Below are 144179 nucleotides of genomic sequence, written 5' to 3'. Positions count from 1 at the left end.
CTTTCAAAGCCTTTGATTAGTTGTTTATTTTTAATTTTTTTATCCCTTTTTTTTTTTTTTATAGGTATTATTACTTGGGCCAGGGAGATAGTCCATGTGAGCCTCAAAATTATTAGAGCATGACTAGGTTAATCACCCCAGCCCAATTTATCAAAGAGTCGTGATGAATGCACATGGTAAATCATACACAGTTTGTATGTGATTGGCGTGGTTGTGCCCTTGCCACATCAGCCACGTACAGATCGCGTATGATTTACCGTGTGCATTCATTATTATTTTTTATCAGATTTGGTCAAAAATCAAAACCTCAAAGGATGCAACCGAATTCCCTTTTAATATATATAAATAGGCTTATCTAATAATCAAATATTAAAGAGGGAGGTAAGTTAGGAACCCTTTTTTTTATATATTGTTTTTATACAATTAATGAACCTCACCCATTTTAATATTTTAGCCTCTCTAGGTTTGTCGATTGTGATAAGGGCCTTTGAAGGGTGTAGATGAAGGAGACACCCAGACATGGCGGTCTCATATATACAGTATATTGTCCTCTAGATAATAAGTAGTGTGTGCTGTGGATTTGTTGGATAAATGTGTATCCAGGTTTCTTGTGGGTTGTTATTAATGAGATGTGCGGTTGAGGTGGGCCACTGTTTGTTAGTTTGTTAATTTGTTATACACCTCAAGCCCAAGCAAGGCACTCTTGTGAATCATTAATGCCACCACACCATTAAAGGTTGAGTTTCTAGACATAATTTTGTAAATAAGTTTAATAATTATGATGAAGAAGAGATGTCAAATCTTGTAGGAACGACACCAAATAATTTTGATTTGAGAAATAAAAGTGATTTCATCATAAAACTTGGCCCCGGCCAATAAAACCATAGATTAACTATCACTATATATAAACGAGGAATCTTAAAAGTGTGCAAGTTTGTAGCGTGAACACTCATACTTTACCATAATTACAACTGATTTTAAAGTTAGACTGTGATCCCAAGGCCCACAAAACGATTCATTTGAGAAGAAGTGTTGTGGATTAGACAAGAGAAGGGAATTTGTCTTAGGGAATCGATGAATTCGTGTCATTCGCCTTGAGCATTTCTCATTATGTGCTCAATATTTACTCATGGGCCTCCATTATTCAATAAGCCCAGATCTCAAATTCGATTCGGGTATCTGTCCTGGCTACATCTGTCCAACTAAACTGATCAACTGGTACACTGGCGTTGATGTCAGTTTTGTGCACGTGATTGGGCCACTGGTCCCACCTCTCAACATAGGGTGGTGTATATAATGCATCGTAAACCTTAACACAACCCTCGACTAGAAATTTCTTTCCTAAGTAAAGGTGTAGTATGTAGGCAAAGTCTGTGCAAACAACTCCAAGTTCTGATCCAAGTGCCCTCACCCTTTGGGAGCAATTTGATTCCATAAACATAAAATCAATATTGAAAACTTGTGTCTCTTATTCCTTGAGATTTGTGTTACAATTAATGTTGTACTTCAATTATCTTATCAATTTTTGATCGTCTTCTTCTATGAATTTTTCTTTTTTTGATTGTCTCTTCCATCAATCTTTTCCTGAAAAGATATTGATGTAATGCTGGCTAAAGAGCCACCTACAATCAAATTAGTACTTGATAAAATTACAGAATAAAAAGAAGAAGCTTAGAAGTAGAGAATTATTATGTGGATTTTTCCTTTGGTCTCGAGTGGGAGGAGTCTCCCTATAGAGTTAATATATTAATATAGGATAATAAATTCAATTGTAATCACTCACCATGGCATGATGTCTAGCATTTATGCCATTAAGGCTCATGGTTCTTATAACTTACAGAATAATGATTTTCTAGCGCCTCCTCCTGAAACACGCCCCCCTGACATGGCATGTGCTAGAGCCATAAATTCTTTTTCTCAAGATACACAGTCGCACATATTTACAGGGATGAACAATTGTGTATCTCAAAAGAAAAAAAATCTATGGTTCTAACCCATGCCACATCAGGGGGCATCAGAAAATCACGACTCTACCTTACATGAGGAGTGGTCTTTATTGTGTATGTCCTTCAACTCAATGACTACTCAATTTTCCGAGTTGACTTAGTCAAGTTTGCCTTCATAATTCTTTTGATTGTGATTTCTTCCATGCTTTTTGCGGTAAGTGCAATAGTAACACCTTGTTATTGTGTTGTTATTTGAATAGGGTAATCATATTGCTGTGTGGGTAGTTCAGTAACAGTACTTTTGTTATCGTGTTGCTACTCTGATAGTTTTACTTGAGACAATGATTAAATTGATAGTAGCAATGACTTTCTCCTTGTATTGCTACTCGAGTAGCTTTACTTGAGATGGTGATTGAATTGGTAGTAGCACCTTTTGTGGTGTATCGCTACTTGGATGGATTAGTGTATTTTAATGCCATACTATTGTGTGGCTAACTAGTAGAAATTCCATGAGGATAATAGTGAGTTGTCACTTTCACCTTACCTTAGCGATAGTAAAAGAAGGATGTTGAAATAGGTTGAATAAAGAGAGAGAAGAAGAAGATTGCAAAACCCAATGGATCGAGTTATACGCATTGGAGAGGGGAAGAGGACAATTACCTCAAGAGGGTTGAACCTCCTATCTTGGATATATGGGGTTCGGCTGCTTCATGTGGGTTCGACCATAAGTGTGTAGAGATCATTCATCCTTAGTGGAACGAGAATGAAAAAGTTGGAATTCCAGTGCTTGAGAGAGAGGTAGAGGAAGAAAACCAAGAAGTATAGGGGACGAGCCACCTATCTGGGAAAGGGAGAGGGTCAGTTACGCCAAAGGGGCTGAGTCTCCTATCTTGGAGATGGAAAGGGTTGTCTACTTCAAAAAGGACTATAAAGTAAAGGAGAAGAAGACGTGAGCATATGATTGAACCTAATACGTCGAAGAGGGTGTGGGTGAGGGCGAGGGGTCGATTGCCCCAAGGGAGTTGAACCACCAATCAAGATGATAGGGGTTCGGCTGCTTCAAGAGGACCAAACCAATCGAACCATCTTAGGGTGGCTTATTTGGTTTGGCCAGATCGACTTGAATCGATCCTACTCAATCGGGTTGCCAATTGACTTGGTTTGGCTAGCTTGGATAGGGTTGGTTTTGAGTCATTTCGAAGTAATTTTCTCCATCATTAAAATTATTTTGTTAATTTTGAGGAATATTAAATTTGGTTCGTACACCATGGCTAGCATGAGGCGCTACTTTTTGGTGTGTAGGTCCCACTTGTCATATTTGTGTGACTAATTCATCATATAGCTTCGGAAATCCAATTATTGAAGTAAAAATTGAACTCTGTGAATTAATAAGTATGTTAGCTTCACCCGTATGAAATTCGTCTTATTCTATAAATCTTATTTCTTGCGTGACGATAAAATATCTTCATTGATCTGTGTACATAACCACCCAGAAACCAGAAAACGAATCCCAACAGAATTTTCCATTTTGAGACGAAAACGATTGCACAATTTGATTCGTATATCTCCATATGACACATATTATTACATAGGACCCATTTAGGCATGAATGGTTGTCCTACTCTTGGCTCTTTTTGATCCTACACTTCATAATCTATCAGATTTCTAATTTCTGGCCTTTCGAGTCAAGCATTTTCATCAATAATTCCATAATGGCTTCAAAACTCTAGATGAAAAGTGTTTGATCGAGATGGTTAAGAATCACTAATCAAATTGGTTTCGTTTTGAGTAACTCAATGGACAGGTGAGTAATTAATGAGCAAGTGAAGCTAAAAGGATTCCATGTCGCACTTTTGGAGTGCAGCATTGCAAGACTAACACATGAGCTAACTTTTGTCCCTTCAATGCTCCTAAGCTCTACTTTTCATTGAGGGAAGATCATGTAGTCCAGGGAGTTGGATGGTTACCAAACACCAGGTCGCCCTATGCACTATAATTTTGCTTGATTGGGGATTTTTCAATCCCTTGATTGGTGGGCTCCAAGCTCATGATGGAAATTAATGGGTAGAAATAAATACTAATTAAGCTGAATGGTGATTTTTTATTCCTCGTAATTCGACTTTCTCTCCCGTGCGTCAATTGATTCACTTAGATCAAGGACCCAACATGATTTATATAGAAAACAATTTAGTAAATCTTAATTAGACATAAATATTATGTTTAACAAATCTAATTCTTATCTTAAATCAGTCAAATCTTATCTTAATCTTTGTAATACATGTCTCCATGTAGCACAATACACCTTATTATATTATTTCATATCTAAATACTCACGAAACACACCATGCAGTAATTTTTTTTTTTTTTTTTCAATTTGAGATTTCATAAAATCTGGGATTTATCCATTGCAGGATGTTGCGTGTAAAACTTCCCTAATGCGAGTATTTTTTAAAAGAGTCGTGATTTTCTGACACCTCCTCTAACGTCTCCTGATGTGGCATGGTCAACAATCATAGGTTTTTTACCCTTGAGATACACAATTGTACATCTCTATAAATATGCATAGTAGTATATCCTGAGAAAAATAATCTATGATCCTGGCACATGCCACGTCAAGGGGTGTGTATAAGAGAGATTGGGGTTGGGTTCAGAAAATCATTATTCTTTTGAAAATAGGAGATGCTCTTGATTAGTTAATTTGAAATCTGTGAAATATTTTATTGACTTTTGCGTGACAAAATTTTCAATTTTGACATATATGTTAAGAAAGAACACAATATTTACAAACATTGCTCACTGCTACAACTCAAAAGGAGGAGATCAGATCAAAAGATAAAACTGAAGCAAATCTCCCATGGAAGAAATTTCACTGAGAGAGGGAGTGAGGGAGATCAAATAACAACTGAAACATGAAGATAACTCCCCATAAAACCACCATTTGTTCTTCACTAGATTTGATTACGGAAGAGGCCTGGATCTCTTGTTGGATGGCTGTCTGATTTGAGGAACCATAAAACCATGATTACTCCACCTTCTGCTCACCTTTGGATTTGGATTAATAACCTCCTTTAACTCCTTAAATAACCCATCCTTCTGTTCTTCAAATTGGGGTGGAAAAAGAGGTGATGGGGCTTGAGGAACCCAGATCGTTAGATCTTCAGAAACGACATTACCCAGATTGTTTTCAAGATCAACGTCCAGAAACGGAGACAGATCATTATTAGACTGCAATGAACCCAGAAAGAAATCGTCTAAATTATACAAATTAAACCGAAATTAAAACAAAAATAAACAGCATAATTGAAGAATGAGAAGGAAATTTTCAGTCTTGTAATTGCAAACCTTACAGAAACCATTGGTGGGAGCAGAGGAGGAATCGAGAAAGTCTTCTACGTGCCAGCCTGGCAACATCTCTATCAGGTACTCTGATATACTACTGGTCGAACCCACTTCGCTTGCTGTCGTTCGATCAACAACATGATTACCACCTTTTGATGGAGTATTCTCAATCGACGGTGGAGGATCAAGTAGTTCAGGAGAGAAAGATTGGGTTTTCTTAATGATCTTAGAGTGAGCAGAAGCATCGCAGCCGTTAGTTGAAGACGAAGCAGTTGTGGTGGTGGTGGTGTAAGAGGAGAGTTTGATGCCTGTGAGGAGAAATCTATTGTGACTCTTGGTGTGTTCGTTGGCTGTGTGAATAGGGATATCGCATTCTTTGCAGAAAATCGCTCTGTCCTCTCGACAGAACAAGAAGGCTCGCCTCTCCTATAACAAATTAACATCAACATCAATAAATAAAACCCATAATCGAAGAAACAAAAAGAGATTGAGAATTGAGAGAGAGAGAGGAGTCTTTCTCTCTTTTGGTCTCTATGTCAAAATTAAGCGAATACCTGGCAGACATCGCAACGAGGGGCGTCTTTGGAAGAATGGCTGAGGAGAGAGAAGCGATGGTGTTTACTAGCGAGTTTGTTTGCGTAATGGACACGATGGTCGCAGCCATCACAGAGTGCAGCCTCATCAGCAGAGCAGAACACTGATGCCTCCTCTCTGTTACACACGTCGCACTGGATCTTCATTTCCTTCTTCAAGAAATTAGAAATGAGAGATGGGCTAAGAAGACTTGGAAGCTTAAGAGTATTGGATGTAATGGTGTGTGCAAGGGAAATGGATGAACATGTCTTTCCAATTCATGTGTGTGTGTGTGTGTGTGTGTGTGTGTGTGTGTGTTAGGGTAGATCCGATCCGACCCCCGCAATTACATATTTAAATTCGATTAGCTTTTTGTTTGAGGTATAAAAAATGGTTTCTATTCTCTGTCATTGTCTGGGTCTCTCTGATATTTCCATATTGGGGCAGCATGGGCAAGGGCAAGGGCAGGTGACTCACCAAGCACACGCACATAAAACACACTCTCTCCCTCTCGTTCGTTCTCAAGGACACAGTCAGTGCCAGCATCGTTAGTTGGGTTGGGCCTCTCTGCCGGTCCTTGTCTTACGCTCTCTCTCTTTTCTCTGTGCAATTTGAGAGTTGGACAAGAAGCGCATTAATTGATCCGAGCGTTTTCTTTAAATACATAAATATAACAGCTTGGTCTATCATAATGGGCAACTGGTTCCTTCCATCTAGGTGTGTACCCATACTTCATTGTTGATTACAATTTTGCCCTTAATATCCTTGGGATGCCGTGTTTCTCTAATAAATATGTGTATTGAGCTGATGAATTAATGGCGTGAATCGCCCCCTTGGAAAGTCATACATGCAACTAGTTGAATCGAGAGTCAACTGAACCTTGGAGGGTGGTCCCAAGAAATTTATTGTTTCATGAGGTTTCGAACACTTGACCTACTCTTACTGAGGAGCTTATCAAGGCTCTGCTTGTCACTAGGCTAACCCCTTGGGATTGCATGAATCTTTAACCTATATTCTCTTGCAATTTTCTCTTCTCTTAACCCATCAGTTCTTTTTAATTTTATTTTTACGTACACATCATATACATGCGAGGTCCAGCATTGAAATCCTCCTCTCACACCTCAATACATGCCATGTGAGCCACAATTCAAGGAAATTATTAAGGAAGATTCTTTGTATTGTGGATCATGGGACATGTGTTGAGGTGTGGGAGGAAGGTTTCAATCCACCACCCTCATTGGATAGGATCCTTTATTTTTTAAATGCATTTGGGGTCATATCATTGAGTAATTAGCTTAGCACAAAACTTTGTTAATAAAAAATATTTGTCCCAGAAAAATGGGCAATTCCCTAAACCACAACAAATTTTCAACCCTTGACCAACCGCCAACATCATCCATTGATGGTGAATTAATGCTGAAATTTTATTTAAAATGCCCTACGAAGACAGTTTATTTAAATGTCACAAAATATTTGGAAAAAAAAAAAAAGAATAAAATGATTCCAATAAGAGTGTAGAGTTTGTCTTTTTTATCGAACAAGTTCATCCTTTAGGATTTTGTTCATCAACTTATTCATTGAATCAAATTATCCTTTAGGATTTTCTTTGCATTTCCTCTATTAATAACCTCCATTGCAATATTAAAGAAATCATGTAAAATCGAACTTAAAAACCTTCATTTCATGCAATGTGTGAGGATGAAAAATCTCAACCAAGTTCCAATAAATTTCCAAGTCAAAATATTCATTCTATAACAGAAAACAAGAAAAAAAATTAGGATTTTCAGTACTACACATGGGGTGGGTGGTGGTAAAACTAATTTTAATATTCACAAGCATGGGCAATGCTAATTTCATTTTATTTTATTGTTATATTTTTATAGTTTCACTATCAAGAAAACATATAAATATTATCCTTTGCCTATAAATATTAAATTTAGTGTTATATCTTGCACAAAACTAAGCCCCTAAAAAAAAATCTTGGTTTTTGTTAGAAACGAAGAATTTGAGTCTGAAATACGTTTAAAAACTCAACTGGAAAATTTAATAATCACCCATTGAAAAATTTAAGAATCACTCATTGCACCAAGTGAGAGTTTTAAAGCTTGATTTCACTCGATTATTTTAAGATGGCAATACAAGTCGTTGAGGATGAAATTAAAAAAAAAAAAAAAAAAAAGGTATAATGAATTATGGACAATGGAGTACTAATACACATCCCCAGAATATATGTAGTTGTTTATCCCAAAGAAAATCTATGGTTCTATACATAGCCACGTATAGGGGTGTATTTATTGTGTGTGTTCGTGTGTGAATCTGTGTGTTCAGAAAATCACGACACGACTCTTTAAATAATCATTTAGGTGTTTCCCTACCTCCATCAAGATTTGCTTTGAAGTTTAAAAATAATTTTCCTTGAGAGAAGGAAGTTGATTAGTAGTAAATACTCTAAAATCTTATAATTAGTTTATTAAGCCATCGACTTCCCAATCAGGAAATATTTGAAGTTACCCTCTCCAATTGGTTCATTTTATTTTATATTGGCCAGGATAGATATTATATATCACACACTTCCCTATTTGTTAGGTAGACTTTCACACCGAAAGTTAGTTTCAATAATAATTTTTAATTATTGGATTCAATGTTTTTAAAATCAAGTCAAATCAATGATTGAATCAAAAAAAAAAAAAAAATATTCAATTTACTTGGACTGAATTGTATGTATCAAAAAATTAAAAATATCTATAGTATAGTACATTTTTCTTAAATTACCTTAATTTCTTTTTATCAAAAAAATAAGATTCATAAGAACAAGTGATCGAGTGAGTGAATTGATTTTAATACAAAATTTTTGTCGATCTTAATCCAATCACCAGTTTGGTCCAGTTTTTAAAACACTTATTGGGTGTTTATATTTATCATCAAGTAAAATATTCACATCGTGTTTGAGTTCTCGAGTAAATGTTCATTTTCTATTAGTCTGTTAAAGAAGATCGATCTCAACGAGAGCATATCAATTTTACAAATATGGACAATATGTCAAATATTCACTAAAACATGAACGGGTATATATGTGTATATTATATTAAAGGTCAGATATGGAAATATCATAAAAATTTATAAACAATGCCGTGGTGGAGGTCGGCCAAAGAAGAAGACAAATAACGCCTTTTCATGTAAGATATGAAAGATCTCAAGAATCTTGAAAGAAGGAATAAAATACGTTGTCGGTCATCCCCATAAATTATAGATAAGAAAAGAATTCAAAAACAGTAAATATTTTTGTTCATCATCTGACTTGTGGATCAAAAGAGGGATGGTGAGGCCTCACAAAGTAACAAAAGAGCATGTGAAACACACCATATGACCATGCCTACTTATCTTTAGAGACAGTTCTTGTCGGATAAAGAGAAAGAGAGAGAATATTAGTCTAGAGACATTTACTATGTGTAGCGGAAGAGTCTTAATTTTTCATGCCTTAAATCCATAGAGTATGTGATAGAAATCTTAGAAAATAACTAAAACACTCTCAAGAGAGAAAAGATATGAGACGTCTGGTTTAATAATGAGAAAAAAGAATTTGGTTTTAAAATTGACTTATCTATCTATTTCATTGGTGGACGATACCGAGATGTATCAGACAAGTCATCTTGATCTCAAATGGGATTTAAAATCATAGACATGAGAGACAAATATATTACATTATACTTCTATTATAACATGAACTCCTAATCCCTTTACGACTTAAAATTCTTAATGTGAGAAGTTCTTTAGATGGTGGCATTTATACTTCCATCTTTTTTAGTCTTCTCTTCCCATATTTTGAGTGACGGGGACAAATATGCTTTAAAACACTTAAAAAATGTTTTGGTTGTGTTTCATATTGCAGTAAGTTAACTACTATGTCAGTTGTCAATTTTGTTACAGTGTCATATATAAAACCGATAACAAATCAATTCGATACTGAATCAGTATCACTCCATTATCGATCAGTGTGGATCGTCTTATTTTACGAATCTTGAGAACAATTGGATATTGTGTACATCACGCTTCCATATGTTTGACTAAGTATATGGATTTTTGTTACTCCAAATAATGATAATGATGGGACTATAAAACGATATTTTCCAACTTATTGGTGGTCGCTACCACCAACCCATTTTCCCATAAAAAGGAATTTATGGGGGTACGAAACACATGTGGATTTGGTTTCTATTTTTTTCAAACAAAACCGGTATTATTCAACCACATTTTAAAGTTTGAACCTAGTTAAGATTACCATGATTTATATGAAATTAGACCTTTGACGTGCAATGTGTCGAAACATGTTACCCAACTCCTGTTCCCTAACAATAAAAGGAGGTCCCTCAGGTTTCGAGGGCAGTGTACGATGATTAAGGACGACTTTTGATGTTTTCCAAATGGAAAATGCTGAAATAACATTTAAATTTACATCGTTTTAGACATTGATGATGTGGATGTGTCTATAGAATCATAGATGCTTTTCATCGAGATACGAGTGAGAAGCATCTATGGTTTTGTGCACGTCAATGTTCCATCACGACTCTTTCAGAATTTGTGAGGTCATACTTCTAAGCGTCGTGCTAGGGTGACATTAAATTTCACATCGTTTCACACATTGCTGACGTGAAGGCGTGCAAATAACCCTAGATGCTTTTCACTCGTATCACAATGCAAAGCATCTATTGTTCTGTCGACACATTCACGTCAGTAATGTGTGAAACGATGTGAATTTCAATATCACTTCAGCATTTTCCTACTTGCAAATCCCACGAATTTTAATTTGCCTACAAAAGTCTTATCTGTGTTTTTTAACAGATATTAATGAAAAATCAGATGATTCGAAAGAAGAGATGTGTGAAGTTTGAAAAGGCTAAACGGAATTCACATCAACATCCAACTTGATGCAATCGTCTCCTTTGTCATCGTTGAATGTGTGGTATTCTCCATGGTCATGTGATATCCAACCATTTTCTAATTTTGATGAAAATCAAAGAAATTATAATAATTTTTTTTTTAATTATTTAGATAAGCCTAAGACCTAAGGCAATTTGTGTAGATGGGGTTTCGACTTTTGATGCCCAGTAATTTTGTGTTGTTATCATAGATTTTACTACCTCATGGAGGTTGCCTTACTTTCATCCTAAGTGATTTGGGCTGTAAGCTAATATCATCCTCAATCATTGAGATGATAGAATACTTCATGATTTCTATCGTGAATGGTTGATTTCTGACTTTGAATCATAAAGTACTTTTTTCGGTTATGGAACTGTTGATGTGAGCTCTTTGCTCATGACTAGGAGGGTTTGCTCCTTCCAGTTGTGTGCTCAAAATTGAGTGACCTAACTTAATTTATTGCAAATCGAGAAATTTTAGTCGGATCATAGTGTGCAAGCACAATAGCGAAATGGTATTTTTTTAATTTTTTAATTTTCAAAAAAATACGTTTAAAACACGTCTTGCATCTCTAACAATTAATAACATGACTTTTTTCATTTGCGACAAAAATGCCGATTTTCTTCATTTTTTCCATTGGACAGAAAAAAAAAAACAATTTCTTATTTTTTCAATGTGAAATTTAATAAATAATAGAATTTAGTGACTCATAAATGTATGTATTATATTATTCATAACTTTTAATATATATTTTTTATCTTTTATTTTTATTTCTTATTTTCAACATTTTTATTGAAATTTTCCCTTGCTGTTTTAAACCCTTATTCCGACTTTGTGACTATGTGTGCAAGTACAGGCACTAGTCCTGTCCCAAAGAGTGTGGGATGCCTTGTGAAAAAAAATAAAAAATGTTCAATAATTGCAAGTCCAGCTGATTTTCACTAAGTAGGTCCACAAGTGTGTGTATATATATATTTTCGCATGTCAAGTTGTGTTTGATGACTTAAGTGGAAGAACAAGTACTTGGACCTACCACCATCTTGAAAGCTAAAAGTTGAAGCAAAAACTATTTAAAAACGAAGGAACACTTTTTAGTGGGTTCCTACCTAAAGCATAATCCATTATTTTGGAAAGAGAGGGGGTGAGACATAGTTGGCCCCATGTTGACAAAATGCATTTAAAGGTTCTCGTTATGCATATAGAGCTATGTTTTAAAAATCAAAAGAATTGAAAGAGTCTGCTTCGACTCATTGACTTGATAAATATGATCTGATTTATTTAAGAGTAATTAACTTCGATAGACGATAAACTATAATATAATGATGATGGTGTGACCTCATCAAATGAAGATTAGTGAGACGAAATAGGACTTAAAAAAGTCGGATTCGTATTGAATATGTGTCTACCCATATTCATATCTAGGTTTTAATTCAGTTTCAAATCCAGATCCGATTGAATTAATTGATTTGGGTCGAATAATTTAAAATTATGACAAAGTAATTTATTAAAAAAATATGACTGACTTATCGACTTGATAAATATGATCTGATTTATTTAAGAGTAATTAACTTCAATAAACAATAAACTATAATATAATGATGATGGCATGACCATATCAAATGAAGATTAGTGAGACGAAATAGGACATAAAAGGGTTGGATTCGTACCGAATATGTATCTACTTATATTCATATCCAAGTTTTAATTCGATTCCAAATCCAGATCGAATTAATTAATTTGGGTTGGATAATTTAAAATTATGACAAAGTAATTTATTAAAAAAATGTGGCTTATATTGGATTTGAAATTAAGACCTCCTCCTTTTGAAAAGAAGCTTTGACCGTTATACCTAATACTCATTTGTTGATTAATGATAGACTAAAAGATATAAAAATATAACATACAACATACAAAATAATATATCATTTGGATATAAGTGTATATAGGAATGGGTCCATATTCGACTCGAGTCAAGAGACATCAACTCATATCTAACCCATATTTTAATTTGGATATGCTTGAAAAAATCAAATCCACAAAAAATCAGAATTGGATTCAGATCACTCGGATTTCAAATAATATTTGACCAATTTTAAGCCCTAAGATGAAGACTTCAAAAAATGTTGACTAATGTAGTGAAGGTGGATGTAAACACACCAAAAAAAAAAAAAAAAAACCTTCAACTATGACAATATTTATTTTCTTATTAGTTTTGCAAAGCAACGTATGCTTTTCAAACCAATGTTAAGGATTTTTTTTTTGGCTCGAACAAGATATGCATAAATACAATTTTCATAGGGATCAGTAATTGTTCACTAGGGATTAGGGATATGATTCATAATGTTAGTTAGGGACCCTGGAAGCATTATTTTGTTACTTATCATAAAAGCATTAATTTTTTAATTTATTTATTCTGTTATTTGGGGTTCAATAGCAAAAGTATATTATTTATTTAATTTTTATTGAGGGAAATGGGACAAACGCACATGTCCTCAACTTTAGAGGTGGATCTAATAAGATCACTGTGAATTATGTGTCAGATTAGCACACGATGTCACACATGTAAACAGTGGCTCAACAACTACGATTATAAGATTATTCCAAAAAATACCCTTAAAGATTAATCACAAAACATGGTTAGTATAAAGGCAAAAATTTAATCATTTTCTCGAGATTAACAATCCCATTGTGATTCTAATTCTATCTTCAACCTTCACTATTTTAAACACTGTTGATGTGTCTACAAAAGATTCTTCGATGTTCAAGTTAGAATTATCTCAAGGTTGGAGGTTAATACTCTAAATAATTATATAGCTTTAAATTTTTCCTTATGATTACAGAAACAATTATTCCCTCAAATTTTACACTGATTATGTTTGTTGCATAATCCTTAGAGTCGTGATGAATGCACACGGTTGGGTACATGGCTGATGTGTCAAGGGCACAGAATCATAGATCATTTTTATCAGGATATATATAGAAAAAAGATGTGCGATTATGTGCTCTTACCACCTTAGCCGTGTTCCCAACCGCGTGCATCATTATTCTAATCCTTATTAAATAGGGCCCACCAGTGAGTCAATGAGGAATTACTCTTAGACATTAGGAGAGAACTAAAATGTTAACCGAAGTCCCATATGGCATGTGCATGTGGATTTCGTGACTTCGTATGGTATGTGATCAATACTTTGGTCTCTTGTGACTCGCAGCTGGATGTGACATACCATGAAAGTTGTTGGTGGGAAAATATATTTAAGGTGTGGATGTGAAATATTTACCAAAACATGTTACAAAATTTTAAACAAGGTTAGGGAGGAGCTCAACCTAAGAAGAAGACAAATAACACCTTTTCATTTCAAGATATAGAAGATCTCAAGAATCTTTAAAAAAATTTAAAAAAACATGTCGTCGGTCATCCCATAAATTTTAGATGAGAAAAGAATCCAAAGACAATAACTTTTAGTTCAAAAGAGGGATGGTGAGGTCTCACAAAGCTGGAAAAAAAATGTGAAACACCATATATATATATATATATATGACCATACTACTTTTCTTTAGTTACAACTTCTAGTCAAATAAAGAGAAAAGGAACTATATGTTGGGTCTTATATGGATGGTGAGGCCTCACAAAGCTGAAAAAAAATGTGGAACACCATATGACCATACTACTTTTCTTTAGGGACAACTTCTAGTCAAATAAAAAGAAAGGGAGATAATAGAATTTACTATATGTTGGGTCTTAAGATATATCTATTATGCACCGTTGAAGAGTCTAATAGAACTCATTTTTTGGAGAGTCTAATAAAACACATTTTTTGTTTGTCGAAAAATCCATTTATGTTGTAACACAACGATTACTTAAATTTTTTGTGTCTTAGATCTTCAGTGTATGTGAGAAATCATAGTAAACACCTTAAGGACTCTTAAAGAAAGAAAAGATAGGTGCGACAAGAGAGATACAAATGTGTTGCACACTCCTAATGTAACAACAATTCTTAATGTCTTTAAAACTTAAACTCCCAATAAAAGAAAAACAACATCATCATATAAGTTGGTTTCAGGTCTTATTGGATTCAATTTTGGCGACAACTGCAAAGTACTGATTTTTCAAACTTTTGATATTGAAATTGTTAAGAACTTGTGTTTGGATCTTAACCTTCAATGTAGTTAGATCCATGAAGATGAATTCAACAATTTGTGACCATTAAAGATTTGCACACATCATCTCTTATCTCTAAAATGAAAATATAGTTTTAGTGAGTCTTCACTGTCAATTGATTAATTGATGAGTTAAAATGATTTTCTTTTTGCAATGTGTTGTCCAAAAGGAAAAGATATCTTGGGTCTATCATCCCTTTTGCCATACATTGGGGACTTTCGAAGGAGAGAAATAGAAGGGTGTTTCATGGGAAGGAGAAGACAACTTATGATGTGACCTTGGACATTTTGGGTTTACTTTTCTGTTGGTGCAAGTTGAGTAAACTTTTTTGATGGGATATTGATAAATTTGGGGATCCAACTCAAAATCAATTGTCAATGAGTGGAGAGGCTCAAGAGTTTATAAAGAGAGAGGCAAGACAATAAGTGTCCGATGTGGGATTAAACTCAACATGCCCCCATGTGTGGGATAGATTGGGCTAAAGCACGTGGAGATATGAATTGGATGACATAGAGGAGAGAAACGCCCGCTCTGATACCATGATAAATCTAGGGGTCCAACTCAAAATCAATTAACAATGAGTGGAGAAGCTCAAGAGCTTATAAGGAAAGAAACATGGCAGTGTCTGATGTAGGATTAAACTCAACACGCCCCGCATGTGTAGGTTGGACTGGGCCAAAACACATGGAGATATGAACTGGGTGGTGTGGAGAAGAGAAAGACCCACTCTGATACCATAATAAATCTGAAGGTCCAACTCAAAACCAATTAACAATGAGTGGAAAGGCCTAAGAGCTTATAAGGAGAGATATAAGGCAATGAGTATCTAATGTAAGACTAAACTCAACAAGTATTCTTCGAGGATTTTGTCGAGATGTATTGTATTCCTTTTAGTTATGAGTCCATTTTTTTTTTTTTAACTGTGTAGGATTTTGTACAAAAGGGGGTAATGTCGTTCTCTTGTGTTTTTTGAAATAAGGTTATACTTCTTCAGAAAACAAAAATGACTTATATGGGTTGAGTTTTTGTGGTGAAATTTGTGGTGCCCAGACCATTAGTTGAGATTCATGCAGTGATTATTTCTTTTTTATTGCAAACCTACAAATGGAACTAAGGAGAGGACTTTTAGGTGATGGAGTGCAATTGATAACGGGTGGTGTGCACCTAATAGGACCCTTGGCAATTGTATATGCCAATGCTTTAAAACAATGGACCAGTTGGTCAAATTGGGTCGAACCTGACCTATAACTTAGTGTCAATAGAATCAAACTGTATTATCCTCAGAGACTTTACCATGTACACTAGCCTGCACCTGTCCTAAAAGTTTTCTTGCTTTTATTTTGTGCATAAATCAAGCAATTTTATTGTTGTTGTGCACATTTTAAAAATAAACCTCTCCCCCCACCCCCCCCCCCCAATAAAAAAAAATAATAATAATAATAATAATAATAATAATAAAAATAAATAAATAATTACAATGAAACTCTAACCTTTGTTGTTCTAAAAGATGAATTATTTATGAAGCTTCGTTGAGCTTGGCTAATGCTAGGCTTTTCGTAAATTTTTAATAACCCTTAGATCTCCAAAAGCAATTCCAATCAACCTTTAAATCTCTAAATTTAGAGATAGAGGCATCCGAACCTAAGTCCAACCGATTTCTAAATTTCTATCAGTCCCTCTAAATCCCTAGTCACGACTCTAAATCTAGAGACATAGAAAATTTTTAGAGTCCGTCTTTAAATCACTATTTATTATTTTTAAATGCCTATTTTATCCCACCTTTTTTACATAAATGTCATTTTGTCCTCCATCTTTCATTATACATATTTTTAAATCATAAATCGTTTTTATCGGGATACACAAGAAAAACATGTGCGGTTTTGTGCCCTTGCCATGTCAGTCATGTACCCAACGTGCATCAATATTCTAATCCTTATTAAATAGTGCCCACCAGTGAGTCAATGAGGAATTACTCTAGACATTAGGAGAGAACTAAAATGTTGACCGAAGTCCCATATGGCATGTGCATGTGGATTTCATGACTTCGTGTTGTATGCGGATCAACACTTTGCTCTCTTGACTCACATCTCGATGTGACATGGCATGAAAGCAATTGGTGAGAAAATATATATAAGGTGTGCATGTGAAATATTTACCAAAACTTGTTACTAAATTTTAAATAAGGTTAGGGAGGAGCTCAACCTAGGAAGAAGACAAATAACACCTTTTCATTTCAAGATATGGAAGATCTCAAGAATCTTTAAAAAAACATGTCCTCGGTCATCCCATAAATTTTAGATAAGAAAAGAATTCACAGACAATAACTTTTAGTTCAAAAGAGGAATGGTGAGGTCTCACAAAGCTGGAAAAAAAAATGTGAAACACCATATATATATATATATATGGGGTCCCGTTCATCAACAAACATTTTGGCAAAACATTTTTCAAAACATGGGTTAGAGGTTTTGGAATGGGCTGATTTTTGGTGTGGATGATCTCTATGGTGAGGATATCATCCTCACCAAAAATCAGCTCATTCCAAAACTTCTAGCCCCAGTTTACAAGTTGAAAAATCGTGGATCGTCCATTTTTTGTAAACCATTTTTGATGGGGTTAGAAGTTTTGGAATGGGCTGATTTTTGGTGATGATGATCTCCTCACCGTAGAGATCATCCTCACTAAAAATCAGTCCATTCCAAAACCTCTAACCCATGTTTTGAAAAATATTTTGCCAAAATGTTTGTCAAAATGTTTGTTGCTGAACATTTCCCATATATATATATATATATATATATATATATATATATATAAAGAGAATATTAAAAAAATAAAGAGAAAAGCGACCATATGCTGGGTCTTATATGGATGGTAAGGCCTCACAAAGCTGAAAAAAAATGTGGAACACCATATGACTATACTACTTTTCTTAAGGGACAACTTCTAGTCAAATAAAGAGAAAGGGAGATGATAAAATTTACTAAATGTTGGGCCTCAAGATATATCTATTATGCACAGTTGAAGAGTCTAATAGAACTCAAAACCAATTGGTAATGAATGAAGACGGTCAGAAACTTATAAGGAGAGAGACAAGTCAATGAGTATCCGATGTGGGACTAAACTCAACACTCCCCCGTACGTGTAGGTTGGACTGGGCCAAAACACGTAGAGATATGAACTGAATGACGTAGAGAAGAGAAAGTCCCGCTTTGATACCATGATAAATCTAAGGGTCCAACTCAAAACCAATTGATAATAAGTGGAAAGGCCTAAAAACTTATAAAGAGAGAGAAGGCAACGAGTGTCAGACGTGGGACTAAACTCAAAAGGTATTCTTCGAGGATTTTGTCGGGATGTGTTGTGTTCTTTTAGTTATGAGTCCATTTGTTTTTCTTTAGTTCCTCTTCTTTTTTTCCTTTTTTTTTTCTTTTTTTTTTTTTTTTTTTTCTTTTTACTTTGTGTAGCATTTTATACAAAAGGGAGTCATCTCGTCCTCTTGTGTTTTTCAAAATAAGGTTATACTTCTCTTGAAAAAAAACAATTGACTTACATGGGTTGAGTTTTTGTGGTGAAATTTGTTGTGCCCAGACCAATAGTTGAGGTTCATGTAGTGATTATTTCTTTTTTATTGCAATCCTACAAATGAAACTAAGGAGAGGACTTTTAGGTAATGGAGTGCAATTGATAACCCGTGGTGCGCACCTAATAGGTCCCTTGGCAATTGTATTTGCCAATGCTTTAAAACATTGGACCAGTAGGTCAGATTGAGTCGAACCGGACCTGTAACTTAGTGTCAATAGAATCTAACGGTATTATCACCCAAAGACTTTACCATGTATGCTAGCCTGCACCTGCCCTAAAAGTTTTCTTGCTTCTAATTTGTGCATAAATCAAGCAATCTTACTATTGTTGTGCTCATTTTTAAAATAAAAAACTCCTCATAAATGTTATTAAAAAAAATTACAATGAAACTCTAACCTTTGTTGTTCTAAAAGATGAATTATTTATGAAGCTTCGTTGAGCTCGGCTCATGCTAGGCTTTTGGAAAATTTTAGAATCCATCTGAAATCACTATTCATTATTTTTAAATACCTATTTTGTCCTACCTTTTTTCACATAAATGTCATTTTGTCTTCCATCTTTTCATTATACATGTTTTAATCTATTTATTTCAATTCTTTTCAGTTTATCTCAGATTTATAAAATGAATAGTAATTTAGAGGGGTGACTGGTTGGAGTTCAAATTAGTTCGGAAGAGAGCATCTTCTCCAATTCAAAGAAGACATCAATTTTGAACCAAATCTTAGAGACGTGAATTGGAGTTGCTCTAACCATGGATATCAAAATATTGCTTTATTTTGGAATAGCTTACTTGAGGAAAGTTGACTTAAAATTGAAATTTCCAAAATGCTCAGTTAGACCCATTACTTAGATCATTTTTTCACACCAAGGAGTGGATCATCTGTAGTGGAATTTGACGGCTGAGAGAGAGCCACGTCGTACATCCACAATATCCCCTTCGTTAAAAGATTGGATATCATGGATCATCCATTTTCAAAAACTTTATGGGACTTTAAAAAATGTCTTTTTGTCAAAAATAAAAAATAAAAAAATTTCAAGTAATCAATCTCTAGTACTTAAATGTCACTACTGGGAACACGCACTACAAAGGATCTGTGCTCCCTTTACATGCTGGGTAACATCAACTTTTCATTGATGATTGCCATGGTGATGACAATTCAATGTAAATAATTGGATCGTCTCACATAATAGTCATGTTGGCCCCAGAAACCAAAGTAAATAGGGAGTGATGTAGAAACCAAAAATGTTTTATTTTGTATTTTAATCCAAACAATTATGATTTTATTGTCATTATTTAATGGCATCTCTGTAAATAATATTTTTGAAACTTCGTGACATTTACAAAATGGTTATTGAACATTGAAAATGAAATTCTTCCTCTCTTTTATTTATTTATTTCTTTAATTAAAAGATAAAATAAGAATAGTTTTTTAAGAGACTCTTTGGAAGAAAAATAGCTGTAGTCTTGTAGAGGATGCTAATGTCTAACCACCAAATGGGTGGCTGAGTGGTAGTGTTGGAAAAATCTACAATTTTTCCATATTTTTGTGATCAAGTAGGGTTGTTTGAGCTACAATTTAAGTGGGTTCCATTAGTTTTTTGTGGCGGGACCACTTGGAAACTTATTCATCTTATTGAAGAGAATAGTTTCATGTTTTTAGTTGTCAAAAATCAATTTAGGATGAATGACAAATCGACTCTTAAGAACCCCTATTAGCCATGGTTTGTTGTATGTGATTTATAAGATTATTGAGTTTATAAGAGAAACTCTTTAATCCCACATCGAATAGGAATAAGAAAATTGTCTAGTTCTTCTATAGAACTTCTTATCACTTAAATGTATATAAGAGAGAGACTTGGATAAGCTCACGCACGCGCATAAGGGGTTTGGTTCGCTAGACGTGTAGATTGGGAGACAATTATTCATTGATCCGTGGGCACCAAGTTGCGGGAACAAAATTGTCTTAAGGACATTATGTTCAACACAAGCCTCTGTCAAACTTCATTTTGTTCATTCTTGGGTATCTACCGGATTACAGGTAGCACTTCGGGATCAAGGGGTGTGCTCTTCCTATGGTGTCAAGTTCGATTCCCACCGGCTACTAATATCAGTAGTCATGGACCGCAGGATTAAAATCCTATTTCACAAGCCTTGTTCGGGGAGGAGGGAATGGTTGGTGCGCGCAAGCTGGCCTAGATACCCTTCTAATAATAATAATTAAAAAAAAAGGATGTTAATGTCTCAATGTTTGCCGAATCTAAGGGTTTTATTGTCACTACTTAATGGTATGTTTGTAAATAAATACCTACTTCTCATGTTAAGCCAAATATTGCCAGCTTATCACACATTATTTCAGCCAATCTTTTGGCCTATTATCTGTAGATCATAAATATAGTCCATGATACTAGGTTTTTTTCTTTCTAGGTTCATATGGGCCTACAAATTACAATCTTGTTGGATCCCCCATTTGATGCTGAGATCATGACTGAAGAAATATTTGGCCCATTGCTTCCAAACATCACAGTAAGACATCTCATTTTAAGGTTGCCAAAATGTATTTATTTGTAGTGCAATGTCACTGACTTGCAGTTGAAAAAGTATCGAAAAGAGCGTAGAATTTATAAAATCGAGGCCGAAACCCTTTGCCATCTATGCCTTCACCAGAGATGAAAAACTCAAGAATCGGGTGGGTTCTACACAAAGCATTCCTTCCGTTTTTTTTTTCTTCTTTTAGCCCCTATTTGGTGCAGCTCTCCTTGCTATTGAATGGAATCACTTCTATATGAAGTGCAATTGCGACATCAATTGTTTGATAACATTGTTCAGGATTGTGCTTTTTGAGATCTAGAAGTTTCTCGATCGATGAAAAATTAAGTACCCTCCATGGAGTGATTTGAGCCTGCAATTTGTAAAGTCAATTTTTAATTTCGATTACTTTGGCACACTTATTCATGTTGGTAGGCTTGAAGATAGAAGTTAACCAGATCTCATGATTTAAATTATGTAGTAATTTGTGGAGGCCCTTCATATGACATATAGTACATAGTGTTTGCTCCTCACACAAACATACAAAGCTTGCAGGCAAATGTTCATATATCCATTTATGATGGTTACCATTGCCACACCAAATTTTACTAATGCCACACCATGATTTACATATGAATTGGTGTGGCATTAATAAAAGTTGGTGTGTTAATAGCAGCTCTCCTATTTATTTATCTCACTTTCTTTTGAACCACAGCCCAAAGAAGAAATCCGATATGCCCAACTCCACCAGTCTTACTTACAACAGGCCTAGAAGTACAAGTATCAATGGGTCAGGCACGGGATTGGTTTAATAATTTCTAACAGGCCCAGCCCAACCAATTCCCTTTCATAGCCCTGTCTAGTAAAATAACAATAGAATCAGTTAAATCTGCCAGTCTCTTTGGGCCCCAATTAATGCGTTCTAGTGGGTTGGCCCTATGTTGACTGGTTCATCGGTTTGTTCGATTCAAATTTGAGTTCAGGTTTGTGGTTCGCCACTCTAGAATAAACCCTGTTCATAGGGGTAGGTAGAGATAATTCATTTCTTGGTTCACTTTGGTTTCCTAGATCGATTCGCTAGTTTGGTTCACTTGTGCATAAGACCAAAATTAATAAAAATAATAATAAAGAGTTTTAAGATAAATAAGACCAAAATAATTGATGTGGTACAAATTTAGTTAGGATAACTCTTAAATGAAAAGAAAGATGAAGAAATTTGTGTGAATATGGCCTATAGAATCATAGAACTATATGGTTGTCTTAAAAGAAATATCATGAAATGAGTGTTGCAGAGCAAGGATACCGATATGGGTGAGTGACAATATGAAAAAAAAAAAAAAATTATGAACAACTCCGATGCGATGTGAAATAAAGGAAATTTGTTTGAGATGATATGTGCATATGCAAAGAAGACCCGTAGTAGCACCAACAAGAATAATTTTTGCGATTCGAAAGCTCTACAATAACAAGAAGAAGATTGAAAAGAACACAAAATAGAGAGAAAGAAAAAACTACAAAGAAAAATATACTGACTAAAAATATGATTTATGACGAGGTTTATAATGGTGAAATATGATCCATATTAACTGTTGTAGACTACTCTCGTAATTGGAATAAGTTTTATACATCTTAACTATGTTAATGTAGCTCTATCGTTATGAAGTACTAACTAAGAGTGAAAGACAAATACAATAAAAAATATATAGGCCAGCCCTATGTTATCCAATTTGTTGTTATTAGTTCAAACCATGAACCAGTATGAAGCGAACCAATTTGTGGTATGGTTCGTATTGGGTTTGTAAAATCAAGTGAACCACAAACCCACCAAATTTTGGTTGGGTTAAGCAAATCAAAACAAATCGAGGCATTAAGTTCAGCGAACCAAATAATTTATTATATTTTTTTCTTATTGTTCATATTTAAGATTTGGATCATTTTATTAATTTATTTCTATTTTACTTGGAAAAAAAAAATTAGACAGAGCCAAGACAATATAAAAAACCGAGGTTTAAAAACGTGGCATCAAAAAACCTCTCATTGAATGAGTAATTTATTTATAAGTCGTGATCTTCTAACTTCCCCTCTGACCCCCCCCCCCCCCTCGCCCAAGCCCAACGTGGCATGGCCTACGATCATAGATTTTTTACATTGGGATAGACAACTATACATCCCCATAAATATGTGCAATTGTGTATCCTAAGGAAAGACTATGGTTCTAGCACATGCCACATCAGGGGCCATATGTCAGAGGAGGCGTAAAAAAATCATTATTCTTTATTTATTTATAATTAAGAGGGAAAAAAAAGGTATGGGCGTATGCTAGATATTCGTGGTGCAAATCCATTGTTTATATAACTCTCTCTCTCTCTCTCTCTCTCTCTCTCTCTCTATATATATATATATAGGGAGGCGTTCGGAGGCATCAGTTTCGTCAGCCATTTTAACAAAAGTTACCCGACCGTTGGATATAATTAAATCGGACGGTCGAGATTGCTTATTACGTTTAAATGATAACTTATAAGTTTTTACTGCGCTATCCCTCATCTTTTGACTTATTAGTGTCACCTCCCTGACTAAAAAACAGCAGAGAGTGATGGAAGTGCCTGATCAAGATGGGTCTGAGAATGGTGATTCGAAGAGGGAAGGGTGGGGACATTGGATGAAGGGTCAGCTCTCTTGGACTCCTTCCGTTTCTTCTAACGCTTATAAACGGTCCGATCTGAGGCTCCTGCTTGGTGTCATGGGTGCTCCTCTCGCACCAGTGCACGTTAGCACCTCTGATCCTCTCCCTCACCTTAGTATCAAAGACACACCCATTGTGAGTCCCCCTTTCTTCCTTTCTCAGTTTCCAAATTTCATCAGTTTTTGACATTTATTTTACCACATTTTCTCGCTCAAAGAAGCTCTTGAGGCTGTTTTTCCACTTTTCCGCGTAAATGGCAATCCAAACAAGTCTTCATTTTCAGAAGCTTTTGTTTTCTTGAGAGTTTTTTCTTTGGTAAAACAATATTTTTTTTTTGTGCGTTTGGGTAGGTTTGAGTTTCAGAGAAAATGGATTTGTCTATCTTTTTCTTTCTTTTATTTTGTGTGTGTTTTTAGTTTTGGTTTTCTGTAGAGGAATGCTTATTTTGGGTTTTGTTTTAATTTTGTGAATGTTCACATGGAAGCACTGTTCTTTAATTCTTCCCCCAAATTTCTTTAATTCTAAGATGGGTCGTGAGATTGTTGCTATTTCTAGGGAAGCATGTAAATGAGTATCTCTGTGTTGCCTTTATTTGGAGAGCAGAACAAGAAAGTTCTTAAATTTGCATCTTAATGAGATGTTGATGGTTAGAGGAATTGGTGTTGATGGCTAAAAATTGTTTTGTTAGAGTAATGTTAGAGGGCAGAGAGAGAATCATTCTCTGTTTTGAGATTCTTCATTCTCCTTTGATTTACTAAAACCCTGTAAATTAACTCCGTTTTCACTGTGTGGTTATTGTTGCAGGAAACTTCGTCCGCTCAGTATATATTGCAGCAATACACAGCTACTTCAGGAGGTGTAAAGCTGCAGAACTCCATTCGCAATGCCTATGTCATGGGAAAGGTGAAGATGCTAGCTGCTGAGATCGAGACAGCCACAAAAGTCATGAGAACCCGGAACGCCTCTAGAGCTGTTGAAACGGGTGGGTTCGTTCTATGGAAGATGTCTCCAGACATGTGGTACGTGGAGCTTGCAGGAGCCATTCGTGTTCGTGTTCGTGCTTCGTCGATGGAGTTGCAGCGAGAGAGAGGAGGTTCGAGGGTTTCGGCGTAGCGAGAGAGAGAGAGAGAGAGAGAGAGAGAGGTTTTCGTCGAGGAGTTGCAGCGAGAGAGAGGAGGGTTGTTCGAGACTTTTAGAGAGAACAAACGAGATAGAACAGAGGAGGGTTGTTCGAGACTTTTAGAGAGAACAGACGAGTTCTCTCTGCTGTTTTTCACTCAGGGAGGGGACACTAATAAGTCAAAAGATGAGGGATGGCGCAGTAAAAATCTATAAGTTATCATTTAAACGTAATAAGCACTTTCTGCTGTTTTTTAGTCAGGGAGGTGACACTAATAAGTCAAAAGATGAGGGATGGCGCAGTAAAAACTTATAAGTTATCATTTAAACGTAATAAGCAATCTCGACCGTCCGATTTAATTATATCCAACGGTCGGGTAACTTTTGTTAAAATGGCTGACGAAACTGATGCCTCCGAACGCCTCCCATATATATATATATATATATATATATATTGGGAACAGATCACGGGACATGAAAAAACATATGTAAAAACAATGTAACATTGATAAATTTTCAAAATATGGGTTAGAAGTTTCTGATTGAGCTGAATTTTTTTGTGAGGATGATCTCTATGATAGGAAGATCATTCGAAGTCCAATCTGAAACTTCTAACCCTATTAAAAGTGATTTAGAATGTGGACCGTCGACTTTTTACCAATTTTTACCAATAATTTGTAAATCACTTTTGATGGATTTAGAAGTTTAAGATTAAGCTGATTTTTTTGTAAGGATGATCTTCTCTTCATAGTGATATCCTCGCAAAAAATCAACTCAATTTAAAACCTCTAACCCATATTTTGAAAAATCATTGTTTTTACATATGTCCCATTAACCGCCTCCTATATATATATATATATAGATATATACATATAGACATATCTTTTCATAGCCATCTTCCTTTTCATTGCAACAAAAAGTGCCCTAATCGGCATCACCCTAGTTTCACTTTCTGGATGGTCCTGCTCGTATTTCCTCTTCGAATTTCTTTTCCTTTCAAACTTGATAATAGTATTCTCAACTTCCTTTAACATCTGCAAATTGGCATTATGGGACTGCAACCTACGCCTGTTAACTTATAAATATGTTGTTCCTTCATCTTTTTTTTTTTTTTTTTTGAAATTACATTTTTAGTCACTTCACATCAATTTAAAAAACAATCAACTTCTTTTTCTCATTTATTGCTTTGATTTTTTTTTTTCCTGTCAAGAACTCAACTAACAATTGTAAAAACTTCAGCATCTCCTTAAATGATGATACTTAGATCCCACTTGGATACACATAGAAAAATAATTTTATTTACTTTAAAAGTAAAAACGTTATAACATACAAATTTGGGTGCTGAGGTAGAAAAATATCTTCTACAGTAACACGAGTCCAAGGACTAAGCAATTGACTAAATCCCTAAAAGATCATTTCAATAACCCAACAATTAGGAGAGATGGCTCTCATGTCTTTTTATACAATCTTCGGCATAGTCTCGGGGATAAACATTGGCAATGCACACCCCAAGGAGTGAACGTGTAATGTATCACCGGACAACACGTGCTCTATAAATTAAGAGCCACAAAGGCACCATTCCCAAATAGATGCCTATCATACATATAAGAGACTTTCACAAAGTCCCAAAAGAGCCATGAGATTCTCAGTTAAGAGTAATGTACATAAATTCAAATATGATATGATCAAAGATTTTCAATTTACAGTACAAAGATGAGTAATGAATGCAATTTGACTTTGACATACTCTTATTATTCTATCAAATTCTTATTAACTTTTCATTTTATAATCGCTATCTTGTACATAGTGGATTGGACCTGTATCTAGGTTTTGTCCAGTTCATAGACCATAATTTTTTTCAAGAACTAGTCCCAAGGCACGTGCAACGCCCCGCACATCATAAGTCAGGGTGTGCCCTCACGGGTGGCCCCTAAGGAACAACCTACATGCATTAACCATTTTTTTTTTTACGAAATTGCCCTTGAACCACTGGTGTTGTCTTTTTATTAACTTGATCATAGGATTACCGAAATTAAAGATAGGGAACTAGAATTCACCATTTTACTGAAAATAAGCAGAAGATTGAATCTGGAGTAACACCTGCACCCACTTAGGGGGGTGGGGGTATTAACTTATGATGCTAAATGGCTCCTGTTAAGATGTTCCAATAGAATTAAGTTGTATGGATTGTTGTCTCCAATGCAGGGACTGTTTAATTTGGGTGGCTATGATCATCCGAGTGGTGGTCCCATCAGGGTCCGTGCTCAGAATGATACGTATTGGGAGAATATATTTGTTAGTAATAACCCAATTCACCTTGTATTGACGGCTGAGATGTAAAGGTATTCTTCAGTGATACTAATTATTGGGAATCTATGTTTTTCGTCGGACACTATGTCCAGCTTCGTTTTCACACGAGAAAAATCCAAAACGAAAAGGGAATAAAATTAACTCCTCCGTCCCGGTTTCGTCAAATTTGTTTGTTTTGCCCTCTCTGCATTCTCTTCTAGCACAACTCACAGATACTCTTTGAGGCTGGATCTGCGAGTGAACTAAAAACCCTCTCTTTAAATAGCTTCCGATCTTAGCTCCCCTTAACCTACGCCTCTCCTCTGCTTATCCTACACCCCCTTCGTCACCTAATTCTCACATCTTCATTTAGGGATGCGATTGCAAGAGGCGATGGTAGAATCGGATTGATCCACTAATCTAATTTGCAGATCTGAGGTAATTTTTACTCTCTATTTCTACAGATCTTCTCTAATCTTGAAAATTATAGATTTTATGTATCCATCTCTGTTTAGTATTCGGATCGAAGATCGAGGATTGTTGTTTATCCAATTTTCGATCTGTAATTCGAACTCAGTTTGTTCTATTGATTATTAGAGGGTTTTTTCCCCCTATTTTGGTTAGGTTGGTGAGATTGTTAGGTGTTTGATGCAGTGTGCAGTAATTAGGGTTTGAGATTTGATTCGAAACGATGCTGACGAAATTTGAAACGAAGAGTAATCGGGTGAAGGGATTGAGTTTTCACAGTAAGAGGCCATGGATTCTTGCGAGTCTTCACAGTGGTGTGATTCAGCTATGGGATTACAGGATGGGGACTCTTATCGACAAATTTGATGAGCACGAAGGACCTGTCCGCGGCGTCCACTTCCACAAATCTCAGCCTCTATTCGTTTCCGGAGGTATGAAATGTTCACAATGCTGACGAATTGGTTTTTATTTTCCATGCATTTGTAAATCCTCCATTTCTTAGGGTTTTGTAGCTTATAATAAGTGCATCGACTTCGATTGTGTTCATTTCAATTTCAAAATTCGAGTGGGTTTGTTTGTGTAATTTGTTTCCATAGTTGCTGATGATGTATCTCATGTCTAGATCTGAGCAACAATATAATTTCTCATATTTCGAAGCAATAATAAAACTAATTGAGATAACATATTTGATAGTTTTAATTCCTTACTTGTTATTCAGGATGCTCTTCCGGCAGTAGCTCTTAATTTGTTGAAAATACTGGTTTTTTCAGGAGATGATTACAAGATCAAAGTCTGGAACTATAAGATGCATCGGTGTCTATTTACCCTTCTTGGACACCTTGATTACATCCGTACTGTTCAATTTCATCACGAGCACCCTTGGATTGTCAGTGCAAGCGACGATCAAACCATCAGGATATGGAATTGGCAATCACGGACTTGTATTTCTGTATTGACTGGCCACAACCATTATGTCATGTGTGCTACGTTCCATCCTAAAGAGGACCTTGTTGTTTCCGCTTCCTTGGATCAGACCATTCGTGTTTGGGACATTGGTTCTTTAAGGAAGAAGACAGCGTCCCCAGCAGATGATATCTTGCGATTGAGCCAGATAAACACTGATTTGTTTGGTGGGGTTGATGCCATTGTCAAGTATGTCTTGGAAGGTCATGATCGGGGAGTCAATTGGGCTGCGTTCCATCCGACCCTTCCTCTGATCGTTTCTGGAGCTGATGATCGCCAAGTGAAATTGTGGCGCATGAATGGTATTGCTGTGAAACCCTGTTTCTTTTTTCTTTTTTTTGCCCCTATTAGTTTTCTCCATGCCTTTGGTCTTCATTACTCTTACACTGGCTTTAGAACATTGTCTAACATGATTTCGAAACTTGGTTTGGTGTCTCATTTCATCCATGCATTTAGTCTTCATCACTCTTACACTGGCTTTGGATCTTTTTGTAACATGGTTTCAAAACTTTGCTTGGCATCCCGTCTCGTTCGTGGACGAGATAAACCATTTAACTTAGTTTGTAATGATTTGTTCATATATGTTTAAATGAAAATAATTATAATTTTTTTAATAAGGTAAATTAGAAGATGTTTTATTATAAAATCATATTTTATTCAAATAATAAATATGTAAATTCTAAAACAATTAATTATTTTCATTAAAATATACAAAATCCCAGTTGACTCGGATGAGATTTTGAAAATATCGCCCGAAACAATTCGTTTATCTCGTAAAGTTCCGCAGATGTGAGGCACCATGTCTATCATAGTCCCCAAATTCTCCGACTTATTGAAAAAATAACAATTAAATCATGACTTTTACATTCAATGTTTTGATCACGACTTTTTCAATAAGACAGTGATTAAATAGGGAAAAGCAAAAGGTGACTTTGATGCAATAGTAAGATGACCTTAATGAAGATGATGGTAACCAACGGTGATGCACAAGATGATAACATTGATTTTGACTGGTATAATATAAGCCTTGAATATGTTGTAGGCCTATGGTTATTTGTTGTGGATGATATCAATATAGTGTTCGGTGATTTATTATTGTAATTTAATATGAGAGCTGATAATATAGTATGAGATTTGATGATATAATGTGATAACATGACTTGTTTGGAATAATTACATACCCCAAACCGTAGCTTGATGTTTTTCCTGATTTATTTCGAATTTTTCCCAATTTTACATGATTTGCCAAAATTTTCCATTGCCAACTTATTCCCGAATCTGACTTGGCGACTATGATGTCTATCCGATTTGTTCATGGAAGAGACCGAGATGACTCGGGCGAGTTGTCTCGGATGAGATTTAAAACCATGTTGTATGATGACAGCAGCAAAAGCCAACTAACTAGTTTATTCTCAGATACGAAGGCTTGGGAGGTAGACACATTGAGAGGACACATGAATAATATTTCGTGTGTGCTGTTCCATGCTAAGCAGGACATTATCGTGTCCAATTCAGAGGACAAAAGTATCCGAGTGTGGGATGTAACAAAGCGAACTGGTGTTCAGACATTTCGCAGGGAGCATGATCGGTTCTGGATTCTTGCATCGCATCCAGAGATGAATCTTTTGGCTGCTGGTCATGACAATGGTATGATTGTCTTCAAGTTGGAGAGAGAACGGCCAGCTTTCTCAGTAAGCGGTGATTCTCTGTACTACATCAAAGACCGTTTTCTGCGTGTCTACGAGTTCTCAACGCAGAAGGACACTCAAGTGATCCCAATTCGACGCCCCGGTTCCACCAGTTTGAATCAGGGACCAAGAACTCTGTCTTATAGCCCTACCGAGTATGCTGTCTTGGTCTGTTCCGATGTAGATGGGGGTTCATACGAACTTTATCTCACACCCAAAGACAACATAGGCAAGGGTGATACTGTTCAAGAGGCAAAAAGGGGGCCCGGAGGATCAGCCATCTTTGTGGCTCGAAATAGGTTTGCTGTGCTCGACAAGAGCAACAACCAAGTGTTGGTCAAGAACCTTAAAAATGAAATTGTGAAGAAGAGTAGTCTTCCTGTTGCTGCCGATGCAATATTCTATGCTGGAACAGGCAATTTGCTTTGCAGGGCCGAGGATAAAGTGGTGATCTTTGACCTTCAGCAGAGAATTGTTCTTGGTGATCTTCAGACTCCTTTTGTCAAATATGTGGTTTGGTCAAATGACATGGAGAATGTTGCATTGCTTAGCAAACATGCTATCACTATTGCCAGTAAGAAACTTGTGCACCAGTGTACCCTTCATGAGACGATCCGCGTAAAGAGTGGGGCCTGGGATGCCAATGGTGTCTTCATATATGCAACACTGAATCACATCAAGTATTGCCTTCCAAATGGGGACAGTGGAATCATCAGGACCCTTGATGTCCCAATATACATCACTAAGGTTTCGGGAAATACCATATATTGCTTGGATAGGGATGGAAAGAACCGCACTATAGTTATAGATGCGACAGAGTATGTTTTCAAACTTTCCCTCCTAAAGAAGAAATATGACCATGTTATGAGCATGATCAGGAGCTCACAGCTCTGTGGACAGGCTATGATTGCCTACCTGCAGCAGAAAGGTTTTCCAGAAGTTGCTCTTCATTTTGTGAAGGATGAGAGGACTCGGTTCAACTTAGCACTAGAGAGTGGTAATATTCAGATTGCTGTTGCTTCAGCAAAGGAGATCGATGAGAAAGATCACTGGTATAGGTTGGGCGTGGAGGCCCTTCGGCAGGGAAATGCTGGTATAGTAGAATATGCATACCAGAGGACAAAGAACTTCAATAGGCTATCTTTTCTGTATCTCATTACGGGGAATATGGATAAGCTCTCTAAAATGCTGAGAATCGCTGAAGTCAAGAATGACGTGATGGGTCAGTTTCACAATGCACTGTACTTGGGTGATATCCGTGAGCGCGTCAAGATCTTGGAAAATGCTGGCCATTTGCCCCTTGCTTACGTCACAGCTGTTGTTCATGGGCTCCAGGATGTCGCCGAACGGCTTGCAGCTGAGTTGGGAGATAATGTTCCCTCTTTGCCCGAGGGGAAAGTGCCTTCGCTTCTTATGCCCCCGACTCCCATCTTGTGTGGTGGAGATTGGCCCTTGTTGAGGGTCATGAAGGGTATCTTCGAGGGTGGTCTCAATAATGTGGACAAGGGAGGAGTACAGGATGAAGATGAAGAAGCTGCTGACGGTGATTGGGGCGAGGAATTGGATATTGTTGATGCAGACAACATGCAGAATGGAGACGTTGAAGTGGACGAGGATAGGGAAGTGAATGAAGGAAATGATGAGGAGGGAGGATGGGACCTCGAAGATCTTGAACTTCCTCCTGAACTCGATACTCCAAAAGCTGCTGTCAACTCCCGCTCTTCGGTATTTGTGACTCCAACTCCGGGCATGCCTGTAAGCCAGATCTGGATCCAGAAATCATCTCTTGCTGGTGAACATGCAGCAGCCGGCAATTTTGACACTGCGATGCGCTTGCTGACTAGGCAACTGGGTATAAAGAACTTTGCCCCTTTGAAGCCCATGTTTCTTGATCTACATACTGGAAGCCATTCCTATCTCCGTGCTTTTTGTTCGGGTCCAGTGATCACGTTGGCAGTTGAGAGAGGTTGGAGTGAGTCTGCTAGCCCTAATGCAAGGGGCCCGCCTGCTCTTGTGTACAAGTTCTCTGAATTGGAAGACAAGCTTAAGGCAGGTTACAAGGCCACCACAAGTGGGAAGTTCAGTGAGGCATTACGACTCTTTCACAGTATCCTTCACACCATTCCTCTGATTGTGGTTGAGTCGAGGAGGGAGGTCGACGAAGTCAAGGAATTGATTGTCTTAGTGAAGGAATATGTATTGGGGTTGCAGTTGGAGCTTAAGAGGAGGGAAAATAAAGACAATCCCGTACGCCAGCAGGAGCTGGCAGCGTACTTTACACACTGCAACCTTCAAATACCTCACATGAGGCTTGCACTGTTGAATGCGATGAATGTTTGCTATAAGGCAAAGAACTATAACACAGCCGCTAGCTTTGCCAGGCGGCTCTTGGAAACAAACCCCCCTGAGAATCAAGCGAAGACAGCCCGACAAATCCTGCAGGCTTCAGAGAGGAACATGAGAGATGAGAACCAGCTGAACTATGACTTTAGAAACCCATTTGTGGTTTGTGGGGCAACATACGTACCTATATATCGCGGACAGAAGGACGTGGTATGCCCGTATTGTGGTTCACGGTTTGTGCCAGCTCAGGATGGGCAACTCTGTACTGTTTGTGATCTAGCTGTGATTGGATCAGATGCGTCTGGTCTACTTTGTTCTCCTTCTCAGATAAGATGACTGGTGATACTGAACCAAGAACCTTTCCAAACTTTTTCTGTTGGTAGTAAGCATCTGGTTGTTTGTTTCGACCAAGCAAAGGTAAGGAATATTAAACATGAGCTTGCAAGTTTAGATGAATTGTTTGACCACTCTTTTTCTGGGTTTGCTTTTGTTTTTTTTGTTTTTTTTTTTGTTTTTTGTCTTCTTAATTTCAATGGTTATAGCTTCACTGTAATAAACAAATATGAGAATTTTGAATTGGCTGTTTTGTTAGTTGTTGATGGGACAAGAATGGCCAAGGGCCTGGTTGAAATCCATCATGATGAAAGGTTGGAGAACTACCTTTTCCTTGAATGCATGTAGATGGTGATTAACTGCTCGGGACAGGGAACGAAGTATAAGTCTGATTGATCGGGATTGGAGCTTAAATTTAAATTGACAGATTGGAATGGATCTGGATTAGATTTCTTACAGATTAATCCTTGGTACCCATCGGTAGGAGCTGATCCGGGTCCACCTATGAACGTGACCAAGTAGCACTGTCACATTGTATAGTTATAGTTCATTGGTTGGGACTCGTTTGCAACTGTTAGGCTATAACTTTGGGGTTCACAAACGAATGGACAAAGATTAGTTGAAAATTGAAACTAAAAAATTCAAGACTAATTGAGTCCTGTCTTCTGGATCTAGAAGATTTTTTAACCAATTATTGTAAATATACAACAAAATTAGAAAATAAAATTCTGACCTGACACTTAACTGAGGCTTCCTACTCATTAAATTACATCAAAATCAAATTATCAAAATACAAAAAAAATTCTAAAGGGGTCAGGTTTCGATGACTGAAAAAATTCATGATCCCAATGTTGCATACACGAAATTCAATATTTAGGATTCACCTATAGGATAATTATCCTTGAGATAAATGTACATATGATCTGACAATTAGATTTTGTATTTAGACAGTGGGGATCATGTTTTTTTTCTTTCTTTCTAATCAGTCCCTAAGTTTTAGGGTTTCTCTTGATAGTCTATTTAGTAAAAAAATTATTTCTAATCAATCTTTAAAACGTGAATCCCACTCCACACATGTCTTACGATTAAAATGTTGAAATTACCCTTACCATTTGAATTCACCATTTTTGTAAAAAACAAAATAGATTTTTAGCATCCTAGTTGAATTTTGGAGACTCAATTCTGATAGAAAAGATTTGAGAAAGAAGAAGTCATTTTCAATGGATTTTTTTCTCATTTTTTTAACTTTGATTTTAGATGAAAATTGATCAAGGATTTTTCTTTTGATTTCGAATCATCTACACAAGTCGTAATGTTAAGTTTTTAGTCAATATTTCTAAAAATCAGTCTATTTTGAAATTTTTAATCCCATCAAAAGTGGTTTACTAAAAAATGAGCAGTCTATTATTCTTCAACTTAGTTTAATGGAGGTTAGAATGAGCTGATTTTTTTTGTGAGGATGATCTCCTCATCATAAAAATCGTCCTTACGAAAAATCAGTTCATTGTGAATCTTTTAACTCATACAAGACAAAAACATTGGTATAAGATGTGGGTGCCTTTACTAAGAATTGAGGTGCAATGAGCTGATTTTTTTTTTTTTTTTTTTTTTGTGAGGATGATCCTCTCTCATCATAGAAATCATCCTTACGAAAAATCAGCTCATTCTCAATCTTTTAACCTATACAAGACAAAAACATTGGTATAAGATGCGGGTGCCCTTACTAAAGTCTGAGGTGCTTTTGTTTTTGTTTTTTTTTTTTTTTCCTTTTTTCTCGTTACTTTAAAAAAAAAAAAAAAAAACTGTGATTTGTCCACAACCAATTTGATTTCTATTTTCGTTGATTGGTGAACGAATCAAAGAATTTAAGAACTTGACCCGTTACACACGGAATCGCGCTCAGAAAGAAAACACTCTCGTATATGTATCTCACACTACAGACACCAAATTCTTCTTGAATTTAGCTTAGAACTTAGAAGGCGATGATGATGATAAGGCGCTCCTCCTCCTCCTCAAGTGGTGCCCCTTCGTATCTCCTTATTCTCCAAGTTGTTGCGATTTTAGTATTGGTGTCTGTTCCAGACTTTGCCCTAGCTTTCAATTCTGCTTCAGCCTTCGTACAGAACGTGATTTACTCCAACAAGATCGCCATCTTCTCCAAGTCCTACTGTCCGTAAGTCTCTTCTTTTTTCTATGTTACCAATTTCCATAAATTCTTTCATTACTAATTATTCATCGCAAGCATCAAATCAATCTACTTCGATTGTGTATGGTTACATTACATGTGATCAATTACGGATCTGTGGTTTCATTTCATCGAGAAATAAATTCGAAATTCAAACAAAAAAATTCTGAGTTTCTTGGTTGTTTGTTTGATGCATATAATCCCAAGCTAAGGGTGTGTTTGATTCCATGGAAAAATAAAATTTCATTGTTTGATCTCATTCAAAAAATTTCAAGGAAAAAGCCAGAGAGAGAGAGAGGTGGATTTCATTTTCCCATGTGTTTGAAAACCCAATCAAAACACATGGAAGATGTTATTTTCCATGGAAATTGGTTTTCCCACTTATTTTTCACGTGCAATTGAAGGCTCTAAAAAGACAAGATGAAGACTGAAAAATAATAAGGATTGTGGTGGTAAGCAAATATCTGAAGACATTCCTTGACTGAACATATGTGATGTGACAAAAGGCATGATATTCAAGGTGAAGTTTTTGTTCTTCTCCAGGTATTGAAAAAGCTAGAGAGCTCCTAAAGGCCCGGAAAGCTCTACAATGTGTTGGAGAAATGTTGACTAGTCTCAAGTACCCCTCTTCTATACTATAATTTTTTTTGAAAAGTATAATATAATTCAAGGAGTAAGAAAAAACAGCATACAAGGAGGCCGAGAAAGCCTCATAGAAAGCAACAAAGAAGAAGAGCAAACAAAATCAATGATTACATAAAGAGTTCCATCTAAAAACAAAATCATCAAACGAAGTTCCCACGAACTCTATATTTTGTTTGGACCAAAGGTATAAGAAGCCCAAAATCTCTAAAAAACTTGTATGAGAGCTTCTAATCTTGCCATTAAACACCCTGTTATTCCTTTCATTCCAAATCCCCCAAGCAATAGCCGAAGGTAGCATAGCCCACAGGTAACGTTTTTTGGTGTGAAAGACATTACTGGTCCACTCTTTCAACAACGATGAAAACTTATGAGGGAAAACCCAAGTCATACGGAATAAACCAAGGAAACTTGACCATAAATTATAGGAAAAAGGGCAATGAATTAAAATGTGATCAACAGATTCCCCTTCCATCAAGCAAAGGGGACAACAATTAGGAGTGATCCAACCCCGAGCAATCAAGTTATCCATCGTAAGAATCCTACCAAGGGAAGCCAACCAGACAAAGAAAGAGATTTTAGAAGGCACTGACCTAAACCAAATGATGGAAGCCGAGATGGTACGCTCAGCACTAGGAGTGAGCCATTTATGGAAGGATCTAACAGAGAATCTCGAATCCTTCGCTCTAATCCATTCCCACCTATCATGTTCACTTACGTTGCAATGAAGCGTATGCAAAAGATCGAGGAAAGATGTAACCTCGGTTAGCTCCCAATCATTAAAATTTCTCCTGAACCCCAAATCCCAAGTAGGATCGGACTCGTTGTGAATCAAACATTGCTGGATTGAATGATTCTTCTTAACAGAACAGACGTATAATGATGGAAATTGAGACGCTAGCGACGAAGGTCCGCACCAACAATCTTCCCAAAATCTAATTCTGTCCCCCACACCTGCTTTGAATCTAATCCCTTGCTCAAAATCCTTGCTAACTTTCAAAATTCCTTTCTATAGGCTACACCCATACGAGGTTTTAGACTCATTGCTATACCAACCTAGACTCCTCTCCCCATATTTAACCATAATAACCTTCCTCCACAAACTACCCCTCTCCTCGCCAAACCTCCAAAGCCACTTTCCTAGAAGCGCTCTATTAGCTAATCTAAGACCCCTAATGCCTAGTCCTCCATTCGTCTTGGGCATGCAAATCACCTTCCATCTAACCAAATGATACTTCTTCCTACCACTCTTGTCATTCCACAAAAAGTTCTTCATAAGCCTTTCCAATCTAATTTCAACGGACCTCGGAAGCGTGAAAAGAGAGAAAAAGTAGACCAGAATGCTCGTTAAGGTACTTTTGATCAAAGTCACTTTCCCTCCTTTCGAAAGATAATTAGCCTTCCACGTACTCAACCTTTTTTCCAATCTTTCAATCACACCATCCCAAATTTTGATACTATTGTAGGGTGCTCCCAGCGGTAAGCCCAAATAGGAAGTGGGCAAAGTATCATACCCACAACCCAAAGTTGAAGCCATCAAATGAATATCATTAACTTCTCCTACCCCAAAAAGTTTGCTTTTCTGCAGGTTAGAATGTAAACCTGACATAGCCTCGAAGCAGCACAATAACACTCGGAGCACCCTCACTTGATCCCTTGAATCCTCCAAAAAAGTTAAGGTGTCATCCGCAAATTGAAGGTGAGAAATTAAAGGGCCGTCATTAATCCTAAAACCCGAAAGCTTACCTAAGTTAACCGCTCTTCTAAACAATCTCCCCAAGGCTTCAACTACAATTAAAAACAAAAATGGAGATAAAGGGTCCCCTTGCCTCAAACCTCTCGACCCTCTAAAAAAACCGGCTGGACTCCCATTGACAAGAATCGAGTAAGATACCGTCATAACACATTTCATTATCCAACTTATCCATCGCGAACCAAAACCCATCCTCCTCATCATATACTCCAAAAACTCCCAGCTCACATGGTCATAAGCCTTTTGTAAATCAATTTTTCCTATTAACCTCTTATCCTTGTTTTTGATCCTAGAATCAAGACACTCATTAGCCATCAAAACGCCATCCAAGATCTGTCTACCCTTGATAAAAGCCCCTTGCTCGTCCCCAATAAGATTAGGGAGAACAATTTTCAATCGCGACACTAGCACTTTGGATATGATCTTATACACCGAACCCACCAGACTAATTGGTCTAAAATCTCCTAGCTTATCCGCCCCAGGTCTTTTAGGGATCAGAGCCACGAAAGTACTATTAAAGCTGTAATCCAAGCACTTCTTATCTTGAAGTTCCCTGATAACCTCCATAAAATCTCTCGAAACGATATCCCAACAATGTTTGAAGAACTCCATATTAAATCCATCCGGACCGGGGCCTTATCCCCACTCATCGAAAAAATGACCGATCTAACCTCTTCCTCCCCTATTTGTCTTTCCAACCACTCCCTATCCGCCTGATTCAAAGAGTTAAAGTCTAGATTATCTGGCCTCGGTCTCAAAGGTTCTTTTTCCTTGTACAGATCTTTATAGAATCTCACCACCCCTTCCCTAATTTCCTCTTCTCCTGTCACCATGGTATCATTGATGAGGAGTTTATCAATCTGATTACTTCTTCTATGGAAGTTGGCAACTTTGTGAAAAAATTTAGTGTTATTATCCCCTTCTTTCAACCATTTGACCCTCGACTTTTGTTTCCAACTTATTTATTGTATTACAATATTGTATATCATAGTATTTTCTAGAGGAGGGTCTATTATATAGAACAATATTTTATAGAATAAGATTTTCTAGAGTAGTTCTATATAAGTGTAGTTTGATCCAAGCTGACTATACTATATATCACCAACATAGGTCTATATAACAGGGAGAGGTCCTCATTTGTAGCCATCAATTATTTCAGCTAAAGTTGATTGTAATACAAGTCTTCTATCCGAATTTGTGTGTTATCTTGTGTAGTTGAATGTATTAAGAGCTGAATAAGAATGTTCAGGACAAGAATCGGGGGAAGACTGATTTAGGGTTCAATTGGGGGTGGGGTGGGGGGTTAGCTTGAGTGTTGCACGGACATTAAGCTTGAAGAGGCTAGGTCCTTGGCACTTGGTATTAGAACCAGTGTTAGGGAGGAAGTTACTGCCATAGCCATTTTCGAGGGAGGTCGATGCCTACACTTTAGATGAAGTTGGTAGCCAGACTTCAAATTAAGTTTCCATCAAGCCTACATTTCCAAGGAAGTGACATTTAGTTTGTGGACTTGAAATGAGGCATGTTGCCAAATGTTGGCAACTTACAAAGTGTGATAGATCCAATGAAGGGTAATAATCGTCCTAAAGGAAGGCATGACAAGTCCAACGAGAAGAAAATGAACAAGTCAGTGAATCCAGAGTGGGATGTCATCTTGGAGGCATGGGCCGAGCAATGTAGAAGCACACATGGATAAGATGAATCTTTCCCTTTAATAATAGTGTGTTGACCTGAAGGGCTACATTGGATGTGCTTTGTTTTGAAGTGCGAGAGCTTTTCCATGCTCTTAAGGTTGAGACTATAGGTATGGTTAGGAATATGATGGCCCAACTTGAGAAGACCAAGGTGGCTATCTTGGAAAGGGATTTGGAAAATGATGCTATGGCCATACTTCTCAATAAAAAATGATGTTGTGGCGACTAAAGAGGTTGTCAAGGTGAGGATTCCTGGACCTACTGCATATGGTGGTACCTAAGATGCAAAGGAGTTAAAGAGCTTCCTGTGGAAGATGGAAAAATATTTCAAGGCGATTAAGTTGGTGGATGAGAAGGGAAAGTTGCATGCCACATTGATTTACCCCATGGATGATGCAATATTGTGGTCACATTGCTGATGCATTGTTATCAGACAAGGTTTTTGTGCCATAGAGACATGGGGGACCACAATTGAGCTGGCAATTCCTATTAGGAAGTATGGAGTATATATGGAAACAAAGAATCTTAAGATGTTGAAGCAAAGGGTTTCTTTCTGAGACTGTCAAACTATTCACGGCCTTGTTGATCAACATCATGGGAATTGTTCTTCTTCATGGGCAGAACATGAGCTGCATCGACGAGGTTTCCAGGATTTGCTTCAGCCATTGTGTTGGCCAAACATTTGCAAGACCAATCATAGGGAAGAGTATAGGGCCTTGGAAAAGATGAGCAACCTGGGTTGGGATGAATTCCTTGGTGCTTCATGTGTCGTTATGGCCACAAGACAATGGAGTGTTCGCACAGTAAGAATATGAACTTCGTTAAGGGTGGACCGGTGGAGCAGCCTATAGAGGATGAAGTTCAGGTCTTAAAAGCTGGTGCACTTAGATTACACAACACTATTCATGGACTAGCAGGGGTGCGATATATGCACATGTGGATTTGGTTTTCATTTGGAAGTCAATGCGAGCAGTCTTTGCTCAACAATCTCAAGTGAGGTCCTTCAATTTTGCAACTTTGGTACATAGAAAAAGTCCAGTCCCCATCCTGAACCATTTCCAATGGATGGAGCTGTTTTGGGAGGACTGAAGATCCTCCTTCTCCAGTCTTCTAATTGCTGGAGGCAACTCAAGGAACACCATAACTTGGGAAACTGAGAAATTGGGGTGACAGAGGTTGGCTAATATTATAAACCAGGTGGATCTCAGTGTTGTTCATGATATTTTGTATAGACACACTCGTAGAAGTCCCAACTCTTAGCTGAATATAGCATTTTGCATCATTCCATGTTTTTTGGAAATTATTCTTAGGTTGTCTTTTGCAACAAAGTTTGTTTACCTGTCTAACAGATATATCCTCTCTATGTTACTGATGTATTATTTCTTCCACATTTCTCTTCCTTCTTTCCTTTACTCAATTCTTGATATCGTAAGAAAAAAATATTAGTATTGCTTGATACTTGCCATTTGTGTATTATATCTTTTGGCATGTATCAGTTTTTGAGGGTTCCCATACATGCCCAAATAATCTGTCTAATATAGCAAACTGATTTAGACTAGTAAGGTTACCGAGGGCATAACTTGTTTCATCTTGTTCGATAAGGATCTCCTCAACTATCTTTTCACGAAGGTGCATAGTCAATGGCATTGTTGATCCCATGAGAAAGGGATCAGAAAGAACTAATCTCTTTTAGGATCTACTTCCACAGAGGTTTTGGGCAGCCTGAACAGCATCTTCACTAATTATAGGCCAAGTAACAGACCACTTCATCACAAACATTCTGATGTTTTTTCACTATTGACAATTAGGAAATTTTGATCTCTCTAATTGTGTTTTTTTTTTACTTATCAAAAAGCAATTGGGCAACAAAAAACTTTGTTTTAGGCCCTGTTTGGAAGCTTTGGGAATTTTTTTCCTTAAAAATAACTTTGTACTGTTTTGGAATTTTAAAATGGTAGGAATTCCTTTTTGAGGAAATATCTAAGCTTCCATACAGGCCAAGGGGTTTTAACATCCTAATTTGAGTCTGTCAAGTGTCAACTCTCAACAATTGTTCCATGAAACTTTCTTCGGCTTCAAGCACTTTTCAAACTTTATTGCGTTGCTTCGCATATTTGGAGGGGAGTAGTTTTGATTATTTTGAGCTTCTGGTAGAATGTGGTGTATTCCAACAAGATCACTATCTTCTCCAAATCATTCTTTCCTTAAGTCTCTTGGATGATGATGATGATCCCTAATTGGTTTTTTTTTGTTGACTTAGTCCTTTTAGCGTCTTCTTGTGTTTAGTATTTTTTTAAACAAATATGTGGTTCTTTTTTTGAATTTTGAATTGGAATATATCAACGCCAATTTATTGCTGGCCGACTAATATAGTTGGAAATGGAGAAATTTATTTCTGCTAGGAACTTTTGGGAGGCTAGGGTTTCGTCGAATTAACCCAACTATTCTCTTGTCTATTCTATTTTATGTTCTTTTATCCAAGTTTAGAATCAGGGTTCCAATAGAGCACCCCCTGGGTGCATTGTAAGTGGTAACAGCGCATTGTCAGTGGAAACATGCCCTCAAACCATCAGAAGTGAGACTTTTGACAATGAAAACTACTTCACAAACTTCATCATACAACGTATCTCATCTTCTTTTTTAAACTGATGGATTATCCATCCAATCAGGGAACTTCAGGTGAAATTGAAGGTGTAGGAGTTGGCAACCAAACACACGTAGAGCCTTGAGGAGTTCTGACAATTCCTTTTAACAGCCCCAATATTCTTTTAAACAAGGAGGTCCTTGAGGAGTTTATACACCTAAACAACCGGCCAGCAGAGGGTTTCACAACCAATGGAGAAACTTAAGGGTTGATCCAAGAGTTAATCACGATAGTGAGTTTCCACAGATAAAATTTGAATTATCCCGATTCAAAGTAGGAGATCCCTTCATACAGATATTGCGAGCTGAAGATATTTCTGATATCAAGTAAGAAAAAGCATTGGGTCAATAAGAATTTATACACGTGGATAATTACTGAAAAGGAAATTCATTTAGACAAATTCTCTTCTAGTAGACTGGTAGTTGCGGTTATATCCATGCGTCTATGTTGCCTGTGAGACAAGTACATGGAATTGGACTATATTTCACTTCAATGTTCTAAGCGGCTTTGAAGAGTTTATCAAATTCAGGGTCTGAGATCCACATGCAAGATCTGTAAGGGTTCCACTCTACCTGTTAAATATACAAGGAGCTTTTTCTGTGCTGGCAATGATAATTGAAAGTTATTTGCTTAAACTGTTGCTGCAATTATGATTTTTGTGTGCAAATATTGATTTTGCCATGGAATAAGGTGATTGTGTTGTATAACCTTTACCCTCTTAATGCTAGGTATTCAATGCGTGCTAAACGCATGTTCAATGAACTCCGCGAGAAACCTTTTGTTGTGGAGCTCGATCTTCGAGGTACTTATTTGCCATGGTTATTATTATTGCAAGTTAAAATCTTGATAAAAGACACGCATTTCAATTTAATGAGTTCTGATTACTTCGGGAAAAAAAATTGATGTTGGAAAACAGATGATGGATCACAAATCCAGAATGTTCTTCTAGATCTAGTGGGCCGGCGCACTGTACCACAAGTTTTTGTTAATGGCAAGCATATTGGTGGTTCCGATTGTTAGTGCCGTGCTGAAATATTTCTTAGAATCTTATGCCACCTTGTTTATTTCTTATCATTTTTTTCCCTACTTGATCCTTGCAATATTTCTGACATTGGATTTATTGGTACTCCTTAGATACCAAGATTGCGCTCCTGAACGGCCAATTGCAGAACCTTCTTGACAAAAGTTGATGAAATTCTAGTAATGAAAAACGAAGACATGGCGGAGAAGCTGATAACAACAATTGCATGATACATTATATGTTAAATTTAATTTTAGGATATGAGAAGATGCAGATGTACATGATTTTAATATTTCAGATCCCCGATTAAAAGCTTCTTATTTTGATGAACTTCCTGCTCTACTCATCCACGACGAGAATTAGTCTCAAATAAAAAAGTTCGAAAAAATTTGAAGAAGTGACTTTTTAAGTTGTATCCTATTTGTTTGCATACGTCTCTTAATCTTGAGTTTGGTACCAATCTAGTGGTGGGGATTGTTCTGAGCATGTCTACAGCTTTAGAAATATCCCAAATGATGGGCTATATCCATTATGTGATTGGTGAGACATTTAGGGCCTGTTTGGATACCAGGAGTAGAACTACTCTTCCAAAGAACAGAAGCTGAAGTACTCCATGGAGGAGCTGGAAAAGTAATTCTGTGCAGAAATGGGGTTTGGCAATCAACTCTATGAAGTACTGGCAGAAGTACTTTTGTGCTGGAAGTCTGTTTGGGAACCATACTGACTTCTCATGACTTCTAGAAAAATGACCAGAATACCCTTATATTATACCAGTTACTGTTTTTTATCTTTTAATGTCATAATATGCCTTCAAACTATACTGTTTTTGACATTTTAACTATAAATATTAATATAATATAATAATAAATATTAATATAATTAATATAATATTTTAAATATTAAATATTAATATAATATGTTTAAATCCATTATACTTAAAATTTTTAAAAAAATTTGACTGACTGTTTTTGACATAATATTTAAAAAAAAAAAATTGACAGACTGTCTTTTAGTGTCATAATATGCCTTCAAACTATATTGTTTTTTACATTTTAACTATGAATATTAATATAATATAATATAATAAATATTATTATATATAATATAATATTTTAAATATTAAATAAAATAATGTGTTTAAATCCATTATACTCAAAATTTAAAAAAAAAATTGACAGACTGTCTTTTAGTGTCATAATATGCCTTCAAACTATATTATTTTTAACATTTTAACTATAAATATTAATAATATAATATAATATTTTAAATATTAAATATTAATATAATGTGTTTAACTATAAATATTAATATAATATAATATAATAAATATTAATATATATATATAATATTTTAAATATTAAATATTAATATAATGTGTTTAAATCCATTATACTTAAAATTAAAAAAAAATATTTAATATTATAAATGTTTCTTTTGTTTGATTTAAGGGCAAATGAATTAGAATATTTTCATAGAAAATTAATAAAGTTAGGGGTATTTTGGTAAAACGAACCGTTAGATTTTGACTCCCCGCAAGAAGAGTTTTGAGAAATAGGTTTTCTTGACTTCTTCATAAAGAGTAATTTCTTGCTCTTGCGCGGAGTAACTCTTCGAGGGAGTAGTTCATACAAACGCATCCAAACGACTTCTAACTCCCCGCAAGAGTCAGAAGTAGCCAAGGAGTCCTATCCAAACGCCTACTTAATGTTTGCGAAATTGCCCTGCATTCTTGCACTGTTGAAAATTGTTTTAGCTCCCTCTCAGTAACCATCTCTCCAACTTCAGTTCCCACAGACAGGTTCATTGTTACTGTTGAACTTTCATTTTCATTTAGGATTCTACATGGTGTAGAATCAAATCAGTTCCACCTGAAGCACTTTCTTAGTAATATCATCATTCTGAATGTTTTTCTTGACCAGTACTCTTTTTCAACTTAATTCTTTGATGCACGAATGCTTGAATAAGATATGCTTCTGTATTTAGTTCTCGTTTTAGAAGTGATGTTACGTAAGTGTGATAATCGGGTGTGTGGTCACCAAAATCCAAGACCATCTCCCCAATTGCTTATGAATAAATAAATAAAAAGTGAGCCTTTCAAGTCTTTGGCGATGGGAGTGATCATGATTTGTGATGTTAGATTAGTGTTTTCCGCCTGGATCTTCGACAGGATGGAGCCTCAAAATTGAACCAATTGGACTACTTTGATTTTTTAAGGTGTTTCTGCTCAAACCTTTGGCCATCTTTCATGTCCAAATGGTCTCTTTGTTCCTCTAAGACCTGAACAAAATTTTACCACGGGTTAAAAGAAATTCTACCTACGACGTTGAATGAAGCTGAGTACATTTTAGTCCAATGTTCGAGAAAACAATCAAGGGCTTTGGTAAGCCTGTCAATGGATAGCCGAAATTCGAATTTGAAAAATCGGATATTATCCAAAATTTTCAGATATCGAATTCGGATTCGGATAGTTTTCAATATCCGATAGCGTTTATAGGTGATTTCGAATTCGATAATATCCGATTCGAAAATAATAATTTATTTTATTATTTTTTTTAAGTATAAAACGTTAAAACTTCGGTTCTGTCGAAGTCGAATAGAACTCAGCCCTCAGACCTCTGCCCTCTGCCCTCATGCTCATCGGCTTCAACCCTCTGCCCTCTGCCCTCATGCTCATCGGCTTCAACCCTCATCGACAGCCTTATGGCTGGTCTGATCTGGTTGCGACAGCCCTCGTGTCGTCTTCAACCCTCATCAACGGCCTTCATCGTGCTCAACCCTCAACGAGACATTATCGTCTTCAACCCTCAACGAGACATCGACAGCCCTTATCGTCTTCAACGGTTCAACCCTCATCGTCTTCAGTCGAAAACACTTGTCACCGTCAGAATCTCTCTCAACGGCTCACCTTCGGCATCGGCATCCATTGACAGGCTGAATCGACGTCGGATTCTCTCTGTCTCTCTCTCTCTCAAAAGCTTTTTACAGATCTCATCGTCTTCCACGATCTCAACTCCTCGCAGTCACCGTCGAAATCTCTCTCAGTGGCTCACCTGGGGCATCGGTGTCCATGGATAAGCCGAATCAGAATCTCTCTCTCGTTAGGTTAGGTTTTTTTTTTTCGATAAATTTCAGATAATTTCGGATAACGTTCGAAGAGTAAATAATTTCAGATAATTTTCGGACAGTAAATTTCATATTCAAATCGGATAATATCGGATATCCGATAATTTATTCGGATACGAATTCAAATATTCGTTAGTGGTATCCGATCGGATTCAAATTCGAATTCGGATATCACTAAAAAATTTCAGATTCGAATTCGAATACAGCACTATCCGATCGGATATCTATCCGTTGACTGGCCTAGGTTTTGGGCAAGAGATTGAAAATAATTGCATTTTAGACATTTTATTGATCTCTAATGGCTTTTGATTTCAGTTTCAAAATTGGGGTATCTTTAATTTTCATAAAAATCCGGAGACTGGAGGGATATTAATCTCCCAGTTTTAGATTCGATCTGTAAAAGAAACATATACGACTTTGGCAAATTAACTTACATTAAGGCCTTACCTCTTGGGTTGTTGTCAAAAAACTCTACATAGAAAGGAAATTACAAAGGGTTTTCCTTAAATCAGGAAGAAGATGAATATGATTCTGGCCGCCAATCAGATTTCTGTGCACTCAGTATCCCTTCTTGGTCTTTGGAAAATGTTAGATGGACCTCCCAGTGCAGAGACTTCAAAATGTTTTCGATTTCCCCTATTATACTTGACTCATCTCGTACGATAAGTTTCCCTCCTGGTCTGACTATACGATCCACTTCTGCCATCACGGGCACCAACTTGCACCTGCAAAGCCAAAATCAGGCTCCAATTATTCATCGTTAAGTTCTACAAGAAGAAACTGAAAGACGCCTAAACTCAACCCAATATATCCGACCTTTTCTTCAACCTCAAGAACAGGTGATCAGCATGCAAGAGATCATAGGTTCTAGGGTATGTGCTGAAGGATTCACACCAGTCATGATAGATCCCGAAAAGACCACGTTCGTAGATGATGGGAAGTGTATCTGGGGAATCGACATTCACCACATTCATGACCCACACTTTGAGGTCCTTAAGAGCCGCCCCAAACCTGAAAAAAGAATATCCTTCAGTCAGTTCAGCTTGCAGAATTACTTCCAGATCTCATTCTTGCAAAACAAACAAAAAAAGATCATCTTACCCTCCATAAACTGCTCTCATGTCCATCACATTTCTCACATTCGACCAACTGATACCCAGTCCACCCATATACGACTTGGTTACGACTCGTTTCCAGTGCTCATAATCTGCAGCAAAATCATCCGGAGCTGCTTTCCCGTAGATTCCCTTCTGAGAGCTGTTTAACCAATATGGAGGCTTATGCACTCTATGGGGCCAATCCTCTGGCCATTGAGAACCCCTCTCAGCCCCATCAACTGGCACTCTGTGCATGCATGCCTGCAGGGGTACATACCTACAAGTGCAGGAACAAATGTGTTAGTTACATCAAGCTTGAAGGAATCAAGTGTGTGTCCTGCAATTATATATATATTATTAACCATTACCAAGCAGCATTTGGATCATCGTCGCTTTTACACATGGGAGGACTGTTATGTTTTCTTTGGTCATAGCATTCATTTGAGATGGGCTTACGGTAAATGGCAGCACCAATGGAATTCAATTTGTCCTTCTTGATCGTGAAAAGATCCCAACACATGGATACTGTAAGCGAGGACATTGCTGAAACAATAACAGCGTTGAAAAAACAATTAGGAAGCAATGTGAAATAGAGAGGACTGATCTTCTAGACACGTTGAATTTAAAGCTATCTTTGAACGTTTATTTGCAAATACCCGCCACATACATCCTAGTTTCTCCCTTTGAGCAATCTTAGCATTAAGAAAGAGATCATCTATAAGCTCGGGAAGAGAATGAGCTGACACATTTTGCTCCTTTATTTGAAATTTCATTTCCATCCAAAATTCTTGAGACACAAAATATAGGTCCATGGGAAAAAAAAAATGCAGAGATACTACCTTTCCATATCCCGACATCTTCCTTCAGCTTCTGGTACACTGGAGTAGCCGACCAGACAAAATAACCTCCTGGTCGAAGAACACGGTTCAGCTCCAAAAGCAGACGACCACCTGCATCGAAGTTGCAACGTTCTTAAAACAACCCTGACCAAAGTAAAAAAAAATGGTCATTGAAACAGTAATTTTATAAAGATGAAGGCAGATATAACCTTCTGCATGCCACGGGACCCTACAACGTGCACAATGCACTAGATCAAAGACCCTACTAGGAAAAGGTAGACGCTGTGAACCCATCACAGCAGATATTGCAGGAATTCCCCGTTCAAGGGCGAACTGAACCTGGGCCTCATGTTCATCTTTAGGTGCAAATGACATTGCAAGAACATCTCTTTCGAAAAGATAACCACCAAAGCTGGCAACGCCACAGCCAACATCCAGTATCACTCGAGTCCGCTTCCCCCAAGCAATGTTGGGTACTGACTGCAGCCAATGTCAAATATGTTTTTCAGTCAGAACAAAATTGCAGCCTATATGAATGAAACTGGTACAATAAGAAAATGAAACCACTCAAAAGCCTTATCCAGATAAACAGCAATCTTGCGTCTCGGTAAATACTTCGTTTCTTGTAAGGAGAGGATTGTAACATGTGAATGTGTGTCTTGAATCCTAGTATTTAGATTTTTGAGAGCATTTTCCTGTTAAGAAAACATCTTTAGTTTCTAATATGGGGAGAACTTTTGTATTGAGTTTTTTCTGTTGATCTGGATTTAGGTTTTGGAAGTTGGAACTTATATAAACAATTGTTACAATCTTATTTTGTATTCTGCTCAACTTGTATACAGTGAAAGCTCTTGGGCGCTTCATCTTAAGTAGGAATAGGGAAAGGACAAAGATAAAGACTCCTCAAAACTTTGGGCTCTGGCCATTACACATCTTCATGAGAGCTGTAAAATATAAAAATACTGTTTTATTTTATATTATTACAGATAGATTATTTTGAATGCATTAACATAACTATTCAAGGGTATTTTTATAATTTAAAATTTGCATCAAGAACAATACTCACCCTTCTCTCATCATAGTAACTAGGAGGTGGCAAGTGCAAAACTCACATGGATTATAAGGGTGTTTTCTTATTAAAATTTTTTATGATACAATTAAAAAGGGATATTGTAATTTTAAAAACTAACTAAATTAGGATTGTAATTTTATTGATTTTGACAAAAATTTCCCTAGTAGCATTAAGTTCAAATGTAAAGGTGGGGGCATTTTTATCCATTCAAAATGTGGTGCCTAGCCACGTCTACTCTGCTTCTCTCATTATAATAGTAAGAGACGGGTTATTTGCACCCACCTTTTTTTGCTTGTCTTTTTCCACTTAAATACTATTTTCTAATAAATAGTGAAATTACTTGTCACACCCACTTAAAAAATACTAACTTTTGTGTCATTGAGACTCGGTAGGATCCTATTAAATCTACTTGAAAAGACTCGGTAGGAACCTACCGATTGGGACACTGTAGGAACCTACTTAGTCATTGGTAGATTCGGTAGTATGTTGGATAATTCAATACTGACCTACCAAAGAAGAATGAGAAAGAGGGAGAGGCGAATAAGAGAGAGAGAAGAAGAAGAATAAGAAGAAAAAGATGAGGAGACCAAATGAGATTCGATTGGGATGGTGCGTGTACGAGTAAAACTAAAATTACTCCTTTCACCCAACTAAAAGGTGGGTGAGAGTGAGACGAGCAAAAAATAGTGCGCCCCTAATAATATAGATAAAGACATTATTATGGGGCACTTTAGTGTGCTACAAGAGATACCATGAACCTAAGCTTGTTGCTACTCATAGTGCTTTTTGGTGGGTAAGTTGGATTTGAACTCGCAACCTCAAAGTTGCAATGAAATACTCATTTTCCTCATTTGCCATGGTACTGTCAACTAAGCAAAACAATTCGGACGGGCTCACTAATATCCATGAATTTCTGGCATCAATACACAAAGGTCAGCCTATCTATGGATGAAAGAGGTAAAAGAATGGAATTGAAAACAGAGTTTCAAAGAGTAGCGCTCATGGAGGAGATTAGTTGGAGACAAAAATCGAGGGTCAAGTGGTTGAAGGAAGGGGATAATAACACAAAATTCTTTCACAAGATGGCTAACTTCCATCGAAGAAGTAATCAATTGGACAAGCTCTACATCAAAGATACCATGGTGACAGGAGAGGAGGAAGTCAGGAAAGGTGTGGTGGAGTTCTACAATGATATGTATAAGGAAAAGGAACCCTTAAGACCGCGACCAGAAAATCTAGAGTTCAAGTCATTGACCCAAGAGGAAAAGGGGTGGTTGGAAAGACAGATAGGGGAAGAGGAGGTTAAGTCAACCATTCTTTCGATGAGTGGAGATAAGGCGCCGAGGCCGGATGGTTTTACTATGGAATTCTATAAACATTGTTGGGAGATAGTGTCGATAGATTTCATGAAAATTATCAATGAGTTGCAAGAGAAGAAGTGCTTGGACTATGGTCTTAATAGCACTTTCGTGGCTTTGATCCCTAAGATTAACGGGGCGGATAAGCTAGGAGACTTTAGACCAATTAGCCTGGTGAGCTCGGTGTATAAAATAATATCCAAAGTGCTGGCTTCGAGGTTGAAAACAGTTCTCCCTAGTCTTATTGAGGATGAGCAAAGTGCGTTCATTAGGGGAAGACAAATTCTTGATGGTGTGTTGATAGCAAATGAATGCCTCGATTCTAGGATTAAGAACAAGAAGAAAGGGATGATAGGAAAAGTAGACCTTCAAAAGGCGTATGATCATGTTAGTTGGGATTTTCTGGAATATATGATGGGGAGGATGGGCTTTGGTACTAGGTGGATAAGTTGGATTATGAAATGTATTACAACGGTTTCTTACTCGATTCTGGTCAATGGGAGTCCGGCCGATTTTTTTAGGGGTTCGAGAGGGTTGAGACAAGGGGATCCTCTATCCCCTTTCTTGTTTCTTATTGTAGCAGAAGCTCTGGGCAAATTGTTTAAAAGAGCGGTCGAGTTGGATCAGTTGACGGGGTTTAGGGTGAAGGATGGACCATTGATCTCTCATCTGCAGTTTGCGGATGATACATTGGTTTTCCTGGAGCATTCGAGGGATCAGGTGAGGGTTCTTCGAGTTTTATTAGGTTGCTTTGAGGCTATATCAGGTTTACACATCAACTTGCATAAAAGCAAACTTTTCGGAGTTGGAGAGGTGAATGATATTCAGGTGATGGCTGCAATTTTGGGGTGCGGGCACGATATTTTACCAACGTCATATTTGGGTTTACCATTGGGAGCTCCCTATAACAGTACAAAAATTTGGGAGGGTGTGATTGAGAGAGCGGAGAAAAGGTTGAGCACGTGGAAGTCCAAGTATTTGTCGAAGGGAGGGAAAGTAACCTTGATTAAAAGTACTTTGTCGAGCATCCCGGTTTATTTTCTCTCGCTATTCACGATTCCGAGGTCAGTAGAAATTAGATTGGAAAGGCTCATGAGGAATTTCTTATGGAACGATAAGAGAGGTGGGAGGAAGTATCACTTGGTCAAGTGGAAAGTTCTTTGCATGCCCAAGAAGAACGGGGGGCTGGGAATAAAGGGGCTTAGATTAGCAAACAGAGCGCTTTTAGGTAAATGGTTGTGGAGATTTGGGGAGGAGAGGGGGAGACTTTGGAGAAAGATCATTAAGGCCAAATACGGGGAGAGAAAGCTAGGTTGGTATAGTGGCGAGGCGAAAGGTTCTTAAGGGTGTAGCATTTGGAAAGGGGTTCTTAAACTGAGCGAGGACTTTGAAAGTGGTATTAGGTTTAAAGCGGGGACGGGGGACAGAGTTAGATTTTGGGAGGATTGGTGGTGTGGAACATCCCTCTGACTACTCAATTCTCGTCATTATATGCCTGTTCTATTAAAAAGAACTGCTCTATCCAGCAGTGTCTGATACGCAATGAGTCTAGTCCTACGTGGGATTTGGGGTTTAGGAGAAATTTTAATGATTGGGAGCTAAACGACTTGATATCTTTCATAGATCTCCTGCACACGGTTCATCTCAATGAGGAAGAACAGGATAAGTGGGAATGGAAGAGGGCAAAGGATGCGAGATTTTTCGTCAGATCCTTCTATGAGAGTCTTAATCCTCATGCGGAGCGTTCCCTTTTGGGGTCCATCGTTTGGTGTAAGTTTATTCCCTCTAAAGTCTCTTTCTTTGTTTGGCTGGCTTCCCTTGGTAGGATACTCACCTTGGATAATTTGATTGTTCGAGGTTGGATCACCCCTAATTGTTGTCCTCTTTGTTTGAGGGATGAGGAGTCTGTGGATCATATTCTAATTCATTGCTCTTTCTCTTCTATTATTTGGTCTTATTTTCTTAGTCGGTTTTGCATCTATTGGGTCCTTCCTTGTAAGTTTTCCTCCCTGTTAGTTGAATGGGCTAGTAATGACTTTAATTCCAGAAAAAGACTTCTATGGGCTATGCTTCCCTCGGCTATTGCTTGGGGGGTTTGGAACGAGAGAAACAACAGGGTGTTCAATAACAAGAATAGAAAATCGCATGCAAGCTTTTTGGAGATTTTGGGTTATTTGTACCTTTGGTCAAAACAGTATAAAGAGTTTGCAGGATTCTCTTTCGATGATTTTGTTTTTAGATGGAATGACCTTTGTAATTAGAGATGTTTTTTTATTTTTTCTTCTTTTTCTTCTTCTTGTCCTTTGTGAGGCCTCCTCGGCCTCCTTGTATTTGGGTTTTCTTGTATTTGTTTTCCTTTATCAATATATTACACTTTTCAAAAAAGGTCAGCCTAACTGGTGATTTCAAATCGTTGGAATTGATGTGATTTGTTTTTCATCAAACTTTATGAAGAGTCACGTGGATGGATTGTGATTGCCAATCCCTGATTAAAAAGAACATCAAATTCAGTGACCAGAACTCTCTCTTACAGTTAATCATCCAGCTTGTGATTCAATAAATCACATAGAGAGAGAGAGAGAGAGAGTTGATAAGATGAACAATTGGTTATGTAATACATCTGAAAACCTAGGTGATTTTGGTGTGTTGGTTGGGTTCATAACATTGTTCATAATTAAAGATCATTGTGGGCCTATACGGCCTTTTCTGAGTAGACCTTTGATTGTTATGAAAAGAAAAGAAAAAACGATACGAATGATATGATATGGTTTACCTTCTGAATGAAATCAATGTAGTGGAGTGCACCGTGTATGAACTGTGTCCCACCACCGGGGAAGGTGAGAAACTCCCCCGTCACTTTCACCCAATTTTGATGCCCCTTCACTTCCGCCAGCTTTGTATGAGGAACATTGTGATACCATATCTGTCGTGGTATATTAAGTAAAGCATAGGAGGATTAAGAACAACGGTTACATACACCCCAAAAGAGAAAGATGAAAGAAATCAATGGATCATGGATGTAGTTAACATGTGTCCTAAGGGCGGACACGTTAAGATGCATTAAATACACCTCCAAACTTTAATTTCCTACCAAAAATTACCTTCAAATGCTTATTTCCAAGTTGTATTAATGCATCTTAACATGTGCACTTGTGGCATAAACCAAAAAAAACTGGAGTGACATTAAAATTCACATTGTTTCACACATTGCTGAAGTGGATGTGTACGGAATCATATATGGTTTTCATCACGATACAAGTGAGAAACATCTATGGATTTATGCGCACCTCCACGTCAACAATGTGTGAAACGATGTCAATGTTAATGTCACTCCAGCATGACTTGAAGCAAACTCAAAGAAATTAAATTAACAAAAGAATCATACGGCCGTTACCCTTCTTTCTTACCTTATCCCTGCTTTTAGGCCACTCGATGGAATGTTTATAACCTTGGGGTAGTGAGGCCAAACACGTGGGGCCCTCCTCAGGGCAATGTCTCTCACGATGCTCGAAGTGTCTGGTGCTGTGGACCTTCTTAAGTGCCTTCTCGTTGTCTAAGCAAGGTATGTAGTCTGCACCGGTTGTAACATTACACAATTCCCAACTGTACCCATATATACTCCCCTTCTTATCGTCCTCCCCTTCCTGTCTCCTCTCCTTTTGGTTCTCTGACTGATCCGCCTGAGTCGACCAGGCCCCTTTTGACTCGTTCGACTCTTTCGGGATCCCTGAATGACCACCCAAGATAGAATCGCCACCCGAGTTGGTTTCCTGAGGCTTCTCTTCCGTAGCTGTCTCTTGTTTTTGTTGTTGGGTCTCCTGATTCATACTGATATCGTTCTCGCTTTGTAGAGATTCTTGATTCTCAGCTGGTGTACTCTCCTCTGTTGTTTGTTGAGATTGTTGATCTTCAGTAGTTTGAGATTCCTGTTGTTGTTGTTGTTGGGTTTTGTCGCTTGTGACCTCTTGGATCTGTGTTTGCTGTTGTTGGGTTTCGTCGCTTGTGACCTCTTGGATCTCTGGCTGTGTTTGCTGTTGATAGTCTTCTCTCGTCTCTTGGTGGTTCTGATGTGGGTTTTCCCTGCTTTCGACCTCTGTTTCTTGCTGGTTCTGATGTGGATTTTCTCTGCTTTCGACCTCTGTGTCTTGCTGGTTCTGTTGTGGATTTTCTCGGCTTTCGACATCTGTGTCTTGCTGGTTCTGTTGTGGATTTTCTCGGCTTTCAACCTCAATGTCTTGCTGGTTCTGTTGTGGGTTGTCTCGGCTTTCAACTTCTGTGTCTTGTTGGTTCTGCAGTGGGTTTTCCCTGCTTTCGACCTCTGTTGCTTCTTCTTGTTGGTTTTCTCGACTTTCACTCTCTGACTCTTGTTGGGTCTGCTGTGGGTTTTCTCTCTTTTCGATCTCTGTTGCTTCTTCTTGTTGAGATTCATCTTGATTTGTATTACTTTCTTCACTTTTTGTTTGCTGAGTCTCAACAGTTTCACTGCTCTCCTCAGCAATCTGAGTCCCCTGTTTTTGCTGAGATTGCTCATCTTCACCGGTCTCTTTTCCTTCTTGGGTTTGCAACTTCTCCTCAATCATAGATGCTACCTCTTTCTCTTGTTCTTCATCATTCTTACTCTCCACATTGCTCTCCTGTTCATTCTCCTGTTCAGCAGTCGATGTTGTTTCCCCACCTGGGTCAGTTTGACCATCCTGCAACGACATCTTCCCTTCTTGATCAGATTTATTATCCCCCGTGTCTTCTTTAATGGCGTCGTCAGGGAGATCACCTTGAGTGTCATCGAAGGCTGGAGGATCTCTGACTCGGTCAGATTTGGCCAAACGAGAATCGGTGTTGGAGGAAGAAGTAGTAACAAAAGCATTAGTAGTACGAGTGGTCTGTGGAGGGACGACGGATGAGGAGGTAAGCATCCATAGACCAATAACGCAGAAAGCGACAAAAACTAACATGGTGACTGTTGACATGTAAGAACCCGAAGAAGAACGCTTTGCGGAACGTGTCTTCCCCAAAGCCATTTTCGACTCAGAGAGAGAGAGAGAGGGGAATGTGAGATGAGATATTGTAAGGTTAAGGAGTGTTCAAGGTTGTGTGGAAGAAGAAGAAGAAGAAGAGAGAAGAGAAGTGGGAAGAAATGATCTTAAGTTCCGGGTCCAAGATCCAATGCAGTAGGAATCGCGTAAGAACTTCTGGACAAAATTTAATTATTTTCGCGGACCAAGTCCACTTCTGTTCCCCACGTGGCAAACCTTTTTGGATCTACTGGCCCATGATTCTTTGGGTATTGTGGACCCTGTGGCCCATGAATCTTTGGCTCACTCCTTGGTGAAGCACTGAGGCAAATTCGAGCGAGCAATTTTAGGGCTGTCAAAGGGGCCGGAGAACCTAAAGTGAAGCTGTCCATGTCAAATCCAAAGCCTAAACATGATCTCAACCTGAGCTTTAAGCCTTTTTACCTCAACTCAAATCCTAGGGGTGCAACTTGGGCCGCTTCAAATTGAGAACCGAACCAAACCTATAGCTTTGGCTGGTTTAGTTCAATTCTGGGTTAAGAAAATGGACAACCCATCAATTTGTTTTGGTTCTCTGCTCAAGGCATAGAACCGCACTTTTCTATCTATATATATATATATATATATGAACAGCGTAATTACGACCCCTATTACGACTCACATTGCGACACACCGTTTTGTCTTATATGGGTAAAAATGTTTGGAATGGGCTGATTTTTTGTGAGGATGATCTCTGTGATGAGGGGATCATCCTGGCAAAAAATCATCCAATTCCAAAACTTCTAACCCCATCAAAATTGATTTACAAAAATTGGACGGTCTATAATTTTTCAACAAAAATTGGACGGTCTAGAAGTTTCATAATGAGCTGATTTTTGGCAAGGATGATCTCCTCACCACAGACATCATCCTCACAAAAAATCAGCCCATTCCAAACATTTTTGCTCATATAAGACAAAACACGTTGTCTATATGTGTGTTGAAATGGTTGTCGTTTGAACCTGACCCATATATATATATATATATATATATATTGTCTTATGTTTTGCCCAACGTGTTTTGTCCTACATGGGTTAGAAGTTTTGGAATGGACTGATTTTTTGTGAGGATGATCTCTACTATTAGAAGATCCTCCTCACTAAAAATCAGCCCATTCTAAAATTTCTAGTCCTATGTTTACAAGTTGAAAAATCGTGGACCGTCCATTTTTTGTAAACCATTTTTGATGGGGTTAGAAGTTTTGGAATGAGCTGATTTTTGGCGAGGATGATCTCCTCACCATAGAGATCATCCTCACAAAAATTAGCCTATTCCAAAACTTCTAACCTATGAAAAACAAAACACGTTGGGCAAAACGTAGGGTAAATAGTAGGGTGCCGAACAGGATCCTATATATATAGGGAAGCGTTCGGAGGCCCTAAAGAAAATCAACCATTGTGCCAAGCATTTTTGAAAATAAGGGTTATAAGTTTTATAATGTGTTAATTTTTTTATAAGGATGGTCTCTATGGTGAAGAGATCATCCTCACCAAAAATCAACTTGTTCTAAAACTTCTAGCCCTAGTTTACAAGTTGAAGAATCATAGACCATTTGTTTTTTATAAACCACTTTTGATGAAATTAGAAGTTTCGAAATGGGTTGATTTTTGGTGAGGATGATCTCCCCATCATAGAGATTATCCTCACAAAGAAGAGATCATTCTCACAAAAAATCAACTCATTCCGAAACCTCTAACCCATACATTGAAAAAATGTTTGGCACAATGTTTAGCTCTCTTTAGGGCCTCCGAACGCCACCCATATATATGTATTGATTTATTATGAACTATTTTAGTAGTTAGACCATAGATTAATGACATTTTTTATGGAAAGATTAGTAACTTGTTATATGAATTATGATTTTTTTTTTCCATTAAAAATATATATAGGATATTAGTTCGATTGTAATGGCAATTTGGTTCGATTCTGATTCTAATTTAGTAAAATCAAACTATGTTGGTTTAGTTCCAATTTTCACCTGAACCGAACCAAGTTGCACCCCTACCAAATCCCACTAGTGAGTTATAACATTCTTTACATAAGTTTTCGGCTTAAACCATAGTTGTCAAAGTAGTGGGACCTAGTTTAAGTTAGAAAACAACAATAACATCTACTCTCTCTCTTTGAGAATTGAAAGGCTTGGACTATTTGCAACCACCTTTTTCCTTGTCTCAACACTTAAAAGGTTATTTTCTAAATTACTCGCCACAATCACTTGAATTTTTTTTTTATTTTTCATTTGATAGGAAGTTACTGGAAAACTTTATTTTGACTTAATAGGATTCAATTGAGTTCACCTGAAAGGACTGGATAGGAACCTACCAATTAAAACACTATAAAACATTTTTTTTTTTTTTAAAGACTAACTTTTTGTTAGGTAGGAAGCTATTGAAAATTATCATTGCAACTCAGTAAGATCGTACCAAATCCACCTTAAATGACTTAGTAGGAATCAATCAATTGGGACATTGTAGGAACCTAACAAATCCCTTTAAGTAGATTCGGTTGGTTTTTGTGTTGGTATTTTTGAACAACCCCTAGATTAGGAATTGAGGTTTTCATGATCATTTATAACTTACTACAAGTTCTAAAGATATTACTTCTTGTACCACGAAATTCTTGTTGAAGCCCTAGTTGAAATTTTCGTAGATGCAAAGAAAAAGAATGAGAGAGAGAGAGAGAGAGGAGAAGAAAAAAAAGAAGACCGAATTAGATTTGGTTTGGGATGGCGGGTGAAAGTAGTAAAGTGACTGAAACGAGCAAAATGGTAGGTGCAAATAGCTACCCTGAATTGAAATCATGAAGTTTTAAAGGATCACAGAGAAATGGAATATAAATTTTTGAAAAAAAATTACTTAATGAACCTAAAAATAAATTACTCTCAATGGGTGAGATCGATAATTAAAATGTTAAGATCGACAATTTAAATCATTGAGATCAATCTTTTACAACCATCAAGATAAAAAATTGTGAATCGTCAATGTCAATGTTTGAACATAAACCATTGAGATCAACTATTTCAATTGTCTATAGATCAACATTGATAAAATCATTGATCTCAATATTTCAACATGAATCATCAAGATTGATTATCTAAATTATCTAGATCAATAATTGGAATGGTTGATTTCAATTAAATTAGCAATCTCGATGATTTGAGTTTAGCGTTTTATCGTAAGCGAGACAACAGGTCAATAGCAAATCTTCTATATAGTACTTTTTATGTAATTCACTGTAGTGCATTTGAATGGTGGACAAAGTGTCCACGTCAACGAGAGGGTAAAATAACACTTTTTACAATTGGAGAGTGGATCCTGTGTGTTCCCTTTTCCTGTTTGGTGGAGAGAGGATGCTGAAAACACATTCTAACACAGTAGATCAATAATAGCACTCCCGTATTCATCATCACTTAAATCGGATTTTAAAAAACACACATTCTTCAGCCTGTTGAGGTGAATTTTCACGAATGAATTTTGATTTCTGTACCACGTGGCATTCTATCAACTGCCCAACCGCAAGAAGAAAGTACCACAGGATCGGGACTTCATTAGACATCTTACAAAGCCTTCGATTATACCTGAAATTTTTTTATTTTTTTATTTTTTCTTGTAAGAATCGTAAATTTCTGTGTTTCTGTGCCCCCCCCAGACATGATATGGATTAAAACCACAGATCTGTTTTCTCGAGATACACAATTGCACATCTCCAAAAGTGAATGCCGGTGTGTACTAGAAGGCTAGGATGTTATTTAATTTTTATCGTGACTCTCTTGTCATTTCTGCAGAGAATGTCTCACGGAGCCACAAGAACGCAACAACAGAAAAGGGAGTGCTAAAGGAATCTGCTCTCATATTAAGAAAAAATAAAAAGGAAAATGCTGGAATGACACAAAGGTGATACAAGAAGACTAAGCTTTTGTGCGTACGATCACATCATTGTGCCTCCTTCGTGTCACCCCAGCTCGACTTAAAAAAAAAAAAAAAATTTCTACTAACAAGGTTGTTAAGATACTGTCCCAAAACTGTGTGTGCATTTAGTAAGACATCCCTGCTGCAAGACTTATTAAGTCCTTTTCCCTATAAATAAATAAAAAATGATTTCTATTATTCTGATTGTTTTGCACTTCAAGCTTAGTAAAGCAACAATCTCGATTGGGTTGCTTAAAAAGAAGAAGAAAAAAAAAGGGATAATTAATCTACATATACTTTCCCGCCATGCTTGGGAATGTTAGGCAGAATACCATGAAATATTTGTAATCCATATCAAGATCTTCCTCCCCAAATATCTTCCGAATCAATTTTTTTAATTTTTATTTATTTGCTTTGGTAGGCTGCACTTACCAACCACCCTAGTACTTATTCAGCATTTTAACAATGTCACCCTTGCCATCTCAGCTAGCCCCTCATGGTAATATCTTCCACATCATAGTCACTAAGTTAGAGTATGGATATAAAACAACAAGGGAAAACTTAGAATGGGGTAGGATTGTGCAAAAGAACCGATAATAGAAACTCGTCAAAAATTGAACCAAAAAACCAAGTCAACTCAGATTGAACTCAGAAAAAACACGAACCAAGCTCAAATTAGTTTGGTTCAGTTCCTACTTCCCAACCCTAAAACGGGACCAAACTTGGTACTAGCCTGATTTTTTACTGATACTTGAACCGTACATGTATTAAAAAAAATTGAAATCCACCCCTCCCTCCCGCCCGCCCCCAATAATTATTTTTCAAATGTCTCTCACACACAAAATCCTACTCTCACTAGATTGCCTCTCAATTTCTCTTTTTTTTTCTTTTGTTAAATTGTCTTCAGAAGGATGAAATAATTTTAATTATAAAATTCAAGAATCACTCTAAAAATTATCAAAGGATGAGATTGTCTTCTATGATTGGTAGGTTTACGTTATTCTTAAGATTTGGACGACAAATCTCCTATTTTATCACGTGAATGATGAACCATTCTAAAAAAGATTTGCACAAATTTTAGGTTTTTAACTAGTATTTTACTTACAGTTGTATATGCTATAGTTATTTTATCTAAATAATTGTTTAATTATTATTATTATTATTATTTTTTTTTTTTTTATGAATAACGTTACATAATCATTTCATTTTGCCTAGTTAGAGTTGAGACTTTGTAGACATTCTGAGCTGAGTTTTAAAATTGCATATGAAGTTGAAGCATTACAAGCTTGGTAATTGTCGTGGCTTATCTTCTACAGATCAAATTTCAACTGACATGCCCATCTATGATTTGGGGAATATTAGAGATACTTAGCTCCCTATGTTTTCAAATTGATGGCATGTCCCCTAGAATTCGGTCATCTCTTACAAACTAATTAGAAATGATCCTATTGTCCTCATCATCATATTTTATTTAGAGATTTAAGATATCTTTCAAACCAGACTCCAATCGGTCTTTAAAATGAAGATAGAATTGGAGAATTTTTTTTTTTTTTGAGAGGCTCTTACCATCACTGTTCACCTTTTTAAAATACTTACCATTTCTTTTTTTTTCGTAAATACCATTATTGACTTTCTTTCTTCATGAACATGCTTTGAATATCATTTTTGTCCCTACCTATTATATTCCCTTCAATTTTCTTAATTGAGTGAATAGTGTTTAAAAGAATAAATAGTGATTTAAAAATGGGGTTGGTTGGAGTTCAAAGAGGTTTGAAATCTTTAAATTTTTGAAGAAGACACCAATTTGAAGACTTGGGTTGGAGACGCTCTTGGTGGGAGGGAAAAGAGAAGTGCTATTAGCATCCCAACTTTTAGTTATTACACCCAAATAAAAATAAAGAAAATAAGTGAATGCTTGAGAATAAGTAAAAATTGGAGTAACAATAAAAACTCACTTTTTCATTTTTTACTTTACTAGATTTCTATATTTTGGATTTAAAATTTTTTATGAGCATATTCGAAATTGTAAACAACCACTGAAATTGCTTGAACTAGTATCATAATGTTTTGTGAGGTAGAGAATCAAATATTTCTAATATTTGAAGAGTGTATTTTAACCTTTAATTGAGCTGTGATAAATAATTTAAAAAATTACAGTGTGATAAGTAAACGTTGAGGTGCCAATAGCAGCTCTTGGATAAAATTGTGACAATTTTTTTTGGACGGTTACCTGATCTTTGTACACGTGGTATATTCCATTGATTCATCCTCCTAACCCGAATTTTTATTTACAGCAAATCCCGATTCATTTCCCTCCATCCCACAAACTGATTTTCTATATATATTTTTTTAAGGATGCGTGGAAGCTTGCTTTTGGATTAACAGCTTAGCATCTTAATTTGGGAGCAGCAAATCCATTTTCCATAACAGATCATATCAGATGTGACATACAAGAATCGGACACGTAGGGAGCATTAGTGGGTGAATTGAATTGCATTTATACCCTCTGTTTCACTGACGTGTACTGTCGTCAGACCCATCAAAAAAAAGTTAGTTAACATTGGCATCTGTGTTTTACTGCCCTAATCTCTCCAGCTTCTACTTCACTCTCACTCCGAGATTCGTTAGATTAAAGATTAGAAACCTTGAGGAGAAACGCGTTTTCTTTTCTAATAAAAAGTTCCTTTTTTTTTTCTCTCTCTCTCTAGGCTCTAGTCTCTGTCTCTTCTCTCTAATTTTGAGATTAGGTCAACCCCTGAGCGTGGCACAAGGCTCGAGACAACATAGACTCAATTATTGCGAGTTGCTTACACCCCTCTCTACCTCCGTAAGATACGAAGGGGTCGTTTGGTAAACATTCTGAGACTGATAATTAATTATTAAATTCATATATAACTAATTTTGAGAGAGGTTAACCACGTTTGAATGTTTATTACGTAATTCATTATTTTAAACTAAGAAAAAAAAAAAAAAAAAAACAGGAATAAAAATAATTGGATTAATTTCATTCTCTTTCATGCTCTAATTTATATGACTCCAAAATCTTTTCATGGTCGTTAATGTCTCCTCATTTAGATCATTTTTATTTTTATTTATTTATTTTTAATGATTGAATTGAATTAGGAAAAAGAAGATGATGTAATGTCTACGCTGCATTTAACACTATGTTAACGTGACAGTGCGTAGAGAATGGTAGATTTTTAAACTTGTATAACGAGGAAATAAATCTATGGTTATCTATGCAACATATCAATCCAATGTTGAATGTAATGTCCAACGCAAACAATGTAAAATGACTCTTGGGAATATGCTAGCTTTGACTAATTTACCCTCTCCATCGACATGACCATTGGGATGGTAGGGATTCCCAAGTAAAATGTATCTCTAAGAAGAAGTGTCTTAATTCATAGAAGATTGAAATTCACATCGAAGAAATCTATATTTTTCCTCAAATCCTAATAGTCATGTTGATGGAGAGCCTTGACCGTTAGTTGAGGTTAGAAAAGTCCATTGATTTCTTCTTCCTCTCTTATTTGATTCAAAGAATGACAAGCTTGATGCGAAAGCTTCACACAATATGAATTGAAGTTACACATGCTTGACACAGCAGTCATGTAATTTAGCGCCTTCTCTTGGTGATTTAGACATATACCTTCTCAATTTGAATTGTATCTTTGACACCCTTATGAATAGAAAACTTTTAATTTTTCAAATCAATCATTTTCAATCTGTTTAAACCTTCACACCTCAAGACTATATAGAATTTTTAGAAAAAAATTATATATAAAATGATGAAATTGTTTTTGTAAAAAGATCCAAGGTTTTCTAACCATATGTTACAGAGGGGACTGAGAAGATTGGATTGAATAGATAAAATCATTTATAGTGAAGGGTTAAATAGCGTGAAGATAATTGAATTTGGAAGAAAATGATTAATAGATTTTGTTTTACACTTTCTAAAAAAATCTTCTTTTTTCAACTACAATTTCATCATTTTATATTTATTCAAAAAATCTGATTTATTTGATGATTGGTTTTAAAAATGAAAAATCAACGATGAAGATAACTGCTTTTGAGGTAGAAGAAAAAAATTTAGGGCTTTTTGGTTGCATAGGACGGTATACAAGTTATTTCCTTTAGTTAAAAGTGCTTAAAATATTTTTTAAATAGATGATGTGCATGTTCAAATTCCAAAATGAACAAAGATTTTCTATTTCAAAATTTATATGATGAACCAATGGCATGATGCCATGTATATTGGTAAAACAAGTAAAATCCAAGCATTTAAACCTCCTCGGAATTTTCTCACCACTAACCAATCACTTCTACTTATTTCAATGCACGATGACGTGGAGCCATGCCATTGGTTCATCAACTTAGCACATAAATTTCGAAATTACAAATTTTAGTTTGTTTAAGATTAACACTCATTAAAGCAGGATTTTGAGGAAGAAAAAAATTGAGAGCTTTTTTGGTGCAGATTAGAGTATACGAGTTATTTCCTTTTAGTACGGGTGTCTATAATTTCTTTTAAATGGATGAGGGGCATGTCTAGAACACCTAATTAAAGCAGAAAAACGTTGAATTACATGGATTATGTGTCACGCATGCGTGGTTTCTCACAAATCAAACATTATGTGAAGCCTTCACATCAAACTTGTAGCCATAATGAGATTGTTCAATGGAATGAATGCGATCATCTATCTAAGAATTTGGTCCCACCCTATTTGCCATGAGTGGTGCATTGTTCCCCTAGTGAAATATATGCGATTCTCCCTTCACTTACATGTTATATGCATGCGCCACCGTTAGGGATTTGATTGCTAGCATGCTTCTTTAAGATGTTATCTTGATTACGGTTTAAAATTTAGTTTTGTGGCTGTGTTTTGATAGGGAAAAATATTAAAATTATTTGGATTAAAATATTTTTATACATATGAGATATACTTGAAATACTTGAAATGTTTCGTCTCAATTATGGATGGAATCGAAATTGTTGTGTCTTCCCAATGCTCTTTAGATTAAGTTAGTAGCAGAAAACTATAAAAAAGAAGAATAATTAGAGGAAGTAACAAAATAGAGTGTTAGCACGCTTGGGAGAGTAACATGTTTGAAACTTTGAACTCATTTACTTTTTCAAATTTGTATATCTATATATAAACTTGCGATGGTCAAGTGCACTACATGAAAATATCAAAATTCGACGGGTCAAGGTCTATGAATTTTAGAAATCAAATTTTGACAGCCTAGGATTGTTGTAACTTGTGATGTGATCCCTAGATTTGATGGCTTAGAGCCGTCAAATTTCTCCCATCCTCCATTAATTTGACGGTTGCAACCAGTTAGAAGAAAATTTGGATGTCACGATCCTATAAATTTTATGAAATACAACGGCCTTGGATTGTTGGATGTGAGTTTTTTTCATGTTGTGGCATTGTAGGCTACATAAACTTGTAAAATACTCAAATATTTTGTTGGAATGAATCATTGCATTCATTAGAAACATTTAAGTAAAGATGTAAGAGTCTAAAATTTAATATAAAGTGAAGAAGATATTTAAAAAGTAATATCTCTGATATGGAATGTTCCATCAGATATTTTTTTATAAGCTCTGATTTATATCTTATTAATGCTCCAATTTGGAGGTACATGGCTTTGATCACGAAGAGGCCATCTCTTTTTAATGTTTGTCTTTATATATATTTATAAGAAGCACAACTGAGTTTTTAACAGTTGTATGTGACACAAATGTTCAATCAATTACAATGTTGTGAGGGACAAATCCAATTACGAACCTCCTATTATCTATTATTTTGTAAGTCCCATCAAGCTATAATTTCATGAGACTCACTTTTTTTTTATTTATTCTTCATCTCTTTTAATTTTACTATATTTTTTCTCTTATCCCTTTAATCCACTTTTTTATTATTTTTTAATTTTTACTGTTTAAATCATAATTTTTTTAATAATATCCCTCAAACTCCATTATTTCATTTTTACCCCCTTAACTGGAAAGATGATGCCCTACATCTAACTTTACTATATTTTATCTTTTTCCCTTTTAACCCACGTCAATTTTTTTCATTTCTTACCTCTTTAATCTCAATTTTTTTTAATGATACCCCTTCTATTAAGTTATAGTTTCTTTGAACCCATTTTATTTCATTTATTATTCATTTCCCTTAATTTTACTATATATCATTTTTTACCCATTTAATCTCAATTTTTTTAATATAATAATACCATTCTAACTTTATTTTTTGTTTAACCCAAGAGAGGATGTTCGTGCCGTAAGTACAAGTTAACTCTTGTGTGTATATATGTGTATGTAGCTGGTGAAAAAATGAACCATTAGAGCATTTAAGTCAACTTAAATAATCTATGACAAATGGATAAGGTCAAAAGGGCTTTTCCATCAGTTAGAAAACACATAAATATCTCATAAGACATTTAAGTCATCTTAATTAATCTATAACAAATAACTACGGTCAAGGGATTTTGGGGGATCCTTGTCTTTAAAATCCTTTCTTTGAGGAAGGACCCTAAAGGAAAGGGGCGGAGCTAGTAAGAAACTCGTGGGGGCAATTGCCCCCATAGAACTTTGAGACACCCCTATATTTTCAACTAATCACATGCCCCATTTGTCCACATTCCCTCACTTCTCTCCCCATTTGCCCCTACACCCTTACCTCCCTCCAATCCCCCCCCCCTCCCTTCTCAATTTTTTGTTGATGACATTGCCTTTTGGTCGGGCCTTCTCATATACTAATTGGAAATGACCTAAATATCCTTTCTTGAACTTCTAACAAAAAACCTCTAAATTTCTCCTTAAAATCATTCATCTTTAAGTTCTTCAACAAGACAACTAACCATAGTTTGCCCCCACTACAAGAAAATCCTGGCTCCACCCCTACTAGAGGAGGGTGATTCTTGCTAGCTCATCTTCTTCTCTCATGGGGGTTCCCTTTATCCACCACTTACAATCTTTAGCTAAGACCTTATCTGCCACTTGGCCACTTATAACATCTATCTAGGTTTAAGTAACAATTTTATCCAAGTAAATGATATGTCTAAAAAATAAATTTCAATAAAAACATTATCGATCTATAATTCCTATTGACTGATGTGTTATTAGTATATTATAAGTTTGTAAGATCCTTTTTGGGTTGATCTAATAATGCTCTTATTTGATTTACTATACTTGACACTTTTTCTAAACATATTTGTACAATTTTGGTGCTTCTCGGATATTTGCAAGTACCAAGCTCATGGTTATTGATAATTCATTTTCTTAATTTTACTTGAGCATATGCATTTGCATGATTACGTATGGTAGAATGTCTACAATTTTTTTAGTTATCCTAAGGTGATACTTGTTCTATCTAGACTTTTGATTGAGATCTCATGGAGACACTTATGTGCCCTACTTTGATAAGAATGGTAAAAATGGTATCCACATTAATAGAGAAATTCTATTGGCACGCCAACTTTTACTTACAACACACCAATCTTTCTAAATTAAACATTTATTTAAAGGGTCAAAATCCGTTAGACTCATGAGACCTCAAATGTTCACACACAATCCCGATCGTGTACATGTGAGATCCAATTGTTAGGAGAAAAGATGTATCCCAAGAATATAGTATAATTCTCTAAGATACATTTGAATCATTGGATCTCACAAATACACGATCAAGATTGTGTGTGAATATATGATTTCACTTTTATGAGTTTACGATCCCAAGTCCCAACCATTATTTAAATATATAGATTGGCGTGTTACAAGTAAGAGTTTGTGTGCTAATAGAAGCTCTCCATAAATATTCTTTCAAAACGTTTCCCAAGATGTGAAACTTAGAACCATGATCTTCTTTGGACATTTCTAACCATTGGATCCGAGTAAACCAAGAGAAAGCATGAAAACAATGACTAAATATCATGATCTGCATAAGGAAGTGGGCCAAAAATTGACTGATCAGTGGGTTATAAGAAGAATGTAGGACGTGGCAATCCCATAAGAAACCATCTACATCAACTGTCATCAAGGCTGAGTGTGACATTGCCCCCCACAAAAAAGTAGCGGGTTCACCGGTGGAAGGACGAATATGCAAAAGCTGAGTGTGTGTGTGTGTGAGAGAGACTGAGAGAGAGACAGAGAGAGGTATATTGTTTGTGTGTGTGTGTGTGTGTGTGTGTGTGAGAGTGTTTCTGGTATGGATGTTCTCTCTACCAATTGAATAATCAATGGCTGGATTCTCACTAGATGGAGGAAACAAACAAACCCCACTTAACGAAATCCCTCACGAGAGTCTGTTTTTGTATAGAAACGAAGAGATCTGCTTTAACGGCAGCAACAACAAGGGTTTCGAGTTATGGAAACAACGGCATCGTCAAACACATGAAGAAATCTACTCTTCTGCCTCAGATGAACAGTCCTCGAGATACACAACATCGATGATGATGAGATCACAGGGAGGTGGGAAGAGTTGTCAGGACTGTGGGAATCAAGCAAAAAAGGAATGCGTGCATATGAGGTGCAGGACTTGTTGTAAGAGTCGAGGGTTTCAGTGTTCCACACACGTCAACAGCACTTGGGTTCCTGTTTCTACAAGACGAGAACGACAGCATCAACAGCGTAGAGGAGAGAATCCTAAAAGGCAGAGAGAGCTGTCCACTGTTCCCTCTCTCATCTCCACTCGTTTACCCACTACTACCACCACCAACAACACGTCTGGTACTAACTTACTGTTTAAACCTACTGTGTTGTATTTTTATAATACAAAGTTACAATTGATAGATAGTGAAATCTCAAGAGATCTATCTATGTATGTACATATATATGGAGAGAGAAATCCTAGAGAAAGATGTAATAAAGGGAGAAGAGACTAATCGCTGCTATCCAACAAAAAAAAAACCTATCTTTTGCGTGTGTGTGATGAAATCGAAATCCTAACAGTTTCTATTGTTTGTACGTGTGAGTTTGGTGTGCGTGTGTGAGAGAGAGAGAGAGAGAAAAAGAAAGAGAGAGACACAGTATCTTTCATTATTGCTCCTCTTATGTATATTTGTGGTTGTGATTATTTTATTAAGTATTGTGTTTGTGGAACTTGGTTTTAGGGTTAGAAGTCGGCAAATTTCCAGCTGAAGTCAATACACCAACAGTCTTTCGGCGCGTTAAGGTCAGCCTCATTGACGATCCAGATGATCAGTACGCATATCAGACGGCTGTGAGAATTGGAGGACATGTTTTCAAGGGCATTCTTTATGATCAAGGCTCTGAAGGTCACTACATTCCAAGAGAAAGCTCTTCTGGAGGTGGCCATCACTGTGGTGATGAAGGAGGAGGAGGAGTTCCCCGTGATCTCACGACGACTGCAGCTACCACCACCGCTGCAATGTTTGATCCTTCTTCTCTGCACCAAACTACTTCTTTAAACGCTTACATGGCGGGTATGCAATTCTTTCCACATTCAAGATCGTAAAGGGCGTTTTTTTTTTAACCCATATCTCATCCTTCTCTTTTAATAAACAAACCATCACACCCTACTAGTTCGTGTTTCTTATTAGAGGATAGAGGTGCATTGTATGAAGGTTAATGAGATACCGTGCCTGATGAGAAATTTTGGTGCATGATCCATTTATCTAATGAATATTATTACTAAATAAATAATTTAGAGATCATTGTTGATGCGAATTAATATCAACAATTTTCCTTGAGATTTGGGAAAGATCTAATTGTTATCTCGATTTGAATGCATTGTATGCTACAGGTGTCCCTGCATATTTATTAAGACTCTCCAATATTTAGATCAGTAGATTAGGTTTTTAGTGAGAAAATTTCATACCTAATTTTAGCTTCTTTTTTTTTTCTCCTTCTTTTACAACATTCCCCTCATGATCTTGTTCCCATGATTCTCGTGTGTTTGGCACTCTAAGAGCAAGTCTAAGGGGAAATTCCATTTTGATATTCTATAATGGAAATGTGAGTATTATGGACCATCATTTTGGATGTTCAAGGTGTTTGCACTCCAATCGTGACTTCCAAAATGGTGATTCCTAAATATTTTAATATTTTTTTTATTCAGTCTAAGATGAAATTTCTATAAAACCCTACCCAACTATCAAAAAATTTGGAACCCAAAAAAATGGAATTGCTTTACCTGTATTTCATTTTGGAGTTTAAAAACCTAAAATTCTAAAATGGAAGAGATTTTGGAAGACTGCATTGGAGACCCCTCTGGTGGATTCTATATTCCTAAATGGTAGTTGAGGGAAATGGAAGAGGTTTTAAAGATGCATAGGATTTGTTCCAATTGCTTGAAAAATGGTGATAATGACTTTGATCTCAGATCAGGATGGTCACCCCGTTGGACTTTCCTCGACTCTAAGCTCATGCGCTTGACAATTTATTTATAGGTCTTAATCTGTCCTGACTTGGATCTCAAGGTGAGATTTGTCAATCTCTAATGGATCAATAAATTAGCACTGACAATCATGAGCTATAAATTTTCTATAGTGATGAGATAAATCAATAATGATACAATGTATCTCATTCTCCTTTGTATTGATGTAGCTCTACTCAATCTTAGGATCTTTGGTCTATCTATATGTGCATTGTTGTAGTAGTTGTTTTTACTAGAACTTTACCATCCATTGAAACAAAATAAAGTGGTAAAAATGAAAGAAATGGAGAATGAGAAATGAGAATGTTTCAAATATCAGTTCAGATTTACTTAGTAAGCTTATCATCTTCTTTTTGTCTTTGTTATTTTTATTGTTATTAATAATATAATTACATGTGTGTACCACCCTACTATTTTCATTATTATTATTATTATTATTTTATTTCCTTATAGCTTATAATTTATCTCTTCTAGGGTTTTTTTGGATTTTGCTTTCTGTTTGGTTTGAACTAAGTGGCCCTTTTCCCATTTATCCGATCCATTTGCTTGCCTAAAGTTTCTTGTTTGGTTGGGTAAAGAGGCTGATATGTTTTTTTGTTTTTTGAGTTAGTTTAGTATTACTCTTTTCTATATAGGGGTATGGGATGTCGGACCCTGCACACTCTCTCTCAAAATAATTTATGAAGTATAATATAATATTGTAGTTCATATAAAAATGCTACTGGAATTAGTATATGGGAACGAAACAGAAAGATTGAGAAGTTTTCCCCTAATTTATGAAGTATCTCATCCTCACATATATGTTCCTTTCATTATTAATTCATACATTAAGACCCATCAAGATATATAAAAATCCTTTTGCATGTGATCATGTTTTGTTGTTTGGTCTATGTATTTGTTTGACATGCTTAATTAGATTAGTGTACTTTAATCAATGCTATCCCACCATGATATTGGAGAAGCACAATTGCACAAACAAGGTTGTATCTTCCCACAGCTATTTTAGGGAAGGAGTTTCATACATGTTGGGGGTTTTGTTAACATGTGTCCTAAGGGAAGGCATTAAGGTGCATTAAATATACCTTAGAAATAAGCATTTAAGGGTATTTTTGATAAGTAATTTTTCTTTTTTTAAGGCAAATGTTGGTAGGAAGGACCTTTTCCGCTCATCTTTTCTCGAAGCGAGAGAGGGTGTCTCAGTTTACTTTCTATGTTGTATATAATTAAATCGGATTTAAGAAACCTCAAAATGCTATTTATATAGGATAAGAACATGGCGAGAAAAAAATTTATTAGAGGACTTAAAATGAAAAATGGATTTGCAACAAGGAGTATGAAAAATATATGCTCTAAGATTCTTTAATTCAATAATTATGGTTATACATATAGAATTAGAATAGAAATGCTTCCTATTCCTACTCCATATTTGTACTCACGCCTATGGGGCTTATGTGGATAACATTTTAGACCATCCAACCAGGCAATGATTTGTTCATGCCTTGAAAAACATCCTCATGAAATCTCAACCCATCCTGACATATTTTACTTCATTAAAACTTGAATTGAATTTGAAGAAACTGGATTGTTCACTTACACCATTAATTTATAATATTAGAATGAAAAACCAAAATGTAGTTTTCTATTATAATTGCACTCATAACATATGATGATGGTAATGTTGTAAGCGGTTTACAACATTAAAAGTGATTAATTAATAATCAATAAGGAAGGCATTAAGGCATTTTAATTCAGTGCATGAGATACATCAAATCATTATTAGTGTACCTCATAACGATATCAGGTTGTTTGGTGAATAAGGGTCCACTCAGGAGTAGTTTCACTTAGAGGTCTTTAGTAATGTGGGGCATAAGATACATATCGTATCACTGCTATGGTATCCTATCCCAATGAAAATTGCTTAACAAGGAAGGACCTAGTTAAGATTTGTATCAATTGATTATTTCTATTAATTTTTTCCCATTATTTAGGTTGCTTAAAATTTTCCTTTAATTAGGATTTAATGCTAATTTTTTAGGCTTATATATTTAATGGTCTTTATAAATCATCCTCAAGTTCATGTAGAAACCATTTAATTTTCAGTAAAATTGTCTTTATGCTACATATGTGAGTTAGAACTTGATTGTGGACGCATTGGGGAACAATAAACCATATGCTATAATTAGTGACATTTACATTAATAAATAGACTTTAGCAAGGCCTTCCTCAACCTCGATTACGACTATAAACATCGTAGAAGATTGAGAGAATCGATGTTAAAAATATTTGTGGAATATATTTTTTATCTTTTGCTAGGAAAATCTAGATTAGTGATTTACAATTAGTAGGTGATCAAGGCACCAGATCGTCAACTCTCAGAGACTTTATTTAACCAACTTAGCAAGCTGACACCTTGTTGAATTGAGCCTTGAATTAATATCAATAGACTCAGTCGCATCTCTTTGATTCTTGTGACATTTTAGGGAAATAACAATTTACGGCTATGGGAGGTTGCAGGCTTAAACCCACATGGATTTGTAGGAATAGATCAAATTTTTACTAGTGTGTAAGACTACCTCTGTAATTACATACCCCAACCCAAACTATACATGCTTCTAGGTATAACTTAAAACCAAGTTTTTGAGGTTATATGTACACAATTTGGTTTATAGGCAGAATTGAGCTCTTCATCATATTTCTTAAAAAATGCACATTTTAGTTGTGGGTTCCTTAAAATTATTTATGTTGAAATTTGATATTTCGCAGAATTGAGCTCTTCATCATATTTCTTAAAAAATGCACATTTTAGTTGTGGGTTCCTTAAAATTATTTATGTTGAAATTTGATATTTCGACATCATCAACTGTTTTATAACACACCAATCAATGAAATTAAATACTTTATATATATAGATAAACCAGCACATTGTGCTGCTGATGTTACTTGAGCATTGCGAAATGGAGGGTCATGATTCGTTAAAACTAGCAACCAATTGACCCTGATGGCATATATCTACACGATGATGATGATGATACAGATTTTCTAATTACATCGTCTTCATACCAAGATTCATCAAATCACAATGATTTTGTTCTTTTAAATAAAGAAAATTAGAGATATTCCTTTTAAAATAAGCTTTCACCCTTTAACCATGACAACAATATGCATTCAAGGTTATCCAACCCCTCCTCTTTTTTTTTTCTTTCTTCTAATCATTAAATGATGTACTATATCATCATCATCATGTGCATTCATGATCCTACCACTGGTAGCTAGTGATGTACTCTCTCTTTCCGCCTTATCGTCAGTGTAATATTATTTGTGGATTTGATCTTGATCCATTGCAAATTATTCAAAGTTTAGAATTGGTTTCTTAACGAGAAAAGATTTAAGTTCATGAGTATTATTTTTCTTCTTTTGCACTTTCCATGTATTTTCTTATGAGAAAAAGATAAATTTGATTACATATCTTTTTATTTTACAAGATCACCACTCATTGACCCCACGTTTTGATTAATTACTCAATTAACTTCAATTTTGTCCCCTAAATCAACGAAGAAAATAATAAAGAAGAGCTTGAAGTTTTTATCTTTTAAGATGAAAGAGTCCAGCCAGCCGAAGCTGAATGTTGATTATTATTATGGGGTGGGACGAGCAACTTTTCAACAGGAGGTTGAAGATAAAGGGTATATTGGTCAATTTTCATTTTATTTTATTGAAGAGCACAGTCAAGTGATACACCCACAGTTTGAAAACCTAGGGTATCTCAAATATTCTCCAAAATCTGAAGGGGTGTGCTTAAATTAGCTAAAAGCATTTAAGATACATTCCATTTTTCCATCCCAATAAAATATACTAATTTCTCACAAAATACAGAGCCGAAAAACTGGTTTATGATTATAAATCACTATATTCAATATAAATAATAAGTGTAAGTAGAATACGTCATCCATAATCAATTATTATTGTATTACATACTCTTAAAGAGTTGATAATTAATCAAAAATATATCTTCCATAAGTCATAAATTAAAATGATTAATCAAATGTTTGCGCAAACAGCATGATCTCGAAAAGTAATCATAAATACATGTTTTGATATTGTCTGGATAGCTCATTTACGTTGAGCTGATTATCTCCACCAGTAGATGTTTTCAGATTAACATTTTCATAATGGTACTAATAAAAAAGTCATCAATAATCGAAATGTCAAGAAAAAAACTGTCTATTTTCATGCAGGCAATCACTATATTCATTTAGGTTAGAAAGGAATATGGCGTCATCTTCTTTAAATTTGCACCTTTAAGACTCCCAAAACGTTCATCAATCAGATATGTGCATTGTTGAATACATCTTCCTTATCTCTAAAGCGATCACGACGTAAATCAGACAACTAAGATCGCACTTGCGATATGGGACACACCCAAACTTGAAGAGCTTGTGATAATATTACTTATTTTTGCACATCCCTCCACATTTTGGTGAATATTTGATATGTGTTTTTGTTTTTCAAATACATGCCTCCCTTGCCCTTAGTCTCATTAATAGAATAATAGAAAATGACCCACATGCCTTGTCGCCTCTGGTTAAAATCCATTAAGTTTCTTCTCAGAGCCAAGGTCTTCAACCTCTTACATAAAATAACTCACTCTCATTTTCAACCTAAAGATTTTACCTACTTCAAACATCAAGTTAAAGTTGAAATTTCGGGTTGAAAGAACTAAAGTTTTCTAAACCTGCAATGAATCAAGAAGAGTTTGGAAATATGGATCAAAGATAAGGTTAAATGGATTAAAAATGATTCACCGTGGAGGCTGAAGAGCTCAAAGATCATTTTTGATTATTTTATGAGAGAAGATTATGATAAGAGTAGCATGCTATCAATTGAAAGGAAAATGCCGAAGTAACATTAAAATTGACATCGTTTCACACATTACTGATGTGGATGATAGTACAAAACCATAAACAATTTTCATCGGGATACGAGTGAGAAGCATCTATGATTCTGTGCACACCAGTGTGTGAAACGATGTCACGTTCAATGTTACTCCAGCTCGACTCACCGGTATGTCTAAATCATAGATTCTTTTACCGTACACACCCTAAAAAGAAAATACTATTTACTTTTTTTTACATAAGAAAATATTATTTACAAGTTCTTCTGTAAAGCTGACATAAGTCATCAAATCTTACTTTCAAATTATCTCTCCACAAAATTATTTACGTTTTTTAAGTTTCAAATAAGTACCACTTATTGGAAAATTGTACATCATTAAAATATTGTTATTCTTTTATCTTTTAAAAATAAATTATATTTTAATGTTTTACAATTTATCTTTTTCGTAATATTTAATGATTGAAAATGAGAGGGGTATTAATGTCATTTAGAAATCACTGATTTTATGAAGGGAAAATTTGTAACAAGTCGGAAATATAAGACCAAACTTGGCCCATCAAATTGGCGTACTTGTCTAGGTTTGAGGATTCGTCTTACTCCCTCGCTCTCTCTCCTCTAGCAATGAACAATTCGAAACGAGGCCTTCATGGACTGGACTACAGTTTTAAAGGACCTTAAACTTTGTTAAATTTTTTAAAGGCCTAAGTAGCCCAACCCAATGATGGGCCCACTTTGAAAAGGACAAAAGGATAGTTTCGATATTGTATTAAATAGATCCAAACTGGGGATAGTTGGTTCAGTTTCAACCGTCGGATCAGTTAAAATGGACTCCAAACTTGAACCAACCCTAGTCTTAGTTAAAGCCCAAATTTTACTTACTTCATGTTGGACTTGGGCTGGTTATATTAGGCTCGTAATCTAGTTGAACTTGGGTGAAATGCTCGAGACCTTAGGGGAGTGATTGTTTGCTCATAAACGAACACTGTTTTGACCGATGATATCAACAATAATAATATAATTTTTCTCTCTCCTGCCCATGGTAAAAAACCGAAATTTCCTAATTAGATGATTTTGTTATATTCAAAAATATGATCGAATACAAAAGTGCTGTAGAGGATGAAATTCTATGAATTTTAGAAAAAAAAAATATATATATTTTTCACCATTGCAATTAATTTTAAATTTGAGTGTTCGGTAACCGTCATTTTTCAATACCCATTGATCTAAGTCAAAATTTTTTTTTTTTTTTTTAAACATAAAGTTTTTCATGAAATTTAAAGGTTGTGTTATTCGATTGTTAATATGATAATCCATGTGGGTGACACAATACTTGTCAAGATTTGAAATCTTAAAAATAAAGATTTCTGAATAGTGGATGTGTGGGCAAGACATGAAAATTCTCTTATTATTACTTACGTCCTCAGCACCACATGTCAAAAGGGTGTTGGTCCGTAAGCAAACAATCACTCGAACTTAGGGTGGCACTTATGACCAGACCTGCTCGACTAACTTTATCCAACTTCATGTCTCATTTTTTCTGCGTAGCACAATCCTGTAGACCCATGAATCCCTCAACCTATTTGGTGGACAATGGCCCAAATCCAACCGATTAAAGCCCATTTCCAGAACAGTCCTTAATAGAATGGCTAAGAGAGAGAGAGACCTACCTTTTGTGGGACATGTGTCTCTATGCTATTGATTTAACAACTTAACAACATGGTGTGTTAACAGGAAATCCTCACTCAAGAGTCAAGAATGAGGGACCATACCCAAGTTTTGGCGGGAAAGACAGTAACGATTTCCCGCCAAAAAAATAAAACCTCAAATACATTCTGTAGAGAAAAGAAATCCTGCAAACCCACATCTCTAATCTCTTTCTCTCTCAGCTCCATGGCCTCTGATTCATCACCCATCCACCCAAACGGGGGTAAGATTTAGTCTCTCTTCTCTGTATTAATTTTACTGATTTCTTTTTGTTTGCTCTTGAGTTTTTTGATTCTCAATACTTCTCTTTCTCGATTACAGGACCATCCTCTCCCATTGACTCGTATTCGAGTCCAATCGACAATACGAACTCATCACCCGGCAATGCTCGCCGAAGGAGTACGCGAAGATACTCGTCCACCACCCCATCGGATTACGCAACCCCACCTCCTCAGCGTTCTCGATTCACACCCACAGATGCAACCCCAACACCCTCTAGTTCACAAAGAAAAAGAGGGAGAAGGGCTAATAGAGAAACCCCAATCGCTGCAACCCCCACATCAACTGACGATGCCCCGCCTTCATCGGAGGGCGGGGAAGGCGACGAAGCCGAAGAGACCCCACCAATGTTTGTGTGGGGAACCAACATTAGTGTACAAGATGTAAATGCCGCCATTCTCAGGTTTCTGAGGAACTTTCGCGAAGACCCATCTCATATTGAGGGAAAATATATGAGGGCAATTCACCATATTCTTGAAGTAGAGGGAGAATCGCTCGATGTTGATGCCCAAGATGTTTTTGATTATGATTCCGATCTCTATACCAAAATGGTCAGGTATCCGCTCGAGGTACTAGCTATCTTCGATATCGTTCTCATGGACATGGTCAGCCGCATCAACCCACTATTTGAGAAACACATCCAAGCTCGAATTTTCAACCTCAGAACATCCACATCGATGAGGAATCTCAACCCCTCTGGTTAATTTTTTAAACTTTCTTTTTTAATTTGATTTTTATGGAATTTAATTGACTATGCAAATGAACACTTGAAATTATGTGGATATGATTTTATCAGATATTGAGAAGATGGTATCTGTAAAAGGAATGATCATTAGATGTAGTTCGATAATACCCGAAATTAGGGAAGCAATATTTCGATGCCTCGTATGTGGTTACTTCTCTGATCCCGTTGTTGTAGATCGAGGTAATTTTTCTCATTTTTGTTTGCCCATTTGTGTCCAATCTTTTTATAGAACAATGGTTTAAAATATCTGAATGTATTGTTTGGTACCGATAGACGTTGACATCCCAAAACAATTCAATGTTTCGACTTTGTATCGAATGTATCAGTTAATACTGAATTGGTTTTTTCATTAACCAAAACATTTTATCGATATGGCATTTTAAACCTTGGATAGAACCATTTGTTTGGTTGTTGATAATGGGTGTTATTAGGCCGAATCAGTGAACCTGGGAGGTGTGGAAGGGAAGAGTGCCTTGCCTTGAACTCCATGGCACTGGTTCACAATCGCTGCAGGTACACAAATTATTTATGTGTTTGGTTGATATCCTTGAATAATTTGAGTGAAGCTGAATTCTGATTAAGTGGGCATTGTTGTGGAATACTAGATTTGCCGATAAGCAGATTGTAAGGCTTCAGGAGACACCAGATCAAATTCCTGAAGGTGGGACGCCACACACAGTGAGCTTGTTAATGCACGATAAGCTCGTTGACACTGGAAAGCCAGGTGATAGAGTTGAGGTGAGAAGATGATACATTGATATCATATGTGGACTCAAAGGGGCTCCATCCTTCTCCGTTTGACTGAAAATTGTTGTTTTTCTTGTGTTATATTATAGGTCACTGGGATTTACAGGGCAATGAGTGTTCGAGTAGGACCAACGCAGCGAACCGTGAAATCTTTGTTCAAGGCATGTTTAATATTTTCATTCATTAGTTTGAAACCTTATGGTTGACAATATGATCCAAACTGAATAAACTAATCTTCTGATGACAGACTTACATCGATTGTCTTCATTTAAAGAAGACAGACAAGTCGAGAATGCAGGCGGAGGATCCGATGGAACTTGACAATGGCTCTGGCAACAGGGATGAAGATGCCCCCCATGACTATCTTGAGAAAGTAGATTGATCATATCTCCCTTTCCTTATTCAAGACTTGGTGATGGCCAATGATCATTAACTTTTCTCACAATTTTCATACAGGTTGAGCAACTGAAAGAGCTGGCAAAACAGCCCGATATTTACGACAAACTGACGAGGTCACTTGCTCCAAATATATGGGAGCTGGACGATGTAAAGAAAGGCCTTCTCTGCCAGGTTCTAATAATTGATTTTTGCTTGCCCGTGCTTTGACGTGACAAAGACCAATTTAATTTATCTTTCTCAACATTCTTGAACAATTGGTGTTGACACAATAATTAATTAATATTGGTTGTAGTTGTTCGGTGGGAATGCTTTGAAGATTTCCTCTGGGGCTAGTTTCCGTGGTGACATCAACATTCTGATGGTTGGGGATCCTGGGACCAGCAAATCCCAGCTGCTTCAATACATACATAAGCTCTCACCTCGTGGCATTTACACCAGTGGAAGAGGGAGCTCTGCCGTGGGGTTGACTGCATACGTTGCCAAGGATCCAGAAACTGGTGAAACTGTATGATGTACTTATGTTGCAAAATTTTCAATTTTTTAGTGTTACCGTTTTTGCACAATTTCGGACTGACTTGAAGTGGTTTTTATTTTTATTTAAAAAACCTTCAGGTCCTAGAGAGTGGGGCCCTGGTCCTGAGTGATAGAGGCATCTGTTGCATCGATGAATTTGACAAAATGTCGGACAGCTCAAGGAGCATGTTACATGAGGTGGGTAATGTTTCTTTTTTCGTGATTATTTCTGAAGTTTGTTTTTCTACATTCCATATAAGCACAAGTTCTTGTTTCTTTCTAATTGTACCTTTTTAACTCTAGGTAATGGAACAACAAACTGTTTCAATAGCAAAAGCCGGGATCATTGCTTCCCTTAACGCAAGGACTTCAGTGTTAGCTTGTGCAAATCCAAGTGGTTCACGTTATAATCCCCGTTTATCTGTGATTGACAATATCCACCTTCCTCCTACTTTACTATCGAGGTGAGAAGATACAGACTCTTAACATACCGTCCATTATTTGACTAGCACTCCTGTCTAATCTAATATTTGCATCCTCAGGTTTGATCTGATATACTTGATTCTTGACAAAGCCGACGAACAGACAGACAGGCGTCTTGCTAAACATATCGTGGCATTGCACTTTGAGAATACTGAGGTCTGATTTGCTCTCACTTATACTTCAGAACAAGCTTTTTTTCCATTATGTATATACTTAACTGATTGATGGCTCATGGTGGGACATATTGTCATGTCTACCTGCAGAACATACAACACGATGTTTTAGATGTCCCAACCTTAACGGCATACGTGTCCTATGCCAGAAGGCACATTCACCCAAGGTTGTCAGATGAAGCTGCAGAGGACTTGACAGGGGGATATGTTAAAATGAGGAGAAGGGGAAACTTCCCCGGAAGCAGCAAAAAGGTATCAAGATTCTAAATCCTCTCTTTCTTCCTAATGTCTGCACCCTTTATTCTTACTAATGTCGGGATTTTTTATGTCCTCTGAAGGTGATAACAGCAACACCTAGGCAAATTGAGAGTCTAATTCGTCTTAGCGAAGCTCTGGCACGGATTCGTTTCTCAGAATGGGTTAGTAAACATTAGTGTAATGAAAGTAGACTGTTCTCTTGAGTTGTGAGGAAAATATTTGGGATCTCCCACCAAAAATAATTTGATAGCAATTGCTCCATATTTGTGCAGGTTGAAAAGCAGGATGTTGCAGAGGCATTTAGACTCCTTGAAGTTGCTATGCAACAGTCAGCGACGGATCACGCCACAGGTAAACTTTCATTGCAGATATATTCTTCATGGGTCGCGTTCAGGAGACATCTACATGTAATGACTATTTTTACATCTCTTGGATGCCATCCATTTTACAAGATCCAAAGGCATCTGGAAGTGTTGTAGAAAGCATTGAAAAAATGGACACCGGGTGGTAGTGTTAAAATAGTTGTCAGGTTTACATGCCCCATTCTTCATTTGCTTTTATTTATTTGCATTCTGCCACACCCTTGGTGATGATGATTTTCTTTTAAATCAGGGACCATCGACATGGATCTCATTACGACTGGAGTATCTGCAAGTGAAAGGATGAGACGGGAAAATGTGTTGTCGGCAACTCGCAACATAGTAATGGAAAAGATGCAGCTCGGGGGACCCTCAACTCGTCTATTAGAGGTTAGAGTAGGTTAATTTTCTTCAAAAACGTACGTCTAGAAACTGTGTAGATCACTCTCTAACGCCTCATCTATGTTTGAACTCTTCGCCTGCAGTTATTGGAAGAGCTGAATAAGCAAAGCTCAGTGGAAATCCACCTTAATGATGTAAGTCAAGAATCTCTCTCAAGAACCATGCAAATTGCTTCTTGGTTGCGTACACTGATTCCCATTTATGTTTTATGATCATTCAGCTACGAAATGCTCTAGCTACTCTTGCTGGTGAGGGATTTGTAAGTCTTCGTGGTGACACTGTGAAGAGGATATGATGGAAGAGCAGAACAAGCATAAGTGGAGTGACAATGACTGGTTATCGTGCATTCTTGAAAGCAAAACGAATGCAATAACTGCACTGCTATCATATCAAACACAATATCCAGTGCGATGAATATGTTCTTCTGGTCATCAACCATACAATAGGAAGAATGTCAGAAAATAGTGTATTGGTGTGGTGTGAATCTGAGTGGTATAACTTATTTAAATTAATTTTTTTTAGAGGTTATGGCATTGTAAGTACAATGCATGCCGTGTTTTAACTAAATGTTAGAAGGAGAAGGGATCAGGTAGGGCTTAACCCTTCACATTACAAACAATGAAAATCAAATGATGTCGGATGTAGGGAAAACATGGATGATAAATGTGCTGTCTTCGTAGCAATTTGTATTCTGTGCAAAATCTCTCCCAGATCAACTACCTCCTTGGCCAAACTCACCTAGTCCATTTAGGGCTGAGGTTGAACATTTGACTTGGCTAAAAAAAAAAATCACTCAAGGTATATCATAGCTGTGTTAATAGAGGCCTGTCGAATGTTTGATCTCATGACCTTTTGGTTCAAATCAGGTTGAATCTAGCTTCACGTTAATCTCTAACCACCATGCTTGGCTAGCAGGAAAAAAAAAGTTGATTTTCATTAATTTTATAGGTACAATCGTTATTTTCTATGATTTGACTATATTACTGGCACCAGGGAGTACATATATACACTTGGAATTCCGTTTATTTGATGCAACTATTATGCTTAAGTTCAAGATACGTATTTGCAAGATCACATAATTTGAATCTCACAAACACAGATGCTGTCCAAGCTTTTTACCAAAGAGAAGGAAAAATGGTAAAAGAAGTTTCCCCTATCATTTCCATAGCAAAAATAAAATAAATTAAGACAGCAAATTCAGGGTCATGCTCACATCAAATAACACATTACAGCAAAGGGGATGTCAATAATTTTATAATGCATTTTGATTTGTAACTACTAAATTCTCGACCAAAAGCCACAACTTTTATTGATGATATCAAACACTTGCTGTTATAAATGCATTGAAAAAAAGGCTTAAAAGCCCTTCATGGTATTGTAGGGAAGTTATTAATGATATCAAGCACTTAGTATGGAATAAATAGATACATTCTCAGGCTGGAAAAAAAAAAAACTTTTTTCTTCTTTCCACTCTTTGGTAGGCAACCCACTTCAGGCTCTGCAAAATAGTCATAGCAAGTCCTCCATCCTAGAAAGCACCATAGCAGTGGATAGTCGAACAAAAAGACCTCTTACAAAGCGATGCACATCATCACCAATGAGCCTCGCAACCACAATAGGCATTGAAACAGGTATACCAGCATTAAAATAAAACCTTCTTTTGCGAGTGCATCTGCTACCTCTGTCCAGTAGTGCAAGGACACCACCAAAGTGGGAAGTGGATACTTTTCAGGAAGATGTGCATGTGTGAAAATGCCAGCATCGGTCTACATATCCCACTTCAGTATATCACAGATTGGTGCGGAACACCCCTGCTCATCAAGCCTCTGTAAGTTTTAACCGTGGGACAACATTCATTGATTGAAGTTCCTGCAAGTATGAAATTAAACATGTGAGAATATTTTCTCCCGCTAGGCCGCTTTAAACACCGAAAACTGATTTCAAGGAACCACCAGATTCCAAATGAAGATGATCAAAAACAGAAGTAGATACTTTACTCCAATCTTTTTTTCTTTTTCTTTTTTGGGGAGGGGGTCAGGAATGACATTCACCACAGGAAATTGCAGAGAAGCTTCACATGGAAGCTATCTTAGTAATTGGGCAATGTCTCCTAAAAATCATAAAAATGCTTTTGGTGAAATTTTTGAGTGACCGTTGGTTTGAAGCTGTCTACCGATTAGTCCAATATTTTGCTTCAACTTGTAGATGCACTTATTAGTTACATGAGATAGCCACATTTAACTAAAGCATGCTTCAAAAGTGGTTGATTAAAATGACAAATAGTGGGAAAAACAAGGAATGATTATATATGCATAAACTCACCTGGAATAAGAGCTTGCAAGCATATGGAAGTTGCATGGTAGAGATGTTATCCCCATTTTTGCATGTGGAACAAATGCCAGTTTTGAGCTTATGGTTGAAATATCCTAACAAACCACATACCCGGCAAACCTGAGAAAAAAAAATTTGGTGTAAAGAAAATGTTGTAAGAAAAGTTATTTAAATATTTCAAGCTTTTAACTGACAAAAAGAAGGTAGCGTTGCAAAGTATCTTGTGTACTGTTATACAATATCATCTCAAATGATTCCACATAATTGCGTTTTACATCAGATCAAGTCCAAAACAAGGAAATAGTAGAAATAGATATAGAAACAAAATATGAAATAATCACAATAACGAGTAATCCGTTGTCTATGAAGGTTGTTCATGGTACGCATTCTCCCTGCTCAAAAGATTTCATTATTCAGTTCACACTGCAACAAGGGTCATGCATGTCAGATTTCTTATCTTGCATCTTAGCTTATTAGTATTATAATATTCCAGCTGTTTATCATATTCTCTTAAAACTGGACGCCATGTACATTCATATGCAATTTTTTACATGATTGCTGCAATGAGTACAAGATATATGACTCAACACTGAGTATGGTCCACATTAATCTCCAGGGTTGAACCTTTACAGACAAGATCAGAAGAAGTCCTGATAAACAGTGATAGTAATGGATACGTTCAGGAAATATACTTCAGTGGGAAGTTCAATAGAAACATTCTCATTGGACCATCTCCCGCAACACCTTATCCCAACTATCTCAGTTTGGCATTATGGATCCGATTTTTCCATTCAATTCTATCTGGAGCTATTTCTTCTGTTAAAGGCACTTTTTCAAATATTTGCATACCAAATCAATCTACTTCATTTTTGGACTTCTAGTCCTTTTTTAGCCTTCAGTCAGCACGAGAAGGCTCCTCCTCACAAATGCTGTCATTGGTCTTTGTTGCACATACCCAAATTATACTACATTGTCCTACAAACAAGGTTTCCTATTCCCAGCATTCTGCTTGATAAAGCAAAAGAGTCTTTTTGTTGTAATGTAAAATTGAACCAAGAATCTAATTCAACCAAAGAAACTACCAAAATACATGAGCTATATAACTCTTGAGCCTTAACTATTTTGCGTTGAGATATTCTTTATGTTTTCATAAATATACATATTTTGTTGCATGTAACAGAACCTCATGTACCATACCATTCAGCCAAATAAACTACGAAGAATACATTGAGTTGTATCAATCAAAAATAAATAAATAAATACATTTGAGATGTTGCTCTTAACTATTTTGCGTTGCGATTTTAAAAGATGCTCTAAGCATTTCATGCACAGATTTTATAAGTACCAAGCGATAATTGTGCAGGCAATTGAGTTATTATAGGCCAATCCTAAAAACAACAATATTAGCAAAATTAAAATTTGCATAGGCATGCATAAATACCTGAACCTCAAATGGATCACTTGAAATCATTAAGCGTTCAAAAATCATCATACTAGCACCGTAAGCAATCAAACAATCACGTTCCATTTCTCCTAGTCGTAGTCCTGGAAGTGTCAAATAATTAAACATAACCATTAAATTTAAAGGAAAAGCGGATTTTAAATGCAGAGAATTTGAGTTTAAAATAGAAAACCTCCATCACGACTTCTCCCTTCAGTAGGTTGCCTAGTTAGCATGACGCGGGGTCCTCTAGCTCGAGCATGCATCTTATCTAGGACCTAAAAAATCACAACAAATCAAAATGCAAATGGTTAGGGTGCCTGCACTAAAGGAGAAGATCTTGAGCCGTGAACCTAAAGACACTTAATGTAGCACTTGCCTGACATATTTAGGCATGCCTGGGTACATGAGGCACACAGCCTAGTACTATTTTATGGAATTTTCCAACCTACAATTTCATGCAGAGATGAGATACTGTTTAAACTGTCTGTGCATTAGAAACTCCAGTGGTGTGAGACAGTGCAAGCCAACAATGAGGGAACAGCTACTTTTGTGTTCAAGATGGCATAGACTGTGTTTGTAAGCCTGACCATTCAGAGAATTATGGAAGACAAGTGTCGTTCTTGGTACAGTTTTAGGATTCTGAAGAGAAAGCAAAGCCTGGAGAGGGGCAAAGTCCATTTGTACTATTGACCATTGGTGTGCTGGACAGAAATTTGAGTGTAGAAAATGCAGGTAACACTAGTTGATAAAATAAAGTGGGAGTTTTTGCTATGGGTGTAACAGAAACCCGTTATGTAGGGCTGTCAATGGATGGACGAAATCCAAATCCATATTGGTATTCGAAAAATCGGATATCGGATTCAAATATTTTTTTACATCTGAATCCTTATCAGATACAGATTCGGATAGTGGTGTATTTGATTCGATAATATCTGATCCAATTTGATAAAATAATAATAATATTATAAAGTAAGATTTTGTTATCTTAAAACATTAAAAAACCCTTTCGTCCAAAACTCAAATCACCCTTCATCTCTCATATGAGGAAGTATGAAGCAGCCTGCCAACACTGATGGATTTCCAGCAATTGTACAGGTAGATAACCTCACCTCTCTCTCTCTGGAGCCAAGTAAACCCTTAATTTTTCTTCATAAATTAGATATTGTCAAGCTTTTATACCACTTAACCACCATGCTCTTTCATCTGTTGTGGTTTGAAAGAAAACCCCTAATTTTTCAATAAAAAATTTCATATGTTTCAATATTTCTAAAAAGCCTATTTTTCTTTGTGGTTTGTAGTTTAAAATTGATAGACCACAAAGCTTGAAGATTACTGAATCGATGTATCTCAATCTTTCCCCAATCTTTTTTTAAAAATTTCTTGGGTTTTTGGCTACGGGGTTGAAGACAAGGGGGAATGCAAAATTCGATTGTGATTTGCTATCCAATCATATAATATCTGATATCCGATAAGATAATCGGATTCGAATTCGAATATTATTTGAAAATATCCGTCGGATTCAAATTCGAATTCTGATATCAAATATTTTTTTTCAAATTCCAATTTGGATATACCTATATTCGAATCGATATATATATCCGTTGACAGCCCTACCGTTATGGTAGTTATTTAGAAGAATGAAATTGATTGATTCTCTTGGATGATTACAATGAATGCTAATAGGGTATATAGATAACAAAATAATCAAATTCATATTGAGTCATATCTAGGTAGATCTAATAAGATCTCATCCTAATCCTAACCAAATCAGTAGATGATTTGGTGTATTAAGATACACCGCATTACAATGCTCCATATCTAGTACTCTAACACCCTCCCTAAAACTCATGCTAATTGGGGATGAACTATCATGAATTTGTTGAAATCGATCGCCTCGGCGATCAAGATCGTTGAAGAGTCCCCAATGCCAATGCCAATGCCAAATGCACGTTGTTCAAGAAGACATCCCAATGATTATATAGCTTAAAACAAATCAAATCACCTCAAATATAAATGGACAACCCGGAAAATAAATATTATTGAATGACCTCTTTTGGACCTTGAAATGGGTTCAATGTAAGCTCCATCCATTACGGGCTCAATCATTGGCCATTGCCTCATTTGGGTCTCAGATGGTCTCAATGTGGCTCTATCATTGACCTTAATTTGGGTTTTCATCAATCAACAAACTAGTTAAAAAAAACGATGGGCTGAGCCATACAAATTGATAGTATTTGATCTTGGGCAAGTTTATCAAGAGGCTTAGAGAATGAAAAGTAGGTCTCGGCCATGAAAAATGGGATAACTTGGACTGAAAACAAGTACAATAATTTGTATGTAACAACATACACAATAATTTGGGCTTTTAAGTGGCTGGTCGGATGGGCTCATCTATAATGGTTCAATCTCAATGGTTTGGATTTTAAAGAAAGATGGATGGATGTAGGCTAGGGTGGACTTTGAAGGAAAGATGGGGGCGGAGAATAAAATTTTCCTCTTTGGGGCAAATAGCCACTGGGACTACTGGAGCATTACTTCATATTAATCCAAGGATTTATGTATGCACGTGCAAGGGTATAGGTGTTGTTTGATCCACACTTGCAAATTCTATTCTTTGCCTTATGCTCACATATGACCCCTCCAAAGTATGCTTTTTCATGAGCAACCCAACGACTATGGTCTTTGTCTTGCATAACCCAAATCCGTTGGCACACATGCAGCCAAAACCACCACCTTAGCTTCGTCCAAAAACATGACATTTACAAAAAAGAACATAGACGCTATCTAAAACCTGGCAAGATGATGGAACATTCATGATGATTATTGGATCTGGAATGCAATGGTAATAGAGACTAGATGAAGCAGAATATAAGAACGATCCTTATCATATGCTTGATAAAATGTCAAGATGACAGAGTAAGGGTGGAATGGGTGTTGAACGGACTAATGAGGGTCCATCAGCGGTGATATCACCGCCGGCAGAAGAACATACCAAGAACTTCAATCAATAGATCACAGGTCCTTGAAAGACCCACTCTAATACCATGTAGAAGAATGAAATCGATTGATTCTCTTGGATGATGACAATGAACCCTAATAGAGTTAATATAGATAAGAAAAGAATCAAATTCATATTTAGTCAGATCTAGGTAGATCTAATAAGATCTTATCTTAATCCTAACCGAATTTGTAGATGATTTGGGGTATCAAGATATACCTTATTACAATGCTCCATATCTAGTACTCTAACAAGTTAATGGGTTATTGTGCTCCTAGGCATTATTCATAATGTGAGTTGCTTTAGATCATGCCTTCAGGCCAGCATAATTTATTCTTTCTTTTTCCTTTTTTCGTTCCATTCTTATATTACAGATTCCCAGCACTAGCTAAGGGTCGACATAACACTAGAAAAATGAAGTATCTGACAAGGATGCAGCATCCATTTCGAACATAGCTCATGGAGCAAGGAGGCTAATGACTGGATGGATTACTTGGTGAAGAATGGTGCAAATAGATAGTATGCCCATTGTTTCTAAGATTGTGCCTTCTAGCCGAAAACATTTTCACTCTTTCTTTTTTTTTTCCTTTCCACAAGTTGATTACAAATTCCAGCACTTGTTAGCGGTGCAAATAGATATTTAGTAGTAGTAGTAGTAGTAGTATAGTAGTGTTTCTAAGATTGTGCCTTCTAGCTGAGAACATTTTCTTTCTTTCTTTTTTTTTTCCTTTCCACAAGTTCATTACAAATTCCAGTACTAGTTAGTCGTCGGACCATTCTATTTTCTCATAGGTTATGCTGCCTGGGTACGACATCGACACAGCTAGGGTATGCTATGGGCACAATAAAAATAATAACATTAACAAATAAAATTAAAGTGTGCTCACAGATGCAGCATCCATTAATACAAGAAAAGCAAGTTCCCCGCATACTACATCTTTTCGCACAATTCTTAGCCAAGGATCTGCCCACTTTAATAATATGGAATATTGGGACACCTTTTCTGACACATTAAGTGACACATGCTCATGGGTCCAACATGGAGATGAGTCAAGGGTTGATTGTTCGCGAGGATTATCTCCATAAGGTCAAGATCATCCTCCCCAAACACCATTTCACTTCAACATCTCCAGCTTTGTGAAAAGAGTAGAAAATTAACAAGAATCCAAATTATATGTGGCTAGAAGTTTCAGGATTATAGTTTACCATGTGTTTCAACTTCTGATAGTAAATTGGTCCCATGAAAATATATGCTTGTAGTGGAGACCCAATGTGACCTGGAACATGCAATTGAAAGAATCATTACCATGAATAAATGGGTTACGGAAAACACTTGACAATAGTTACCCATACATTAAATGACACCAAAATGGTTATGTATCGTGTGCAAAACAATAAAACTCAAGGATAGAAAAGAGAATAAAAAAATCATTAGGAAAATGTTCAAGGTACATTTGAGAAAGTAAAAGAAAGTATTCAGGAATCATTTCTTCAATGATAATAATGCACCAAACCATCATATCATCTGTCCTTATGATTCAAGTCTACATTGGACTACACCTTTATTATTTAAGTCAAATCAATATCGTGCATTCACTGTATTGTTGAAAAAAACACTCGAAAGAAAAAGAAAAAAAATACCCATGTTCCTCTACCAAACAATAATATTTATCCAATTGACCTAATGAAAAGATGATTCATTGTTCTCCTTGTATCATATTTTCTCAAACTCTTTACACAAATTTTACCTAATTATAATGAGCAATTATAGAAATGATGAAAATAGAGTCGAACGGCAAAGTATGATTAGTTTCCTACTTAATCCTCTGGATAAGGTAAAGACAATGACGATGATTTAACTTTTTCTTCCTTTTTTTTTTTTGGGGGGGGGGGGGGATAGATAAAGATGGTCTATGTTAAAGAGGTCTTTGTCCTGATAATTTCAAGCATGTTTTTGGGAGATGTATTGTTGCCTCACATTGCCTGTGGCCAATATAAGCATGAGTGCACAAGGGAGGTTATAAAATAATTTATGGATCATTAATTAATGGTTAGTGGCACAACCCCATTGCTTCTTATATAAATGTAAGTGCATGAAAAATAACGTTTATAATAACTTGGTTCATTCTTCGTAAAGTAATGTAAGAGGATTATGCTGAGAACCAAAGTAGAATGGCAAATTCACTCTGTAATGTACTACTTTATACCCCGATAATGGGTTTACTATATCCAACATTCAATATAGATTCTGCAGGCAAGTTTTTGTTACTAATTCTTATCAATCTCATGTAAAATATCGATAAATGTAATAAGATTTTGTAATAAACAATGACTCTTTAAGTAATTTTTTTTAGATTATATGCATTGATAGAATTGCTTAGTTATCTTATAGAATAATATCTTAAACAATAGCAAGAAACATTTCACATCCTCCCTCAATTTCCATCACTACATGATTGTCCACAAAACAATGCCGACAAGACCTTAATGTGGCATCCCTGTCTTTCCACTGATCAATCAACCAACCACTACTTTAGAGTTGACCATTGATTCTAGTCCAATGCCAAAAAGATAGAGAATCATGGATCTATAGAAGAGTTGATCAATCTTGTATAAATTCAATGTAGAAAATGGCAGGGAGCTCCTGCTCGTTCTGGACAAAACATCCTTAAGCATTTCGGTTCCCAAATGTGTGTGAAGGTGCCAACTTGTTAAGTGAATTAAAGTTTGTGAGAATTGATACCACGATCTGTGTTGAAAACCCACCTTCACCTACAAACTACTAACCCGTTTGCTTATCAAAAAAAAGAAAAAGATAAAAGAAGCATCAAGAGAAACCACCTTGTATCTTAAATTTATGATTAAGCATAGTAAGAATCCTCTGCAAGCATCAAAAGACATGCCTATGATATTCCCAACTTTAACAATTATCTTGGGCCTAAAGATAAATCTCAGTCACCATTTACCAGCCGATTAATGTTCATGATAACAACAATGCCTCCTTTTCCAGAAATCCTAACTACATAGGTGAAAAAAATTCCAACTGATTCCTCTGCCTCTTACGTTCATTTTGGTTCACTAGTGCTTCTTACTTCTACACTCTTATTTTGACTCCATTTAATATTTCACCAAGCTAAAGCATAATTGGTATCCATCCTAAACTTATTTCAATGTAAGAGGTGTATCTCGTCAAAGGTTTATTTGCATATATTTACTTCAGATGTGAAGTTTCAGAGGATAATAGAAGAACCTGAATAGAGGAAGTCCTTGCCGCTGTAACTAAAGCCTTTCTTCACCAGGGTTTCACTGTCACAAAGGAAGAAACTTGTATAAGCATTTTTTTTTTTAATAAATAACTTGTCTAAGCATTTTGAGCCTGTAAAGGACTGGATTCAATCAAGACAATTGAGCACTTTTTCTCGTTAAGTAAGAGAATTGGGTACCTTATAGCTTCAACTCTGTCAGCATGGCCACTTGGTTCCCCAAATGCACTGCCATAGTGGAATCTACCACTTGAAACCCCAGCTTTGCCTCCAAGAAGCTCTATCATCTTCCCTATTGTCATTCGACTGACCATCACAAGAGAAATATGAATATAATGAAATGCTATTAAAAGCTCAAAATTAAATGATTCATAAACCATTTAATTCAACAAACAAAATACAATTAAAACCATGCCAGGGGATAGAAGTGCAAAAGGCATATAAATTCAAAAAACAATGTACATAAAAACATTTTTGAAGGAGAAATGCGTGTGTTGGTTAAAGTCTGTTAGAGGTGATACCATGCCCTGGTTTCAAAAAACTCGTCTTCACCTACCAAATACTAGCCCTAATCCGTTTGCTTATCAAAAAGGGGAGGAGGGATATATCACAGAAACCGAAAGCCTGATTGATCTTATCTAAGAATAGCAGCTACCAAGTATACTTGCAACAATGTTGAAAGACTCAGTCGCTTGAATCAGGATTTAGCCGTCATTTTCAGGCCCACCAAGTTAATAACTCAAGCAACTAGACTAGGCTAACAAACATCCTGATTGCCCGAGTTTTTTCTGTGACTTGTTGCCTCTTCAGCTATGATTTTCCAAGGGTATTTATTGATTTGGTAAGGATACAAAAAAAATATGCTTTACGATTTTGTAGTTCAGCTTGGATAGGACCATGGTTAAAAATCTTGTACTGCGCATTGCTCTTTGAGCGATGCATCTCTTTACATCCCATGACCAGTACAATATAGAAGGGGTGTGTATACTGTATACACACATATCCAAAAACTATTTTAATTAATGAAATTAATCGGTATGTTAATTGTTTTACTTACAGTACCATTATTGTCCTATAAATCAAATTTGTTTAGCTTTTCTAAATATTACATATTTTAGATTAATGTAATAATGATGTCATCTACAGCAGCAAAGTGTACCATATTTTTTCCACCATATCATACTATCTTGTACCCATAAACTCCGGGTTTTCAAATTACTAATAAGTTCACGATACCAGTAATTTAAAATTAGGTGAGTTGTACTAAAAAACGAACTCACATATTCTTTGCTGTTTTTGAACTTTTGAAATGGTTCCAAATCTAGCTCTGCTCTTGTACCCATTGTTCCTAACTTCTAAGTCTGATCATAGTAGTACTGCAAATTCATTTTCTGAAGGTCAAAACAATAAATGAAGAGGAAATTTAAAAGACTAGGGGAGGAGAAAAATAAGAAGCAAGGGGCAGATCACAGGCATACCCAGAAAACAAGATATAGATGATCTGGCCCTAATCACTTGAGCATAACTCTCCATTCAGTAGTTTGATGGGGCTAAAATTTAACTAGTAGAAAAGTCTACAGGTTAACTTCAAGTGTCTTAAGTTTGAACTCAATCAGATAGTTTCCACGTGAATTTTGAGCAGGGTTTTACTGACTAGTTTTTGACATCTGTTAAAAACCAGAGACTGGTCAAAGGTTAGCCGGTTGGGTTTTCTATGTTGGCACTTAAATCTTCTATTTTTTTATTTTATGCAATATTTAACTTTTTTATACAAGCTGTCCTCATTCAAATGCACATTCATGGTCATCGTGAATGTGTTTAGTGTGTGTAATTTGAACAGAAGCAGAAATTAAAATATAAATTGTAAGAGATGTACTCAAGTAAGAACAACGCAGATCATTATAAAAGTTTTACCTTGGAAATCCATGAGGATTCATAATCAAGTCGGGGGATATGCCACGTTCAGAAAAGGGTAAGTCCTCCTGTTGAACAATGATCCCACAGACACCTTTCTGCCCATGTCTGCTGCTGAATTTGTCACCTATCTGAATGTTCAGATTAAATTACATCAACAAAGAAATAGAGAAAATGGTGCACTCTTGTGTCTCGTTTGCATCAGAAAAGCTCTAATGATGATAATGAACCTCAAAATTGAGATGAAATTAATGCGTCCAAATGTAACTGAAATAGTATAGTGTACATAAAAAATTACCTCTGGTCTACGAGTGTGACGAATTATAAATTTGAAACACAAATTATTATCCTTGTCTGAGAAGAGTGCCACTCTATCAACAACAGCTGTCTCCCCTTGAGGACCTTTGTATGTCTGTATAGCAGTTTTGTACGCACTGCATGTTCCCAAGAAGGTAAGCTACAGCAATTTTGTAGAATGCACTCTTAATATTTCTACCGGAACAGACATAACTAACCTATCTGGTAATGACATAGAAGAGGTAATAGCGTCCCTTGTGTTGATAGGGGACTGTTTATTGATATAGATGTCATGAGGTCTAATTATTTCCCCAGGAGAAGCAAGTCCGTCATCATCCAGAATCTAAACATGAAAAATTGTATGAGAAAGCCAAAAAACACATAATAATGCCAACATTTTAAGTTAATAAACATCTGTAAAATAGTCAAGCCACGCATGCTAGTTGAAATGAGAAACGATAAAAACCCCAAAAGAGTGCAGTGAAAACACAAAGTTCTTATCTGCATTTGGTGTTCTACATGCTGAGAAAATGACAACAGTGAAATGGAAAACTCCCCTACAAGACTGTCCGAAACCTGAATTAAATACTTTCTCCACATCAATAAGATATCACTAGTTGAGCCTATAGAAGGAAGAAAAACCCAACTGATACCCCCCAGAGGTCCTTGATGATATTGTCATTACAATCAGCCAGCTTCGATTCCAGAATGGTTACAAAAATTGGATTTTTGGGCTTTCACCGCAGCCCTCATATTCCTATCCCCCAAACCTCTCACATTACAAGATAAAAGTCTTAACGTCATTGGAAACAAAAGCTTGACCCAAGACCAAGGAAACCACCTACTAAGTTAAAACCAGACCTTACCATCCTTCTAGCAGTCTCCAAGGGTGCTATCACGACTACCTTGTTAGTCTAACTAACCTTGTAACTACAAATTTCTTGACTATTCGGTATTCCTTGATCCAACTCTGCTTTCACACAAGCCGGACTCTCTATTTAACTGATTTAATTGTTCCACAAATGCGATTCTTTCTCTCAAATCCCCTATCGCCACCCTTAGGCTACTTTCATGGCCTCGCTCAACATCAACTCGATTGTATCCAATCTTCAACTTGTTTTGTGCTTCATTCATCCAACTCACAGTCGACACGATACCCTTCCCTATAGCCCTCTGTCTGATTTGAACTATTCACCTCATCTAAAATCTGCATCACAGGTAACAATTCAGAAGATAACAAAAGAGCATCTCTTCCAATCTCCCCTATTCCGTCCTTGTCTTCAAAGAACTCACAAACTTGAAGAGAATTAGTCATGGTTGTAGGATTCTGAGATCTGTCAGGAAAAGAGACACCACGAACCCAACCAAACAAGGAAAAGTTCCACGAGAAACATAGAGAAGCCAAAGAAAATCTGCTCTAGAAAAAGAAAATAGATTTCTCAGAGATTGGGAAAGAATATACCGAAAAGGACACTGAGGGGAGGTGAGGCAAAGCTCATCTCCTAGACTAACCATGGCCTAACTTCCTGCTGCTCAAATTAATCGGAAGCCATGGATCAAGAGTTTTGACAGAAGAGCTCCACAGATCAGATCGAAGCATATCCCAAACTGCCGAAACAGGTATAGGATCTCTGCTCCTGTCATAATCTAGCGGTTTTCCTTAAGGGAGCACATGGTTCGGATTTGTGGCAAAATCAGAACCGAACCAAACATGATCGCTTTTACAAATTTGGAACTGAACCAATCCAATTACCGTATAGAAACAAACCAATCCAAACCAAACTTTGTTCAGATCGGTTCTTGGTTCTCGTACTTATTATTTTCAAGAGTAAAATTAAAATAGTTAAAACTTAAAACTAAGCAAAATAAACATGAAACCAAGCATCACGCATAACACACAACACACATAAACAAAGCATCAACATACTTATTATTTCAACATAAACAAAGCATCACACATAACATATTAAAAATGAAAATAATGAAAAAATTAGAAAATAGATGAAAGAAGCTAAGAAAGGTGACGAGTGGCGAGGGAGAAGAACGGCTAGGTTTTCTTCAAAGAACTTGAAGAAGAGAGAATAGATGAAAGAAATTAAGAAAAGGGTTTGAGACTTAGTATTGTTTGAATGTTTTTACCTTTTGTCTTTTAAGATTATATTTTATTTTTAAATATATATATATATATATATTATGATAAATATAAAATTGATTTGGTTCTCGGATTTACCCGATCCAGTGTGCACTTGTTTTCCTGATTGAATGGCACCAACTTGCGAATACACAGGTCCTTGCATCATTGCACGATCGTTGCAAGCTTTGCCACCACTTACTTCCCCCAACGAGAAACCCCTTTTGTAGAGACCTCATCTTTGCTGAGATAGACCCGTGAAAGCACAAATTGATTCGAGGACTTTAGATCCCAATCTGAGTCTAATAGGCCTGATGAACCATCCTGAGGCCCTTTTGTTTCATGACCCAACCCTGCTCTCGATATGTCTTTTGTTGGCTCAGTAAGTCTAGCCTCATCATGAGGACCAAATACTGCGTTAGCGGTCAGACCAAGCCCGTGGTCCATAGCCCAACCCTTGGATTGATTGCTTAAGGACTTGTTTGGGCCCCAAACAGCTGTATCCTGTTGGGTATCCAAGCCCAAAACTTCATCTTTCCTTCCGTGGGCTTGGTCAATTGATTGAGCCATCACCTCGTATCATGAAGCTACTTACGGTATCTAAACCTTTCTTCCACCTGACCCAACTTCTTAGCCAATTGTTTAGTTCCCACTTACGTGTCCCTTTCTTCGCCTTAAACATGTCCATCCTCCCCCCACATGTGTTCAGTTTGAAATTCAAAATCTTTAACTTGTCCCATACGCAAAACCTAAGGGGCTTGGATTTTGCCAGGTCCAGTATCTTCCCTCCAAGCCCTTTCTTCCCCACCTCTATTCCTTTTTGGTCCATACATTTCTCTACTCCAACCCCTAAGACTTCTTCAGTTGTTGTGAGGTCACCCGATTCTTGGGGTCCAACTGTTGCTATTCGGACTTGCTACACAAGAGCTACAAGAAAACTACTCTTCTCCATAGAGTCTTCGAGTCCTATCTCCATCGTAAGATTATAACAGAGCCCCTCCAACCACACCTGTCCTCTGCGAGGCAATATCCATGGTGGGAGACCCACTTTCAGCCGAGCAAAATCGAGTTTTTCTAACCACCTTGTGGTAGGGTCCACCTCCAAGAATCCTCCTAAAAATGCCCCAATTCTTTTAAAAACAGGTTCGTCCCACGAGTGGAAAGGGAGGCCTCTTATCCGAACCCAAGACCCTTTCATCTCCCATTTGGGGTTCAGCTTGTTGCAATATGCAAACCAGGATCTAAAGAAGAACGAATAACCCTTCTTCTTCACAACTCCCAACCCTCAAACACAGGTTGTCTCATCCTTATTGCTTAGCCAAAACATACTCCTATTGTTTACCCAGTGTCCTAGTTTGACCTTCGTCGCCATCGTTGGGCGCAAGCAATTTTTAATTGCAAGAGTCAGATCCCCCCAATCTGCACCTAATGCATCTGCTTCACAGATCAAAGCTCATCTCCAAATACCGAAGTCTCTCTTGTTGTTTCTAACCTGAGGGGACTTGCGTCCATCTTCCTTGACTGAGAGTGAGGCATTACAAGCACTAATCGGTTCTAACCCTGGTTCTGTAGAGGGGTTTATAGGCGATGTGACGCCACCCTACTTAGATACCTCAGTAGCTACAACTTTACCAGTACATGTAACTTTGGCCAAAGACAAGTCCTGCGTAGGAATTTTCACACTATTACAATGTTCGACCATCTTCTCTTCTGTCTCCATGAAAGATCTGATATCTAGACTCAAGGATCTCCACCCTTTGCCTTCCTTTCCTTTTGAACAAACAACTCACCTTGATCTAAAGTGCGCTGAAAACTATTGGAGTTTCACAAACTTTCCAAACTTGTTTTGATTGCCCCTAACTACGAGAGTACACTAGATGCCTGAAAATTGTCTGGATACCTCTAAACGATCAAACTGCATCATCTAGTTGCCTACTAAACTAGGCAGCTTCCTCTTCTACCAGAATAATGCTCAAACCGACCTTTCTCCCGATCTCGACAATCTCTTATCTCCCTAAGATTCTTAACCCAGCTGCCTTGAAGTTCAAAGCTCTTCCTTTCCACCTTCGTGACCACCTTCCGAAGTTCAAAGCTCCCCACCATCTTACTGTTGTGGAAGTTGAGATTTATGGAAAGTAATTGAAGAATCTCTGAATGTTTCTGAGTAGAAACCTCCTTCAAGATAAGGCTTTAGATTCAATAGTGTTGCAAAGTGATGCATATTGCAGACTCGTAAACGTCTTTCTTACTCAGCATCAAAACACAAAAAACAACATAATAAACAAAATTCCAATCAAGGTGCCACACCGTTTGCTTTTTCCTATTGTCCCTTGATGACTGGTTAAATACTACAAAATTAGACGCGTTAACAGTTTAATTCATTGAGGTCTGTGACGTGTGGAGAAAACCCAAATCTCATTATCATATTCCACAATAGATGATTTTAACACATTTAAATTGATATTCCTTGATCAAGTATAAATGTCGTGCGATTGGGGGATTATTAGATTTCGACCGTTATTGTGAGGAGAGAGTAAGTGCGGTGCAAGGGAGTACTAAGTTGTTGGGTAGGGAAAGTAGTTGTTGCATTCAAGTTGTGACCTATTTTAGGAGACGGAGAGGTTGCAACTAAGTTTGAAACTAATAAATAGTATTGATACCATGCTAGGTCCTATTGATGGCATATTCTCTATTCTGTGAAGTGTAGACAAAAACTAAGAGCAATTCAATAACACCTAGTTCAAAATAAAAAGAAAAAGAAAAAGAAATCATTCTACTTATCATTATCTAAATAGATTTATTTATTTTATGAAACAATTTCTTTTCTGGTTGATCATTGTCAATAAAGAACCCCAAAATAAGGGGAAATGATGATCATAATGTCCGTTTATAAGATTTGACAATATAAAACGTAGAGCAAGAAAATCAAATGCATACACTATCTATAATTTAATCATTTGTTAGGGCATCACCTACTAGCATTCTTTTATTCTTTTCTATGCTTTCAGTTTTATTACTTAGTGGGAGTTTGGCTTTATTGATACTTTTGAAAAGACCAAAAGTATCTATTAGGGTATCACCTACTAGCATTCCTCTATTCTTTTCCATACTTTCAGTTTTATTACTTGGTGGGAGTTTGGCTTCATTGATACTTTTGAAAAGACCAAAAGTATCTATTAGGGCATGTAAATAATAAATCAATATTGCAACATATCTTGTGGATCTAGAAAATGGTAAGGGTTCAGCAAGGAAGAAGCAAAGGATAGATGAATGGTTTTAAAATCTAAATAATTTGAAGAAGAAGAAAAAAAGGATGAATTATATTGATTTTTTGGTAGCTGAATTGAAGTCCTAAGGTAATATAAAATGTAACAAAGTTTACCAATTCAGTTCTCAAATTAATTAGGGGGGAAAGGGATCATCCACTTCAATTTGCACATCCAAAACCTTCAATTTGCATATTCCTTCTAATTAGGGCTGTGATAAGCCTTTGGTGCCCATGACCAAACCATCCAATCAACTTTCCCTTAGTTTATCATCTATTGGAGGTGCACCTACATTTCTTGAATGGATTCATTTCTAATTTTATCTTTCCTAGTTTTTTCATCCATCCATCTCTGCTAGGGTCAATATATAAGCAGCATGATGTTCTTGATTGACCAAAATTCAGCTCCTTAAATCATAGCCAGTCTTACTACGCTCTTATAAAATTCTCCTTTGGTTTGATTGGGGATTCGTCAGCCGCATGGAACAGCACACATCCACTTTAACCATCCATTTTTAATTCTATGGACAATGTCCTCCTCAAATCAGTCCTTATTACTTGATTCTACCCCTGATTATTGAATCATTTGAGAGACCTACATTGGGGTCATCTATTCATCTCAAGCAATCCAATCATACATTGAAATGGCGGATATTATCACCAAAAATCAGGCCATTAAAGCATTACTAACAATATGAGAACCTGACCTAAATTGGTCTACTTGGATGGACCATTTTTTGATCCTTTTTTTTGTAAACTCAGTTATCCATGTGTTTTTTTTGTCAGGTAGAAAAAAGGTACTGTGGTTGGATTGTCCAACATTTTTTTTAAAGTAAAATTTCATTAATAAAGGCAGTTGAGATGAGCAACTTGAAACAAACAAAGACCAAACACTACCCCAGGGAATTGTCCAACATGATCTTCATATGGACCCAACAAAGAAAAGGGTGCAAATATATCCTACCTTACTAATGAAGGGAAACTGAAACGTTGATAAAATGTAAACTACATGTGCTCATCAGAATGCGAAAACATATTGAATCTGCATCAGCATATCTAATTACCTGCATCCTTTCTGCTTCCCTCCCAACCCTTTGGGGCCTGATTATTCTATCTGATGTATTATTGGCATACTTCTGATTAATAGCCGATAACCTGTTCATCCAAAAACAAATGAGTAGAAACAACTTAACCACAAAAACATAAACTGAAAAAAATTGGCAACAACAAATCTGCATTTACGACTGAAAAATAAAAATCAATTTAAGTGATAAGAGATCATTACTTTTTCATTACAATACAACGACCAAAACCACGATCAAGAGATGATTTATTCATTACTATTGCATCCTCAATGTCATAACCACTATAACTCATTACAGCAACTGTTGCATTCTGCCCTGCTCCAAGTTTATCGTATCCAACCTGAGAATAAAATGTTTAGTTTATATGACATGCTTGCATAACAATGAATTAGTAGAGAAAACTAACCAGTTCAATCGTTCTTGTTGTTAGTAGTGGCCTTTGAGGATACACTAACATGTAAATTAATGTGTCCATCCGATATAGCTGCAAACAATTAAGAGATCAGAATTTTATTGCATATATATATATATAAATATAATATTATGTGGATGCCAAGACAAAACAAAATAAATGAACAAGCATAAATGCCAAAGTTGCAATTATGTATATTTTTGGGTGGTTTGTTAGAAAGAAAAAAAAAAAAAAAAAACATAAAAGAACAAAAATACCCCAAATGATTAAAAAAATAAAGGAGCAAACAATTTGCAAGTAGTAAGGATGAGGTGCTATCAATCTTTTTACTTTTATTTTAGTTCTATATTTTGATCAATATGGAATGAAAATATCTTGATTGACGAAAACAACCACTTGAAGTGAGAAAAGTAAAAGCCATAGCATTGGTATTGTTCATACAATTACTAGGGACTTACTCCCATAGCAAGACACATTTAAATATTTAAAATCATGCATTTAAAAGGGGGAAAAATCAAAAGCAGCTAACTCATGACCTAGGTGTTGTTTGTAAGAAGACAGAGAGAAAGTATATAATCATATTAATTGAAAATTCTTGAGGTACTTGTAGGGTGGTATGGATTTCAGAAGCATGTGGCATTCGTGGATCATGAAATATATTTCAACAACAATTTTTTTCCATTTTGACAAATGGATCTTTGGCTGGTTCCTTTACGACCTCAAGGGGTGGAGACGAGGGGACCAATTGTTCCTCTTGAATGTTGTTGTAGAAACGTTGGGGAGGCTAACATTCAGGGTTGCTACGATCAGTAGTTTGTCTGGTTTTAAGTTTAGTGATAGGTTCCTGTGATTTTTCATATAAAATTTGTTGGATAATACTTAGATATTCTTGAATGCTTCTATTCACCACATTAGGTTCCTTAGAGGGTTGTTGTGTTGTTTTGAGGCAATATTTGGTCTATATCAATTTGATGAAGAATAAAATTTGAGGGGAGGTATCTTTCTGATCTGGATATTCAGGCAGAATCTTGGGGATGTGGAATAGGGTCCTTTCAGCTTCTTATCTTGGGCTGCCTCCAGGAACAACTTATAAGAGAGTCCATTTGGGATCCAGTTATAGAAAGAGTAGCCTCGTAGAAGTTGTGATTTATATGCAAAGGTGGGAAGATGAAATTAATAAGTAGTAGTCTTGCAAGCATTCCCTCTTACTTTTCTCTTTATTTTCGATCCCCAAGTCCATACAAATTCAAATAAACAAAATGTTTTACGACTTCTAGTGGACTAACAAGGATAGAGCTAGTAAATTCCACATAGTAAATTGGAAGAGCATTAGTAATCCCAAGAAGAATGGAGGACAAGGCATTAGGAAGCTTAGGGTAATGAATTCAACTTCTAGGCAAATGGTTATGGAAGTTTGGGATTGATCAACATATTTTGTAGCAAAGAGGCTATTCATGCAAATTATGGATCCACTAGTATGAGAGGGAAAGTGGTGTCAAGAATATCAGATGGGCGTGGTGTTTGCAATGTAGGCGAGGCTCAACAAAAGGTGCCTTAAAACAGATGATGCGAAGAAAGTTCTGTGAGGTGCACCGAGGCATGTGCGTTAGTCAAGGCGCTTTAAGCGCACACCTAATTGAATATATGTCATGCTTTTGTTTATGTTTATTGGGTGTAACATCATAAGAACATGTATCTTGCTACGTATTATCATCATAATATATAGAGATATTTTACAATTATTATGAGTTTAAATGAGTTTGTAAACAAGTTTATACACTTCAATCTCTATACTAACCAATTGCACACAAGGGACTACCTAACAATAATGATATAACAAAACCACAGTTGCTAATATAAAATGGCAATGGGAAAATGGTATCACAAATGAAATGAATAAACTTGAGTACAAGCAACAGGAGAACACTTGCCTGGTTATAAGCAATATTGCCCATAGCTTGTTTTCCCATTGCACACTAAAAGAGATGAAACAAATATATTTAGATCATGTGAATATATCCAGTATATTGAAACTTGTGAACTAAAATATTTAAAATAAGCTTGCACAGACCTGATATGTATTTCTAGGTGACTGATTATGGTGAGGGAATGGAATTAGTCCCGCACAAACACCTAAGATGGTGAATGGCTCGATTTCAATATGAGTTGTTTCTGGTTCAGCTTCACCTTCGTATAAGGCAATCTATTGACCCAAAGTCTTTGCAGTAAGAATAACTAGTTGTGGTGCATAACACAAACATGAGAAATATTATAATGATCTATACAGATACGAACATACCAAAGCATTATTCTGCTCATTAACATCAAGATACTCAAGCAATCCTTCGCGCAGAAAATCATTGAAAGTACGGACTCCATCCTTACAGAAAGCAAATATGAAATTGGCTCAGGGTAACTTGAATCAAGTCAAATATTTTACACAATAATAGAATACACAAACCCGTAATTCCTTCATGTGATGTTCCTTGATCCTAGATATGCCCTTGTCAGCAATAACAAGTGGACGACAAACACGACCTCCATCTGAAGCAATGTAAACACAGCACTGCCAGACATTTAATAATTGTTACGGTCAGGTGTCCCATCGATAGCTTAAACAATACAACATGACTAAACTTTAAGTCTTTAAGCACAAAAATACACATATTCCATCCACTGCCATGTTATAAGAAGTAACATCTTTAGAGATGAGAAGTCTCCCTCGAGCTACAAAGAGAGTATTACTAATTTGAATTTAATGAACCACATAATCATTCAAATATTTGCCCCTGTAGCCAAAATCATTAGTTATAAACACTCAAAAAAAACTACAGAAATCCAAGAAGCCAAACAATAACTTGTTAAAAGTAATTTCAAGGCTCGAGTTGTAACTAGTGTGAGACAGACTTTCCAATCTGTCAATTTGCACCAAGGATATGTAATAAGTCTCTACCCTTTTTCACTAGTTACGGATGGATTAACTGCCAATATTCAGGGAGGTCCCTCAGTGTATTCTATTGAAGATGATATAATATTGGTCGATGAAACTGTTGAGTGTTGTGTTATCTGCCACCACTCCCGGGTGTCAGGTGCTCATATATCGTGTCCCAGTTCAACCAGTGACCCTCTTATATTCATAGTTGCGCCTCTCCCCATCAGATCGGTCTTTAGGGGTAAATGGTTTGTCAACATGGTATCAAAGTGCTAGGTTCGTATAGGTCACGGGTTGGAATCTCCTCGAAGGAATTTCCCACCCTTATGGGTGAGGGTGTTATCGGCCTCCACTCCCAGGTGTCACATAATCATGTATCGTGCCCCAATTCAACCCAAGACCCTCTTATATTCATAGTTGTGCCTCACCCCATCAGATCGGTCTTTTGGGGTAAATGGTTTGTCAACAAAAACTAGTGTGTAATTCAAAATCATAACTATGGAAAGATACCTTAGGAATTACATGTTTTAAGATAAGTGCTACCAAAAGAATAGTCATTTCAACTTTATTTAGGACACTCCTAGGGATGAGACATTAATTAAGAATGACAAACAAGAAATGCTACAAAGAGAATACTTTCATTATTTAGGTTCAACTATCCATGAAACAAGATGTCAAATTTCAATGTCGAGATACATTTCAAACTCCCATGAGAGACAAAATTTGATACCTAATTTGGAAATAGTGCATCTTTAGGACAATGATGGAAATATTGAGATAAACGATAAAAACATCATGAAAACACACTTTTGAGCCATTGAACTATAACAAACAATTGGATGGAGTGGAAAAATAGCATGGCATTCCATTACATGTTGGCTTAGACATCAAAGGAGCAGATTTTCTAGTGTTGGGAGTTTCAGAGAGAGAGTTGAAAAAGAAGAAAGTTGGAGGAAAAGTGCCAACTGATTTCTCACCACTCACACACAATGAATTTCATATAACTACGAAAATACATAAGAAACAGAAAAATTACAACAGAGCCATTAACTACCCAAAATTCCCCAATAAAAGTATTCCTACATTCCCCCTAAAGATAGTGCATAAATATTACTCAAACCCAGCTTGCTAACAATGCCATAAAACTGAGAACTACTCAGACCCTTAATCAGAATCAAAGTCAGCCAATTGATATCCAATCGTCGCAAATGACGTGCAGATGTGTCCAGATTTCAACTTCTCTTTGATAAAGTGTCGGTCCACCTCAATGTGTTTGGTTCTATCGTATTGTATTGGATTATGAGTAATATTGATTGTCTTTCGTTAACATAGTATAAATGCATAGGATTTTGAAAAGTAAGGCCCAATTCTGCTAGAAGGATTTAATCCAAAGCAGTTCACACCCCATGAGCCAGAGACCTACACTCAGCTTCTATTCTGGATCTTGCAACCATAGGTTAATTTTTACTTCTCCAAGTGACATGATTTCCCCTCACAAATATGCAGAAAACACCTAAAATAGAGTACCTATCTGACATTTGACCCCCCCCCCCCCCAAAAAAAAAAAAAAAAAAAAAAAAAACTGCATCAGTGTGAGCTTCAACTTGCAAGCTATTATGACATGAATACACCTAAGGTGGATTTTAGGTACATAAGGATTTTGTATACAACCACTAAGTGTGCTGTGGTCGAGGCATCCATAAATTGACTTTTCCCACTTATTGCACATGCAATATCTAGTCTAGCCAAGGAAAGATATATAGAACTGCCAACAAGTATTTTCATATCTATCTACATTCATCAAAGACTTGCCACCAGCTTCACAAAGCTTATAATTAGGTTCAATGAGAGTGTTACAGGGTTTGCATACTATCATACCCGGATCATGAAGAAAGTCAAGAACATACTTATGTTGCGAAATGAAAATGTCTTTCGTAGACCTAACAACTTCAATCCCAAGAAAGTACCTCAATTGACCAAAATCCTTAATTTCAAACTTCTTTGCTATTTGTCCTTTCAATTTCCTTATCTCACCATGGTCATTCCCAATGACTACATTGCCGTCGACATAAACATTAAGTATTGTAACTTTCTTGTTGGAGTATTTGATGAAAGTAGCATGATCAACTTGACTTTGCTTGTGGCCATTCTTCACCATGGCACTATGAAATCTCTAAAACCACATTCTAGAAGATTATTTAAAGCCATATAATATCGTCTTAAGTTTGACATTTCTTTTAGCAGAAGATCACATCAAACCAATAGAAGGAATTTGTCACCAATCTTCATTGTGGTAATTTGTAGATTTGGAACCTCATTCTGAGAAGCCCATTCTCCTACCACCAGTTGGAGATGTGTGAGAAGACTAACTTCTGACATTGAAAAATACTGTAAAAACAAATAATAAACACTTGGTCACCATTAGCTTAGGCCTCACGAGGGCTGCAAACTTCCTCAAATGACACAAAAAAAAAACCCTAGGCTTTAGTACACCACAACAATCACCAACTAATTAGTTCATCAAGGAATAGTTTTTTTTACCAAAACATGGCAAAAAGGGGGGGGGGGGAGGTGGGGATTGAAAAAATGATCACCAATAATTCCGGGGGGGGGGGGGGGGGTGGTTGAAAAAATGATCACCAATAATTCTATAGTGATCCAGTTTCTTTCCGACCATTCCCATGAGGTCCAATAGGGAAAAACGACTAATCCTTGAGGACAAACTCAAAAAAAAAAAAAAAAAAAACCTTGTATAGATTTTGAGGTAAAAAACCATCAGATTTGGAAATTTTCAATCATAACTTCTTTGTTACAACTCCAAATGGCATGAAATTTGAACCCAAAAATCCCTAAAATCAAGAATTACCGAAAACCACATTCATCTCTGAGGTTGGATCAACGTAGTAACATCAACACGTATGGCTACCCATCATCTGCCGCAGCAAATGGAGCAGCACCCATTGGCTCCTATTTGGTTCTCAGATTGACTTTAAAACTCCCTTAGGTTCTGATGCTCTGATACCAAGTATATTTTCTAGGATTAGGATTTTGAAAAGGGAAGAGGAGAAGAAAAAGAAAAAAATTCAAGGGAGAGGTGTTCTATGATATCTTACCACCCCACCCACACAATAAATTTCATATAAGTGAGAAAAAAAATATAAGAAAGAGAGACTAATTGCAATAGAGCCATTTCGTACCTATAATACCCTTGCATTAGGGTTCCTACATGAGGGCTTCGCAACCATAAACAATTATAGCTATACATGACAATGATCATAACCATGTTATTTTCAATACAATAAGGGTCCCTATAACTACATAGAGCAATGTTTCCAACATTTGATAAGCTGCAACTTGCCACATAAAACCCAACTGCATTTCAAATCTTCATGCGGTTATTCTCCAGTCTGACCTTTTAGGAGCCTGTTTGCGATCCCACTCCAACAAGACATATCGTGAGTTACTTTTATTGTTAACTACAAAGTTCATTCATTTTTATCTAAAGATAAGCAGAGAGTAAAATAATACTACTTTTAGCTAATTAAGGATTATTCTATTTTTTTACCCTAAACGCATGTAGGAATCATAGTAGCATTTCGATGGGTTTTACAAGGTTGAGAAGTTGATTTCCCTTAAATTTCAAAATTTAGAGATTATTTCGAGAGTGATGAAATTACTGGTTACCGCAATTTTAATATTTGAGTAAATAAGTTTACATAAATTTTAGTGAAATAGATAGTGATTTGGCAGAAAATTTCTAGAAAAGAATGTAAATTAACCTATACATGTCAATCCTTGGGGAAAAGGGAAATACTTGCATGAAATTTTCAAGTGGAAATTTAATACCTTGTCCATAAAGATTGAGAAGTTGGTGAGGATGTGATACATATAATTAGTCGGGTGGTTAATGTGGATGAATTCTAATAGAGTATTTTGTGATCGATGTGTATGATCAAGCTAAAGGAAATTTTTTACAAAACATGACGTAGCGGAAGCGTGTGAATCAATAGATTCGATAGAACGTATTCAATGGAACACTCAAAATCAATTTGATAAACAAGCAATAGCTTGAAAGAAAATAAAGTATAAAGCTAAAAAAAATAATTAAAAGAGAAAGGATAATTGAATTGATTATTGATTTTCCGATTTGGAGCTCCTTATATAGATAACTCCATCATAACAACTTTTAATCCTACTAAAATACTAAAAATTAATATTCTTAACCAATCTATAACATAATACTAACTTTCTAATCCTATTAGAACTCAAATTGGAGACTTCTAAGTACTTCTAATTATAGTCTAAATAATAAAAACGAATTTAAAACAAATTAGAAACTAACAAAGAATTGTACTCCTAACATAACTATAAAATAAAAATCCTATTAGAAGTAGAAATAAAAATCCTACTAGAAACATAAATAGAAATCTAAATCTAATAGAATTAGAAAACTACTTAGAACTGTCGATGTCCTACATCAAAACAACAATAAGGTCAGTCAAGATTTATGAAGCTGAACGTGGGGATGTTAAGAAACAAGATGTGTAAATGAAATTAGTTTAGCAAACATGAAGTTGGAATGGATTAAGACTAGGAAAAAATAAAACCATAAATGAATTTATTCGAATGATATATGACTAACTTCAATAGAGATAAATAAAGGATCGTTTGAGACGGTTTAAGCATGTACAATGAAGACCAATAAAAGCAACAATACTAAGGAACGTTTTGGAGCAAGTAAATGACTCTAAAAGGATAGGAGAAAGACCAAAAATGACAAGGATGGAGGTAATAAGAAAATATTTGGAGATTCAAATCAAAAAAGAAAATATTTGGAGTGCAGGCTCTGCCTTACTTGATCTATGGTCACCTAAACCGATGATCAACCCTAGTAACCATAAGATCTCAGTGGGGTAATGCTATGCAACAATGAAATAAGAAAAGGATCCTTAGGTAGGGCAAGCACGAACATAACATAGTACATTGGCTCTCCTTTAGGAGTCTTCAGAAGATGGTATCTGGCCATTTTTGAGAAAAAAATTCCATCAATTTTTTTTTAATAATATAGCATAGTTTTGACCTAAGGAAACTAAACATGTTTTTTAAAGATAAAAAGAAAAGTCTCTTTAGTAGAAGATATTGGGCTTCTTCTTATAACACAATATATCCCACATCCCTTTGGGAAATGGACTAATCCTTATGATTGCACACCCTGACCTCACGGAAGTTTCCCAACGTGCAATAGGGTAAATCAGGAGGCCACCCAATTTCAAAAAGACATTGGACATAAGTGAACCCTACATTAGGGGTAATGGCCGTAAAGTGGAACGATTAAGGACAATGTTATCAAATAGCATATGCTATGCGCATATGTGAAATCACATGTGGCATATGGCATATTGCACAAAATATTTTTTTTATTTCAAATAAATAAATAAAAATAGTAAAAAAAATAAGAAAAAAGGTGGCAAAATGTTTTGAAAATCAGAAAAATATATGAAAATAAAAACAAACCTATAACAATATATTTGGATTTTGGATAGCACTCATTTTTCAAATTGAATAAAATTGATTACATTTAGTCATTTAGTAACAAGAATAAAAGAACTCAAGAAGTTAAATAGTCAATAATATATAAACTATTCATGATATGAAGGTGGCCTACTTTAATTATCAAGTTCTACTTCTACTTCTAGATAATTAAAGTGGATACTGCTTTAATAGTTTAATCATTGGATACTATGATCTTATGTTAAAATGCATTAACTCAATATTTTGAAAAAAAAAAAAAAAGAGAATATATGTGAGTGAAAGAATAAAAGAAATAGCTTAGAATAATGCATGAATAGAGGGTGGAAATAAGGTAAGTTGTTGGAGAAGATAGATTAAAAAAAACTTGAATTTAATGCTCCAATAGTCAAATCATTGACCTTGGAGTAATATGTCATCGCATATTACAATATGCGATCGCATACTTTTGTATGACATGGCATAATGAACCAAAAACCCTATATCGCATATGCCATGATGGCATATGCGATCGCATTTGACAACATTGATCAAGGATGAGGTTCAAATTCCCAAGTTCCTACCATGGGTGGCCTATCCATGAAATTCTTCAACTTTTGCAAGGTGATGGCATATGCGATCGCATTTGACAACATTGATCAAGGATGAGGTTCAAATTCCCAAGTTCCTACCATGGGTGGCCTATCCATGAAATTCTTCAACTTTTGCAAGGTGTTTGTACAAGGCATCATATTGGCCCTAGTGGAGTTAAGTTATGATCACAGATTGATTGATCCTATATTTACCTCCTAGTTGAGGATTTGCCATGCTTGGGAAAAATTTGATGGGGATGACTTAGAAATGAAGCTAGTGATGTTCAACATAGTGGTTTTGAGAAGAGATTACACAAATGAGTGGTAGCTCATCTGAATTTTTTTCAAACATATTTTGGTAGTTGACGATGGAATTTTTGGTAAACCTCATGCGTAGTCCCTGATCGATTGATACGAAAATCATTGTATGCATTTCAGCACAGTTGTACATATGATCACCTGGCAGCAATGCCGGGAGTCCATGAACTCTTTAACAAATTCAGTCAACTTAATCAACTTGGCCAGTATTGCAAGAAAAATGAACCACTAGAACTCCTGAAACAGTAAGTAAAATATCTGGCAAAGGCACTTACTTGTTTTTCATTTACAAACACGCTAACAAATTCCCCAATTTTGCCCGCTCTCCGCAACTTTCTCATTGCATAAGCAAAATACTGCAAAAAAAAAAAAAAAAAATACAAAATACAAACTCATAAAAAAAATGAACTTGAACATAGAAGTACATTTACTATCACTGCAGTAGGTCATAATATACCTTTGGCCGCCTATGCTTGCCAAGAATAAGCCCATTAAAAATGACCAGAAATGAATTTGATGTATGAAGCTCTTCTCCTGACAGAAGTTCCAAGTCTTCCACGCCCAAACTGTAACACTGACGCAAAAAATAATGACACATAACAGTGTATACAAAGAACACGTGGATTTATACAAATGTACTAGGAACACTATTTACTAACATTTTTAATGAAAAATTAAACATCAGAACCAACAAGAAGAAATTGTTGAATTGTAACACATGCCAAGCACCAACTTCATATATTAAAAGCAATGTAAATACATACATGAGAGATTGGGCAGACAACCACTTCGATATGTCAAGTGTTATACCTGCTGATATCAATCAAGAAAGCTTGAATGCAACTCTTCGGTGAATTAGTTCATGTTTTACGAGTATTTTTGGACCATTCCTGTAATGGTCTCTTAATTAACATTAAAACATGCAATGCCATCATGATTCACCAGGTGAACCGGATTCAATTCAATGATCAGTTTGGTCTTCTGTAAATTGCTTCGGACAGAATTTTTCAATGGTTGGTTAATCATGGGCCCAACCTTAAATTTTTCTCATCCATGTTCACTAGTCCACCACAAGCATTGCTAATAGCTTTCAGTGTGTCAGTGTCACCTCAATCCAAATGTGGACCACAAAGCTGTATATATTAATCCTCTGTAACACCTCCTTCCTACATTTTCTGATCAACAATTGAGTTCCACACATAGAAGTAGGTTTAATCTATCGAAAATTATCCTACCCCAATGGAGAATACAGTGAGACTGTCCTTCAGAAACGAAAGTGAGCAGTTAAAAAGCTAGTCCTAGCCTTCTAGCCCTGACATGATAAGGGGTTCTTCAATCATTAAATCCACTTCTAGAATCTCCCAACCAGAAATATCACAAACCCCTCTTTCCTGAAGACCAGCAGTGACAACCTTCACCTTCTGAACCCTACAGTTGCTCTAACAAAAGCTTCGTAGCTAGATCATTTCCTCTAATTTGTGACTTCCTTAGAAGAAGATCGATGGACAATGTTTGTGGTATCTTCCAAGATACTACACTGGTAAAGGTCTCGCCTGCAAATGGGTTGATTAGGTTTAGGATGAGCAAATGATGGTGGTGGTAGTAGTGCTGGATGATCTTCAACAACTGCTCCATACAGTTCACCTATGATACACACGTTTCTGGGTGTCTCTCTTTGTCGCAACATTTTGGCGTGTATCAGGGTGACTACTTAATAATTGTAAAAGGAATAACATGTGGGTGGTTCCAAACATTATCCGTTTTGAATTATTACAGGTTTGAACAATATAAGTATACTGATTCTTACTAGTTGAAGAAAAGTATCCCTAAGCTTGCACTATTTTCTCTGTACACAAGGAAGACCTTCTACGGCTATGCCAATGATGCATTACTCAGAAGTGCCTAGTCTGAATTGAAACATAATGCAGTTTATGGATAGTCAAGCTTATCAAAACTAAAGAAACTTACGGGAAAAAAGTCTAAAGTTTGTTAGTTATAAAAGGGGAGATTTTAACAAATGATGATTAATAGTTCATTTAATGCTACCTATGTATCTTGATTGATAAGCATTTATAGAAATGAAATTATCACAATCAGAGTTTCTTCAAAATATAGTTCCACCAGTAATTGAACACTTAATAAATAAGCAGTATGGCTAAAAAAATATGCAGAGCCTTTTGCAAAATGTAAGAGAAGGCTTCTAATTCCTATGGACAGATAAAATGGTAGTCAAAATCTTTCAGGTAAATGAAAACAAACCAGAGAAATTAATGGAGCCTCATCTTCATCAGTAGTAACATGAGTCATCAGCGCCAAGTTTTTCACCAATCCACAAGCTTCACCTTCAGGAGTATCACAGGGGCAAAGCATGCCCCACTGTGCCAAAAATGAAAAACAAACAGTAGAAACATGTCAAAAGATAAATGACTATGGAAGGGCCTAACAAACAAAAAAGGATTTTGTGAGTAATCCAAAACTACAAAAATAGACAGGCAATAAGAGGTAGCACCCTTACCTGGCTCGGTTGCAATGCCCTTGGTCCACTTACTTTCCTAGATTTCTCAAATTGTGGTGAGATTTTTGTCATGTGGCCCAACGTTGCAATGAAAGATAGCCTAGCTAGCACCTGCACAGGCAGAACTCTTACTTGAGCAATGCAGTCAAGGTGAAGCTATATTAAAGAAAATCGAAGAACTACAAAAAACAACCTGGGTCATTCCTTTTCTGTGCATCTTGAACCGTTTGAGATCCCAATTACCGGTAGATATGGCCCTCTCTAGGCCATGTGTGATGATATCTCTCATTAAATACTACGTAAAATCAACAGAATAGGAAATTAGTTTTAGATCAATGTACATTTTACAAGCATTCAGGTGATTCTGATGCAAGTGAGATCGATATCACTCCATCCCACTTTCATTTGCAATTTAGAAACCCAAAAAATGCATAACTTAACTAGAGAATGGTAAGAAATTTATGTAAAAATTTTACTTATCTCCATGAAAATTAACATCAATATTGAGTCGACGAACCAACAATGTATTTGATTTAAACATAGTGTGGTTATTTCAATGATCACCAGCACAAAAATCATTTGAGTTCCGGGATGTAATGCTTCAATCGAAATTAGAATGGTCAGTTTCAATCCAAATCATTAAACTCGATTATAAATTGAAACAATTGGTTTGATTTAAACATATTGTGGTTATTTCAATGATCCCCAGCACAAAAATCATTTGAGTTCCGGGTTGTAATGTTTCAATCGAAATTAGAACAGTCAGTTTCAATCCAAATCATTAAACTCAATTATAAATTGAAACAATTGGTTGGATAGCAAGTTTTGATGATTAAATAAATTTTAATCTTTTTAAAAATAAAAGTTTATCAATTTAAAAATTAGCACATATTATAAATTATTTGCATATTGTACTCGTAGAATATAGGCAATTTACTTTTGTCGTTAACATAATGATGATTGACAACACGTACTCTTTATATCTATATATATGGGGAGTGTTAGGCACACAATCTTAGGGGGACAACATTGGGAGACAATATTTGTTATATATGGCTTAAAAGTTTCAGATTGGGAAGATTTTTTGTGAGGATGATCTCTATGGTGAGGAGATCATCCTCACAAAAATCAACCCAATCTGAAACTTCTAACTCCATCAAAAGTGGTTTACAAATTAACGGTAAAAATTGACGATTCACAATTCTAAACCACTTTTGATTTAGAAGTTCCAGATTGGGCTGATTTTTTGTGAGGATGATATCCTCACCATAGAGATCATTGTCACAAAAAATCTGCCCAATCCAAAACTTTTAAGCCATATAGGACAAATTTTGTCTCCCAACGTTGTCTCCTTAAGATTGTCTGCCAAACACCACCCTATATATATATATAACGAGAGAGAGAGAAGGGGGAGTTGAACCCGAGATGTAGGTCACAAATACCCATCAACCGTGTTACGCATACCAACTGTAACATTGCATATGAAATCTTGTCACCAGGGTACATTCTAACTTAACCGTCATGGATTCGCGATAGTAGAAATTTCACAGCAGAGGGACTATGCCACCATGACTAGCGCAAGCTTAAAATTTGGAATGTTTCGGCCAAGACATTCTACTTTTGACAAAACCAAAGTGAGTCATTGATCCCAAAACATTCAATATTTCGGTTTGTAGTCACGGATTTTCTACTAACCAAAAAAAGAAATGCCTTAAGATGAGATTTTAAACCTTCCTCCTACTTGCCAAAATTGGGTCATCACCCAAGTATTGAATATTGGAAATAATTTAGTTTGTTTCTATAGTTGCTTTCTAGTCTTAATTACTTAGTAGTAATAGTCGTTTATGTAGTTCTTATTTTCTAAGGACTTTTCTGTAATTTGACTTTGGAAATTAATATAAATTCTTGCCAAGCTCTCACAAAGAGACTTGACACGATTATTCTCAAATTCTTCTTGGTATCAGAGCCAAGGAATTTTCTTCTTCCTCACTTTCTTCTCTCTATTCGCTAAAACCTAACCTAGAGTCAATCTCATTCGACCTTCTCCCCTTCGAGGGTCTTTCAATTTTTTATTTTTCGTTTTATCACATGCTGCTATGTTAGGGTTTGTCTTTTCGTAGCAGAATTTTTTTTCTCTTTGGTGTGCAATAGCAACTAAGCTACATGAGTGGCTGTATTTGGTGTTATAGTCATCGTCAGTGAATCTTGCAGTAACCTCGAACAAGCCGAAAGAATTTTTTTTTGTTTTTTGGTCATGGTGACTCTGCGACAGATCTAGGAGCTTCGTGGTTGATCCTACGACAACCTAGCACCTTCATTTTTGGTTCTGCGACAGCCTAGCACCTTCGTTTTTGTTCTACGACAGCTTTACAGCCCTAATACCTTGGTTTTTGGCTCTGCGATAGTTGCTGCTGCGTCGTTTCTGTTCTACGATGGTTGCTGCTGTGTTGTTTTTGTTCTACGAGAGTCATAGCTTCCTCTGCTTAAGTCTGCGATAGCCCTAAGAGCTTCGTTTTGGATCTACGACGTCCCTAACATCTTCGATTTGACTCTACGACAGTTACAGCAGCTTCGTCTTGGTCCTTCGACAGCCCTACAGCCCTAATCACTCTATTTTGGTTCTGTGATACAGGTCTGTTGGACCTTGTGGAGGAGTACGACAGTGGTGATTGCTTTGGTTTGGTCTTGTGACAGCATAAGAGCATCTAGATTAATAGGCGACAGCAATGGGTGCTTCGTTTTTGGTCCTCGAGTAAATCTGTTGGACCTTGTGATCACACAGCAGGTTGTACTAGTGTTCCACAGTAATTTGGACTCTGCCTTGCTATTTGGGCTGCTCTGATTTATTGTGTGAGTTACCGACAGCAGTAGAACTGTTATCTGTGCTTTGCGATTGCACTTAGGGTACCAATTTCTTCTTCAGATCTCCCTTCAAACCAAATCATGTCTTTAGAACACGGAAGTACACCTTCCGCATTAGGACTTGGGTCTACCTCCTCCGCTCAACGGATTACCACTGTTCTTCTTGATGGTCGGAATTTTCAGTCTTGGTCTCGATCTGTGCGTCTCTTTCTTGGTAGCAGGGGGAAATCTGGTTGGCTCTCTGGGACTGTTACTAAACCACCTCTTATTGATCCTAAATTTGAATCATGGGAGATCGACAATTGCACTATCCTTGGGTGGTTGTTTAACTCCATGGAGCAACGAATTTATACCATGTTCATGTACCATGAGACAGTTTCATCTTTATGGTCAGCGCTTACTCGGACATACGCACATTCTAGGAATGACTCGAGAATTTATGAACTTTATCGCGACATTGCCCAGGCTACCCAAGGGAATCAGAGTGTCGCTGATTACTTTGGATACCTTCAGTCACGTTGGGAAGAACTTTCTCACTATGAGTCTATGGCTGAATTGTCTTCAGAAGCAGCTGATTATGTTGTCAAGCGGATTGCTCGACATCAAACCTACCAGTTTCTTATGGGTCTACGTCCAGAATTTGAGGCACTTCGCACACAGATCCTCAACACTACTCCTTTACCTTCTTTATTTGAGATATTCGCGACCATTGACAGTGATGAGCGTCGTCGTCGTATTCCTCCTCCTCAAACTCAGGTCCCTGGCATTATTTCTGCTCCAGCCACAGATCAGATGGCCCTAGCTGCCAACTCGAGTTTCTCCGATCACCGTACCCTTGGATCAGGGAATCGTGGCCGTAGTAGTCGTGGTCGTGGTAAAGGGAATGGCCTTACTTGCAGTCATTGTGGGAAGCCTGGTCATGAGAAGACTCGCTGCTTTCAGCTCTATCATCATCTGATACCACGATCTTCCTCCACTTCATCATTGGGACAGACTACTCCTCGTGCGGCTACAGTAGAATCCTCATCTACTGATCCGTCTTCAATTGGCAAGATTGACTTGCAACAATTACAGACTCAGATTGCCACCATTGTCCGGGATCAGCTTCAAGCTCACACTAAACCCTCTTTGACTGCGGCCTCAGGTATTACTCCTCCAGGTACATCCTCTGCATTCAATGTCACTCAGTCTAGCTCTACTCCTCTGACATGGGTTATTGATTCTGGTGCCTCTGATCACATGACCGGTGAGTCTAGTCACTTTACCTCTACTTTTTCTACCACCCATAAGGAAATTCGCCTTGCTGACGGATCTCTTACACCTATCCACAGCAAGGGTATCGTTCCTTTATCCTCTGGGATTTCTCTAGATTCTGTGCTTCATGTCCCTCATCTATCTCTTAATCTTTTGTCTGTTAGCAGTATTACTAAATCTCATAATTGCTCAGTTACCTTTTTTCCTACTCATTGCATTTTTCAGGACCTGACTTCGAAGAGGATTTTTGGCAAGGGGTATGAGAGGGATGGGCTGTACGTGTTTGGATCTCCGCCTACTGCTGCTCTGACTTCTTCCGTGCTACCATCATCTGGCAGCCACATTTTTACGTCCCAGACTCTAGATTTATGGCATGCTCGCTTAGGACATGCTAATTTTCAACATTTGTGTTCTTTATTTCCTGTTTTAAAAACTGCTTGTAGTGGACATAAATTTCAATGCTCTGTGTGTGAACTTTCTAAACACACACGTACTTCTTATATTCCTCGTATGCATCGATTTAATGCCATATTTGATTTAGTTCATTCTGATGTGTGGGGGCCTTCCCCTGTTACTGCCTTTAATGGTCATCGTTATTATGTTACATTTATCGATGACTACTCTCGTTGCACTTGGGTTTATCTGATGCGTTCACGTTCTGAGGTACTCCCAATTTTTGTTAATTTTTTTAAAATGATTCAGACTCAGTATAATATCACTGTTAAATCACTTCGGTCTGATAATGGGGGAGAATATATTTTTGATGGTATTCGCTCCCATCTTCATGCGAATGGTATGCTTCACCAGTTGACTTGTCCTTATACACCTGAACAGAATGGGGTGGCGGAACGCAAGAACCGCCACCTCATGAACAGTGTCCGCTGCCTTCTTCGCGGAATGAATGTTCTAAAGTTTTTTGGAATATGGCAGTCGCACTTTAGAGGGGCAGTGCCCCTTCATGTCCTTCAACCTGATAGCATTCTCTTCCCTATTACACCTCGTGTATTTGGGTGCACGTGTTTCGTTCAGGACAAGACCCCTAATCGTACGAAATTGGATGACAAAGCCATTCGATGCATTTTTTTGGGTTACTCCTCTATGTCCAAGGGGTATCGGTGTTATGATCCAGCTTCTCACCGTGTCATCCACACTCTTGATGTGACCTTCTTTGAAAATGTTCCATACTATCATGCTCCATCTACTTTGCAGGATTCTCCCACTTTGCAGGACTCTTCTCCTATTGTGCTACCTTCTCCAGTTTTTCCTCCGTCTCCGCCGCTGCTTCAAGTCTACACTCGTCGCACTCACCCCTCTCCACCCTTGCCAACCTCCTCCTTGGATTCAGGTATATCCTCTTCTACCTCCACACCTATACCTGTTCCTATTCCGTTTATTTCTGACTCTCATTTACCTATTGCCCTTCGCAAAGGTAAGCGGGGGTGTGTTACTGATCATCCTATTGCCCAGTTTGTTTCCTATCAGGGTCTTTCTTCCTCTTATCAGGCCTACCTTGCGACAACTGGTTTTATTCGCGTCCCTCGGTCTGTCTCAGAGGCCTTAAGAGACCCTCAGTGGAAAAAAGCTATGATTGCTGAAATGAATGCTTTGCAAACCAATAATACCTGGGAACTTGTTTCTCTTCCGTCTGGGGTGCGGACTGTTGGTTGTAAATGGGTCTTCACAGTGAAATATCTCGCAGATGGTACTGTTGATCGGTATAAGGCACGACTAGTTGCTAAGGGATTTACTCAGACCCCAGGAAAAGATTTTGGTGCTACGTTCGCTCCCGTCGCCAAACTCTCCACTGTTCGCCTTCTTATCTCCCTCGCTGCGTGTAACTCCTGGCCACTTCACCAACTTGATGTGAAGAATGCCTTTCTGAATGGTGATTTGACTGAGGTTATTTATATGGACCCTCCTCCCGGTTTTCGTCTTCAGGGGGAGTATTCTGGGAAAGTATGCCGTCTTCTTAAGTCCTTATATGGCCTAAAGCAGTCCCCGCGAGCCTGGTTTCAGCGTTTTTCTGATGTTATTCTTTCTATGGAGTTTTCTAGATGTCACTCAGATCATACTTGCTTTATTCGTCGAGGAGTGGATGGTGGTTGCACCATTGTTTTGGTGTATGTGGATGATATCATTGTGACTGGAGATGATGCACAGTGGATTGACAAGGTTAAAACACTATTAGGTCGTGTGTTTGAGGTTAAAGACTTAGGTCCACTCAAGTACTTATTGGGGATAGAAGTGGCTCGCTCTCGTCGTGGTATATCACTATCTCAGCGTAAATACACATTGGATCTTCTTCAGGACACTGGGATGCTTGGTTGTCGTCCTGCTTCCTCTCCTATGGATCAGAATCATCGTCTTCAAGTTGATTCTGGTGATCTTTTATCAGACCCTTCTTCTTATCAGAGACTTGTAGGCCGTCTGATTTATCTAACTAACACTAGACCAAACTTGTCCTTTGCGGTCAGTGTGGTTAGTCAATTCATGCATACTCCATCTCATCTTGATGCAGTTTATCGTATTCTTCGCTACTTGAAGTCACGTCCTGGTCTTGGACTTTTCTACTCTTCCACTGCTCAGCCTCATTTGTCTTGTTTTACAGATGCTGATTATGCTGGCTCTCTTACAGATAGGAGATCTACTTCTGGTTTTTGTACCTTTTATGGTAATAATCTTATCTCGTGGAAAAGTAAGAAACAGAATGTGGTATCTCGTTCTTCTGCTGAAGCTGAGTATCGTGCTATGGCCCTCGGTACATGTGAAATAATTTGGCTCCGATCGTTGTTGACAGAGTTGGGTTTTCCTGTTTCTGGCTCTTCTACTCTGCTCTGTGATAACAAGTCTGCTATTATGCTTGCTTCTGACTCCGTTCTTCATGAAAGAACTAAGCATATTGAGGTTGATATTCACTTTCTCAGGGAGAAAATTCGATCTGGTGACCTTCAAACAGTCTTCGTTCCTTCCTCAGAACAACTTGCCGATATGCTTACAAAGTCTGTGGGTCCGTCTATCACTAATTCTCACCTTATCAAGCTGGGTTTAGTTGATATATTCTCCCCAGCTTGAGGGGGAGTATTGGAAATAATTTAGTTTGTTTCTATAGTTGCTTTCTAGTCTTAATTACTTAGTAGTAATAGTCGTTTATGTAGTTCTTATTTTCTAAGGACTTTTCTGTAATTTGACTTTGGTAATTAATATAAATTCTTGCCAAGCTCTCACAAAGAGTTGACACGATTATTCTCAAATTCTTCTTTGAACACAAATAACATCACATAGCACACATGAGGATGGGCAACTCAATCTAGGAGCATCAAGCTTCTCAAAATAGGGTACACTCAATCCACTACCCGATGCATACCCTACTATTAGGAAAACCTACGATGCTCCTCTTCAAGATCACCATAAGGTGACCATGGGGAAATTTGGGGAACACCCCTTCTTAAAAAGGATATTAAGCATTCCCCCCTCATGAAAAGGAAATATTGAAAGTTGAGGCCAGTCATATTTGGCCTTTTCTCTACACGCACAACTTTCGATTCATGAACCAATTGTTGCTGCTGAGCTTCCCAACATGCCCATTCATTAATTTCACCTATTATGCCATGTGCACCCCACCATGCAACTCATGTGGGAACCACAACCAAGTACACTTTTCTTGACCATTCAAGTGAAATTTTTTTTTTCTTGGATTGATTAGTCCACATCCCATTGGGATGTTGGATACCCTATGTTATCATATTGAAAAAAAAAAAATTGTTTCTTGGATTCTCCTCGATAAACAAATAGCGTATATGCACATCCTTTATTAGCTGATTTCAAAGTTTGGAGATCTCTATAAGACAGACAAAAATACAACGAATGATATAAGTTTCTATCCATAACAGTTTGATTTAATAAGTTTCAAGAACTCACATGAGCAATATCAAGCCGACTAGATCGACTAGGTTTCGCTAGGGCCAGATCTGTATTCTTCTTGATCTCACTGTTCATTGTCTTAAACAAATCCTACAAATATATTCTAGTGAGAAAGATAAACTAAATAAAAACGATGCAGAATTGCACAAGTTAGGATCATATATACGCATAACAATACCTCAAAAAGCAAAGATATCAATTGGCCCGATAGCTCCAACCGCTTGTTCCCCACATAATCCTGTAATACAAATTACTATAAAGCATTTCTTTTAATTTTGATCATGTGCTAAGACCAATAATAATATGACAGAAAATGTGAGTTGACTTTCACTAGCTCATTTGTAAACATTTGACTAATACAGCTCGTTAACAAGCATGAAGGTCGGGCTTAAATGAAAGTTGAACAGCACTGACATACAAGAAATAATTTTACAATAAAAAATGATGCTCAGGACATCCAAACTAGCTTTCATCTGATCCATGAGAAATGTCCAAATTGATTCCCCAAGCCCTTCTATTTCATTGTATCAATCCATTGCCGTATTTTTCAAGAAAGTTACAAATATAAATATTACTTGGATTTTTTTATAAACAAAACAAGGGGGTTAAAAACCCTTATTTACACAATACATAGCCATTTTGACTGGGGAATGGTAACACAAAAGAAATTTTCGCAAACTTCACGAAAGAAAAATATTCTCCAAAAAGAAAAATAGTCCATTAGAAAAAGTAAAAAAAATCTACAAAAAGAGTATCATGGAACTTCCTTTAGAAGGAAACTCATTAAATAAGAGCATTCTTGACCTTAGCACTATTAGCACTCCTTCCATAGGTTCCAGCAAATACTAAATGAAGCCAACCTCCTTTTGGGGATACAGATGATTAAAAATAGAATCCAGAAAACTGAAAGGTCAGGATTTATTTGCAATTGCACCTCTTCAATTAATAAATAGCTGACTGTATGATTCAACCCATTTGCAAGATTGTGTGATTTCACAAAAATTGAATATAACAAAGCTACTTTAATAATTATCTTGCAGTTGAAGACAAAAATCTAGCTACATAGAAAGATGAATGGTCTGCAAAAGTACTACGATCAGTGTTGAAATCGGAACCTGGGTAAATCCTCCTGCAAAGGACTTCAGTAGCCATAACTTCTCATAAGAATTAGATGCAAATATCCATTTAAAACTAAATCATCAATCTAACCACCATTTGTCATCACATTGGTTCGCACACGTCTAGTTTATCTTTATACAAGACTCATTAACATTGGAATATTCATCGGCAATAAAAGTAGAGTAAATATTAAAAAATCAACCGAACAATTGAAACATAATTAGACAAAAACATAAAAGAAAAATGAGCAAGAACGCTAAAATACTTCCATCATGATTCATGTCGTTTACCTTGTCATCCATCGCATCCTTATTTAAAATTGCCTCCATCATGCGTCTCAACATTACAGCAACATATATACATTTTGGACGAAAATTAAGTTGACGAACCTATGGAAGAAAAAATATTTGTTAAAAAAATCTAATCAATAAAGTAGTTCCAAAGTTTATATAAAACTTTTTTATAAGGAAAAATTGGAACAAGACTTACAGGAACATTAGCAACAAAAACATCGCGAAGAATTTTCATAGCTCTAGGTTCCTATATGAAAAGAAAAATAGTTTAGGAAAATTAATCCTACATGGAACAGTCATTTAAGGAGAGGAAAGAAAGCTTAAAAAAATAATGCCAAGGAAGACCTTCTCAAGGGAAGCATTTGAAAATGTGAACCTCTTCACCTGCAAGCAAAAAATTATTCAGTATAATATGTACCAAAGAAAAAGAGCACATTGTGTTAGTGGACATGTAAAGTAAGCATAGGACACTAAGACCATCTACATGTTGACATACTTCAAAATAATGCATGTTCAAGGTTTTGTTATCCTTCACCGGAGGAGCAGACTGTGAACAAACACTTTTGAGTGGTAGGTGCCTGTTTAAAAAAGGAATTGGTTGGATAGTGAAGTTTATCATGCCGTTGGCTAGGAACATACATCCACTTCTCTTTTTTTTAGTTTGGAAAAAGAATATCAAAGGTAAGTTATCAACTCAACTTTTATGAGATGGGGGGTTCTCTAAAGAGCAGTCACAATGCAACAGGTTTGGGGAAAATCATCCATTCCTAGTGTGGAAGCTTTCATTTGGATTCTTTTCTTTGAAGAGGAGTTGAACCACTGACCACTTCTTTCATAGAAGGCACTACTCATCGAGCAGATGCAAATTTATAATTGCTATGAAATACAATTTAGGAAGTTATTCTTTGTCTGACTCATAACCTCGTCAATGTTTATCAAGAGGCACGAGGAACATATTTCCAAGGTAGTGTATGGACTTTTTAAATATGAAAGGTTGGAAAAATTCCCCTTCAATGTTTTTTGTAGGCAAATGCTGGAAGAAAGCAATATAATAATTTTGCAAGACAAAGGAATATCAACTTCACATATTTTCAACTCCACTTGGGAGATCAATGGTAGAATTCCCCGTGCTGAAGAAATACCTCTATAAATGGTGAATTTTAAAAGATAGCACAACATTCTTCAAATCAACAATAAAGGCAAGAACATAAGTCACCTTGAAGAAATTCACATTCGTTACATTTTAACAGAAATCTTGTAGGATCCCTAGAGCCGATAGGGAAAAGAAAAGTTTAACTATAAGTGATGAAAATTGTGGAATTCTCAAGATGTATTATTTCAGATTCTTGAATCTAAATATTAAAACTCTTCTTCAAGACCTAGAAATCATTAAAGATGAAATGACAAGGTTGATGGATGAGTGCGCGAGCATTTGAAATCTATTAAATGGGAAATGTAATTGGTCACAAGAGAGAGTTAGCTATGGGTTGAACTCTACTTACCACAAAAAGAGAGAAAAGGTTGAACTCTCACTCCAGCACACAAATAGGAAGATGAATGGGATCAAAGAATCATAAGCTAAGACCCTTACTAACCGAATCATCATCATCTACACGGCATCCCAAACATAAGGATTCTATTCCCTTAACTTGCACACATTTTCTTTTGGATACTTATCAAAAGAAAAGAAAATAAAGTAGAATAGGATATAAAGACCTTTGGAGATCAATCTTGAATCTCCACCTAGTTTGAATCATGGTTATCCTATAAATATACTAGGACATGTTCTAAGAGATGATTTTCCACACCAAGATCCACATCAGTGGATAAAGTTACAATGAGGGCCAACCGAGGGGAGGGATTCAGGTTAAGAAGAATCAAGTCGGTCCAGGCTTAATAAACAATTGGTGGAGTTGACCACTTGGATGGTTGGGCATATAGTAGATGTTAGATTCCCTCTTGGCATCTTATTTGAGCAAGATATTCAAGCGACCATATTATTCAAGGTGTCCCTCAAGAAGGAGGAATCAATTCTCTCCTTGCAAGATAAAATGGAGTCCTCAACTCCAAAGTGCATCGAACATCAGGCGAGTGAGGAGAGGAACCATGGGAAAACGAACATTTCTTCATCAATTAAAGGTTAAATAGAAAGGTTGGTTATGAAACATTCAGAATTTAACAGCATCATAGATTTAGAAAAGCATTAAGTGGAAGGGTCAAAGATAAGCAAACCAAGGTGGATTTAAGAATTGGAGAATCTAGGGAGACACATGAATAAGTATCCGATGAAGTCGATGGTTTGAGGAGGAATGGTTGGGGTAATATTGTTTCACATGTTAGTTAAGGCATTTTCATGAAATGAAGGGTTGAGTGATAGAGCAAAACAAGTTACGGTCAAAAAATTGAACTAAAACAAGCAACCCTCACATTAGCACCCTTCAGAAAAAAAGTTGAATCGTGTGGATAACAAGGAAATAAGAGAGTTAGGAAGGGTAGAAATAAGGGGTGGATCTTGCTACCAGCAATTGGGGGGTTCTAGACGGATCATATTGAAATTTGTGTCAGTGGACGACCATTTGATGGGGGTATTTAGTATGTCTATGTTGAGTAGATGTGTGATGTGTCAATGAGAATTTTACCTGTGTTTTCTAGAGTGTATGGTCCTATAATAACGGGGGCCAACATTGATTTTTGGAAGAATTGGATGATATTGCAATGGATAAACCTTGGTGCATTGGCGATAATTTCAACATGATTAGATTCTCCTACAAGAAAAGGAGAGGATCAAATTTGACTAGAGCCATGTGGATAGTTGGGAAGTTTGTTGTCTGAAATCTATTAGTAAACCTTCTCATGGAGGGAAGAATTTCACGTGGTCGAATAACCAGGAAAATCTTTGATGTAAGACATCTACAGTTCTAGTTAGAATCTTAAGTAGTTTCTAGTTTTAGTAGGATTTCTATTTCATAGTTATTTTAGAAGTACAATTCCTTGTTAGTTTCTATTTTGCTTAAAATTTTATTTTTATTATTTAGACTATAATTAGAAGCGAAATATCCAAATTGAGTTACAATCGGATTAGAAAATTGTTATTTTGTTTTAGATATGTTAGAAATGTTAATTTTTAGTATTTTAGAAAGTTTCTAAGTTGTTATAATGAAGTTGTCTATATAAGGAGCTTCACATGCGAATTTTGAAATAGTATTCATTTAATAAATTTCAAATTTAATTATTTCTCTTATTTCAATTTTTTATGATTTTCCCTTCTTTCCAAGCTTGAATGTATTGATTAAATTGGTTTTATGTGTTCCATTGAACACAACATCCTAATTCCTTTCGAATCTATTGATTCACATGTTTCTGCTACGTCAAGTGGTATCAGAAACTCAATTGAGATCCACCACAACATAGCTGAAAGCAACAATTTTCTCACCAAGGAGCAATTGGATCAAAGGCTTCAAGAACTTGAAGATCGCTTGGTCACCAAGATGCAAGACATGATCTTGACTACATTTGACAAACTTAGTGGTGAGAAGAAGGAGAAGATCAACTTGGGCAATCAGAGATTTCTCCACCAATTTTCAGCCATAAGGTAACCCCCAACCAGCACTCCCTTGCTGCCCTTGCTTATCCTACAACACATTCCCATCAAAACCCTTCCAATAATCAATTCCCCACACCTCATATACCTCAACCCTCTAGCCATACTGAACAATTTCAAGACACTCAAAATCAAAGCCCTCACCCTCCAACAGCCACATATCGGCCCCCACAACATGTTTCACATAATATCGGACCGTCAAAAAACTCCCATGGTCTTAAGGACTCAAAGACCTCAAAACTTAATTGGCAAATCTCTTGTGTTGAGTGAGTCCTTGTTATTTTGTTTTTATTTTTAAAAATGTATGTATGTGGTTACTTAGTTCAGCTCTCAAAAACCAAGCTCTTGTTAGAAATGAAGATTCTTGACAAGAGTAGAAGTTCTTGAGTTTCCGAGAAACAAAAATCACAATTTCGAGATGATGCGTTCTCTCGATCTTAAGGTTTTAAAATTTAGCCTAGGTATAAAAATTCTATGTAAAAGGTTCAACGTGAACCATAAACCTCTTTGATAGTAAACACCAAGTTCTTAGGTAGGAACCTTGGGAGTGGATGTAGGCACGTTGCCGAATCACTATAATTTACACTTAGATGACTGCATGCTATGAATGAATATTATGCTATGTATGACATGCCATAAATGTTTAGATTCTACGTGAACAATTATTGCATTGCAAACTAGAGACTTGCCGTGAGAATGGATATAGGCACATTGCCGATCTATTAGATGTCTTATGTCTCGTACATGTTTTTATAATTCTGCAATTTACACTTAAATATTTTGAATGTCATGCGATGCCATGAATGTCGAATAGGTAAATTGTATATGAATTTGCCATTGAATGACATGATTAAATGACGGATTAAATTCCAAGTGAATTTTCATTAAATGCATTTTAGAGACTTAAGTACAAAATCGAGATTAGGTGAATGATTTAGAACACATAGTCAAATTATTAATCTACGTTAAAATTGGATAAATCGAAAGAAATTTTAATTATCCTATTCACCCCCCCCCCTAGGACTAGACACGGTACGATGCCTGGAATTTTCATCCATAGGGTGACAATATATAACATATGGCATGCCTCCACGTCATGCATAGATAACATTCCGTACGAGTTGACCCTCTAAGGGAAGTTCTATGTCAAATGTTTTTCCATAAAAAGACTTGTAAGTAAATTATAATTTTATGCACTCACGAGAAACACACCTTCTTCTCAAGGAACTCTAAAGCCTGTTCTTGTGTATAAATATTTGCTGCTGCACATTCCTGAGATTGATACCAAAGAACACACATTTAATGAGAAGATTAAGTTTCAAAGCATAGACATTCCAAGGATTAAAAGAATAACAGAAGCAAAATAAATAAATAAACAAATAAATTATAGAAATAAATGACCAAACGAAAAATACAAAGGAAGAAATTTGAAAGTGATAACTTCTGGCAAAGAGCATTGACAGCCAACAAAATCAATGCATTAGTTCAACAAGTTGAAATGAATAACATTACCAGTCTTTTATTTGCATTTAATAGATCCACCATTAATTAACAAAGAAACATAAGTTTACAGAATAAAATTCCTGATATACAAGTTCCTATTTGGCTAAAGACTCGATCCAAGAGATTATATTTGCAAGCTAAGTTGAGGATCCCAAAAGGAGAATCCTTTTTCATTTGATTGAAAAGTACGTCGAGATGCAGATGCTAGACTATGTGTACACCTCTATAAACACCAATCTTATTAGCTCACAACACCTAACTACCATCATAATTATGATTCTAAATCCCAACTTTGCACTCAATGACACACATGCAAAGAACACGCACCTCTCTATTAATTCTCCACAATGATTTTCTTAAAAGAGAATTATGTATAGCTTCAAACCTAACCTCCCACCTTCGTCTAATTGCCTATCAATTTTCAATTTAAAACAATATATTTCTTCTTTGCTCCCTTATCATTTCAAAGAAATCTCTTTTGAAATTTTTTCAGTATGCTTAGCTAACAATGAGGACATCTTGCAAAGGAATGTATTATAATTAGGGAGCCTAGTTATAGTGTTTTTGCTCTATTTTACAACCAAAAGCAATATATATCTTCTTCCAACAGCCCCATTTCCTTCATTCTTACACTCACCAAATCCAACTACAGTGACCCCACTTTATTGATTTCCTCCGCCTCTTCAACTTTATTTTCTTGCCTCTCCTCCTCCCCTCACCCCCTTTCAATAATAACCCTCTAACTTTACTATCTTTCCTCTTTTACCCCTTAAATCACAAAGATTTTTTTAAGTATACCACTCCATTTTATTAATTTTCCTCTTACCCCTTTAACCCCCAAAGAGGACGTCCGTTCCGCGAATTCTAGTGCTCTGAGAAAATATAAATAGATAGAGCCCCTACAAGAGGACTAAATTAGAATATAGAAGCAGAGCTGTACGGATACCCAGCCCACCCACCCCAAAAGTTAGGGGTAGGGCATTGATCCTGAGTCCACAATGTAGGGCCACACTCAAACCCGTAAAATCCAGGCCGGGGGTGGGTAGAGCATAACAGCCCTGCCCAACCAAGTATACATATAATTCAGTTAATCTATAGTTACACTCTATTCTTACTCCTTATTCATACTCCCAAATGTAGGGCCCATACAGATATGTTAGATGATCGGATAGCACAATGAATTATCTATATCTTCGAGACAATCCTCACAAAAGAAAAAATTCAGTGTGATTTCCATAACCTCACGAGAAGATTTAAAGTTGAAAACTCTAGATTGTTAATTTAGCCAATAGTTCAAGTGCACTTTTTCTAAGCGAAAAAATAATGTTAGAATGGACAGATTTGTCTTTAAAAGTTCAGCATGGTGAGAATTACTCAACATATGAATGGATCGTCCAAATTGGCGTCCACACAGCCCTACAAGTGGAAGTCAAAAAAAAAAAAAATATATATATATATATATATATATATATATATATATATATATATAGGACAGCGTTATTACGACTCACATTGCGACACACCATTTTGTCTTATATGGGTAAAAATGTTTGGAATGGGCTGATTTTTTGTGAGGATGATCTCTGTGACGCGGGGATCATCCTGGCAAAAAATCATCCCATTCCAAAACTTCTAACCCCATCAAAATTGATTTACAAAAATTGGACAGTCTAAATTTTTTCTACTTGTAAACATGGGGCTAGAGGTTTCATAATGAGCTGATTTTTGGCAAGGATGATCTCCTCACCATAGAGATCATCCTCACAAAAAATCAGCCCATTCCAAACATTTTTGCCCATATAAGACAAAACGATGTGTCACAATGTGAGTCGTAATAGGGGTATACGGAACCCGACCCATATATATATAATCATCAACTTTATGAAGTCTAAAAACCAGTCCAAACTAGGCCTGGGCCCACCTAAAACAAGCTATGGTGGCTTGGCTAGTTCATGCCTGCTAAAGGTTTAGAGATAGACTCAGGTGCAACCTGGATTTTTAGGTTGGTCTGGGCTTAGCTTGGCCTGATCCAAACAGGCCCATTGACAACCCTATATAGGAGAACTCTCAAGCACACAACAAACAAACAATTTTACAAGAGGTTAAATATTTCATTTATAAGCATTAAGCAAAGAAGAATACGAACCTAGGAGGCCGAGACTCAAGAGAACCTCAGAAAACAATCCATTGCGGTCTTTAAATAATTTAGACCAAAGGAACATGTATGCCTTGTTGTATAATAGTAAAGTTAGACAGTTGTCCACCTTTCCTTCTAATACCTTTAAGTTGATCGTCTTCCTTAAACCATCCTAGCACATATTTCCCAAATCTCGGTTGCTCTAACCATAGAAGGCACCTAACCATTCCAGCTTCAATCCTCTCCAACTTAGTTTCTTTTTTTTTTATACATCAAGAAATTTGTTAAATAGAATAAGGAGGCCGAGAAGCCTACCTACAACAGAGATGCAAACGACAAGAAACTGGAACCTACAAATCTGGTCCCATTTAAAAAGAATGACCTAAAAAAAAATAACCTCTAAAGCTAGGATACAACTTTGACCAAAAAAAAATATAAAACCCAAAATATTGAAAATAATACTTTGCAACGAGTTGGCCCTCAAACATTCTGGAGTTCCTCTCTTTTCAAATGCCCCAACAAACTGCGAAAGGCGTAATAGACCAAAGCATCCTCTCTTTGGGCCGAGGCAATTCGATTTTGCCCGCTTTTCCTCCCCCATTTGTCCTTCATAGTTAATCAAATTAGTCAACCCCATTTTGGTCCACAAACCTGGTTCAAATTACAACTGCTCTCCTCCTCATCTATATACTCTAAATCAAACCACCCTTTGGCAACTCTACTAACTCCAACACCCGCTTTGAACACCTTCCGACAATACTCCTTAGTACCCTTTCCTTGTAAAAGAAACCTAGCTACCACCATCCCCCCCCCCAACACACACACACACACAGAGCAAGAATTTCTTTGTTTTATAGCCTCGTACAAAGTTTTAATTTCCTTCTCGTGAATCGTGATCTATGTAAGGCGTACCAAAAAATCCCCCAAAGTTTATAAGTTTTTGTAACAGCCCACGGGGACACCATCTGTTCTACAATGCCCCCACCCCTAAAAAAATCCGTTAAGAATGCCCCACCCTTTTTTCTTTAACTATAACTGGGACAACATTGAATAGTGTTATTAAAGAAGAAGAGATTAGGGAAATGTGGAGGGTTATTTTCAAAAATTGTTAAATGAGAACCACCAAAGAGACTCGGGGACCTTGGCGCTAGTAAGATATACAAGGGAGATTTGAGAGCATACATAAATTCATAAAATTAGGATTTTCAGAAGTGAAAACGGCTTTAGCAAAGATGAAAACATGTAAGCCTTAGGACCGAATGGTACCTATACAAGTATGGAAATGCATGGGAAGTTTTGGATTGTCTTGGCTGATTAAGTTATTCAATAATATTTCAATAACTTAAAAGATGTCAAATGAATGGAGGAAAAGCATCCTAGTACTTCTGTATAAGATAAAGAAGACATCCAAAGCTTTACCAACTAGTGGGATATTAAACTTATAGGCTACACTGTGACACTAGGAAAGAGTGATTGAACAACGATTAACATAAAAAATGAATATATCAGACAACCAATTTGATTTGATTTTTTAATTTTATTTTCTTATAAACAAAAGAGAACCAATTGGTTTTATACTAAGGGTGTGTTTGATTGCACATGGAAATGAGTGGGAAATTCACTTTCCATGGAAATCCAGTTTTCCATGTGTCTTTTATGGATTATTTATATGGAAAATAGATTTCCATCCTCATCAAAAAATCTAACAAAATTTGAAGTTCACATTCTCACCTCTACCCATAGGAAAATGAAATCCACCTCCAAATTCCATCCCCAAAAAGAAACCCTAAGCTATTCTTCTTCCACCACCACCACCATTGTAGTTGCACAACCATCATCGTTGTTGCCGCCACCACCGTCGCCGTCGGTGACCTCTCTCTCTCTCAAACACAGAAAACCAATTTTCCACCTACCCATTTTTCCCATCTACTTTTCCATGGATTTTAGTTTCCATGGAAATCCATGCAACTAAACACACTAAGTAGATCAGTCATCGAAGCAATCTTTCTATTTAGGAAAATGATAAAGACGTACAAATAAAAGAGGTATAGCAAAAAAGAGTATTAGGAAAGAAAAGAGTTCCAAATGAATAATGATTGAGGAAATGCATGCGGACTATGACTATGGTGATGGCAAATGGAGAGGTGACAAATAAGTTCATACTAAAAGTGATCTGATCAAAGATTAGAATTGAGTATATATTTGTTTGCTTTAATTATAGATGAAGTAATTGCTCATATTCAAGAGTACATACCTTGATTATGTAATTTGCAGATGTAGTATTTACATAATAAAACACAACTGTGGGGACCACTTTGCTACAGTTTTGAGGGGGATAAACGTCCCCTCTAGCTACAGTGGGTGAGGTCCACACTACTTCACCCTTTAACTTCATTGTCTCTCCTCCACCCCCCCGGTCCCTCCCTCCCTCCCTTTTTTTCCATAATACCCCCCCCCCTTAAGTTTACTATATTTCTATTTTACCCCTTCAACCCCAAACAGGATGCTAGTGTCGTAGGCACGAGCAAAATCTAGTTAATAAAACTAGAGACGAATAAACACAAATCTAGAATTATAGATATGGATGTCAATCCAAATTCTTTAGGATTATGTAGGACAAAGACCGTGTGTGTGGAGTACAAAGTTGACATTGACACCTAGTACGAGGAATATCCAATTAAAAATGACAGTCTAGAAATAACCTGAAATAACCAATTCATTATCTAAGTATTATACAAAAGGATAGAAAGATTGAGGTAGATGCTGCCCATGGAATCAAAACTGGATGTTTAAAGTGGAGGTACGCTTTTGGATTACTATGTGACAAACACATACTAATCACATTAAAAAGAAAAATTTATAAGATGGCAAAACTAGCTACGATTTATGAATTGAATGTTGGACAGTTAAGAAGTATCACATTAATAAATTGAGTGTAACAGAGATGTAAGATAAATTAGTGGAAAGACTAGGAAAGATAAAATTAGAAATAAAAACATTCAGGAGAATGTAGGAATAGCTACAATAGGCGATAAACTAAGTAAAAATCGGCTGAAATGGCCTGTGCATATTCAATTTAGAAAAAATATTCAAGTTGAAGGTCCTAAAAAAGTGAGAGGAGATAGTGAAAGTAGATATGAACTCTCTCAATAGTAAAAGATTTGGCTCTGGATAAAATGGAGTGGAGGAACATGATTCGTTTAGCCGACCTTAAATCTTTGGGATAAGATTTTTCATTAGTGGTCAAACTCAACCCCATGATATTTTCGTCCTTGGCTCTTTTACTCTATGGTTTTACATTTGACTAGGAATCATACTTATTGGTTCAACAAACTCTAAAACAGGAATCAATTTTTGGTTTCCTACAACTAGAAGTCCTTTGTTAGCACCCACCCCCAGGGATGAAAGCATAACAATGACCAATCCCAAATTTTGTAAGTCACAATCAGTGTTTCAAAAAAACTATGCCTCATGCCTCAATAGGTTCGACAAAACCCAAAATCGTGGGTCAAAAAATTATTATTTTCATGCTTTATTTAACACAAATACCCTCCCAATGTCTCTTATTTACACAACCCTACTATATAGGAGTGTTTTTTGTCTTCTAAACTTAGATTATCAAGAGATCTCTCAAAATCTCTCTTTAAAACCCTAAAATCTCCCTACACCAAGATTTCTTCATAGAGGCTCCAATACTCATCCGAATTCGATTTTGTTGGTTCCTACAACTTTCTTACAAAGATTGTGATCAAATAGAACCAAGAATCAAAGATTTTCTAAGATTTTGAGGTATGTGATTTTTTCTATGAACATTCATGAGCTTTTAACCTATTTTTTTCAAAAAAATCATATTTCTCTCTTATTTTTGTGTTTGATTATTTTATTTTTTTTGTTCTATTCTACACATTTTTAATTGTTGTAATTCTTCTCTAGTTTATAATAGGGTGTAAAACTTCATTCTTAGGCCTAGAGTAGTTATTTATTTGATGTTTGATACTCTATGAGTGATGATACATTGCTATTTTGCTACTATATTACATTGCTACTTCTTGACATTTTTAATACTTAATTTTTAATTTGATGCTTGAAGGTTGTTTACTTGTTTTTATATTTTTTCTGAATTTATTATACTTTATTATATATTTTTTAGGTTTTTTTTTAAATTAATTGAGGCTTACGCCTTAAGTACACCTTAGGTGCTTTAAAACACTGGTCACAATACTACAAAACACAAACACAAAAACACAAAAAAAATCTCAAATATATCCTCTCTCAAAGCACCCGGAAAAGTAATGGTGTCATCAACAAACTAAGATGTGACACTACCGGAGAATTTTCACCCTATCAAAAACCCTCAACCATTCAAGATTCATCAGTCTTATAGAGTATTTGACTAGGGGTCTCAAACAGAGTAATGAAGATGAGCTGGGGATAGCAGATCTCCTTATCTAATACCCCTTGAACAACAAAATAATCCTTCTAGTGACCCTTTAACAAGAATTTATAAAGATCTTAAAGAAAGGCATTTCCAAATCCATTTCATACTGAAGTGAATCCAACCCACAGAGATAGTTTGCTTATCAAAATAAAAAATAATGAAAAGTATGAAAGTGATGGTACAAAAATTCCACTCAATCTTGTCATAAGTCCTATCTAAATCAAATATTATTAAGCCAATGTTGTTGATCACACTAGAGAACTAGTTTTAAGATGGTTGTTATTGTCTTCTCATAAGCTAGGGATGGAAATAGTAATGTAGAATCCTTAGCCTTTACGCTCTGAACATAAACTTATGTACATGGGGATTTATATCCCCAATTATTATTTAGTAGATTAGGTAAACTAGTTTTAAGATGATTGTTATTGTCTTTGCATAAGCTAGGGATCCAAATAGTAATGTAGAATCCTTAGCCTTTATGCTCTGAACATAAACTTATGTATATGGGGATTTATATCCCCAATTATGTACAACTTTTAATACTAAAAGAAAAAATTGTTGTTATTCAAAAGGGAAGAGGATTATTATTTAGTACTTTAGTAGATACTTTTGTGATGTAATTGTTTCACGCATTTGTCCTTTCAGTTCTCACTAAACAGAATCAAATCTAATTACGTGCATAACCTCTGTGACTACTATTATCTTTGATAATTAAAAAAATTAGTAGAATTTCCTCTCTAATTTAGACCTTACTACATAAAACATCAATAATTGTTTGGAATGCAGAGTTTAAAGTAACATGAGAATCTTTCTGTCAAATATATGATCAAACTCAGGACATTCACAACAATAGATATCCATCACACACTTTTTATCTTAGAAGAATCTTAGTTTACCTGAATTGATGGCAGAAGAAGGGCACCATATCGAGGATCTCTTCCCACCATCTGTACCACCTCTTGATCACTCTCCATTCCCATAGCCTTCATGATTACCATGATAGGAATCTACAGAAAACGACAACATACCACCACATAAGAAAAATGTAATATAGATAAAACAAAATGAAAAGAAAGGGAAAAAATATGTGTGTGACAAAAGCACCATAGCGGTGAATGTATTCAGTTGTAAATATATCTTCTCTTTGTCCATGACAATAACTGTCTTGCTTTTGGTCGCTTCTGTACTGCTAGTAACTGATGCTACCAAACTGAACACAAACGATAAGCCACATTACAAAGGTACAATGGGTTCAAGGGCACAAGACCAAATGAACACAAAATTATTTATGTAAATCATTAAAATTCAAGTATATAGTGCAGAATTTTATTAATAAGATATTATGAAACCTTTCATACAAAAGCTAATGAAATCAAACAAGACATGACTAGAAAAGTACCAGATTTAGAATTGTTCCTTTCACAGAAGGGAATTCATTCTGGTGACAACTACCATATGTATATGGCAAAGGGTATTTAGAAATGTCATGGCCAATCCCTTTGCCACTAAAGAAGGGGGGTTTTCTTTCACATGGAGGGATGACATGGAAAATCCATACTTGCTATCTTATAGACGACCCCCACTGATCTCCCTCTTCAATTTATCCCGAGACCATGGACACACATGCACGACAAACGATACAATAGTCCCATTGCACTCCTTTCATCCCAGAAACTCACGGAACAAGGAACTAAAAAATCTACTATATCATCAGGAACGACCAAACAGCACCCAAATAATGACAAAAACGAAGCACCATACTACCCGAGAGAATTTGCAAAGAATAAATAGATGATTAATGGCCTCCTGTAGAATGCTATTAACTGTGGAGAGAGGACATTCAATCCAAGTATAGATGTAGAAATCCCGGTTGAGGCAGTAGAGAAGTAAGCATCACATACAGGTACAATGTTTGGAAAGTCATTGAAAAAGATGACAAAGGGATATATTTCAAAGTAGGAAAGGGTGACAGGATTTGTTTCTGGAAGGGTTGGTGGTGTGGTGAAGTCCTCTCAAAGTGTGAGTTCCCAAACCTTATGTGCTATCCAACAGAAAAGATTTGTTAGTTCAGGATATGAAGGTTTGATCCAACGACGAATAGGCTCGGAGTTTCGGATTCAGCAAAAACTAAAAATCAGGGGGGTACTTACTATTGACCCTTATTCATGGAGCAAAAAAAATCTTCATTATCGTGTACTCTCTTGTTTTGAGTAGAGCAAAAATCTATGAAACTCTATATTTCTATATTGGTCTTACAAGAAAAATAAAATCACATCCCAAAATTTATAAATTTTAAGAGAAATTTAAGGCCTAGGAGTGGATCACCTCAATCACTATTTCTCGATTATTCCAAACAATTGTGCAATGTCAAGATCGAGAGTTCTTGCATTGCAAGTTGCAAAATTGTGGATTTTTTTAAGTGGCATTCTTGGTTAGTTTGAGGCAATCTTTGGTATTCCAATAAATCATCGTAAATGTAGATTGTTCGTGGTGGGAGAGGTTGAAGGAGTGGAGGTAGTGGCAACTCTGATTGGGTTCCAGACGAGGGTCCTTCCTTCTACGTATTTGGGGCTTCCTTTGGGGATAGGTTACACTTATAAGGATATTTGGGAACCAGTCCTAGAGAGGATGAGAAAGAAATTAAGCTCTTGGAAAGCCAAGCTTTTAACAAAAGGGGGGAAACTTACTCTCATCAAGAGTGTTTTGGCGAGTACTCCTATTTATACATTTTCATTGTTCTCCTTGCCAAGGAATGTGGAAAAGCAATTAGATAGAATTTGCTGAGATTTTCTGTGGCACACCAAAGATGGCTTCAGAAAACACCATTGGGTGAGTTGGACAAAGCTTTGCTTGCCAAAGAAGAATGGAGGATTGGGATTTCGCAACTTTGGTTCTATGAATTTGACTTTATTGGGGAAGTGGCTTTGGAGATTTGGGGAGGAGGGGGAAAGTCTGTGGAGGAAAGTAATTGTGGATAAGTATGAAGAAAATGAAAGTGGTCCTGCTCGTAACGCGGCGAGGTGTGGGGTGTGGAAGGATATCCTCAGAAGACTTCTGGTATTTAAGAAAAGAGTCAAGTGTAAGGTTAAGAGGGGGAATAAGGTGAGATTTTGGGAGGATTGGTGGTATGGGAATGATCCTTTTAGGGACATGTTCCCAGAGCTCTTTGATTTGTCTTTGAAAAAGAATCATGTTATCTCTTGTTTCAAGAATTTTGAAAATGGGGAAACCAATTGTGAGTTTAGAAGAGCCTTTAATGATTGGGAGGAGGATACTCTGGGTAGATTAATCTTTCTGGTGGAGAGTAGTAACATGGAGCATTCCTTGGATGATAAGAGATTGTGGGGAGGTATAATAGGGACGAGAAGTTTACAGTGAAATCTTTGTATGATGGTATTGCGCCGAGTAATGCAACGTCTTTTCCTCACTCATTTATCTGGGGTGGTAAGATTCCTCCTAAGATATCGATTTTTCTGTGGTTAACAGCTTTAGGGAGACTCGCAACTATGGATCAGTTAATCAAAAGAAGTTTTATTTCTTCGAATCAGTGTTGTATGTGTAAATTACAGGAGAAAACGGTGGATAACTTACTCATTAATTACCAGGTAGCGCACCACATTTGGTCGTACTTCTTATCTTTATTTGGTATAGTGGGATGCTTTCCCAGATCAATCAAGTCAGCTTTGGAATCTTGGTTGGTGTGGGGAGGATCTTTCTCATCATCTAAACGGATTCTTTGGTTCTTGGCTTCGTTTGCGATTTGCTAGGGAATTTGGATAGATCGCAATCATTGTATTTTTAGAGGAAGGTGTCTACGTTGGGAGAACTGGTTCTTTCAATTTTGGAGCTCATGTTCTCTTAGAGCAAACTCTATAAGGAATTTAAGGGGGTCTCCTTTGAAGATTTCATTGTGAGATGAGATAGAGTCTTTTCTTTGTCGCAAGAGTGATTTGTTGCTCTCGCTTTGTTGTGGTTTTTCTTTTTTCTTGTTTCCTCTGTTTGTTTTGGGTTGGTCCCCTCGACCCCCCTCGTTCTTCTTTTCAATAAAATTTATCTTTACTGATAATAAAAAAAAAATTGTGGATTTTTTCTTCCAATTGTTTGATATGACATAGGTTTGCATAAGAGATTCTAGGGACACCTTATCTTGGTCAAGCAGGTTGTTCAGAGTGAAGGGGATGACCCTTGGCAAGATTGAAATTGGGAATCTCTAATTTGGGATTCCAACCAATAAATCTCCATTATCTTTTGTTTACTCTTTTTCTTTTTCTTTTTCTCTAGGCAGGGAATGTTTTTCCTTTTTGTGTTAATCTCTTTCTTATCGATCAAAAAAAAAAAAATCTAAAGTTCTAGGGGATTCCACAAGAACTCATTATATCAATAATCTAGTTTTGAGCATGTGCACAATAACAGCTAGCAAGTAATGCATCAAAATGAAAGATCAACACGAATAGAAAATGAATCAAACAATTCTTTGTTTTTGTTTTGCACTTCTTTCATTTATTCTCGTCAAATTATCAATGCATAGTATTTGAGCAATGCAATGACATGGCTCATTTTCAAATAAGCCATGATTTTCTCAAATGCCTGTCTTTCTAAATGAAATTTATCTATAAAAAAACGCCGTAACAACTTGAGATTCAGGTACATCAGATTCAATTTCCTTTAATATTTAATCTATCAAGAAACCAACACAAGTGATAAACTGATACACTAGAAATTAATAAAATAAGAATAAAAAGAAGAATAATAAGACAAATCATGATAGATTAAATGATAAACAACTCACCGTCCCTTCTTATCACTTTCAATAATTATTCTGTTCTTGGAAAGTTGTTCTTGTATTAAAATCACCTGCAGAAATTGTTAGCGTACATCCGTACGCGAATGCAATTGTCAGACCAAATAACACTTACAACGGAGATCAATTAAAAAAAAATCATTACAGCGGGAAAAAAATATCATCATCAAAGCCTTATCCCAAAGATATGGCGTCCGCTAAACAAATCTTGTTCCTTCATTCAAGTCTGGCAGAGAACTGGGTCTATATACATAAGGCATTGATGATAATGATTGTAGACAAGTGTTTACATGCAGTTGATGTAAGATGAATAGGATTAGACACTTTCAACCAAACTAAGAGATATTCAAAAATATAAATAAAAGTTGCAGAGAAAACAACCTATTAAATCTTAAATTTTGCCCTTCCCTCCCCGAAGTACAACCTGAACCAGAAGTATTCTTGTTCCACTTTTTCAACTTAGACTTCAGCCATCGAATTTTCATCATGTGTGGTAAAATGTTAAAGTTGACTATGATCTTGCAAGCTAACAAGGCCCAATTGACTACTGATAGAGGATGAAATGGTTTTTTTTTTCTAATTCCCCAAGCAAAATAAATAATGTGACACACTCCTTGGTAAGGAACCAGTGAAAATAGAGACTTGGTATTTAGGCAATTTTCTTGCCTAAAATTTTGCTTCTCTCCTAGTAATTTAATCCATTCGACTTATCAAAACAATGGTTTCCCACACTAAGCAGAAAGTGAAAAAAGGACAAGCAACAACAACCGAATGAATGTCAAGTGGGTTTGCCAATTATGTCAACTGTTTGCTTCTTTTAAGAAATGAAAATAATCCCAGATATTAAAGAGCACATTTACATGATGAAAATCATAACATACCTTCTCAGTTCCTTTAACAACAAAATATCCTCCTGGATCAAGGGGACACTCACCTAAAAGATGATCAATAAGGGGTATGAAAAGAATGGAAAGGAGTCAAAAGTAGATGGTAGATATGAAAAACAAAATGCCAATAAACAGCTAAAAATTTTAAATAAATAAAAAAATACACCACAAACCAAGCCTTGCAAGTTCATCTTCATCCTTTCTATTTAAAACACAGCGGCAACTCCGTAGCATTATGGGCATTCGTCCAATTACAATATTATTCTGCAATGGTAAAATAAGGTAATTGTGACTATAAAAAAGTGTTTTTTTTTTTTTTTTTCTGGAAAAAAAAATTACATACTGCAACAATTACTAAATACCTTGGTCATCACATTTTTCTTATCATGGCTTCCATTGGTGTACTCTATACTGACTATTATAGGAGCAGCATACCTGCAAGTAATAGCATGTATGAGGTTTCCTCACCAAATAATTTGCATACACATTGCACTTCAATGCTACAAAAGTTGATCGGGAATGAAAGTTTCTAGCTTTCCATCCTAATATATTCAAAAGAAGCCATCTGATTCATCCACGAGACAATGTAAAATTCCCAATAGTTTTCTCGGAAAATGGAAAAAGAATAACTGATTTCTTTCTAAATGACAATATGATATTAAAGTACCCAAAATAAAAGTTACAATAGTCGCATACATACGTTGTATCAGATAGCCGGCACATGTGTGGTGTGAGCATGCGAGTATCATAATCAGCAATATGATTAAATGGAAAAAGAATAACTGATTTCTATCTAGATGACAATATGATACTAAAGTACCTAAAGTAAAAGTTACAATAGTCACATACATACGTTGTATCAGATAACCGGCACATGTGTGGTGTGAGCATGCGAGTATCATAATCAGCTGTTATAGAGGGCTCTCCTATTCTGACATCTTTGTATCTGAAGCAAAAACCAACATTTTTTTTCTTAATTAATATTTACATGATCGATAGCCCCCTAAAAATTACAAATTTATAATAGTAGGAGAAAGAAATGAAGGATTCAATTACTTGAGATACATGCCAGGATCGACATCGGACGTGATAAGATTGTTGGCGGCAACAATTTTCTTGATCCCAGTATTAACAAAGTAATTGAAAGAATCTAAATGTTGCTTCACCAATCCTCTTACCTGCAATTCCCAAAAACAAAACCACCATTAATCTTCCTAATAACCTATTTACGAGTTTAATTTCAGGAAGAAAAAAAAACATCGGTCACCTTCAAGAACTCGGGGAGAAGTTGGAATTTATCGACAGGCGATTTCACGGGAGCGGAAAGGAATTGCTTGTCAATGGATTCTCTGTAAAATGATTTCGAATGAAATATGAATTAAATAATGAAGTTTAAGAAAACTACTTCATCTCTCTCGTGTCGTGTCACTCTAATGTTAGGTAACCTACAGCGAGAGAAGCTGAAGAACATAAAATGAAATTCTAGAAATTACTGCAACTGAAATGGAATAACATACTCTCCAGAGACACCCATTGATTGGTTGTTTGTTTCTTCTTCGCTCTCGCTCTCTCTGTCGAAATTCGCGGTTTGACTACTGTTTGGAGGGAACGAATCACAGGCAGCTTCGTCGTTCGATATCTAAAACCCTAGTTAAAACTTAAACCCCACTGTGCAGGGCGCTGATATCTAACCTAGGGCTGTCAACGGATAGGTATCCGATCGGATAGTGTTATATCCGAATTCGAATCTCAAAAAAATAGTGATATCCGAATTCGAATTCGAATCCGAATCCGAATCCGATTGGATATCATTCACCAAGATTCGAATTCGAATTCAAATTGGAAAAGTATATCCAATATCCGATCCGATAAAAATCCTTAAAAAATTAAATTCGATCTTTACCATCCTCTTCGATCTGAAAAAAAAAAACAATCCATTTTCCTATTTTGGATAGAGGTTGAAGCCGATGGATTTTTAAAGAAAAAAAATGCGGTTTACTGTGAGAGAGAGAGAGGGAGATGAAGTATTCACCTGAAAGCATGGATGCTCGCCGGCCGGAGAAGACGGTGGTCATGGAGCTCGCTGGAAAAATATAAAAGGGTTTTGCTTTGTGTGTGTGTGAGAGAGAGAGAGAGGAAGGAAGTATTACCTGTTGCTCGCCGGCCGGAGAAGACGGTGTTTATGGAGATCGTCCAATCGAAACACACCCTCACCATTTTTGCCGACCGTCGACTGGTTCTTGCGTTGGAAGGTTAGAGAAGATAAAGTTGTAAAATTAAATTTCGTTGTACAACACTAATATTTAGTTTATATATATATATATAAATTTTGTTGTATGACATGAATATATAACATATATATTCAAATCGGCGTGGATATTATCGAATCGGATTTCGCAACATCCGAATTCTTATCTGAAACTCATTCGAATATTAAAATAATATCCGAATTTGAATTTGATATCCGAAAATTTTGAATAATATCCGATTTTTCGAATTGAATTCGGATTTTCGGATATCCATTGACAGGCTTAATCTAACCCCATGTCTCTAGTTAAAACTAACCTAAACCCGCGGTGAGTGGAAAATAGATGTGATGTTCCTTTATAAAGATCCTATTAGATCTTAGTCGTTCGTTCTCAAGGTATTCTAGGAAATCTCATTCGCTCCTTTCCACTAACTTAGGTGGTGTTTGTTACCGCTTCAAAATGCGAATTTCACTGCGTTTACGGTGAAAAGTTGCGGTTAAGAGCTAAAATCATTGTTTGGTAAAATAGTGTGTTTTGAAACGCAAATACGAGAAGCAGATATAAGTCGTTTTTTTTTCCACTTTTGTGAGGGAAATTATCACTGAATAAATGATTCATGTGAAAATACGATTTTGCCCATGCCCATCGTCTCTATTCTCTTCATTGACAGAAGCTTATCTCTCACACCTCTCGATCTCACAAAAACTCTCTTGCACACCTCTCTCTCTATCTCATGGTCTCTCTCTGCTTTTTTTTCTTCTCTTTTTTGTCGAAAAGCGTCTCACGCAGCTGTGCACAGCTGTTCAGTCTCAATCTTGCACAGATCTCTCTCTCTCTCTCTCTCTCTCTCTCTCTCTCTCTCTCTCTCTCTCTCTCTCTCTCGCCTCGCACAAATATGCATGTCGCAGGAGTTTGACTTCGTTTCTTCTCTCTCGACAAACAACTGAATCAAACGGGATTTTTCGTTCAATTTCTCTAATCGTATAAACATGGAAATTTCAAATTTTTTTTATTATCAATTTTAGGGTCTACTTGATTATAGTTTTGTTATTTAAGCTAATTTCATAAATTTTTTTATCAATTTTATTTAATTTTTTGTGGGGTTTGAGTTTTGTAAGGGAAATTAAATTTTTTGGGAAACCCATTTTCTTTACACGTTTGGGGACCATCCCCAATTACCTCTCCTTTTGGTCTTCTCTAGATTGTAACATTGGTTGATGATTACAAATGGATACACTTGGGTATTTCTTATGCAAACCAAAGCATTTTCCATCTTTGAGATTTTTCATAAAATGGTGTACCCAATTTGATATAAAAGTTAAAAATCCACCGCTTAAATAATGGGAAGAATATCTAGATAGTGGTCTCTGATCATATTTTCTTAAGCATGAGATTGTTCATCAAACTTCCTATGCTACTCCTCAACCAAATGGAGAGGCTATGAGAAAATCGTCACCTTCTTGGGTTGAGTGTGCACTTCATTTTAACATTGGTCTGTCTGTCTTGCTTCAATCCTACCTTATTAATCGTTCCTTTTGCACTTTGGTCATCCTACTTTTGTGGTGCAACCTAATGTCTTTGGGTGTGTTTATTATTTACATATTCATGGTTGAATTAAATACTCATCCATCATATCATCCTTTGGTTAGCAAAAGAACCAATAGTGTTTCTAGTGACACTAGAAGAGATAAAAAAAACATGGTTATTAGCAGGATAATCCAAGAAGTATTGAGAGGGCTTTATACTTCCAAGCTTTAAGGAATATCCTTATCTGATTGAGCTAAAGACTGAATTAGATTCCACAGTTACTTTAGACAAGAGGCTAGAGGTTGGCAGATCTCATGGTCAGAGGTGCAATTGCCTAGTGGACTCTAACAGAATGGCATGCATAAGAACCTTCAGTTCATAAGAATTTGCATTCCCTATTATTGTAAGCATATCAAAAAATTGCCTCGTGTGGTCTATAATCTTCTTCCACACTCCAAGAGGTTAAATTGCCTAGCAAACTCTGATAGAATGGCATGTATAAGAACCTTCAACTCATAAGGATTTCTATTTCCAGTTACTGTAAGCGTATAAAAAATAATTATTTAAAAGAAAATATAAAATAAACCTATAATGCAATGCATTACAATGGTCAGCTTCAAGAATTTCTCAAATTCCAGTTTCTAAGTAAGTTGATTTTCAGCCATTCTAGATTGCATGATCCACACCAAAAGAGTCCTTGGATTCAACCATTCAGTTTTACTTATTATATTAACTATGATTATTATGTTTAAATGATGTCACAATATAAATTAGATATGTATGTGGATGTGTTATGTATATACGATATAATGTGAATGTTGGATTGCATATTATGCAGGTATTTTGTTTATCAGGAAAATTGCATATGTTCATATTTAAGAGGAAATGTTATCGAAATTTCTATAAAATTATAATTTTTTTTAGAATTATAAAATATTTTTAAATTAAAACAATTATTTTTTTAATTTTTATATAATTTTATTATATTTATATATATTTAGTGTAATTATATATTTATAGGGGTATTTTGATAATTTTTGTAATGATATTTATATAATTTTATTATATTTAGTTTAATTATATATTATAGGGGTATTCAAATAATTTTTTTATGCATTTTGGGTATACTATCAACCTTAAGGATATTCTGGTATTTTACCCTAATACAGCAGATTCTAAAAGTTGTATCAAACAATAATTACCAGATTCTAGTCAACAGCATAGCACTTTTGCAAAGCTCTATCAAACAAGCTTTTCAGTGTTTCAGCTTCGACAACAGATTCAGGCAGCTGAATCAAACGGGGCCTTAACTATCGATCGTGTAAGATCTTAGAGCCATTTGAGATATATACTTAAGGGGGCAACTATTTGCACACACTGAAATGGTTGAATGTACCCACGTAAAGTGACTTTTGTAAAATCAAATTACCATTTCACCTTTTTTATTTTGACTTATTACACCTACCATCATCTGCCAATCAAAAATACTATTTCACTCTTTTTTATTTTGACTTATTGCACTCACCTGTCGAACAAAAATACTATTTCACTCTTTTTATTTTGACTTATTGCACCCACCACCACCACCTGCCAAACAAAAATCTAAAGTCCACTTCCTCCTCCTTTTTCCTTCCTTCCTTCCTTCCTTCCTTCCCCCTCTTCTTCTTCATATTCATCTCCTTCTTAATTTTATAAAAGGTTAAGGAGCTGTTCGTTTGGGCTTTTGAAGCCCGTTTTTTTTACTTTTTCAGCTTTTAAGTATAAAAAGCCTGATCATCTATATTCGTTTCACGCCAACAGATTTAAAAAAAAAAGCCAAAAAAGGGCTCTTTTTCAGAGACGTCCCGTGCGCGCTTCTTGGTAAAGCTCTTGTGCGAAGCCATTTACCGAAAAACAGTTTAATTACAATT

The 144179-nt window shown here is 36.4% G+C and overlaps 8 protein-coding genes across 14 annotated transcripts; 5 read left to right on the top strand and 3 right to left on the bottom strand.

The window, feature by feature from the left end:
* Positions 1 to 4639: 4639 nt before the first annotated feature.
* LOC147407428 (B-box zinc finger protein 21-like) lies at positions 4640 to 6582 on the bottom strand. The gene is made up of 3 exons (XM_086432843.1): positions 5840 to 6582; positions 5289 to 5711; positions 4640 to 5171 (listed from the first exon to the last, which is right to left on the bottom strand). The coding sequence occupies exons 1-3, from the start codon at positions 6023 to 6025 to the stop codon at positions 4905 to 4907; spliced, it is 876 nt and encodes a 291-aa protein (XP_086288969.1). The 5' UTR covers positions 6026 to 6582; the 3' UTR covers positions 4640 to 4904.
* A 17051-nt stretch (positions 6583 to 23633) lies between these two features.
* Positions 23634 to 24836, top strand: LOC147407427 (uncharacterized). Its single transcript, XM_086432604.1, has 2 exons — positions 23634 to 23858; positions 24528 to 24836. Exons 1-2 carry the CDS (start codon positions 23634 to 23636, stop codon positions 24834 to 24836), a joined length of 534 nt encoding a protein of 177 aa, XP_086288730.1.
* Positions 24837 to 27310: 2474 nt separating this feature from the next.
* Positions 27311 to 33226, top strand: LOC147407426 (coatomer subunit alpha-1-like). The gene is made up of 4 exons (XM_086435995.1): positions 27311 to 27569; positions 27786 to 28030; positions 28370 to 28864; positions 29979 to 33226. Exons 2-4 carry the CDS (start codon positions 27823 to 27825, stop codon positions 32927 to 32929), a joined length of 3654 nt encoding a protein of 1217 aa, XP_086292121.1. The 5' UTR covers positions 27311 to 27569; positions 27786 to 27822; the 3' UTR covers positions 32930 to 33226.
* A 1505-nt stretch (positions 33227 to 34731) lies between these two features.
* Positions 34732 to 43195, top strand: LOC147407425 (Glutaredoxin family protein). Its single transcript, XM_086435997.1, has 4 exons — positions 34732 to 35099; positions 42573 to 42646; positions 42761 to 42859; positions 42979 to 43195. Exons 1-4 carry the CDS (start codon positions 34909 to 34911, stop codon positions 43032 to 43034), a joined length of 420 nt encoding a protein of 139 aa, XP_086292123.1. The 5' UTR covers positions 34732 to 34908; the 3' UTR covers positions 43035 to 43195.
* Positions 43196 to 46383: 3188 nt separating this feature from the next.
* LOC147407424 (putative methyltransferase PMT24) lies at positions 46384 to 55839 on the bottom strand. 2 transcript variants are annotated; one of them, XM_086435994.1, is made up of 9 exons: positions 54362 to 55839; positions 53762 to 54316; positions 53128 to 53277; positions 48134 to 48404; positions 47925 to 48035; positions 47454 to 47628; positions 47090 to 47362; positions 46805 to 46999; positions 46384 to 46713 (listed from the first exon to the last, which is right to left on the bottom strand). In XM_086435994.1, the coding sequence occupies exons 1-9, from the start codon at positions 55370 to 55372 to the stop codon at positions 46497 to 46499; spliced, it is 2958 nt and encodes a 985-aa protein (XP_086292120.1). In that variant the 5' UTR covers positions 55373 to 55839; the 3' UTR covers positions 46384 to 46496. The 2 variants fall into 2 exon arrangements, with proteins under 2 accessions (XP_086292120.1, XP_086292119.1); XM_086435993.1 differs by having other exon boundaries at positions 53762 to 55838.
* An 11632-nt stretch (positions 55840 to 67471) lies between these two features.
* Positions 67472 to 69018, top strand: LOC147407423 (protein SHORT INTERNODES-like). Its single transcript, XM_086432842.1, has 2 exons — positions 67472 to 68047; positions 68431 to 69018. The coding sequence occupies exons 1-2, from the start codon at positions 67558 to 67560 to the stop codon at positions 68793 to 68795; spliced, it is 855 nt and encodes a 284-aa protein (XP_086288968.1). The 5' UTR covers positions 67472 to 67557; the 3' UTR covers positions 68796 to 69018.
* A 7362-nt stretch (positions 69019 to 76380) lies between these two features.
* MCM4 (Minichromosome maintenance (MCM2/3/5) family protein) lies at positions 76381 to 81654 on the top strand. Its single transcript, XM_086435992.1, has 18 exons — positions 76381 to 76536; positions 76635 to 77291; positions 77389 to 77517; positions 77769 to 77850; positions 77943 to 78075; positions 78174 to 78245; positions 78332 to 78457; positions 78541 to 78654; positions 78776 to 78988; positions 79096 to 79194; positions 79300 to 79460; positions 79539 to 79635; positions 79743 to 79904; positions 79991 to 80071; positions 80183 to 80261; positions 80523 to 80659; positions 80755 to 80805; positions 80892 to 81654. Exons 1-18 carry the CDS (start codon positions 76500 to 76502, stop codon positions 80964 to 80966), a joined length of 2505 nt encoding a protein of 834 aa, XP_086292118.1. The 5' UTR covers positions 76381 to 76499; the 3' UTR covers positions 80967 to 81654.
* A 223-nt stretch (positions 81655 to 81877) lies between these two features.
* Positions 81878 to 140764, bottom strand: NRPC2 (nuclear RNA polymerase C2). 6 transcript variants are annotated; one of them, XM_086435987.1, is made up of 39 exons: positions 140526 to 140763; positions 140011 to 140088; positions 139761 to 139842; positions 139550 to 139671; positions 139347 to 139439; positions 138856 to 138928; positions 138667 to 138757; positions 138488 to 138540; positions 137595 to 137659; positions 133910 to 134015; positions 133702 to 133812; positions 125940 to 125999; positions 121472 to 121510; positions 121323 to 121373; positions 121124 to 121222; positions 119893 to 119952; positions 119712 to 119804; positions 111871 to 111972; positions 111678 to 111788; positions 111422 to 111538; positions 109620 to 109736; positions 109438 to 109518; positions 102273 to 102377; positions 102111 to 102191; positions 101883 to 102014; positions 101743 to 101787; positions 99806 to 99883; positions 99600 to 99739; positions 99379 to 99469; positions 93137 to 93261; positions 92920 to 93055; positions 92622 to 92752; positions 90888 to 91013; positions 90695 to 90750; positions 88651 to 88721; positions 84637 to 84721; positions 84444 to 84547; positions 82994 to 83122; positions 81878 to 82540 (listed from the first exon to the last, which is right to left on the bottom strand). In XM_086435987.1, exons 1-39 carry the CDS (start codon positions 140708 to 140710, stop codon positions 82490 to 82492), a joined length of 3675 nt encoding a protein of 1224 aa, XP_086292113.1. In that variant the 5' UTR covers positions 140711 to 140763; the 3' UTR covers positions 81878 to 82489. The 6 variants fall into 6 exon arrangements, 5 of the variants coding, with proteins under 5 accessions (XP_086292113.1, XP_086292114.1, XP_086292115.1 ...); XM_086435988.1 differs by having other exon boundaries at positions 140011 to 140085; XR_015176795.1 differs by lacking the exons at positions 81878 to 82540; positions 82994 to 83122 and adding an exon at positions 84823 to 84891 and having other exon boundaries at positions 84495 to 84547; positions 140526 to 140764.
* Positions 140765 to 144179: the final 3415 nt, after the last annotated feature.

Source organism: Akebia trifoliata, chromosome 3, assembly GCF_017979445.1.
Source record: "Akebia trifoliata isolate Shusen 1 chromosome 3, ASM1797944v1, whole genome shotgun sequence".
Classification (NCBI taxonomy): domain Eukaryota; kingdom Viridiplantae; phylum Streptophyta; class Magnoliopsida; order Ranunculales; family Lardizabalaceae; genus Akebia; species Akebia trifoliata.
This window is presented reverse-complemented; position numbering and strand designations above follow the sequence as displayed.

Bases quoted from the DNA above. Each gene is read 5' to 3' on its own strand.
- NRPC2 (XM_086435987.1), bottom strand. From the start codon at position 140,710: ATGGTGAGGGTGTGTTTCGATTGGACGATCTCCATAAACACCGTCTTC. The intron at 137,660-138,487 runs GTATGTTATGAT...CAATTTCTGCAG, and splicing joins TTGTTAAAGGAACTGAGAAG to GTGATTTTAATACAAGAACA. The intron at 91,014-92,621 runs GTAAAACTTTTA...TGTGATGGTCAG, and splicing joins AATCCTCATGGATTTCCAAG to TCGAATGACAATAGGGAAGA.
- LOC147407428 (XM_086432843.1), bottom strand. From the start codon at position 6,025: ATGAAGATCCAGTGCGACGTGTGTAACAGAGAGGAGGCATCAGTGTTC. The intron at 5,712-5,839 runs GTATTCGCTTAA...AATTTGTTATAG, and splicing joins CTCGTTGCGATGTCTGCCAG to GAGAGGCGAGCCTTCTTGTT. The intron at 5,172-5,288 runs GTTTGCAATTAC...GGTTCATTGCAG, and splicing joins CCACCAATGGTTTCTGTAAG to TCTAATAATGATCTGTCTCC.
- LOC147407426 (XM_086435995.1), top strand. From the start codon at position 27,823: ATGCTGACGAAATTTGAAACGAAGAGTAATCGGGTGAAGGGATTGAGT. The intron at 28,031-28,369 runs GTATGAAATGTT...TGGTTTTTTCAG, and splicing joins GCCTCTATTCGTTTCCGGAG to GAGATGATTACAAGATCAAA. The intron at 28,865-29,978 runs GTATTGCTGTGA...GTTTATTCTCAG, and splicing joins GAAATTGTGGCGCATGAATG to ATACGAAGGCTTGGGAGGTA.
- MCM4 (XM_086435992.1), top strand. From the start codon at position 76,500: ATGGCCTCTGATTCATCACCCATCCACCCAAACGGGG. The intron at 78,076-78,173 runs GTGAGAAGATGA...GTTATATTATAG, and splicing joins AGCCAGGTGATAGAGTTGAG to GTCACTGGGATTTACAGGGC. The intron at 79,461-79,538 runs GTGAGAAGATAC...TTGCATCCTCAG, and splicing joins CCTCCTACTTTACTATCGAG to GTTTGATCTGATATACTTGA.
- LOC147407424 (XM_086435993.1), bottom strand. From the start codon at position 55,372: ATGGCTTTGGGGAAGACACGTTCCGCAAAGCGTTCTTCTTCGGGTTCT. The intron at 48,405-53,127 runs GTAAACCATATC...CATTGGCTGCAG, and splicing joins ACATTGATTTCATTCAGAAG to TCAGTACCCAACATTGCTTG. The intron at 46,714-46,804 runs GTCGGATATATT...TTGGCTTTGCAG, and splicing joins TTCTTGAGGTTGAAGAAAAG to GTGCAAGTTGGTGCCCGTGA.
- LOC147407423 (XM_086432842.1), top strand. From the start codon at position 67,558: ATGGCTGGATTCTCACTAGATGGAGGAAACAAACAAACCCCACTTAAC. The intron at 68,048-68,430 runs GTACTAACTTAC...ACTTGGTTTTAG, and splicing joins CACCACCAACAACACGTCTG to GGTTAGAAGTCGGCAAATTT.
- LOC147407425 (XM_086435997.1), top strand. From the start codon at position 34,909: ATGATGATGATAAGGCGCTCCTCCTCCTCCTCAAGTGGTGCCCCTTCG. The intron at 42,647-42,760 runs GTACTTATTTGC...GTTGGAAAACAG, and splicing joins TGTGGAGCTCGATCTTCGAG to ATGATGGATCACAAATCCAG. The intron at 42,860-42,978 runs GTTAGTGCCGTG...GGTACTCCTTAG, and splicing joins GCATATTGGTGGTTCCGATT to ATACCAAGATTGCGCTCCTG.
- LOC147407427 (XM_086432604.1), top strand. From the start codon at position 23,634: ATGGAAGTGCCTGATCAAGATGGGTCTGAGAATGGTGATTCGAAGAGG. The intron at 23,859-24,527 runs GTGAGTCCCCCT...TTATTGTTGCAG, and splicing joins GTATCAAAGACACACCCATT to GAAACTTCGTCCGCTCAGTA.